We start from the raw sequence: 144179 nt of genomic DNA, 5'->3' as shown, positions 1-144179 counted from the left end.
AGTTTAGCGAAAAATTTTCTCCGTTTGAAAATTTTTGCAGACGCCTCTTTAGTGCATTACATTCTGCACAGAAATTAGATCCATCTTAGGTTTAAAAATCTAGTCAGTTGCCATGCTTCATTTCCGACTGTATCACTATTCAGCATAGGAATAATACGAATATAAACATGACATGATATATATATTCTTCCGCGTTTGCTGTTGTCTCTCTCTAGTTTTGTAGTTTATTAGGAAGACAGGATTTAAATGAGATAGCAGGAAACACGTAGGAATACATGGCAAAATGTTTACATTCGAATTATTCTTATGGTGAAGAGAATACTGCATGTGATTCACAATTCATAAAAGTTGCTATTAACAACCATCTCTTGTCACAGGTGGGACAAAAATTCAGAACGTAGACTTGGCCATATTGACAAACATCCCAAACACTCTTCCAGTTGGATTATCGTAGTACATTGAAAGGCTGCAACATTCGGAGATGAAGAATACGGAATTTGTATTTACTTCATTGGATAAAGTATGAAAATGCAGTGGTCGAAACTTGGGGCAGAGAAAAAAGCTCGTCTTCCACCCCCCCACCCCCGTTTTTTTTTAATTTGTTTACTGACGCAGAGGTTTTGGCGCCAGTATTTATCTTTGTGCCTGCAAAGTATGCCTGTGTAGTGCTACAAATATTCGATGGCAGAAGTTAGTTGTGGCGGCACCTACCAACATTTTTCAGAACTTCCGCTTACTTTGCACTTGATTCTAAGCCACAGGCGGTGTTTTGGATTACAAAAACCAGAAAAAAGTGCAGCTTAGATTCGAGTAAACACGGTATTACACAATTATGTCTTTTGTGAATCTTGGGAAGCATACTTGCCAACCACTTAGTGGTTTTACAAAGCTTTTGGGAATATATATTACCATCTGTAGATGTACCTGGTATCTTGTGATAGTACACTGTACCAGGTGCATAAAAATTGCTACAACAAATAGTTTTTGTTTGTTGTCTGATCACTACTATCGTCACCTGTGTAGTTGGAAAAAAAATTGCCTCATTTTCACAGTGGGAAATAGCAGCTCACAAAAGGGCTTTAGGAGAAATACACTACCACTACAGTTTTTGTCCTAAACCACAAAATAAAATTACAAAAATAAATAAATAAACAAACTGATCACATGTCCAATATAACATCAAAAAATTTGACTTTGCAAAGGGATTAAAGCGTTAACGCTTAAAGACTGCCCAAGCATTGTTACTTTACAGTAAGAATGTTTGTCAGCATGGAAAGTTACCACACAATTGGCAAACGCTACAGCGACATCAAATGAACATTCCACAGCCTTTGCAGTAACAAAATGTTAAAAATCAGCACTACAGAGATTGCTCAGAGCCAACAACAACTGATGACTGCTAACTTCAAATTATAGCTGACAGGTAGTACCTCAGGAAATTAATGTAACTGCACTGTGACTTTTTTTGCAGCTAATGGGGAGAGCTGTGTTGACTCACATGGTACACAACCATCTCAACCCATTCAGTGGGGTCTCTAGGTGTCCATTATGTACTACAGTACAAACCCCCGGGCAATGTAGTGCACAAAGAATCGTGGTGTACATGGAAACTGATGGATGGAAAGCGACATTCTTTTTAAGGACCACTAGTGAGAAAATTTAGAGAAATGGCTGTTGACGCTGACTGCAGAACAATCTACTGCGACTAATGTACATTCCATGTAAGGGCCATGAAGACAAGTTTAGTGAGATTAGGGCTCATTCAGAGGCATATAGACAAGTCATTTTGCCCTCACTCTGTTTGTGGTACAACAGGAAAGGAAATTACTAGTGGTGATACAGGGTGTCCTCCAGCGGAACTTGGATCAGTGGTATTGTATTCCTTTCACAATAAGTGAAGCATTTCTTTGATACCTGATGATCCTTGTAGAAGGGTGCGGAAATGACCAGGTACCAATGCATGTCTGAAGTGTGAAGACCCACAGATTCAGCACATAGTTGAGTCAGCCTGGTTTTGTCTGGTGTCACCTATGGATATCAAATGCCTCTAATAACTAGTAAGTATAATTTGAGAGCTGTGCAGTATCAGAACTGAATCCTCCAGCCTACTGTCTAGCCAACATAATGTCAAAATTTCAGCAATGGGTCTCTCGACAAATAGTGCACTATGGCATAGGTCCTGTTCTTAGCATGCATTTATTGTAATTTCCTGCTTAATACAAAGTCCTAAGCAATTGGAAAAAGCACGGTAATTCCTGTATATAAGAAGAGTAAAAAAATGGACCCACAACATTACAAACCAATATCCTTAACATTGGTTTGCTGCAGAATTCTTGAATGTATTTTCACTTTGATTTCCATGAGACAGAAAAGCTTCTGTTCACAAATCAGCACAGATTTAGAAATCATCGTTCGTGTGAAACTTGACTTGCCCCTTTCTCACAAGATATCCTGCAAATCACGGATGAAGGGAACAGGCAGATTCCACATTGTTATTTCCAGAAAGTGTTTGCCACAGTGCGCCACTGCAGACTGTTGATGAAGGTCTGAAATTACAGATTAGGTTTCAAGATATGTGAATGGCTCGAGATGGCTTCTTGTGTAGTAGAAGCCAGAATGTCGTCCTTGATGGTGAGTGTCCATCAGAGGCAGGGGTATTGGGGTTATTCTCAGGAGTGCCCCGGGGAAGTATGATAGGACCACTCTCATTCCCTATACAGGGTGTTACAAAAAGGTACGGCCAAACTTTCAGGAAACATTCCTCACACACAAATAAAGAAAATACGTTATGTGGACATGTGTCCAGAAATGCTTAATTTCCATGTTAGAGCTCATTTTAGTTTCGTCAGTATGTACTATACTTCCTCGATTCACCGCCAGTTGGCCCAATTGAAGGAAGGTAATGTTTACTTCGGTGCTTGTGTTGACATGCGACTCATTGCTCTACAGTAATAGCATCAAGCACATCAATACGCAGCATCAACAGGTTAGTGTTTGTCAGGAACATGGTTTTGCAGTCGGTGCAATGTTTACAAATGCAGAGTTGGCAGATGCCCATTTGATGTATGGATTAGCACGGGGCAATAGCCATGGCGTGGTACGTTTGTATCGTGACAAATTTCCAGAACGAAGGTGTCCCGACAGCAAGACGTTCGAAGAAATTGATCGGCATCTTAGGGAGCACGGAACATTCCAGCCTACGACTAAGCGACTGGGGAAGACCTAGAACGACGAGGACACCTGCAATGGACGAGGCAATTCTTCGTGCAGTTGACGATAACCCTGATGTCAGCATCAGAGAAGTTGCTGCTGTACAAGGTAACGTAGACCACGTCACTGTATGGAGAGTGCTACGGGAGAACCAGTTGTTTCCGTACCATGTACAGCGTGTGCAGGCACTATCAGCAGCTGATTGGCCTCCACGGGTACACTTCTGCGAATGGTTCTCCAACATTGTGTCAATCCTCATTACAGTGCAAATGTTCTCTTTACAGATGAGGCTTCATTCCAACGTGATCAAATTGTAAATTTTCACAGTCAACATGAATGAGCTGACGAGAATCCGCACGCAATTGTGCAATCACGTTATCGACACATATTTTCTGTGAACGTTTGGGCAGGCATTGTTGGTGATGTGTTGATTGGTCCCCATGTTCTTCCACCTACGCTCTATGGAGCTTGTTATCATGATTTCATACCTGTGCAGCTAGAACATGTGCCTTTACAAGTACAACACAACATGTGGTTCATGCACGATGGAGCTCCTGCACATTTCAGTCGAAGTGTTCGTATGCTTCTCAACAACAGATTTGGTGACCGATGGATTGGTAGAGGCATACCAATTCCATGGCCTCCACACTCTCCCGACCTCAACCCTCTTGACTTTCATTTATGGGGGCATTTGAATGCTCTTGTCTACGCAACCCCGGTACCAAATGTAGAGACTCTTCGTGCTCATATTGTGGACGGCTGTGATACAATACGCCATTCTCCAGGGCTGCATCAGCGCATCAGGGATTCCATGCGATGGAGGGTGGATGCATGTATCCTCGCTAACGGAGGACATTTTGAACATTTCCTGTAACAAAGTGTTTGAAGTCATGCTGGTACATTCTGTTGCTGTGTGTTTCCGTTCCATGATTAATGTGATTTGAAGAAAAGTAATAAAATACGCTCTAACATGGAAAGTAAGCGTTTTCGGACACATCCACATAACATATTTTCTTTCTTTGCGTGTGAGGAATGTTTCCTGAAAGTTTGGCCGTACCTTTTTGTAACATCCTGTATAGACTGGTGGTCCAAGACATTATGACCTGCTTAATAGCTTGTTTGTCCATCTTTGGGACAAAATACATCACTGATTTTGCGTATGAGGGATCAGACGGCTTGTTGTTAGGTTTGAGGAGGTATGAAACATTAGATGTCTGCACACAGGTCTTGTAATTCACGTAAATAACATTTCACTGATTTGCATACGTGGTAATGATGCTCAATAGCGATCCAGATGGGTTCTTTAGGTTTACATCAGGCAAATTTGGCCACCAAGACATCAATGTGACGTCACTATAATGCTTTTCAAACCTCTGTAGCATGATTCTGGCTCTGAGACACACACATTTACACTGCTGAAAGATGACATCGCTGTCGGGGAAGACATCAAGCATGAAGGGACATAGGTGATTCACAGCTGTCGGCATGTCTTCGATTACTACATGCAAGTGCAGGAGAATGTCTCCCAAGCATAATGCTGCTCCCACCAGCCGGCATCCGTGGTGTGCTGCACATTTGGAGCCGCCATTCTCCTCAATGATGGTTTTTGTGGAGACACCTATCAACCTGGTGTAGCAAAGAGCCAACAATTCCATTGATTGATGGTTTAATCCGAATGGTCCTGTGCCCACTGCAATCACAACTGATGATGTTGTTGGGTAGACATGTGAACATGTAGGAGTGGTCTGCTGTGGAGCTCCGTGTTCCAGAATTTACAATGAACAGTGTGCTATGGAACACTTGTGCGTGCACCAGCATTGTGCTCTTTCAGCAGAGTTGCTACAAATCACCGTCTATCCTACATTGCAGACAGACATGCCCTCAAACCCCAAGTACTGTGAAGCGTCATGGATGTCTAACCATTTAGCACCTAGTGATAGATAGCACATGAACATTTGACCAGCATTGCTGCTTTTGAGATGTGTGTCACAGGCTCAGCATAATAATAATCTGCCATTTATCATAATCACTTATCTCAACTGATTTCCCCATTTGCAGCCCATATCTTCCCTAAAGTGAGCCCCCATCTGTGTCTGCCCTATTTACATATTTTTGTTACCGCATCACATGCCCGCAATGCCACCAGGCAGCATCCAACTCGCAGTGGGCAGTGGTCATAATGTTTTGGCTAATAAGTGTACATTAAGGATCTGACAGCCAACGTGGCCAGCACTATGAGGCTGTTTGCTGATGACGCTATTGTGTATGAGCAAATGTCGCCATTGAGTGACTATAGGAGGATATAAGATGAATATAATGGAAGGAAACATTCCACGTGGGAAAAATTATATATAAAAACAAAGATGAGGTGACTTACCGAACAAAAGCGCTGGCAGGTCGATAGACACACAAACAAACACAAACACACACACAAAATTCAAGCTTTCGCAACAAACTGTTGCCTCATCAGGAAAGAGGGAAGGAGAGGGGAAGACGAAAGGAAGTGGGTTTTAAGGGAGAGGGTAAGGAGTCATTCCAATCCTGGGAGCGGAAAGACTTACCTTAGGGGGAAAAAAGGACAGGCATACACTCGCACACACGCACATATCCATCCACACATACAGACATGGATATGTGCGTGTGTGCGAGTGTATGCCTGTCCTTTTTTCCCCCTAAGGTAAGTCTTTCCGCTCCCAGGATTGGAATGACTCCTTACCCTCTCCCTTAAAACCCACTTCCTTTCGTCTTCCCCTCTCCTTCCCTCTTTCCTGATGAGGCAACAGTTTGTTGCGAAAGCTTGAATTTTGTGTGTGTGTTTGTGTTTGTTTGTTTGTCTATCGACCTGCCAGCGCTTTTGTTCGGTAAGTCACCTCATCTTTGTTTTTATATATAAGGATATAAGATGACTTAGACAAAATTTGTGATTGGTGAGATGAATGGAAGCTTATTGTAATTATAAAAAAAAATGTAGCTTAATGCAGATGAGAAGGAAAAAAAATCCCATGATGTTTGAATACAGCATCAGTAGTATGCTGCTTGACAGTCATGTCAATTAAATACCTAGGCATAATGTTGCAAAGCAGTAAGACATGAAACAAGCAAATTTGGTTGTAGGGAAGGCAAATGGCCAAACTGGTTTATTGCAAGAATTTTAGGAAAGTGTAGCTTATCTGTAAAGGACACAACACTAGTGTGACCCATTCTTTAGCATTGCTTGAGTGTTTGGGATCTGCATGACATTGGATTAAAGGAAGACATTGAACCAATTCAGAGATTTATCACCAGTAAGTTTGACCAGCACATAAGTATTATAGAGATGCTTCATGAACTCAAATAGTAACCCCTGGAGGGAAGATGATATTCTTTTCACAAAACACTATTAAACTATTTAGGTACCTCGTACTTGAAGCTGACTGCAGGACGATCCTACAGCCACCAATTTACAATTCATTTAAAGGCCACAAAGACAAGAGAAATTAGGGCTTGTACAGAGGCATATAGACTGTCGTTTTTCCTAGCACTATTTGTCAGTGGAACAGGACAAGAAATTACTAAGGTGGCTTGTGGGGTATGTACGTAATTTTAATCAGCACGATAGATACATTTTTGTACATGTTTACTTTCAAGGAACTTTGTTGTGCTGTTCTTTTTTAATAAAAACAAATACAAAGCTCGTGTGGGGTATGTACATAATTTTAATCAGCATGATAGATACATTTTTGTACATGTTTACTTTCAAGGAACTTTGTTGTGCTGTTCTTTTTTAATAAAAACAAATACGAAGCTCGTGCTTATTCACTCCATTCCTGGCTGATGAAAGTATCTATTGTAATTATCATCTTTCTCATGTTCCCAGTACCTCGGAAGCTCTCTGTCAATTGTATTTCTTTTTATTTGGCATTTATGGTGTAGACATCTTGGAATTCACGAGCATCTATTCTGTTATCAGAAACATTACATTCTCTTCAGACCATTATGCTGCTCAAAGATCTTGAGTTGAAGACAAAAGTTCACTGATGAAACACCAGAATTTAGCTCTTTCTCTCCTGCTCTCACCAATGCAGAGATAATGGAGACTTCATTTGACAGTTCATCGAAAGACTGATAATGGGCAGAACACGAGTGAACACCTGTGAATGCTAACCAAATGCAACAGAATGGTGTCTGCTTGTGCTCAGCTACTGTTCAGAGCCACAGAGAATTCTTGTTCATTTGTGTCCGCTCCAGTGAAAAATGAGTTTCAGACCTGCAGTCCAGTCTTTTAAGTTTAGCAGGCAGATGGATCGGTCATATTTTGGGCCAGTATGGTATACAGATGTCTGACACATCTCATTTCGAATGAGGCTATTTGAGGGCTGTGCAATGTGATGATAGGATCCTCGAACCTACTGTCCTGTCATATAGTCGACGTTTGGATGATCATTGGTTGTGTTACAAGATGACAATGCACAAGTACACCATGGGATACGAATGATGGAGGAAATCAAAGTCAAAATGAGGGCAGCTCAGTCTGTATTATTGTAAAATATTAGGAGAGAGAGAGAGTCACGGACATGATATGCAAGTTGAGATGGTAATCACAATAAGAAATACTTTTTTGCTGTGGCAAGATGTTTTCACAAAATTCCAGTCTCCAACCTCATCCTCCAAATGCAAAAACATTTTCATTTTCATAGCACTTACCTTCATAGGGAAATATGATTGTTATAATAAAACACAACAAATCAGAGATCACACAGAGCAATTAAAGTGTTCCTTTTCCCCACACATTGTTCAAGAGTGGAACGGTGGAGAAAAAGTATGAAAGTGGTTTGATAAATCCTCTGTCAGGCACTGAGCTGTGAAATGCAGAGTAGTCATATAGATGCAGACATTTCATATCCCATAAGCACGGTGGTTGTGGTGGTCTAGTGGGTAGCGCACTAGACTCCAATCAGGGGGTCCTGGGCTCAATTCCCAATAAAACATAAAAGGTGGGGATTTTTCCTTGTTCCAGTGACTGCAGGGTGGCCCCAGGTGACGCCAACCTGTTATCAGATGACTCCTGGGGATATTTCCCAGGGGTAAAAGGAAGCTGGGGTGATAGGCCATAACCCTCTCCCTCCTAGTGCCACGGTGAACAAAGGCTGCACCCTACCTGCTGTCAGGACAACAGCCCAGTCACTGCCTGCCATCATAGACCTTACTTTAACTTCTATGTTGTATGCATCTGAACAATTACTTTAACACAGAACAAATACGGAATGAACAAGACCAGAATAATTAACATATTCTGTTGGATTTTCTGTTGCGGCTATATCATAAATTAAACAACAACAGAAAGACATCTTCAATCAATTTTCTAAAATTCATGACATAAAAGTATTGTATAAATCATTAAAATTCTACTGTACTCTATCGAAATTGTAATACTCCTGGGTAGATGCCAACGTTAGCATGCAGCTAGAGCCAGTGTTGACATGATTTTTAGGCTGTTGTCCACATCCGACTAGATGAATAGCAGACTGGTATGCACACCCCACATCAGTTACATGATCCTCAAACATTTTGAAAACATTCTCACACTTTCACACACGATAATATTAGATACATACAGATACAGGGTACATAACTTTCATCCTGGTGTGGGTTGGAAGGGGGGGGGGGGGTGGAGGTGGCACGGAAAGGGCATCTGGCCACAATTTGCCACTAATACTACCAAATCCACATTAACATGCTGAGACTGTGATAGCAGGGGATAAAGACTAAGAAAAAGAAAAAGTAAAATGTATCAAAGTTGTGAGGTAAAAGTCTGTGCCCACTGCCAGAAGAAAATTCACTCCAGATTTAATGTTGTAACAGTGCATATGGAGTACATGAAATGATCACATTTACAGATCAATACTGCAAATGCTTCTCAGCTAGCATGTATCGACCCGTGCTAAAACACACACATTAGTATGTGGTGTAGCCCTCACTGGTGACAATGCAGGCACTGACTGTGGCATGCAGTCGATAGTACAGATGGCAAATACTGTCCTGAGATAAATTATGTCACACATGCTCAATCTGTTCACATAGTTATGTAAGAGTTGTTGGTTGACAAGTTGCACGAGTCACTTCTCATCCCATGTTCCCACATGTGCTCGGTTGGAGACAAACTCGTAGAACATGCTGGCCCAGGAAGTCACTGCTCATCTTTCGGAGAACACTGAGATTCGTGATCAGCGTGTGGGTCAGCACTGTACTGTTGGAACAGTACATTACCTTCCAGTTGCAAGAATGCAAAAATAACGGGTGTAACATCATTCTGCATGTACCAAGTGCAGAAACACAACAGACGAATGAGAGTTGTAGTTTATCGCACCCCAGACCATAAGGCCTGGGGTGGGGCCACTGTATCTTGGACGAATGCACTCTACAAGAGAGTGCTCACCAGATTTATGTCATTTGCTGATACGACCATCACTTGTGTGGGAGCAGAATCTGCTTTCATCACTTACGACCATGGCGCGCCATGGCATCCTCAAAGAGATCCTCTGATGGCACCACTCGAGCCATGCATGTCAGTGCTGAGGCACGATTGGAAGACGGGATAGATGTGTGCACGTCCGTAACGCAACTGGCAATAACTGCTTCGCAACAGTTTGTGTTGACACATCTGGGGCTCACAAGACCTTTTATCTGTGCTGTGGTAGCCGTACGATCTGCAACTGCTGCCCTTTCAGTACAACAATCCTAGTGAGCATCTGTGCTGTGTGGATGTCCAGAACCTCGACTACGTGTGTGAGAATGTTCACGTGACTACTGATACTAGCAATGTTGCATAACTGACGCAGCACATCCAACTTGTGTGGCAATTCCCCCGAAAGGACCATCCTGCCACTCGGAAGCCCACAATTTGACCCCTTTTTAAACTCACTCGTTGGCTATAAGAATCACAAGTGTGCCTTCCTGGCATGGTTGCCTGCTTGCTTCACATGTCTGCATCACACTGGCTGTGAGCATTTCCTATTAAAGGGTAGACACATATAGCACTCTGATAGCTATGCCATTACACTATCTGTTGGCGGATGACACTGAAACCATTGCCAGTACATCTACTATTCCCAGGTGACATGTGTTGTCATCAGAACAAAATTGACATTGTATTGCCAGGTGTACAATATAAGCTGTATCAGCAGAAACATGTGACTAAAAAGATGCTAGCCTTACATTATTCTTGCACATTATCATTATCTTTGATGTTAATATGACAAGAAACATGAAAAATGCAATATCGAAAGTGAAGTTCATGGGAGAGATCTATGAACCGTTCAAAGTAAAGACAGGAGTGAGGCATGAGGAGAAAATAATCAGGACATGGGACAAAAGAGACAGATGGGTGAAGACTGAACCGTCGCCCTCCAAGTGCCGTGCCAAACAAAGACTGCACTCTACGTGTAGTCAGATCATGTCACACACCACACCATGGCTTGCGGAATATATATGCACATGTAGATAAAATGTCTGGCCTTTGCTGATGATATAGCCATCATAACAAATAACAGAAAAGAAGACAAAAAAGCTCTACAAACTATTTATCAAATCTCAGTCAAAACGGGACTACAAATCTTACATGAAAAAAACTTGTACATTGACACAATGTGAAGAGACAGACACCCACTAGTAACAAAGTATGGAACGATATCACATGAAGAAAGTTTCCAGTGCCTGGAAGAGATTACACAGAAAATGGGACTGAACTCAACATCCAATGAAAAAAGAATCACAAAACTACATAAGGTATTCAGACTTATATGGAACAATTATAACAAAAGAAGTTTTTCCATCAATGCCAAATTAAGACACTGTAGTACAGTAGTTACCACAGGCCTTGTACACCTCAGAACAACAGCCATGAAGGGAAGAACAAAAATCAAAGAGATGGAAAAACAGAAGGAAAGATCTACAGGCCAGTTCAGAGAGAGGGGATCTGGATAGACATATTGACAAAAGAACTGTACAAATACAAACAGAGGATTAAAAACAACACCAGGTAAAGAAGGACAAAGTTCTAGAGACACATACAAATTATGCACAAAAACAGACTTACCAAGAATATTTTTAATATAGTTATGACTAATAAAGTGAAAACCAACTGGGTATAGGAAACCGTGGAGGACCTCAAGAAACTAAACATCTCCGCAGAAGACATCACAGACAGGAAAAAATACAGAGTAAATAACTGGAAAACAGAAATTTCAGCAGATATTGAAAGAAGGAAACGGGGAAGAACGGTACAGAAGAGAGGAAGAAGAATCACAATGAATATATGAGAAGTTTTTGAAAGACAAATGAAAGAGACAGAAAAAAACCTTGAAAATTGATGGTGCTTTACTGCTCTCCTAAAGGGGGTATTAATTAACAATAATTCAATATAATAATAATAATATTTGTTGTACTTTAGAAAACATCAAACAACAAGTACAAAAAATACTGGAACAAAATAATGTGCAATCAGAAGAAGAAGAAAATACAGTAATGGACTCAAACATCCCAGAGCAAACAAACAAAGAACAACACGCATCAATTAAACAATCAGAGGAAAACGAAATCTTAAGACAGCCAACAGAACAAGCACAAATAGAACATGAAGTGACACACATGTTAGATATAGAAGAAAAATTTCAGCTGACATATATAGAATACAAAGACACAAATACAGACATTAGACCATTCTTGCAAAGACCGCCAAATAACCTACAAGTCGAAACAACGTTAAAAACTATCAACACAATCATACACAACAAAATAAATGAAAACACAACTATGGAAGAGTTACAACTACTGGTTTATACAGGAGCACTCACTACACTAAATATACACACTAGGCAGAGATCAGAACCAACCAACACACACAAGAAACCCACAAAACCAGCATGGCAACACAGGCTACAGATCAAAATAGAAAAACTGAGAAAAGACATCGGACAGCTAACACAATTTATAAGAAATGAAATCTCGGAAGGAAAACGAAAAAGGTTGGGTAAAATCTCACAACAAGAAGCGACAGAGCAATTAGACGAAAAGAAGCAGAAATTACAAGCATTAGCCAAATGACTCAGAAGATACAAAAAAAGTGAAAATAGAAGGAAACAAAACCAAACATTCAACACAAACCAAAAGAAATTTTACCAGACAATAGATAACAAACACATTAAAATAGACAATCCACCAAACATAACAGACATGGAACACTTCTGGAGCAACATATGGTCAAACCCGGTACAACATAACAGGCATGCACGGTGGATACAAGCAGAAACAGACACATACAAGATGATACCACAAATGCCTGAAGTGATAATTTTGCAACATGAAGTCACCCAAGCAATTAATTCTACTCACAATTGGAAAGCCCCTGGAAAAGATAAAATAGCAAATTTCTGGCTAAAGAAGTTCACCTCAACACATTCACATCTAACTAAATTATTTAACAGTGACATTGCAGACCCATACACATTCCCTGATACACTTACACGTGGAATAACTTGTCTGAAACCTAAAGATCAAGCAAACACAGCAAAATATCGCCCCATAACATGCCTACCAACAATATACAAAATATTAACTTCAGTCATTACACAGAAATTAATGACACATACAACACAGAACAAAATTATAAATGAAGAACAAAAAGGCTGTTGCAAAGGAGCACGAGGATGTAAAGAGCAACTGATAATAGATGCAGAGGTGACATATCAAGCTAAAACTAAACAAAGGTCGCTACACTACGCATACATTGATTACCAAAAAGCTTTTGATAGTGTACCCCACTCATGGTTACTACAAATATTGGAAATATACAAAGTAGATCCTAAATTGATACAGTTCCTGAACATAGTAATGGAAAATTGGAAAACCACACTTAATATCCAAACAAATTCAAATAATATCACATCACAGCCAATATAGATTAAGCGTGGAATATACCAAGGAGACTCATTAAGTCCTTTCTGGTTCTGCCTTGCCCTGAACCCACTATCCAACATCCTAAATAATACAAATTGTGGATACAATATTACTGGAACATACCCACACAAAATCACACATTTGCTATACATGGATGATCTAAAACTACTGGCAGCAACAAATCAAGAACTCAACCAATTACTAAAGATTACAGAAGTATTCAGCAATGATATAAATATGGCTTTTGGAACAGACAAATGTAAGAAAAATAGCATAGTCAAGGGAAAACACACTAAACAAGAAGATTACATACTGCATAACCACAGCGACTGCATAGAAGCGATGGAAAAAACAGATGCCTATAAATATCTAGGATACAGACAAAAAATAGGAATAGATAATACAAATATTAAAGAAGAACTAAAATAAAAATATAGACAAAGACTAACAAAAATACTGAAAACAGAATTGACAGCAAGAAACAAGACAAAAGATATAAATACTTATGCTATACCAATATTGACCTAGTCATTTGGAGTAGTGAAATGGAGTAACACAGACCTAGAAGCGCTCAATACACTTACACGATCACAATGCCACAAATATAGAATACATCACATACATTCAGCAACAGAAAGATTCACATTAAGCAGAAAGGAAGGAGGAAGGGGATTTATCGACATAAAAAACCTGCATTATGGACAGGTAGACAATTTAAGAAAATTCTTTATAGAACGAGCAGAAACTAGCAAAATACACAAAGTAATCACTCATATAAATACATCGGCTACACCATTGCAATTTCATAACCACTTCTACAACCCCTTAGATCACATAACATCAACAGACACGAAGAAAATAAATTGGAAAAAGAAAACACTACATGGCAAGCACCCGTATCATTTAACACAGCCACACATCGATCAAGACGCATCCAACACATGGCTAAGAAAAGGCAATATATACAGTGAGATGGAAGGATTCGAGATTGCAATACAGGATCAAACAAAAAACACCAGATATTACAGCAAGCATATTATTAAAGATCCCAATACCACAACAGATAAATGCAGACTTTGCAAACAACAAATAGAAACAGTAGATCACATCTCAAGCAGATGTACAATACTAGCAAATACAGAATACCCCAGAAGACATGACATTGTAGCAAAAATAATACATCAACAGCTTGCCTTACAACATAAAGTTATAAAACAACACAGTCCCACATACAAGTATGCACCACAAAATGTACTGGAGAATGATGAATACAAATTATACTGGAACAGAACCATTATAACAGATAAAACAACACCACATAACAAACCTGACATCATACTCACCAATAAAAAGAAGAAATTAACACAACTAATCGAAATATCCATATCCAATACAACAAATATACAGAAGAAAACAGGAGAAAAATTGAAAAATACATCCAACTGGCTGAGGAAGTCAAGGATATGTGGCATCAGGATAAAGTTGACATTATACCAATTATACTATCAACTACAGGAGTCATACCACACAATATCCACCAGTACATCAATGCAATACAGCTACATCCAAACATATATATACAACTACAGAAATCAGTAATTATTGATACATGTTCAATTACCCGAAAGTTCCTAAATGCAATATAACACATACCATACAGTTGAAAGGAAGTGACGCTTTATCAAGGTCCACGTCACTTTCCATTTTTAACCAGACTTAACGTCTGAGGAAGTAAAGAATAACAATAATAATAATGACACTGTCTCTGTCTCAAGAAATTGATCTTCGAAGATCAGCTGAAGTTATCTCCCATGTCTTACTCTGCCTCTGTCCATGTGAATAACAGTAAAATTTAGGCTTATTTGGGAAAACAGCATCAAAGAAATTGTTTATTACAAATGGAACAACAGTATTATAGATTGCACATGACAAAGATTTATTGTCACAAATTGATGTTATCACCACTCTTGATAAATCCTGTTAATACAGTCCAATAAAAAATAACAACACCCGATAAATCTCTGTACACACGCCACATTACCACAAGTGAAAACTACATGGAGTGGAAACAGAGGGAGATACTACGACGCAAAATTGTTTCCATCTTATGACCTTCTTGTTGTTGCTGTGGTAGTCTGAAGATTGGTTTGCTGTAGTTCTCAATACTAATCTATCCTGTGCAAGCCTCATCACCTCCACCTCTACATATCTATTACAACACCCACCCATTTAAACCTGCTAGTTGTCGTGAAGTCTTGATCTATTTCTACAGTTTTTATACCCCTTCCCTTCCAACACACACACACACACACACACACACACACACACAAGCCACCAAGGAAGAGCCTACAGCTTTGATTCAACCTCCCCCCAGTCATACCCTCATACCTCCCTAACTATGCTTTGTTCATTACTCCATCTTCCACAATCACTATGAATTCCTCCATCCTCCACGAGATATATACATCCTAAGCACCAATCCTGTAAAACTGTTGTCAACCTTTCTGCCACAACTCTTAGCCCTGCAGAAGTCTTGGTACTTTCTAAAGGCCTCACCTTTAGCCCAAAACCTAAATTCAAGTGTGCTGGACTTGTAAAGGACCTTCTTTCCTTACCTAATCTCTGCAGCTGAAATTTCTTCAATGTGCATTAGAGAGGTATGAGGGTATGACTGGAAGAGGGGGGGGGGGGGGGGGTGAATCAAAGCTGTAGGCTCTTCCTTGGTGGCTAGTGTGTGTGTGTTGGAAGGGAAGGGGTATAAAAACTGTTGAAATAGATCAAGACTATGCTCCAGACTGAACGCGGAAAGGCATAATCAGTCTTAAATGATGATGATGATGCATCCCACTAATAACAGCCAACAAAAACCTCACATAGAACCTTGCTTAAAACAGTTCCAGCCTCCCTCCCACCCTGAACCTCCCATTCCAGCCAGTCATCTCTTGGTTATCTTTCAGGAATTCGTCACTTCTAACCCGGCCTTACTTTCCTTTCCTAAATTCTCCCTAGTGAGACCAACATCACTCCTATGTAACACACACCTACCCATATCCTGAAAATCAATCCGTGCCTTATCATCTTCCCTACAGATAAAAGCTTCATCACAGTGTTCATGAATCATAGTGACTATGTGGCTGAGAGTCTTCACCAACTTTCTAACACCTCTGCATACAAACCTTACAACCATGATCACATTCTTGAATTCCAACAAGACTCCAGCAGCTCTCCAAGACCTTATGTCCATCCCATAACCTGACTCCTGGATCTATCTCCCTCCTCACACCACTCCTTCCTTTTTACCTATTCGCCAAACTACACAAACCCAACTACACAGGTCTCTCCACTTGTCCAACTGTGGCTGGGTACAATCCTCCCACTGAACATCACATGCAAACCATTGTCTGTAACCTCCCATCCTACAGTGAAGACAATGCTCACTTCCTTCACCGCCTTTCTGCATTTCCTGTTTTGCTACCACATGACTCCTTGCTGGTTACTATGGATGCAACATCATTTTACAACATCCCCCATGCCCGTAGCCTCACTTTCCAAACATCCTCCTGATACCAAACCCACCACCTCTTTCCTAATCCCCCTACCCAATCTCATCCTGACCCACAATTATTTCACTTTTGAAGACCAAGTCACAGGGTGAAATGCCTAAAGCTCGCACCACAAGTATGAAGTGCTATTGATTTGCAGCTTTGACAGAATGGATTGGTTGTCAGGGACTCATTATTGTTACCCAATCAACAGATTGTAAAAATTCTTTCTTGTGCAGATGTACACTTTTTAAATGAAACTGTGCTTACTGACATTAACAAACTAAAAATATGGTAAATCAGAATGTCAGTGGGGTTTGTTGCAGGATTCTAGTACAAGTTGTCAATGAGATACAATATTTTTAAAAGTTTCCACACCAATACTAGTTTGTGCCACTCAATCTGGGTAGTTGCTAGGTATGATGTTATCAACCTCTTCAACCAGTTATGTGGAAGTCATAGCCTAACTCTTAGCAACATAACAGATGAAACAAGTAGTTGATCCACATGTTACCTCTTGCACAATCGCATGTGGAAATGGCATTAATCGGGCAAGTGTCCTATGCATTCTCCATTGATATAGGTTTATCCCTTTCTATAAAGAGCTGCATGGAATTGATCAAAAGAATTGTGTTAACTTCCATACATGGCCATTAAGACAGGATACTCCAGATGTATCATGTATCTTGTTTAGTGGTGAAGGAAATTTTAACAATCGTGGCCTGGTAAAGTGCTGAAATAAGCACAATTGGTCTGTTAAAAATTCTCTTTGGCTGTGGCAGGTGGAATGTCAGCATCCTTGGAGTGTAAACGTGTGGTGTGGGGCAGTGAACCATCAGCTCATAGGCCCGTTTTTCTTAGAAAGAACAGTGGATGCGCACAAGTATCACAGCCTCCTAACAAATCATCTTCCACGGATGCTAGAAGAGATTCCTCTGCAGACTAGGAGCAACTTGTGGTACCAATACGATGGCTGTACAACCCACAGTGCATGAAGTACAACATGGCTTCACAAACTGTTTACAAATCATTAGATTGGATGTAGAGTACCTGTATCTCGATTGATCCATTCGCCAAATTTCATGCCTGCAGACTTTTTTTCTATGGGGAAAGCTGAAAGACTGTCTACAAGGGCATACCAACTACATCTGATGATATGCAATGATGTATTACTGCAGCCTGTCGGATTGTCCCTGCTGAAATACTGGTTTGTGTGCAGCAGTCTTTCCATACCAGAATGGGAGCATATACTGGTGCTGCCAGTGGTCGTTTTGAACACAGCCTGTGATGGTCAATTGTCTCATTACTGGTCACAATCCACATAACTAGTGTATGGACTTGGACTGTTCTTTGGTGTGTGCTACCGCAGTACATTGTTGTACCACACATTATGGTTTTTTCCCATTCAATGCTCATGTGGAGTGTGGGAAGAATGATTCTTTAAATGGTTCTGTGCATGCTGTAATTAATCTTGCCTTCATGGTCCCTATAGGAGTGATACATATGCGGTTATTGTATAATCCCTAAATACCTCACTTAATACAGGTTCCTGAAATTTCATAAGTTAGGTTTTGTCATATATTTGGCGTCTATCTTCACTTGTCTGGCATTTCCAATTTTTAGTAGCTTCTTGATGCTCTCCCATGCATCAAATAAATCTATGATCAATCATGCTACACTATTTTGTATACATTCAATGTCTGCCATTAGCCTTATTTGTTATGGGTCATACTTAAGCAATATTCTAGAATGGGCCACACAAGTATTTTGTAAGCAATGTCCTCTATAGACTGATTGCATTTTCCAGTATCTTACCAATGAATTGAAGTCTGCATTCTGCTTTGCCTACAAGTGAGTCTATGTCACCATTTCATTTCATCCTGATATTTGAATGAGTTGACCAATTAAAACTGTGATTATTTGATAATGTAGTCATACAATACTGTCTTTTATTTGTTTTGTGATGTGCTCCAATTTACATATCTTTGGATGTTATGATCTGACTCAAATTTGTGCAGATATTTTTTGGGTAATAATTCATTATAGACAACTCTATCATCCAGGAAAAGTATGAGGTTCCTTATAATATCGTCTTCCAGAACATTAAGGTACAACATTAATGTAATGGTATAAATTACTATAACTGTATAAATAAGTTTATAAGTGTGTAAAATACATTGAACTATTTGTTACAACAAAATATTGTACCGGTATACTCAGCAAGATGTTAAATCAGCAGATAGCTACATTTTATGTTCAACATTTTGTGTACAACATATATGCTGGAAAGGATTTATACCCAAATTAAATAAATCTGAAGAAATGGTAGTGTGTGTCTGGAAAAAAAATCCGTAAAAACTCATACAGTCCAATTTGCTATTATGTCACTGTTACTGAAATATAATACAAAGTAACCGAATTTGATGAACATTCTCAGAGTGCAATATGCCTCAGAGTGAAATGCACAGTAATGTCAACATTATTTTTTAGGCTATGTTTGTGAAAATGGATGAAAGCAAACCACACATTTTGTTCTCAATCTGCGGAAGCATTATGCACTGTGAAACACTGTACTGCTGTTATACATAAAAGCTGTCTCATTGCCAAAATCTTTCCCCTGCTGGCTGTTCTACACTTCTCATCACTGATTCAACACATTGTAAGATATTTTATGCTGTATGACACCACAGTCCAATCTGGTTAGGATAGCATAAAAATAATATATGAATTTCAGTATTGAAACTGGAACAGCAGAACAGCTCTCATCACACTGGATATCAAATCGAGGTTGGATTACAGCCATGGGTACATCATTTCATGCTACTCAACTGTATGTCATATGTCAGAGTTCATCAACTGTAGTGGCTGGCGACTGGTGGCATACCCATCTCTTGGCATCCTGTGAACAGACGTTCTCCACAGGTGACAGATTTGAAGAAAATGCTGGATACGGCAACAGTGGAACACTCTCTGTATCGAGGTAGCTCAGGTGATGTGTAGTCTTGCATTATCTTGTTAAAAGATAACATCACGGAGCCCTTGAAAATAGGGCACAGCGATAGGCCTTAACAAAACACAAATGCAATGGCTGCTGTCCAAATTACTGGCTATGTGAACCAGAGGTTGTGACATGAATCCAGTTGCACCCCATACCATCACATCACGTGCTGGACTCACATGAGAATGACAGATACAATCTGGCCAGGTCTGTTGGCATCAGAGCCTACACACACATGTACATCAATTGTGACGATGTTGCAGAACCGAGACTCATCCGATACGATGACACAGTGCCATTCCTGTGCCTGGCATTGTTGTCAGTTGCACCGCTGTCAGTTCACCTCTCTCTAGAGCTCCATTAAGGGCTTGACAGTCTGTGCTGCTCCAGATGCCATCACATTGTCTGTGTGGATACTTGTCTCACTGTATACAAGCCCACTTCCTGACTAAATGTACACAACTTCACTGCAGGATCACGTACGCATGAGCGAACACTTGTCTGCCCTCTCAGGTGCTAGTTGGGTGGCACTACTGAGGCCCTGCAAGGCATTTAGCATGGCCCTCCTGAACCTACCAATTCTATGTTCGCACAAAATGAGATTCTGAGCAATGCAAGCAGCAATATAGTGAAACAATAAACCAGATTCTCAGCAGACCATGAGCCTGCCACTGCCAAATCTGGAATGCTGATAAACATTTCTCCTTCTTCCATTATGCTTAACACGGTCTTCGTGTAAACAACCAACACTGAAATAGAACTTCTGAATGAGAAACCTGCTCCATATGCTTTTCTTGCATACAGAATATGCATGGGAGTGCTGAAAAGTAATGCCTCTGAATTTTTTATTCTGTTCTCAATATCGGTCGAGGTATGACACGTCACACATATTACTTGGTCAGCTTTTCCACTTCACTGACTCGTGGCACACCCCCCTCCCGCAAACAGATGGTGTCGCAATAGGCAGCCCACTCTGACCAGAGATTGTGAATATGTTTACGGTGCACTTCGAGGAAGAGGCCCTGATGTCATCCAAATGGAAATCCATCTTCTTCTTCTTCTTCTTCTTCTTCTTCTTCTGTTATGTGGATAACACACTTGTCATCTGGCCTCATGGAAGAGACAAACTTCTTGACTTCTTTGTACATCTGAACTCCACACGCCACAAAATCAAATTCACTATGGAGACCAAAGAAGAAGGAAGACTACCATTCCTGGACATCATAGTCAGGAGAATAACGGACAGCACCCTGTGCCACAGCGTGTATCTGACTCTATAAAACACATAAACTCAGTTCTCCCTATGGCACTGTGAATAATTTCAATAACAAAAAGTGAGATGAATGTTGCAGCGGATATTTAATTTCCTCTGTGGCTTTGCATTCAAGATCAGTCTTACCTGAGAGTGCAACATTACATCTTTGGTTAATTTAATTATATGTTCATTAGATTTTGGTTATAAGGCACGTTTTGGTGCCTAATGTTTCATCTCCAAATGCTGGAAACAATCCATGGAGGAAGAGGAGTATGTAAGACATTGGTGGACCAGGTTGGAAGAATCTGTGAATTTCAATACTGTGTAGAAGAGCTCAATCATTTGAAAATAACTTTCAGACCTTGTGGCTATTCTAACAGATATACATAAGGCACTACATTCTAAAATATTTGCATCTGTCATTGAAAAACAAGCAACTAGAGGAAAAGTTCTCTTGCCATTTGTAAAAACTGTCGCAGATCATGACCTCCGAGTGCTATGAAGAGAAGGTATTGACGCAGTGCTTAAACCAAACTGAAGACCACAACAGCAGCCATACTCAAGTAAATTGCTATGCAGTAGTTTCAGTGAATTTGACAATGATGTGGCTGCTTTCATGGTGGCCCAGTCATATTGTGGGGTAGGGAATGCCAGTGACAGGGCTGGAATTGTAGGTGACAGATGGATTTTTGGCAAAGCCTTGTATCAATACCTCCTTAATTATTGAGCTGAAAAACTGTAAAAAACATTCATACAGTAAAATCACACAAAAAAATTTCCTATTTCTGCAGGTATTGTGCCTTCTGGTTCTTTTTCATTACAAAAACATATTGATTCATGTTTATAAAGTCACAACTATGTCACTGTGATTTGTGTAACACACATTCTAGAACATGTTCCAGGAATGTCATGAAACAGACAGCTTTAAATAATTACTCTAGCTCATCTTTCAAGACTTGCATGCCAACAACAACACCATCTATCCAATCTGTTTTTATTTTACTTTCATGTAAAGATTTCTCCACAAAGGATATCATCTGCCATGTAGGCAGTGCAAGAGGAAATTCCACACTAACATTTGGGTAATCAAGTGGATTCTGTGTCTTGTCAGAACCAAGTACAATCAACCCAATTTCATCTTTACCACTGGTAAATATCTGGAAACATATTAAATGGTAAAAATAAGTTTTGTTTATAACAAGTTGTATACCAATAAAAACATCATACACAGATACTCTTTATAAAATTATTTAATTGGATAGATAAAAAATCTACTCACCAAGCAGTGGCAGAATACACACATAAAAGACTGTTGTGATAGGCATGCGTTTGGAGCCAGTGACTCCTTCTTCTGGCTGAAGGGTTGCAGGGGAAGCAAGAAGGGTGAAGGAAAAGGACTGGAGAGGTCTAAGAAAAGGGGTAGATTTTGAGAAAGTTACCCAGAACCGTGGGTCATGGGTGACTTACCGTACAGGATGAGAAGGAAAGACTAATTGTTAGGGACTGCATCGGGCAAGATTCGGAAACCTGAGAGCTTAAAGGTGGAAGACAGGGTAATATGCAAGACAGAGATTACTACTAAAACTGTACATGAGTTCATAAGAGTGAGAAGCTAAGTGTATTGTATGCAATAGCTGTGGGAGGGGGCAGTGAAAATAGACGATAAAGACAATGACATATGTAAAAAGCTAAAACGGAGTGAAGCAAAGAGTAATTACAGTGAAGAAAAGCTGAGACAGGAGAAATTAACGTAAATTAAGGCGAGGTGGGTGGTGAGAACCAAGGACACGTTGTAGTGCTAGTTCCCAGATGCGGAGTTCTGAGAAACTGGTGTCTGGCGGAAGAATCCAGGTGGCATGTGTGGTGAAACAAGTGCCGAGGTCACGTATGCCATGTTGTAGAGCATGCTCTGCAACAGGATATTGCGAGTTTCCAGTATATACACTATGCCTATGCCCATTTATCCTAACTGATAATTTGGTGGTAGTCATGCAGATGTAGAAAGCTGAACAGTGTTTACATAATAGCTGGTATATGACATGTGTCATTTCTATTTTTCGCCTGATCCGCAGTTCTGGGTGACTTTTCCAAAATCTACACCTTATCCTGGAACTCTCCAGGCCTTTTCCTTTACCCTTCTTCCTTCCCCTTCAACGCTTCTGTCTGGAGGAGCCATTGGCTCCGAAAGCTTGCCAATCACAACAGTCTTTCATGTGTATGTTCTGCTGCCGCTTGGTGAGTAGATTTTTTATCTATTCAATTAAATAATTTTATCAATAATTTATTGTTTTTGTAAAAAATAAAGATGAGGTGACTTACCGAACAAAAGCGCTGGCAGGTCGATAGACACACAAACAAACACAAACATACACACAAAATTCAAGCTTTCGCAACAAACTGTTGCCTCGTCAGGAAAGAGGGAAGGAGAGGGGAAGACGAAAGGAAGTGGGTTTTAAGGGAGAGGGTAAGGAGTCATTCGAATCCCGGGAGCGTAAAGACTTACCTTAGGGGGAAAAAAGGACAGGTATACACTCGCACACACGCACATATCCATCCACACATACAGACACAAGCAGACATATTTAAAGATGTATGCTTGTGTCTGTATGTGTGGATGGATATGTGCGTGTGTGCGAGTGTATACCTGTCCTTTTTTCCCCCTAAGGTAAGTCTTTCCGCTCCCGGGATTGGAATGACTCCTTACCCTCTCCCTTAAAACCCACTTCCTTTCGTCTTCCCCTCTCCTTCCCTCTTTCCTGACGAGGCAACAGTTTGTCACGAAAGCTTGAATTTTGTGTGTATGTTTGTGTTTGTTTGTGTGTCTATCGACCTGCCAGCGCTTTTGTTCGGTAAGTCACCTCATCTTTGTTTTTTACATATAATTTTTCCCACGTGGAATGTTTCCTTCCATTATATTTATTGTTTTTGTTGTTATAGTTACTCATTATAACCTACTTAAAGTACATCACGTACCCTCCTCTCCACAATTCTTCGAACACATAGTTTTGCCTTTTGCAAAAAATCACTGCGTTTCTATATAACATACTTGGAGTCAAAGTGTCCAACATCTATTACAATTATAAACAGAAGAAAGAAAGTCATTGTATTTATTGGCAGTATTACGCAATCAAATATTTTGAAAGAGTTCCAGTGGTATAAATTTACAAAATCTTACAAATAAATATATACGTTTATTCTTTAAATCAATTCTTAGCAATAACATAATAGTATAAATTGCAGAATCAATATAGCCAATTTTAATGTAATGAATGCAATACATATACAATATAACAGTGGTAAGTTATAACAAATGAGAGAGAGAGAGAGAGAGAGAGAGAGAGAGAGAGGGGCATTTAGACAATGTTTCATTACAGTGTGAAACTTATTAGAATTAAAATGAAGCCATAGTGAATTATTACATTCCAAAAATAATAATTATTGTGTTCTTTCACCCCAAAATAATACATTCATTAGGTAATATATACTTTTAATTTCAGAAATTTTTACAGCTCTGAACTTCACAGTTTCGATGAATTTATTACATGTGTCAATGAATGAGGGTTGATAACACTGCTTTAGTCATTCAATTGTTCGTCATGTGATATTCGCAATGTTCTTAATAACTTCTTATGTAAAGTTCTATCATCAAAAAGATAATCTACATAAGTTTTAAAAGTTGCGAATCTTTAAACAACAACTTGAAAATGGGTGTATCAGTATTTTGTATACATTCTAGCATTGCTAGATTTACTTTTAAATTTTAAAGTATATGAGCAGATTGAGCGACTTTCCATCCAGAAAATTTACTGTTGGCAAGACCTCACTACAAAGAAAAATGGCCTTTCCGGAGTCAAATGCTAAAAAATTCATAAATACCAGCATTGTAAGTGATACAAACAGGTATTAAGCAATGGGCATAAATATCGTTCTGCTTGATGAGAAAAAAAGTAGGTAGATGAAAGAGTAAATTGGGTGCAAGGATTGAACATAAACTGCAAAGGTTAAAAAAAAAAAAAAAAAAAAAAGAGGGTCACTGCTCAAGAATTGAGAACTGCCCCCCCCCCCCCTCCCCCACCCCTTCCTTTTACAGGCTTACTTTCACTTTTCAGATGAGACCATGTCCCCCATATGTGAAGAAAATAGCCAATATGTAAAGAGAATTACAGATAAAGAGTTTTCTAGAATGAGATTTTCCCTCTGCAGCATAGTGTGCACTGATATGAAACTTCCTGGCAGATTAAAACTGTGTGCTGGACCAAGACTCAAACTTGGTGATCGTAACCCCAGACCTGTGTTGCCGTTTTGGGAGGTAGATCTTGTATCTGGAAAGAGGAGATGACAGTTAGGATACTATGGGCGAGCAGCTGCCATCAGTTTTTGATGGTGCAGAACCCACAATAGTGGAACTGCTGCCTAGTCCAAAGGCACCTATTACCAGTCTTACCCCACAATAGTGTATCGAATCCAGAAGTAATGTCGAAGCTGATAAAAAGTCATATGAGAGATTCCTGTAATCTAGGTGTGACTGCACCAATGCTGCATACAGCCATATCAAAGTAGAGTGGACCACACCGCTGAGGCATAGAAGAGCATTCAGGTGCGACCTACATGTCTGCTTTAGTTGACAAAGACGGGGAAGCCATGTCAACTAGGCATCAAAGACCAGTCCCAAAAAACACAATGACAGAAATGCATAACGTAGGTCATGGCAGCCAAAAAATGGATGCTATGAGTGAAAGCCCAGGATTGTGCTTGGTGTATTGCTCCCTGCATTCTGCCTCCAGCAATAGCCGTCACGGATGAACAAAAACGATGGGGACACCATATGTCATGCAGCTGCCGCCAGATCATTGATAGCCACAAAAAGGAGAGTGACACTCAAAACAGAACCTTGTGCAAGCCCCTTCTCCTGCAGGGGGAGATGCTACAGGAGGCACCAACCTGTACCCAAAAAGTGTGACATGGAAGAAAGTTCTGGATAAAATTCAGGAGTGGGCCATGGAGGCCCCACTCCTTTAAGGTGGCAAGGACGTTATGGCACCATGTGGTATCATAAGATATACACGCAGATCAATGAAAACTGCAACAAGGAACTGATGCTGAGCAAAAGCTGTTCAGATAGCACACTTCAAGTGGACTAAATTATCTTCAGTAGAGCGCCCTTGGCGAAAAGCAACCTGGATCGAAGCCAAAAGATCCGGGGATTCAAGGACACAATACAGCCTTCGACTAACCATATGTTCAAGTAACTTGCAGGACACTGAGTAAACAAGCTGGACGACAGCTGTCCGTTTGAAGAGGCAATTTATCTGATTTCAAAATTGGAATAACAGCATTTTCTCGCTACTGGGAAGAGAATTCTGCATTGCACCAGGGATGGTTAAAGAAAGGCCAGGTACACTGATGGAAAAATTTGCAACACCAAAAAGTAATTAATGTAGAGTAATGAAATACCAGGAATATATTTGTTGAGACAACGTATGTAAAGTGATTAATGTTGCAGGATCAATGTGAGTGTGAGATAAGCCACTGCAAGACATTGCTGAAGATGCCACTAAGTGAGACAAGTTCATAGAGAATTGCAATAGAAGGCAAAATCGTCAAAAAAAAGGGAGCCGGAGATGCCCAGTGGGAGACAGGCCATTATAGGGTTTATGGTGATAGCAAAGAGAATGACACTCAGAATGGAACCCTGAGACACACCATTTTCCTGGATAAAGGTGTCCGACAAGGCAGACCCTTCATGCACCTGGAAAACTCGGTCTTTTAAAAATGTCTGAAGGAAACAGGGTAGGTGGCCACGGAAGCTCCACATGTGAAGAGTATGGAGGGTACTAGCTCTCTAGCAGGTGTCATAGGCCTTTTCCAAATCGAAAAACACAGCGACAATCTGGGATTTCTGCAGAAAACCATTCATGACATGGGTGGGCAAAATAATGAGACGGTCCACTGCAGAATGCCCTGTTGAAGGCCACACTGTGCATTCATCAAAAATTGTGAGACTCGAGCCACCATATCATCCGGGCATGAATCATATGTCCCATCACCTTGCGAACACACTGGTAAGAGAGATGGAGTGGTAGCTAGTAGGAAGAGTGTGTGTGTGTGTGTGTTTGTGTGTGTGTGTGTGTGTGTGTGTGTGTGTGTGTGTCAGAGAGAGAGAGAGAGCTAATTTCAGCAAGAGCTGGATTTCCATCAATAAACTGAGTTGAAGTCTGCTGTTGTGGTCTTCATCCAACTACTGCTTTGGTGCATCTCACCAGCCTATTCCAGCCTTTGTAAGCCTCTTCATCTCTGCATAGTATTTCAACCTAAATCCACTTAGAATGGTGAACCACCATTCAGAGAATAACTTTTTAACAACACAGTTTGACTTCTGTAAAGGCTTCTATACTGAGAATCCAACATAATGTCTCACAAATTCAATTCCAGTAGAATTAAATAGTGGAAATTATCCCCTCTGTCATCTTGCCAAAGCCTTTGACTGTTTAGAAATCAAAAATTCTGTGAGGGGGAGCAAAAAAAGTATGGCATTAAAAGTCTTCCCCTTGCATGGATTGAGTTGTACTTTAACTACAGAAAATGGAAGGTCACATTAACAAATGATAAGACAGGAATAAGATTAAACTCAAAAAAGGAGAACATAAAATATGGTGTGGCACACAGTGTTTGCTGCCAAGTCCACAAAAATGATTTACTTGGGGCACTGGAGGGCTTTGGAAAAACTCTAATGTTTTGCAGTGTCACAAACTTATTGATGCAAGATCTAAACTCATCCATACCAGAAACATCCAGGAGAATAACAGAACAGGCTTGTACTGATCAACAGATACCAGCTTAATGCCTAAAAACTTGTATTGTGCAGTTCTAAAGAAATAAAAGTGACTTACAGATACGAATATCAAAAGTAGGGATAAATGGGTAACTAGGCTCCCGTGTTCTAAGTTCCTGGAAATGCAGATACCACTCACATGTGAGACCAGCATGTGAGTCAGTTAACCGAGAAGCTCAGTTCTGCCCATTTTGTGCTTAGAAATCTCTTACTGTATCAAACTGGACAAAGGATTGCTAACACACTTTCACTCAGTTTACTCATATGGCATAATCTTCTGAGGTACTTCAGCTAAGCGGAAAAAATTATTTATTCTACATCTTGAAAAAGCTTCTTCAGGGACCCATGGATTCTCACACTTACATGCCTATAGAAGTTATATTCCCTAATGGTATATGTGATTAATAACAAGATTTAGTTTAAGATGAACTCAGCAATTCAGAACTGCAATACTAGAAGCAAAAATAATTTCCATATATAAAAACCTAAAATCAGGTTTGCCACAAGTTTCTCCAATTGAAATTCCCTGATATTTCTCTGATTCCACAGACACGTTTTAGAATTTTTCCCCGACAAATTTTGAGGTCTCAAGGGGAGGTAAAGACATAAGTCGACAAAAGAATGTATTTGTGATTAATAACAAGAGTTATTTTTAGATGAACTCAGCAATTCAGAACTGCAATACTAGAAAGAAAAATAATTTCCATATATAAAAACCTAAAATCAGGGTTGCCACAAGTTTCTCCAAGTGAAATTCCCTGATATTTCTCTGATTCCACAGACACGTTTTAGAATTTTTCCCCGACAAATTTTGAGGTCTCAAAGGGAGGTAAAGACATAAGTCGACAAAAGAATGTAAGGGCTTTGTATTTCTCCCCCATTTTGTTTTAGGGTGCAAAAACAACTAGGGTCATATGTGTCCATGCCAAAACTGTGAAACACAAAGATGAAATGAGGAGTTAAAAATGATTACATGTCAATGTTTAATGACAGAAGATAGGACAGCTACAAACAGGGACGTGGAGAAAGCTCTATGAAGTACGCAATAGGGAAATGGAGGCCCAGAACTAAAAATTAAATGGCCTTTACTATATTGCTACAACTGATAAAAAGTAAAACACGGTCGACAGCCCGCGGATTGTTCACTAAAATGGCCAATAACTCAGATGGCAAACCCAAACGGGAATGTAAACGGTAAAAAAAAAAGGGCATCCCTTCAGGAAACGGCAGACAGTTAAAAGTTGGGTGCAATGTGCACAAAGTAGTAGGGGAGCACCACTTAACAAATGGTGATGGCTAAAAAAGCAGTGCCCAATATGCAACCTAGTTAAAATGACCTCCTTGCCGCAGGAGGACTGAGAGGAGGTTGTCCAAGCCACTGGGAGAGGCATAATAACCCAGAGCTTATTCCTATGAATGGAGGACCAGTGGCGATGCCAAAGTGACACCACCTCCTGACAGAAAGCAACAAGAGATCATCAGAGGGAATGCAAGAATTATTGGGCTGAAGTACAAGGAATGCAGCTTTGGCAGCAGTGTCAGCAACCTCTTGGACCGATATGACCTGGAACCCACATAAACATCACAGTGGCTCCATAAAAAGTGAGCAAGTGGAAGCTTTCCTGGAACGGGTGCACTAAGGGATGGCCATGTCATAGGCTTTCTCCAAATTGAAAAACACAGCCAGTCTGGGATTTCCACAGAAAACCATTCATGACATGGGTAAACAAAGTGGGTGATAGCCAGAAGGAAGTTGTTTGTCCTTACCGGGCTTAGGTGTGGGTATGACAGTGGCTTCACGACAGTGGCTGGGAAACATGTCCTCTGCCCAGATCCGGTTGTACGTATTAAGCAAAAAGTGTTTGCCCACAAGAGAAAGGTGCTGCAACTTTTGAAAGTTAACAGTGTCTGGTCCAGGGCGGAGGATTGAGATGAAGTGAGAGCATGATCTAGCTTCCTCATAGTAAAGGCAGCACAGTAACACTCACGATTCTGAGAAGAGAAAGGCATTGTTCGAGTCTTCTCTGCTCATTTCCAATAGAGGTAGGCAGGACAATAGTGGGAGGATCTCAAAATTTCTGCAAAATGGCGACCCAAGGTGTTGGAGATAGCAATAGGGTACACGATGATAGTGTCTGCTACTGTCAGGTCGAAAATTGGGGAATGTATCTTGCACCCAGAGAACCGTCGGAGGTTGGTGCACACGATGGAAGAGGGGGGTGAAACTGTTAAAAGAACTAGTGAATGAAGTTCAGCTGCCTTTTTGGTTATCCCGAAGAATGCGAATTGCATTGCAGCTGGCTTCAGTCCACCAAAGGACTGGGACACAGCATGGTAAAGAGGAAGTGTGAGGAATGGAATGTTCTGTGATGGTAAGAATAATGTTTGTAAGAAATTCCACCTGGTCATGACAACTGCGGAAATCGTGTTCGTTGAAGGTCACCAGGGAGGAGTAAAGTCTCCAGTCAGCCTTAGTGAGCTGCCATTTCGATGTGCACGGAGGTGGGGTAGGAGTTAGCAAATGGATAGCACACAGTAAATGGTCGCTCGAGTAGGTGTCAGAAAGAACGGACCGTTCAAGATGATGTGCAGGATGGGCAGTGAAGAAGGAAAGGTCCAAATGGGAATAGGTGTGTGACGAGTCTGAAAGCAACATGGGTGTTTCTGTGCTAAAGAAGAAAAAGTTAAGTTGATTAAGAATGGCAGCGAAGAGGGCACCTCTCGGATAGGTTCTGGAAGAGCCCCAAATGTGATGGTGTGCATTAAAGTCCCCAAGCAGCAGAAATCGGCAAGGAAGCTGTCCAATAAGCTGGAGGAAGTCGAACCTGGTGACATCGAATGACGGAGGGATGTAAATGGTAGAAGGGGAAAAGCTCAAGTGAGGAAGGAAAAGACAAACTTCAACAGCTTGATGACAGGTAGTCAGGGAGATGGATGGGTTGACTATGAATGTCATCCCATAAGAGCAGCATGACTCCCCCATGAGACAGAATGCCAACCTCGAGCGGAAGGTCAAAACAGACTAGGAAGAAATGTGAAAGCTCAAAGCAGTCATGAGGATGAATTTTGTTTCCTGAAGACAGAGTACAAATAGAAGCTGCGATTCTAAAAGCAGTCATAAATCCTCTTTGTTGGATCAAAGGCTGCAAAAGTTCCATTGGAGGACAGTCACGATGAGGACAATAGGAAGGGGTGTCACCTCGGCAGCTGCCGAGTGCCAGTCTGCGAAAACTCGCTGCTACAGGGCACAGAGGCAAGAGGATCCTGCTCCATGTGGTCCTACAGAAGTGTCGGCTTTCTTCTGCTGTCGACATGAGGAATCCAGGGCATGTTGTCTGTAGTTCAACAATGCCTAGATGATCAATACTGCAGTTCGATTACATCTGCATTATTACACTGTGCCAAGAAGGGCTCTCAACAAGGGTAGTGTCCAGGCATCGTGGAGTGAACCATGGCAATGTTGTTCAGACATGGAGGAGAAACAGAGAGTCAGGAACTGTCAGTGACATACCTTGGTCAGGCCACCCGAGGGCTACTACTGCAGTGGGTGACGCTACCAACGGATTATGGCTCTGAGGAATCCTGACGGCAATGCCGCTGTGTCGAATAATGCTTTTCGTGCAGCCACCTTACATCACATTACGACTCAAACTGTGTGCAATGGGCTGCATTATGTGCAGTTTCACTCCACACATCCATGGCTAGGTCCATCTTTGCAACTGCAACACCGTGCAGCACGGTACAGATGAACCCAATAACAAGCTGAATTGGACTGCTCAGGATTGGCATCACGTTCTCTGCACCAATGAGTGTCACATATGCCTTCCGACGATTGTCAGAGATGTGTTTGGAGGCAACCCGGTCACGTTGAACTCTTAGACACACTGTCAAATGAGTGAAGCAAGGTGGAGGTTCCCTGCTGTTTTGGGTGGGATTATGGGGGGCTGATGCACACTGTTGGTGGTCATGGTAGGCACCATGACAGCTGTGCTATAAGTGAATACCATCCTTATATTAGAACAAATAAGCCCTCGGTCACAAATATTAAGTCAAAATTGACCAGGTTTCGATGCTACTATGAGCGTCGTCTTCAGAATTACACTAACTGTTCTAGAACATATTATGTATATAATACATTAATAAAATTAAAGTTTGTACTGACTGGAAAAGATGAAGTACAAACTTTAATTTTATGAATGTATTATATACCTAATATGTTTTAGAACAGTCAGGCTAATTCTGAAGACGACGCTCATAGTAGCATCGAAACCTGGTCAATTTTGACTTAATATTTGTGACCGAGGGCTTATTTGTTCTAATATAATTCTGACACGGGCACTGAACCTTAGCAGCTATGTTCAAAGTTTTATGAATGCCATCCTCCGACCAATAGTGCAGTCATATTGGCAACATATTGGCGAGGCATTCGTCTTTGTGGATGACATTTCGCATCCCCATTGTGCACATCTTGTGAATGACTTCCTTCAAGATAATTACATCACTCGACTAGAGTGGCCAGCATGTTCTCCAGACATGAACCCTATCGACCATGCCTGGGATAGATTGAAAAGGGCTGTTTATGGACATGTGACTTGCCAACCACTCTGAGGGATCTACGCCGAATCGCCGTTGAGGAGTGGGACAATCAGGACTGACAGTGCCTTGATGAACTTGTGGATAGTATGGCACGACGAACACAGGCATGCATCAATCCAAGAGGACGTGCTACTGGGTATCAGAGGTACCCGTGTGTACAGCAGTCTGGACCAACACCTCTGAGAGTCTCGCTGTATGGTGGTACAACATGCACTGTGTGGTTTTCATGATCAATAGAAAGGGCGGAAATGATGTTGATCTCTATTGCAAATTTCTGCACAGGTTCAGGAACCGAGGGGATGCAAAACGTTTTTTGATGTGTGTATGTATGTATGTATGTATGTATGTATGGGATGGGCATCAGTTGTTTGGTAAGTGGTGCTTAGGTGTGTGTGTGTGTGTGTGTGTGTGTGTGTGAGAGAGAGAGAGAGAGAGAGAGAGAGAGAGAGAGAGAGAGAGAGTGGAGGGGGGGAAACTGTGGTTGGTAAGACCTTTTTCCTTTTTGTAATGTAGTGGATTTGTTTACGGTTCATTGAGGTAATTTATGTTTGATTAATTTGGTATTATTTTTTGGGGGTATTTATTTGCTTATATCGGTGGGTTTTATGGAGTGTGGTCTGGTGTTGTTGATTTGTGGCAGTTGGTAGTATTGTGCACCTTGGTTGAGCTATATAGGTCAAGTGAAATTTGCAGTACCAGGTTTTTGTGTCTGGTTTCATGGTATCTCTGGCTATGTTTGAGCCGTATAGACCAAGTGAAAGTTTCAGTGTATGTGTGGGTTTCTAGTATCACTGTCTTCATTGGAGCTGTTTAGTTCAGGCAAAATGTATGATACCAATAGCTGTTATTCGCAGTTTTGGGGTGGGATGATTGTTGAGGGTTTGTTGAGGATTTTGTGTGCATAATTTTTGGTTTGATATTTATTTTGGAATGGTGTCATCATCCTTATTGTTGTGTGTGGTGATTGACACTGCCCAAAACCCCTACTTTGAGCGGTTCCCCCATTAGTTTCACTTTATTTCTGGTGTTAAATATTCCACTTGTTAGGGCCTGTTTATGTTTGTTCATGGGTGTAGTGATAGATGTCGTGGTCTCCATATTGAAAACGCTTGAAATAGGACTGTCACCATCTTGAAGATGCCACGGGTTAAAGCAAATAAGAGAACAAGAACTTTTGGTAATCCCCTGCTGCCTATGTCTGTAAAATATGCTAACAACAAATTATGGCTAGTGCTACTCTGCTCGAATTGATAATTATGAAATTACTTGTAGATTTGTTATGTCAGGGGTAAAACAGCGATTTTGAAAATATCCACTGCTCGTCCTATACTATTTAGCTGCTATTTTTATATAATACTTCAAACAAAACATTCATGTAATGGGACGCAGACTACTGTCAGCTCTCTATATATGGGTAAAGTCAGGATCTATATAATAGAATTAGTATGCAGAATTTACGTTCTGGAGCCCAGGTATTCTTATAAATTATGGACACCTTGTCTCATGGGGTATTTTTTTACTTCATTTTTAAGGATTTGGGGATTTTTGTTTGCCTGTCCGTCTCTTGTCATACTGTTACACTTTTCTAGCAGAATATAAAGCTGTAATCTGAACCGTACGGAGAGGTGCACAGTCTACATGGAAATATGCCATTGGTACTTGAGGGAACATAGATATATTAATGCTTAAATTCACATCATTGATTTTCCACAATAGTATTTGTTTTATAGTCAGTTATAAACCAGCTTTTGGCATTCTGTGTCATCCTCAGACAATTTCTGATGATGTCCAAAAAAGCCAAAATCTGATTCATAACGAACTGTAAAATAAATGACTTTGATCATGCTGAGCACCACAGCTGAGACCAATATTAATGATTATATGTGTTATTACATATTTATCATGTTGCAGTTGGTTTCACTGATTGAACATCTTCAAATTGCCCATTTGTGTCATGACTTTACACATGTAGGCCACCTGAATATGTTTAGTGAACAAATCTGGTCATAACACAATAAATGTGTAATAATACAGCTTAGATGGTTATTAATATGAAATAAATATTATTATGGCACATCAATCATGTGTATTTCCAGGGTTGCCACATGTTCTGGAAATCAGGGAATTTCAAATGTATCAGGGAATTTTGAAAAGAGCAATGGAAAAATCTTGTTTTTGTCTCAGTAGATGAAATGGTTTGTTTACTGAGATGTCATGTGTCATCACTGGCTGGGTGCAGCTGAGTACGTGCGTAACTTCCGTACTCCCTTATTCTTACTGCTTCTCCCCTTTATACCACTCCCCTCGAATTGCAATCAGTACCACCACCACTTCTTGCCACTAGCCTAGCAGCTATCGACAAGAGACAGGGAGGCAGGAGGAGTGGTTATTTGAATCTGATTCTCAGAGATTGTTGACGCAGCAGCCAGAGGTGGTGATCACGTATACATGAGTTGTGTCTGGGTGACTGTCTGAATATCTGTGTGCTCTTGTTTTCTGACAAAGGGTATGGCGGAAGTTTAGTTGTGAGAATGTTATTGTCTTTTTTACATGCCTGGATGTGGCTCAGCAATCATCTTTACCGTGAGTTGCTACTATCCTCATTAGCGTTGATTCTCAGAGTATTTGTGCAACTCACCAGCTACACAACCGGCAGGCCGGAAAGGACAGAAGGAAGAGTCCCTTGAAGACTTGCTACATCCCTCCAGCCAATCAACACATGAGTCTCCCTCTGCCAACTGGAAAGGCTCGAAAAAGTCCACCAAAGGCAAATGGTCTTCTGTTTCGCTGACCCAAAGATCCTCTTTGACGGTGTCGCCATGTGATACCTTCTCCTGGCCGGCCACCATTTCGCCAGTGTGCCCCACCAACCTTTCTTGTGCCCTGGATTCCTCATGTCGACAGCAGAAGAAAGCCGACACTTCTGTAGGACCACATGGAGCAGGATCCTCTTGCCTCTGTGCCCTGTAGCAGTGAGTTTTCGCAGACTGGCACTCGGCAGCTGCCGAGGTGACACCCCTTCCTATTGTCCTCATCGTGACTGTCCTCCAATGGAACTTTTGCAGCCTTTGATCCAACAAAGAGGATTTATGACTGCTTTTAGAATTGCAGCTTCTACTTGTACTCTGCCTTCAGGAAACAAAATTCATCCTCACGACTGCTTTGAGCTTTCACATTTCTTCCTGGTCTGTTTTGACCTTCCGCTCGAGGTTGGCATTCTGTCTCATGGGGGAGTCATGCTGCTCTTATGGGATGACATTCATAGTCAACCCATCCATCTCCCTGACTACCTGTCATCAAGCTGTTGCAGTTTGTCTATTCCTTCCTCACTTGAGCTTTTCCCTTTCTACCATTTACATCCCTCCGTCATTCGATGTCACCAGGTTCGACTTCCTCCAGCTTATTGGACAGCTTCCTTGCTGATTTCTGCTGCTTGGGGACTTTAATGCACACCATCCCATTTGGGGCTCTTCCAGAACCTATCTGAGAGGTGCCCTCTTCGCTGCCATTCTTAATCAACTTAACCTTTTCTTCTTTAGCACAGAAGCACCCATGTTGCTTTCAGACTCGTCACACACCTATTCCCATTTGGACCTTTCCTTCTTCACTGCCTGTCCTGCACATCATCTTGAACGGTCCGTTCTTTCTGACACCTACTCGAGCGACCATTTCCTGTGTGCTATCCATTTGCTAACTCCTACCCCACCTCCGTGCACATCGAAATGGCAGCTGACTAAGGCTGACTGGAGACTTTACTCCTCCCTGGCGACCTTCAACGAACACGATTTCCGCAGTTGTCATGACCAGGTGGAATTTCTTACAAACATTATCCTTACCGTCAGAACATTCCATTCCTCACACTTCCTCTTTACCATGCTGTGTCCCAGTCCTTTGGTGGACTGAAGCCTGCTGTGATGTAATTCGCATTCTTTGGGATAACCAAACAGGCAGCTGAACTTCATTCACTAGTTCTTTTAACAGTTTCACCCCCCTCTTCCATCGTGTGCACCAACCTCCGACGGTTCTCTGGGAGCAAGATCCATTCCCCAATTTTCACACTGACAGTAGCAGACAATATCATCGTGTACCCTATTGCTATCTCCAACACCTTGGGTCACCATTTTGCAGAAATTTTGAGCTCCTCCCACTATCATCCTGCCTACCTCTATAGGAGATGAGCAGAGAAGACTCGGGCAATAACATCTCTTCTCAGAATCCTGAGTGTTACTGTGCTGCCTTTACTATGAGGATGCTAGACCACGCTCTCACTTCATCTCAATCCTCCGCCCTGGACCAGACACTGTTAACTTTCAAGTGTTGCAGCACCTTTCTCTTGTGGGCAAGCACTTTTTGCTTAATACATACAACCGGACCTGGGCAGAGGGCATGTTTTCCAGCCACTGTTGTGAAGGCACTGTCATACCCACACCTAAGCCCGGTAAGGACAAACAACTTCCTTCTGGCTATCACCCACTTTGTTTACCCATGTCATGAATGGTTTTCTGTGGAAATCCCAGACTGGCTTTGTTTTTCAATTTGGAGAAAGCCTACGACATTTGTTGGAGGACTGGTATCGTTTGTACTCTCTACACATGTGGCCAACTGCGCCATCTCCTTGAGGAATTTTTAAAAGACGGGTTTTCTATGTACGTATGGGGTCTGCCTCCTCGGACACCTTTATCCAGGAAAATGGTGTACCTCAGGGTTCTGTCCTGAGTGTCGTCGTCTTTGCTGTCGCCATTAACCCTACAATGGCCTGTCTCCTGCCGGGCATCTCCGGCTCTCTTTTTGTTGATAATTTTGCCATCTACTGCTGCTCTTCATGAACCTGTCTCATTGAGTGGTGTCTTCAGCAATGTCTTGATCGTCTTTACTTATGGAGCATGGACAGTGGCTTAAGTTTTTCTACTGACAAAAACATTTGTATGAATTTCTGGTAGCACAGCTGGTTTCTCCCACCATTTTTACATCTTGGGCCTGTTGCTCTTCCATTCATTGAAACTACAAAATTCCTGAGGCTCCTGCTTTATACAAAACTATCTTGGTCCTCCCACTTCATGCTCCCTGCAGCTTTTTCGATGGGTGTGAACCCTTCACCATCTTGGCTTCGTGCGGCAGCCCATCTTCACCTTGACCTTCATTCACTTTCTAAAGACACTGCACCAGGCTCGGTCTATTGCCTTCAGTTTCACGACCTATGCATGGAATTTTGCAGTAGTATCTTTGTGTACACTGATGGCTCTTGGACTGACCATGGTGTCAGGTGTGCCTTCAACGTCAACCAACATTTTTTGGTACTGACGTCCGGCACATTGCTCAGTATTTACAGCAGAGCTCTTCACCCTGTATCAGATCATCGAGTACATCTGCTGACATACTCTTTTCACTGTGTCACTGCTCAGACTCTCTTGGCACCCTTCAAAGCCTCTGTGCAGTGTAGACTGTCCATCCCTTAGTGCACCGGTTCCAGGAAAGCTTCCACTTGCTCACTTTTTATGGAGCCACTGTGATGTTTATGTGTGTTCCAGGTCATATCGGTCCAAGAGGTTGCTGACACTGCTGCCAAAGCTGCATTCCTTGTACTTCAGCCCAATAATTCTTGCATTCCCTCTGATGATCTCTTGTTACTTTCTGTCAGGAGGTGGTGTCACTTTGGCATTGCCACTGGTCCTCCATTCATAGGAATGAGCTCTGGGTTATTATGCCTCTCCCAGTGGCTTGGACAACCTCCTCTCAGTCCTCCTGTGGCGAGGAGGTCATTTTAACTAGGTTGCATATTGGGCACTGCCTTTTTAGCCATCACCATTTGTTAAGTGGTGCTCCCCTACTACTTTGTGCACATTGCACCCAACTTTTAACTGTCTGCCGTTTCCTGAGGGGATGCCCTTTTTTTTTTTTAGAGTTTACATTCCCTTTTGGGTTTGCCATCTGAGTTATTGGCCATTTTAGTGAACAATGCGTGGGCTGTCGACTCTGTTTTACTTTTTATCAGTTGTAGCAATATAGTGAAGGCCATTTAATTTTTAGTTCTGGGCCTCCATTTCACTATTGCGTACTTCATAGACCTTTCTCCACGTCCCTGTTTCTAGCTGTCCTATCTTCCGTCATTAAACGTTGACATGTAATCATTTTTAACTCCTCTCTTCGTCTTTGTGTTTCACAGTTTTGGCATGGACACATATGACCCTAGTTGTTTTTGCACCCTAAAACAAAATGGGGGAGAAATACAAAGCCCTTACATTCTTTTGTCGACTTATGTCTTTACCTCCCCTTGAGACCTCAAAATTTGTTGGGGAAAAATTCTAAAACGTGTCTGTGGAATCAGAGAAATATCAGGGAATTTCACTTGGAGAAACTTGTGGCAACCCTGATTTTAGGTTTTTATATATGGAAATTATTTTTCTTTCTAGTATTGCAGTTCTGAATTGCTGAGTTCATCTAAAAATAACTCTTGTTATTAATCACAAATACATTCTTTTGTCGACTTATGTCTTTACCTCCCCTTGAGACCTCAAAATTTGTCGGGGAAAAATTCTAAAACGTGTCTGTGGAATCAGAGAAATATCAGGGAATTTCAATTGGAGAAACTTGTGGCAAACCTGATTTTAGGTTTTTATATATGGAAATTATTTTTGCTTCTAGTATTGCAGTTCTGAATTGCTGAGTTCATCTTAAACTAAATCTTGTTATTAATCACATATACCATTAGGGAATATAACTTCTATAGGCATGTAAGTGTGAGAATCCATGGGTCCCTGAAGAAGCTTTTTCAAGATGTAGAATAAATAATTTTTTCCGCTTAGCTGAAGTACCTCAGAAGATTAAGCCATATGAGTAAACTGAGTGAAAGTGTGTTAGCAATCCTTTGTCCAGTTTGATACAGTAAGAGATTTCTAAGCACAAAATGGGCGGAACTGAGCTTCTCGGTTAACTGACTCACATGCTGGTCTCACATGTGAGTGGTATCTGCATTTCCAGGAACTTAGAACACGGGAGCCTAGTTACCCATTTATCCCTACTTTTGATATTCGTATCTGTAAGTCACTTTTATTTCTTTAGAACTGCACAATACAAGTTTTTAGGCATTAAGCTGGTACCTGTGGATCTATACAAGCCTGTTCTGTTATTATCCTGGATGTTTCTGGTATGGATGAGTTTAGATCTTGCATCAATAAGTTTGTGACACTGCAAACATTAGAGTTTTTCCAAAGCCCTCCAGTGCCCCAAGTAAATCATTTTTGTGGACTTGGCAGCAAACACTGTGTGCCACACCATATTTTATGTTCTCCCTTTTTGAGTTTAATCTTATTCCTGTCTTATCATTTGTTAATGTGACCTTCCATTTTCTGTAGTTAAAGTACAACTCAATCCATGCAAGGGGAAGACTTTTAATGCCATACTATTTTATCTTCCCCTCTCAGAATTTTTTAATCTAAACAGTCAAAGGCTTTGGCAAGATGACAGAGGGGATAATTTCCACTATTTAATTCTACTGGAATTGAATTTGTGAGATATTATGTTGGATTCTCAGTATAGAAGCCTTTACAGAAGTCAAACTGTGTTGTTAAAAAGTTATTCTCTGAATGGTGGTTCACCATTCTAAGTGGATTTAGGTTGAAATACTATGCAGAGATGAAGAGGCTTACAAAGGCAGGAATAGGCTGGTGAGTTGCACCAAAGCAGTAGTTGGATGATGACCACAACAGCAGCTTCAACTCAGTTTATTGATGAAAATCTAGCTCTTGCCGAAATTAGCTCTCTCTCTCTCTCTCTCTCTCTCTCTGACACACACACACACACACACACACACACACACACACACACACACACACTCTTCCTTCTAGCTACCACTCCATCTCTCTTACCAGTGTGTTCTCAAGGTGATGGGACATATGATTCATGCCCGGATGATATGGTGGCTCGAGTCTCACAACTTTTTATGAATGCACAGTGTGGCTTTCAACACGGCATTCTGCAGTGGACCATCTCATTATTTTGCCCACCCATGTCATGAATGGTTTTCTGCAGAAATCCCAGATTGTCGCTGTGTTTTTTGATTTGGAAAAGGCCTATGACACCTGCTAGAGAGCTAGTAACGTCCATACTCTTCACATGTGGGGCTTCCGTGGCCACCTACCCTGTTTCCTTCAGACATTTTTAAAAGACCGAGTTTTCGAGGTGCATGAAGGGTCTGCCTTGTCGGACACCTTTATCCAGGAAAATGGTGTGTCTCAGGGTTCCATTCTGAGTGTCATTCTCTTTGCTATCACCATAAACCCTATAATGGCCTGTCTCCCACTGGGCATCTCCGGCTCTCTTTTTTTTTGACGATTTTGCCTTCTATTGCAATTCTCTATGAACCTGTCTCACTTAGTGGCATCTTCAGCAATGTCTTGATTGTCTTTACTCTTGGAGCATCAACAATGGCTTTCGCTTTTCCACTGACAAAACTGTCTGTATGAATCCCACGAACGCTGACTGCAAATTTGTATGTCCATCTGGTTATTTGACCTGTTGTGCTGCCATTCACAAACAGCATTCCAGGAGGTGTTTTCCTACAGGATAACACTTGCTCACATACTGCTGTTGTAAGCCAACATGCTATAGTGTGTCAACATATTGCCTTGGCTTGCTCGATAACCAGCTCTACCTCCCATCGAGCACGTATTGGACATCATCTGATGACAGCTTCAACCCATCCACAAACATCATTAACTGTCCTTATATTGGCCAACCAAGTGCAACAGGCATGGAACTCCATCCCACAAACTGACACATGACACGTGTACAATAGCGTACCAGCATTTGCATTTACATTTGCAGTGGCTTGTCTCACACTCCCATTGATCCTGCAACGTTAATCACTTTACATACGTTGTCTCAACAAATATATTCCTGGTATTTCATTACTCTACATTAATTATTTTTTGGTGTTGCAAATTTTTCCGTCAGTGTACCTGGCCTTTCTTTAACCATCCCTGGGGCAATGCAGAATTCTCTTCCCAGTAGCGAGAAAATGCCGTTATTCCAATTTTGAAATCACATAAATTGCCTCTTCAAACGGACAGCTGTCGTCCAGATTGTTTACTCAGTGTCCTGCAAGTTACTTGAACATATGGTTAGTTGAAGGCTGTATTGTGTCCTTGAATCCCCGGATCTTTTGGCTTCGATCCAGGGTGCTTTTCGCCAAGGGCGCTCTACTGAAGATAATTTAGTCCACTTGAAGTGTGCTATCTGAACAGCTTTTGCTCAGCATCAGTTCCTTGTTGCAGTTTTCATTGATCTGCGTGTATATCTTATGATACCACATGGTGCCATAACGTCCTTGCCACCTTAAAGGAGTGGGGCCTCCATGGCCCACTCCTGATTTTTATCCAGAACTTTCTTCCATGTCACACTTTTTGGGTACAGGTTGGTGCCTCCTGTAGCATCCCCCCCCTGCAGGAGAAGGGGCTTGCACAAGGTTCTGTTTTGAGTGTCACTCTCCTTTTTGTGGCTATCAATGATCTGGCGGCAGCTGCATGACATATTTTGTCCCCATCATTTTTGTTCGTCCGCGACGGCTATTGCTGGAGGCAGAATGCAGGGAGCAATACACCAAGCACAATCCTGGGCTTTCACTCATAGTATCCATTTTTTGGCTGCCATGACCTACGTTATGCATTTCTGTCATCGTGTTTTTTAGGTCCGGTCTTTGATGCCTACTTGACATGGCTTCCCCGTCTTTGCCAACTAAAGCAGACATGTAGGTCGCACCTGAATGCTCTTCTATGCCTCAGCGGTGTGGTCCACTCTACTTTGATATGGCTGTATGCAGCATTGGTGCAGTCACACCTAGATTACAGGAATCTCTCATATGACTTTTTATCAGCTTCGACATTACGTCTGGATTCGATACACTATTGTGGGGTAAGACTGGTAACAGGTGCCTTTGGACTAGGCAGCAGTTCCACTATTGTGGGTTCTGCACCATCAAAAATTGATGGCAGCTGCTCACCCATAGTACCCTAACTGTCATCTCCTCTTTCCAGATATGAGATCTACCTCCCAAAACGGCAACACAGGTCTGGGGCTACGATCACCAAGTTTGAGTCTTGGTCAAGCACACAGTTTTAATCTGCCAGGAAGTTTCATATCAGTGCACACTATGCTGCAGAGTGAAAATCTCATTCTAGAAAACTCTTTATCTGTAATTCTCTTTACATATTGGCTATTTTCTTCACATATGGGGGACATGGTCTCATCTGAAAAGTGAAAGTAAGCCTGTAAAAGGAAGGGGTGGGGGAGGGGGGGGGGGGGCAGTTCTCAATTCTTGACCAGTGACCCTCATGTTTTTTTTTTTTTGTGCAATTTGGGTTAGTTTATGTTCAATCCTTGCACCCAATTTGCTCTTTCATCTACCTACTTTTTTTCTCGTCAAGCAGAATGATATTTATGCCCGGTGCTTAATACCTGTTTGTATCACTTACAATGCTGGTATTTATGAATTTTTTAGCATTTGACTCCGGAAAGACCATTTTTCTTTGTAGTGAGGTCTTGCCAACAGCAAATTTTCTGGATGGAAAGTCGCTCAATCTGCTCATATACTTTAAAATTTAAAAGTAAATCTAGCAATGCTAGAATGTATACAAAATACTGATATACCCATTTTCAAGTTGTTGTTTAAAGATTCGCGACTTTTAAAACTTACGTAGATTATCTTTTTGATGATAGAACTTTACATAAGAAGTTATTAAGAACATTGCGAATATCACATGACGAACAATTGAATGACTAAAGCAGTGTTATCAACCCTCATTCATTGACACATGTAATAAATTCATCGAAGCAGTGAAGTTCAGAGCTGTAAAAATTTCTGAAATTAAAAGTATACATTGCCTAATGAATGTATTATTTTGGGGTGAAAGAACACAATAATTGTTAGTTTTGGAATGTAATAATTCACTATGGCTTCATTTTAATTCTAATAAGTTTCACACTGTAATGAATCATTGTCTAAATGCCTCTCTCTCTCTCTCTCTCTCTCTCTCTCTCTCTCTCTCTCTCTCTCTCATTTGTTATAACTTACCGCTGTTATATTGTATTTGTATTGCAGTCATTACATTAAAATTGGCTATATTGATTCTGCAATTTATACTATTATGTTATTGCTAGGAATTGATTTAAAGAATAAACGTATATATTTATTTGTAAGATTTTGTAAATTTATACCACTGGAACTCTTTCAAAATATTTGATTGCGTAATACTGCCAATAAATACAATGACTTTCTTTCTTCTGTTTATAATTGTAATAGATGTTGGACACTTTGACTCCAAGTATGTTATACAGAAACGCAGTGATTTTTTGCAAAAGGCAAAACTATGTGTTCGAAGAATTGTGGAGAGGAGGGTACGTGATGTATTTTAAGTAGGTTATAAAGAGTAACTATAACAACAAAAACAATAAATTATTTGTGATTGGCAAGCTTTCGGAGCCAATGGCTCCTCCAGACAGAAGCGTTGAAGGGGAACGAAGAAGGGTAAAGGAAAAGGCCTGTAGAGTTCCAGGAAAAGGTGTAGATTTTGGAAAAGTCACCCAGAATTTCGGATTAGGCGAAAAATAGAAACGACACATGTCATATACCAGCTATTATGTAAACACTGTTCAGCTTTCTACATCTGCATGACTACCACCAAATTATCAGTTAGGATAAGTGGGCATAGGCATAGTGTATATACTGGAAACTCACAATATCCTGTTGCAGAGCATGCTCTACAACATGGCATACGTGACCTCGGCACTTGTTTCACCACACATGCCACCTGGATTCTTCCGCCAGACACCAGTTTCTCAGAACTCCGCAGGTGGGAACTAGCACTACAACGTGTCCTTGGTTCTCACCACCCACCTCGCCTTAATTTACGTTAATTTCTCCTGTCTCAGCTTTTCTTCACTGTAATTACTCTTTGCTTCACTCCGTTTTAGCTTTCTACATCTTTCATTGTCTTTCCCGTCTATTTTCACTGCCCCCTCCCACAACTGTTGCATACAATACACTTACCTTCTCACTCTTATTAACCATATACAGTTTTAGTAGTAATCTCTGTCTTGCATATTACCCTGTCTTCCACCTTTAAGCTCTCAGGTTTCCGAATCTTGCCCGATGCAGTCCCCAACAATTGGTCTTTCCTTCTCATCCTGTACCGTAAGTCACCCATGACCCATGGTTCCGGGTGACTTTCCCAAAATCTACCCCTTTTCTTAGACCTCTCCAGTCCTTTTCCTTCATCCTTCTTGCTTCCCCTGCAACCCTTCAGCCTGAAGAAGGAGTCACTGGCTCCAAACGCTTGCCTATCACAACAGTCTTTTATGTGTGTGTTCTGCCACTGCTTGGTGAGTAGATTTTTTATCTATCCAATTAAATAATATTATAAAGAGTATCTGTGTGTGATGTTTTTATTGGTATACAACTTGTTATAAACAAAACTTATTTTTACCATTTAATATGTTTCCAGATATTTACCAGTGGTAAAGATGAAATTGGGTTGATTGTACTTGGTTCTGACAAGACACAGAATCCACTTGATTACCCAAATGTTGGTGTGGAATTTCCTCTTGCACTACCTACATGGCAGATGATATCCTTTGTGGAGAAATCTTTTCATGAAAGTGAAATAAAAAGAGATTGGATAGATGGTGTTGTTGTTGGCATGCAAGTCTTGAAAGATGAGCTAGAGTAATTATTTAAAGCTGTCTGTTTCATGACATTCCTGGAACATGTTCCAGAATGTGTGTTACACAAATCACAGTGACATAGTTGTGACTTTATAAACTTGAATCAATATGTTTTTGTAATGAAAAAGAACCAGAAGGCACAATACCTGCAGAAATAGGAAATTTTTTTGTGTGATTTTACTGCATGAATGTTTTTTACAGTTTTTCAGCTCAATAATTAAGGAGGTATTGATACAAGGCTTTGCCAAAAACCCATCTGTCACCTACAATTCCAGCCCTGTCACTGGCATTCCGTACCCCACAATATGACTGGGCCACTATGAAAGCAGCCACATCATTGTCAAATTCACTGAAACTACTGCATAGCAATTTGCTTGAGTATGGCTGCAGTTGTGGTCTTCTGTTTGGTTTAAGCACTGCGTCAATACCTTCTCTTTATAGCACTCAGAGGTCGCGATCTGCGACTGTTTTTACAAGTGGCAAGAGAACTTTTCCTCTAGTTGCTTGTTTTTCACTGAAAGATGCAAATATTTTAGAATGTAGTGCCCTATGTATATCTGTTAGAATAGCCACAAGGTCTGAAAGTTATTTTCAAATGATTGAGCTCTTCTACAGAGTATTGAAATTCACAGATTCTTCCAACCTGGTCCAACAATGTCTTACATACTCCTCTTCCTCCATGGATTGTTTCCAGTGTTTGGAGACAAAACATTAGGCAGCAAAACGTGCCTTATAACCAAAATCTAATGAACATATAATTAAATTAACTAAAGATGTAATGTTGCACTCTCAGGTAAGACTGATCTTGAATACAAAGCCAAAGTGGAAATTAATTGTAAGCTGCAACATTCATCTCACTTTTTGTTATTGAAATTATTCACAGTGCCATAGGGAGAACTGAGTTTGTGTTTTATAGAGTCAGATACACGCTGTGGCACAGGGTGCTGTCCATTATTCTCCTGACTATGATGTCCAGCTATGGTAGTCTTCCTTCTTCTTTGGTCTCCATAGTGAATTTGATTTTGTGGCGTGTGGAGTTCAGATGTACAAAGAAGTCAAGAAGTTTGTCTCTTCCATGAGGCCAGATGACAAGTGTGTTATCCACACAACAGAAGAAGAAGAAGAAGAAGAAGAAAAGAAGAAGATGGATTTCCATTTGGTTGACATCAGGGCCTCTTCCTCGAAGTGCACCGTAAACATATTCACAATCTCTGGTCAGAGTGGGCTGCCTATGCCGACTCCATCTGTTTGCGGGAGGTGGGTGTGCCATGAGTCAGTGAAGTGGGAAAGTTGACCAAGTAATATGTGTGACGTGTCATACCTCGACCGATATTGAGAACAGAATAAAAAATTCAGAGGCATTACTTTTCAGCACTCCCATGCATATTCTGCATGCAAGAAAAGCTTATGGAGCGGGTTTCTCATTCAGAAATTCTATTTCAGTGTTGGTTGTTTACACGAAGACCGTGTTAAGCATAATGGAAGAAGGAGAAATGTTTATCAGCATTCCAGATTTGGCAGTGGCAGGCTCATGGTCTGCTGAGACTCTGGTTTATTGTTTCACTATATTGCTGCTTGCATTGCTCAGAATCTCATTTTGTGCCAACATAGAATTGGTAGGTTCAGGAGGGCCATGCTAAATGCCTTGCAGGGCCTCAGTAGTGCCACCCAACTAGCACCTGAGAGGGCAGACAAGTGTTCGCTCATGCGTACGTGATCCTGCAGTGAAGTTGTGTACATTTAGTCAGGAAGTGGGCTTGTATACAGTGAGACAGATATCCACACAGACAATGTGATGGCATCTGGAGCAGCACAGACTGTCAAGCCCTTAATGCAGCTCTAGAGAGAGGTGAACTGACAGCGGTGCAACTGACAACAATGCCAGACACAGGAATGGCACTGTGTCATCATGTCAGACGAGTCTCGGTTCTGCAACATCGTCACAATTGATGTACTTGTGTTTGGAGGCTCTGATGCCAACAGACCTGGCCAGATTGTACCTGTCATTCTCATGCGGGTCCAGCATGTGATGTGATGGTATGGGGTGCAACTGGATACATGTCACAACTTCTGGTTCACATATCCAGTAATTTGGACATCAGTCATTGCATTTGTGTTTTGTTAAGGCCTATCGCTGTGCCCTATTTTCAATGGCTCCGTGATTGTAGATTGTATTTTATTGGTCCTGTTGTCTACATAGCAGCTTATGCATAAGACATTGGACAAGTCAAGTTATAAATATACAGGCTGAAAGTAATTTCAAAGCATACATATTTAAGCTTACAATAATACACTTTACACACAAGTATTTATATAACACATTTCATAAATTTAAATATTCTTCAATGGAATAAAAGCAGTGATGCTGTAAATATGACTTTAGAGATTTTCCAAATGTATTGACCTCAGTGATAGCTTTTATGTTTTCAGGAAGTTTGTTATAAAGCTTAACTCCCATGTGAAAAGTACCTTTTTGGCACAGTGCTATGCTGATTTGAGTCATATGTAAGTTCCTGTTTTGTCTGGTAAAGTGCTCATGTATATCACAGTTTTTTTTAGCCTCTGGTCCTTGCCTATTACATTTAATTTAAAGAACAAAAGGGTTTCCATAATGTATACACACGGTAATGGGAGAATACCAGATTTCTTAAACAGGGGTTTACAAGAGTCTCTAGGCTTGCACCCAAACAAGATTCTAATGGCCCTTTTTTTGTAGTTTAAAAGTGCTATTAGCTATTTTAGAGTTTCCCCAGAAGGTGACCCCATATCTAAGACGAGAATGAAAGTACGCATGATATGCCTTCAATACTGTTTTCTCACTACAGCATGATTTTAATGAACAAAGAAGATAACGTGTTTTGGTCAGTTCTGCATTGAGACATTCAATATGCTTGTTCCATCTGATGTCACTCTGCAGCCAAAGTCCTAAGAATTTGGTTTCAGTACTGTTACCAACTGGTTCGTCATTGATAGAGACTGATGGGATAAACATGTCCTTGTTAGGAACATTGTGGAATTTAAGAGCAACGGTTTTCTTACTGTTTATTACAAGCCGATTACTCTGTGCCCAGCTGCTAAGTTGTTTCGTGACTGTGTTTACTGTCTGCTGTAACTGTTCATCGTCATCTCCTTTTAGTAGAATCGTGGTGTCATCTGCAAATATGATTGATTTGTGTGCATCAATATTTAAGCTTATATCATTTATGTACAGAAGAAACAGAAGGGGTCCCAATACGGATCCTTGGGGTACACCACATTTTATTTGTTTATAGTCAGATAAGTGATTAGATACAGTTTTTAGTTCAATATTTGTGTGCTTGACGCACACTGCCTGCATACGATTTGTCAGGAAGGAACTGATCCACTTGTTGGACAGACCTCGAATACCATATCTTTCTAGCTTTGGTAGCAGAATTTTATGGTCCACCATGTCAAAAGCTTTTGACAAGTCAATAAAGACTCCTATTGTTTCCTGTTTTTTGTCCATCAGGTTTAGGATGAAATTGATGCACTCATAGACAGCAGTTGTCGTTGACCTCTTATTTCTGAATCCATGTTGTTCATTACATAGGATGCTGTTTTTATTTATAAATTTCATAAGTTTCTCATACATAACTTTTTCCAGTACTTTAGAGATGCAGGAGGAAATTGTGATGGGTCTGTAGTTATTTACATTGTCTTTATCCCCTTTTTTATATACAGGAATAACTTTTGATGTTTTTAACACATCAGGGAAAGTGCCTGCCTGAAGTGAGCAGTCGCATAAATGTGTGAGTACTTCAGTTAGGTTTGATGCGCTCTTCTTTAACACTGTTGCAGGTATACCATCAATACCTGCCGATTTGGAATTTTTTAGTCCTTTTATTGCTTTAGCTACTTCATCTTGTGAAACAGAACCGATGTACATTGATCCTCTACATGTACTTATTTTATATTCATTTGCCTGGATGCTCTTAAAGTTTGATTGTAACATATTTTCAGCAACACCTGTGAAAAAGTTGTTAAATGTGTTAGCTACTTCTAAGGGGTTTGTTACTTTTTTATTTTTATGTGATAGTGTTATATTTTTCCAAGGTTGTCTGTATTCTCCACATTCTTTTTTTATAACACTCCACATAGCCTTTGATTTATTAGCTGAATTATAAATGATTTCATCATTATGCATTATTTTTGCTGCTTTTATTACTTTTCTTAATATTTTGGAGTATTTTTTATAGTATGCGCGTACTACAGGTGAGGAATTTTTCGAGTTACATATTTCATGAAGTAGTCTTCTCTTCTGGCATGAAACCCTTATTCCCTTTGTGATCCAGCTGTTTGTTCTAGAGTTTCCCCGTATGGTTAATGTTTTCAGTGGGAATGCAAGTTCAAAGAAATGGGTTAATGTATCAATGAAAGTGTCGAATTTTTCATTAATATCATTCATTTTGTACACTCCTAGCCATTTTTCTTTGTGTAATAAGTTGTTGAAGTAGTTCACATTATGCTGATTATAGCTTCGATATGCTGTTCTAAAAGACATGTTGTTAATAATACTGCCTTGTACTTTTATGCTTAATATTTGAGCAAGATGATCACTAAAACCTGCATTGAAAATTTTTAGTGAGGTGTTGTGTAAACTCTTATTTACTAGAAACTGATCAAGAGCTGTTTGACAAGTTTCTGATACTCGGGTAGCTGCTTTTACTTCAGCCTTTAAATTGAAGGACGTTGCAAGGTTCAAAATGGTCTCCCTATTTCCACTATTCATGAGGAAGTCAATATTGAAGTCACCACAGATTATAAATTCACAATCCATTTTATTTACTTTATTTAGCAATGACTCCATTTTGTTTAAGAAAAGTTCAAAATTCCCAGACGGTGATCGGTAAACTGTAGCAATAACCAGGTTGAACTGAGTAATTTTTATAGCTGCAATTTCATAATCCTTTTCGACATTTGCCCTAGTTAAGTCAGGTAGTGTAATAAAATCTACATTATCCTTTGTGTAAATTGCTACCCCACACTGTTTGCTGTTTTTCCTGCAGTAGTAAGCAGCCAAGACAAATTTGTTTATTTTAGTATTCTGGATTAATTCTGGGTTAAGCCAGTGCACAGAAATGCATAACACTGAGATATCATTAAGTTCATGTGTTAATAGAACGTTAATTTCATCGATCTTATTACGCAGGGATTGCACATTATGGTGATAAATTTTTAAATCGGGCGTATTCACAATTTGGTAATTGGGAATCATATTTACAGCATCACATACCTCTAGTTTAAATTAGGAATGTCAGCAGCGTTGTATTTTTGTTCTTCTTTCTTGTTTATTTTGTTTTCCTCGCTGTTGGAAGGATGTTCAGGAAGCTGATAAATTGTTCTATCCCTTACAAGTCTTTCTTTGATGTTATCTTTTAACAAGATAATGCAAGACTACACATCACCTGAGCTGTACTGAGCTACCTCGATACAGAGAGTGTTCCACTGTTGCCGTATCCAGCATTTTCTTCAAATCTGTCACCTGTGGAGAACGTCTGTTCACAGGATGCCAAGAGATGGGTATGCCACCAGCCGCCAGCCACCAGTCGCCAGCCACTACAGTTGAAGAACTCTGACATATGACATTCAGTTGAGTAGCATGAAATGATGTACCCATGGCTGTAATCCAACCTCGATTTGATATCCAGTGTGATGAGAGCTGTTCTGCTTTTCCAGTTTCAATACTGAAATTCATATATTATTTTTATGCTATCCTAACCAGATTGGACTGTGGTGTCATACAGCATAAAATATCTTACAACGTGTTGAATTAGTTATGAGAAGTGTAGAACAGCCAGCAGGGGAAAGATGTTGGCAATGAGACAGCTTTTATGTATAACAGCAGTACAGTGTTTCACAGTGCATAATGCTTCCGCAGATTGAGAACAAAATGTGTGGTTTGCTTTCATCCATTTTCACAAACATAGCCTAAAAAATAATGTTGACATTACTGTGCATTTCACTCTGAGGCATATTGCACTCTGAGAATGTTCATCGAATTCAGTTACTTTGTATTATATTTCAGTAACAGTGACATAATAGCAAATTGGACTGTATGAGTTTTTACGGATTTTTTTTCCAGACACACACTACCATTTCTTCAGATTTATTTAATTTGGGTATAATTCCTTTCCAGCATATATGCTGTACACAAAATGTTGAACATAAAATGTAGCTATCTGCTGATTTAACATCTTGCTGAGTATACCGGTACAATATTTTGTTGTAACAAATAGTTCAATGTATTTTACACACTTATAAACTTATTTATACAGTTATAGTAATTTATACCATTACATTAATGTTGTACCTTAATGTTCTGGAAGACGATATTATAAGGAACCTCATACTTTTCCTGGATGATAGAGTTTTCTATAATGAATTATTGCCTGAAAAAAATCTGCACAAATTTGAGTCAGATCATAACATTTCAATTTGGTCCAAAGATAGGCAACTGAGTTTAAGTTTTCAGAAATGTAAATTGGAGCACATCACAAAACAAAAAAAGACAGTATTGTATGACTACATTATCAAATAATCACAGTTTTAATTGGTCAACTCATACAAATATCTGGATGAAATGAAATGGTGACATAGACTCACTTGTAGGCAAAGCAGAATGCAGACTTCAATTCATTGGTAAGATACTGGAAAATGCAATCAGTCTATAGAGGACATTGCTTACAAAATACTTGTGTGGCCCATTCTAGAATATTGCTTAAGTATGACCCATAACAAATAAGGCTAATGGCAGACATTGAATGTATACAAAATAGTGTAGCATGATTGATCATAGATTTATTTGATGCATGGGAGAGCATCAAGAAGCTACTAAAAATTGGAAATGCCAGACAAGTGAAGATAGACGCCAAATATATGACAAAACCTAACTTATGAAATTTCAGGAACCTGTATTAAGTGAGGTATTTAGGGATTATACAATAACCGCATATGTATCACTCCTATAGGGACCATGAAGGCAAGATTAATTACAGCATGCACAGAACCATTTAAAGAATCATTCTTCCCACACTCCACATGAGCATTGAATGGGGAAAAACCATAATGTGTGGTACAACAATGTACTTTGTCGGACAAACCCACAGTGGTTTATACAGTGTGCATGGAGACATGGAATCAGTTGACAGTAGCTGGGTAATGGTTCATATTGATTCCCATTTCCCTGTTGCAGTAGGTGATCTTATGCCTCTAATTATGTTTTCATTGCTATCTTAACTTGCATTCTTCAATTCAGTTTATTAACCCTTCTTATCTCTTTGTATTAGGGCAAATGTACAGTTAACTTTTGAGGAATTTGTATTTTCAATTTATCAACTGGAGTTTTGTTTCATATGCAGCAGCAATGTTACAAATTATTTGTTTCAGTTTCTTTAGAATAATTTGCTGTTTCATGGGTGCTTTGAAGGAAATAAAAGATCTCGAAAGTGTCTTAATGACAACCGATGGCCTCATGTTGACAAGACAGCTGGTTGCCTTGCAGAGGGCAGGGCTTGACGGTCTGAACATCAGCTTAGACACCCTGCAGTCCCAACGCTACAACCAGATCATGAGGAGGAAAGGCTGGGAGCGTGTCATGGTTGGCATAGATCTAGCCTTGCAACTTGAATACGACCCTGTGAAGGTATTACTAGTGCAGCTGTCATCGCATGCAGACTTTCATAAACAAAAGATATAAATCTGTTGTTAAGAATATCAATACAAGAATCACCATTTTAAAGCAGTATGCCCACACCCTCGCCCCCATCCCCGCTCCCACCCTCACCGCTGTCTCCACACTGCAGCTGTAAGTGAAGGAAGGTATATTAAGACAGAAGAAGTAAATTTTAGCTGACGATGCTAACAGTTTCGTAGTTTATACAACATAAAAAGGATGCCTTGCAAGTTTACCAATTAAAAATCTTATATTTTCCTCCCAAGAGAGTCTTATGAGACTCAAGATCTTTACAGTTTCTCTTTTTTTCTTTTGTGTCTTTAGTTTAAAATAAGTTTCCACTATTGTGGTGTTGTTTTGGTAAAAATACTCGATTGTTTGGAAAAATTATTCTTAATTCTGTAGTCACATTTTTGTTGTGTCTAAGTACTACTGGTTTCAGTAGCAAGTGCCAGCATCAGTTCATCTTATTATCAAACATTTCTGTGCAAAATAAAAGCTGACCACTGTGGCCGAGCGGTTCTAGGCACTTCAGTCCAGAACCGTGCTGCTGCTATGATCGCGGGTTCGAATCCTGCCTCAGGCAGGGATGTCCTTAGGTTAGTTAGGTTTAAGTAGTTCTAAGTCTGGGGGACTGATGACCTCAGATGTTAAGTCCCATAGTGCTTAGAGCCATTTGAACCATTTTGCAAAATAAAAAGCTTCTGTACAACTGCAAACTAGACATACCATTTTCAGGGTGCAGTTCACATCTATTGAAAGCACAACAGTGACCTTTACTTTTAGTGGATAAGACACCTACTGAGGTAAGTGACTTGATGACTGCACACAAGAAGTTGTCATTTATTCCATATGTAGCTACCATGCAGACTCATATTTTGTATTAGTTTGTCCTTACTCTTCCAAAAGGTTAAACCTTGTCTCTGCAGCCACAGCTTCCTCTCTTCAGCAGTTGTCTTCATCTCCATGTGTGAAGAAAATCCCATTCATTGATCATATTGTTTAAGTAGGATGTTCTCAGTCATCCCCTTGTTTTCTTACCTACGATCTTGCCTTCAGAAATGTTTTTTAAAAGATTATCGTCTCCAGTTAAGTGTCCAGTGTATTTTGCTTTGCCCTGGCCTATAACTTTCAGTGGTTCTTTCTTCTCTCCTATTTCCTTTAATTTTTCTGTCAATGCAGATAGTTCTTGTACTTCTCCTCCAGAACCACATTTCAGCAGGTCTGAGGCGAGCTTCCTTTGGCTTTTCTAATGTACAGATTTTGCATCTGTGTGTCAGAACACTCCACACAAAGGTCTTTACAAATATTTTCTTAATGTGGAAGCTGATATGTTTATTCAGTTGCAGCTTCTTCTTATTTTGGAAGGAACTCTTCACCTGTGCTATTCTTTTCTTGAATGCCTTGAAATATTGATTGTTTTCTTGCAAAATGCTACTGAGATATTGAATTTCAGTTCCTTTCTTGAGTTGCTCATTGCCTGTTCTTGTGTCAGTCCTACTTCCTCCTCCTTTCTTGTCTGTAGCCATAACTTTTGTCTTCTTTGTATTCATTTTTAGCTTTAGTTTTACCACTTCTTGATTTAAGGCCTGAAACATTTTATTTAGTTCCTACTCTGATTTACTATTGTGATGTCATCAATCTGCAGTGTATATGCATGCAATTAAGTTTCCATATCGACATCATGCTCCAAAAACCACCTAACTGTGTGTGGCAGGGGGTACGTCTCATGCCACCAACTGATCCCCTCTGCCTTGTTCCACTTGTGAACAGTGCTTGGGAAGAATGACTGTCAGTACACTTCTGTATTATCTCTAACTTCTCAAATTTTCTTCTCGTGATCATTTCGTGAATTGTATATGAGAGAAACTATTATGTTGTCAGACTCTTCTCGGAAACTACTCTCTCGAAATTTGGGTAGTAAATCTTTCCGTGATGCACAACTGCTCTCTTATGGCATCTACCACTGGAGTTGCTGAGCATCTCTGTAATGATCTCACAGTGACTAAATGATCCTGTGACAAAACACTCCGCACTTCATTGGATCTTCTTTCTCTCTTCTGTCAGTCTTACTGGGTAAGGACACAGGGGTAATTTACATTCACTTAAGATTCTTCCTGTGAATCTTAGTCTGGCATCTGCTTTTCTATTGCTGTTTTATGTGGGCATTCCACTTTAAGGTTGCTCTGGATAGTTACTTCTAGATATTTTATGGTAGATTCTGTTTCCAGCAATTTGTCATTAATAGTGTAGTTGTACAGTATTGGATTTCTTTTCCTGTGTGTGTGTGTGTGTGTGTGTGTGTGTGTGTGTGTGTGTGTGTGATATGTTACTTTTATTTATGTGCAGGGTCAACTGCCAGAGCCTACACCATTCACCAATCCTCTGCAGGTCATTGTGCAAATTGATACTGTCTTCTGTTATTGCTACTTTCTGATGGACAAGTGTAGTACCTGTGAACAATATTAAGGAGCCTCTGACACTTTCTACTGGATCATTTATATACATTGTAAATGTAATGGTCCTATCACATTTCCATGGCGTATTCCAGAAATTACCTTTTGATTCTGGTCATCTTTTCTTTGTTGTTGTTATTACTTCCTTGATGAACATATTAAGGAAGTAAGGTGATAGAAGGCACCCGTCTCTCACTGCCCTTCTGGTTTTCCTTCTTTCATATCCGGTTCAGTACTCTGACTTTAGTATATACTCAAAATTAATCATCTGTCCTTCCACTTTGGACATTACTTTAAGGAATGATGATATAATGGTAATCTGTTTATTAAACAATATTTTAACGATACACTATGCTTTCTGATCATATAGTGGCTTGATGATGGAATTTGATACTGAAATTAGTAATCATTAGACAAAATAAAAGTGAAGCTATAATAAAAGAAAGTAATATTTTGGATCATGTCAGTTGTTGTTCCAAACAACAGCACGTCAGGAATAGGTTCAAATGGCTCTGAGCACTATGCGACTTAACTTCTGAGGTCATCAGTCGCCTAGAACTTAGAACTAATTAAACCTAACTAACCTAAGGACATCACACACATCCATGCCCGAGGCAGGATTAGAACCTGCGAACGTAGCGGTCATTCGGTTCCAGACTGTAGCGCCTAGAACCACACGGCCACTCTGGCTGTCCAGGAATAGGTACTAAATTATTTGTCCGCTGATGACCTCACAGCCTAGAACACTAAAACACAAATGTTAATTGTTTGTTATGTGCCCTGGTAGAGTTTACAGCTGTTTACAGTTCACGATTGGTTGTTGGAGATTGGACATTACTCACATAGTGTATTTAGTGCACAGTGCAGAAAAAGGCAGTGTCCAGAAAAGTAAACAAGTGTAAAGGCAAAAGTTTCATGACAGGATGTTGTGTCACCATACTTGGAAGACAATTATAGCCAAAGACAGAAATTTAAAAGAAACTGGCTCATTTGAGCTGCGGAGACCTAGTCGAGGATTCTCAGTAGATAATTGTTAGCACAGTAGAATTTATAAAGAGACAATGTCAGTTCGTGTCAGGGAAGGTTGATTGGTAAGTATCTATCAGCTTTCTCGTAAAACTCACAATTTGAAGAATACACATCAAGGAAAAGGTAGAAGTCCAACAGTGTCAAATCTAGACAATAATATCGATCATCCAACAGTTTTGCAAAATCCCCAGTTGTACTTTACTTACTTACTTACTTACTAACTTACTCAGATTTGCTGTGTACCATACAAGGAACTGGTTTCCACTAGTTGACTTGATCAGCTGCCAAGTTCTCACCTTCCTCCAAGTTTGTGTCCATGGATTGAAGATTCATTGCAAAAGTTCCAGGTGTTAAAAGGTCTTCCTGTACATCTGTATCTGTCCATTGATTTCAACAACAGTGTTGATTTTGGGATTCTTCCACCTTACATGCGTAGAACATAACCTGCAATCCTCAGTCTTCTTTCAACAATAATTTTGTGCAGGCTGTGTAGACCTCTTATTCTCAGCACTTCATCATTTGTAACTTGGTTGGGTTAACATCTTCAGAATTCATCTCTAGCATTGTTGGTGAAAAACATGGAGACTGTGTGCTGATTTTACTGACATTTTCCAAGTCTCACACATATAAACGATAAAGGAGTGTAGTCAAAGCTTTGTTGGCATATTACAGACCTAATTGCCATATGGACTGATTTTCCAGTTCTGCTGGTGATTTCTGCATCTGTGACCTCATTATTACATATAAAGCTACCGAGATATGGCAATCTGTCAACATCTTGTATTATCTTCTATTGCACTGTAATCGGGGAAGAGACGAGTAATTTCCACTTACTTTGCACATTCTGTTTACCTTATCCCTATTAATTTTCAGCCCTACACAATAGGGCATTTAATGAGAAAGCATATAAAAATTAACTTAATGCCTTCCAAGGAGACGGTCTCTACTTAGTCTCTACTCCTTCAAGCCTGACTTTGTAAGTGTAGACCAGACATGGCTTAAATTCAGAGAAATAGTATCGACAACAATTAAGAGATATATACCAAATAAATTGAAAGGATACCAAATAAATTAAAAGGGTGGTGCACAAAATATGTCAAAACTCAGCTGCAGAAGCAATGAAAAAAAGCATGTCAAAATTTAAAAGAATGCAAAATCTCCAAGATTAGCAATGTTTTACTGAAGCTCGAAACTGAGGGTGGGTTTCAGTGCAAGATGTGTTTAATAGTTCCCATAGTGAAACTTCGTTTTGAAATCTGGAAGAAAATCCAAAGAGGTTCTGGTTGCATGTGTAGTACACCAATGGCAAGACACAACCAATACCTTCACTGCGCAATAGCTGTGGTAATATTACTGATGACAGTGCTACTAAAGCAGGGTTACTAAACACGGATTTCTGAAATTTCTTCACCAAAGACAACAAAGTTATTATTGCAGTATTCAAATCAAGAACAACTGCAACTGTGAGTAACTTAGTAGTAGCTCTCCTCAGTGTCATAAAGCAGTTATGTTTCTTTCAGAGAATGCTGATACAATAGCTCCATTAGAAATCATATATAGCCCTGGAGATTCTAAAAGGTATCAGATAGATTATATAATGGTAAGACAGAGATTTAGGAACCAGGTTTTAAATTGTAAGACATTTCCAGGGGCAGATGTGGACTCTGACCACAATCTATTGGTTATGACCTGTAGATTAAAACTGAAGAAACTACAAAAAGGTAGGAATTTAAGGAGATGGGACCTGGATAAACTGAAAGAATCAGAGGTTGTACAGAGCTTCAGGGAGAGCATAAGGGAACAATTGACAGGAATGGGGGAAAGAAATGCAGTAGAAGAATAATGGGTAGCTTTGATGGATGAAGTAGTGAAGGCAGCAGAGGATCAAGTAGGTAAAAAGACGAGGGCTAGTAGAAATCCTTGGGTAACAGAAGAAATATTGAATTTAATTGATGAAAGGAGAAAATATAAAAATGCAGTAAATGAAGCAGGCAAAAAGGAATACAAATGTCTCAAAAATGAGATCGACAGGAAGTGCAAAATGGCTAAGCAGGGAGGGCTAGAGTACAAATGTAGGGATGTAGAGGCTTATCTCACTAGGGGTAAGATAGGTACTGCCTACAGGAAAATTAGAGAGACCTTTGGAGATAAGAGAACCACTTGCATGAACATCAAGAGCTCAGATGGAAACCCAGTTCTAAGCAAAGAAGGGAAAGCAGAAAGGTGGGAGGAGTATATAGAGGGTCTATACAAGGGCGATACACTTGAGGACAATATTATGGAAATGGAAGAGGATGTAGATGAAGATGAAATGGGAGATACAATACTGCGTGAAGAGTTTGACAGAGCACTGAAAGACCTTAGTCGAAACAAGGCCCCTGGAGTAGACAACATTCCATTGGAACTACTGACGGCCTTGGGAGAGCCAGTCCAGACAAAACTCTACCATCTGGTGAGCAAGATGTATGAAACAGGCGAAATACCATCAGACTTCAAGAAGAATATAATAATTCCAATCCCAAAGAAAGCAGGTGTTGACAGATGTGAAAATTACCGAACAATCAGTTTAATAAGCCACAGCTGCAAAATACTAACACTAATTCTTTACAGACGAATGGAAAAACTAGTAGAAGCCGACCTCAGGGAAGATCAGTTTGGATTCCGTAGAAATACTGGAACATGTGAGGCATTACTGACCTTACGACTTATCTTGGAAGAAAGATTAAGGAAAGGCAAACCTACGTTTCTAGCATTTGTAGACTTAGGGAAATCTTTTAACAATGTTGACTGGAATACTCTCTTTCAAATTCTAAGGGTGGCAGGTGTAAAATACAGGGAGCGAAAGGCTATTTACAATTTGTACAGAAACCAGATGGCAGTTATAAGAGTCGAGGGACATGAAAGGGAAGCAGTGGTTGGGAAGGGAGTAAGACAGGGTTATAGCCTCTCCCCGATGATATTCAATCTGTATATTGAGCAAGCAGTAAAAGAAATAAAAGAAAAATTCGGAGTAGGTATTAAAATCCATGGAGAAGAAATAAAAACGTTGAGGTTCGCCGATGACATTGTAATTCTGTCAGAGACAGCAAAGGACTTGGAAGAGCAGTTGAACGGAATGGATGGTGTCTTGAAGGGAGGATATAAGATGAACATCAACAAAAGCAAAACGAGTGTAATGGAATGTAGTCGAATGAAGTAAGGTGATGCTGAGGGAATTAGGTTAGGAAATGAGACACTTAAAGTAGTAAAGGAGTTTTGCTATTTGGGGAGCAAAATAACTGATGTTGGTTGAAGTAGAGAGGATATAAAATGTAGACTGACAATGGCAAGGAAAGCGTTTCTGAAGAAGAGAAATTTGTTAACATCGAGCATAGATGTAAGTGTCAGGAAGTCATTTCTGAAAGTATTTGTATGGAGTGTAGCCATGTATGGAAGTGAAACATGGATGGTAAATAGTTTGGACAAGAAGAGAATAGAAGCTTTCGAAATGTGGTGCTACAGAAGAATGCTAAAGATTAGATGGGTAGATCACATAACTAATGAGGAAGTATTGAATAGGATTGGGGAGAAAAGAAGTTTGTGGCACAACTTGACCAGAAGAAGGGATCGGTTGGTAGGACATGTTCTGAGGCATCAAGGGATCACCAATTTAGTATTGGAGGGCAGCGTGGAGGGTAAAAATAGTAGGGGGAGACCAAGAGATGAATACACTAAGCAGATTCAGAAGGATGTAGGTTGCAGTAGGTACTGGGAGATGAAGAAGCTTGCACTGGATAGAGTAGCATGGAGAGCTGCATCAAACCAGTCTCAGGACTGAAGACCACAACAACAACATATAGCCACTCATTTGATAAAGATCCATACCTAGAGACTGAAAAGTTGCTCAGGTCACACCAATGCTCAAGAAAGAAAAGAGGAGTAATCTGCTAAATAACAGACTCATATCACTAATGTTGATTAGCATTAGGATTTTGGAACATATATTGTGTTTGAATATTATGAATTATCTCAAAGATAATGATTCATTGATAAATAGCCAAGATAGATTCAGAAATATTGACCTTTTAAAACACAGCTAGCTCTTTAGTCACGCAAAGTAATAAGTGCTGCCGACTGGGGCTCTCAAATTGATTCCATATTTGTAGATTTCCAGAAGACTTTTTGAAACAGTTCCTCACAAGTATTTTCTAATCATATTGTGTGCCTATGGTGTATTGTCTCTGTTGTGCAACTGGATGTGTGGTTTCCTGTCAGAAAGGTCACAGTTTATAGTAATTGATGGAAAATCGTCAAGTAAAACAAAAGTGATATCTGACATTCCTCAAGGATGTGTTATAGACCACCTGCTGTTGCCGATCTACATTAACAATTTAAGAAAGAATCTGAGCAGTCCTCTTAGATGATGCTATCATTTACAGTCTTGCATATCATTTACTGTCTTGTAAAGTGATCAGATGATCAAAACGAACTGCAAAATGATTTAGGCTACCTATCCATATGATGCAAAAAGTGGTAACTGACCTTAAATAATAAAAATTGTTATGTCATCCGCATGAGTAGTAGAAGGCATCTACTAAATTTTGGTTACATGATAATTCACGCAGGTCTAAAGGCTGTGAAGTCTATTGAATACTTAGGAATTACATTTACAAATAACTTAAATTGGAATGCTCACATAGATAACGCGGTGGGAAAGCAAACAAAGGACTGTGATTTAATAGTAAAACATTTAGAAGATTAGGATTACTAAAGAGACTATCTACAACTATACTTGTCTGTCCTCTTTTGGAGTATTCTGCATGGTGTGAGATCCTTACCAGATAGGACTGACAAAGGACATCATTTAAAAGTTCAAAGAAGGGCAGCTCATTTTGTATTATTGGGAAACAGGAAAGTGCATGCCACAGATATCGCATGTGAATTGGGGTGGCAGTCATTAAAGCAAAAGCATTTTGCTGGAGCAGGTTCTTAAAATTTCAATCATCAATTTTCTCCTCCGAATGTGAAAATATTTTGTTAGAGCCCTCTTACATAGGGAGAAATGATCATTGTAATAAAATAAGAGAAATCAGAGCTTGTACGGAAATATTGAAGTGTTTGGTTTTCCTCAAATGCTGTAGGGGAGTGGAATGGTAGATAAATAGGTTGAGGGTGGTTCTCTGAACCCTCTGCCAGCAATTAATTGTGAATTACAGACTAGTCATGCAGATATAGATAATGTAGATAGGCTTTCAATATTGTGCACTGATTCTCTAATTTTATACATTGCTCAAATACTTTCGTGGCGCTTTGGAGTGACCCCTTCAAAATAACACTTTACCAGTGTTCTTAATATGTATTTTGGTAACCAGGTTGATAAGAAGTTACAACAATACTCTCTTATTACTCCCCAGTTTTGGGTTTTATTAATGAACAAAATCGCCGCAGTGTTCCATAACAATTACGGGCTGAAGTTTCCTGCTGATGGAACCAATATGATTTTCTGTGTTTCTGAGCATACAGGTTGTGTATGCTGTTTGGAGCCTGTTGTATGCTGAATCAAACGTTTTTATTGTTGTGATCTTCCATCTGAAGATTGGTTTCATGGAGTTGCCCATGCTAGCTTATCCTCTGTGACCCTCTTCACCTCTGGGTAACTACTTCAGCGTACAATAACTTGAACTTGCTTACTGCAGTCAGTTTTTGGTCTCCTACAGTTGTTACCCCCATTATATTCACAGATGACCACATATTGTGGAAATTGCATATTGTAATGTAGGATGCAACAATAAGGTACAGAAAGTTTCTGTTGAAAATTACGAATTATTTAGGAATAAAGGAGATGGCTCACCAAAAGGCAGAAGCACTGTCTCATCGATAGGCACACGAACAAAAGGTATGTAGAATGAGATTTTCACCGTGCAGTGGAGTGTGCACTGATATGAAACTTCCTGGCAGATTAAAACTGTGTGCCGGACCAAGAGTCAAACTTGGGACCTTTGCCTTTCGTGGCCAAGTGCTGAGCTATCCTTGCACGACTCACGACCCGTCCTCACAGCTTTACTTCCACCAGTACCTCGTCTTCTACCTTCCAAACTAAAAGGTATGTTACTTGGCGAGCTTCCAGAATGCACTTTCTTTTTCTAGCTGTAGGGAAAACATGTGCGCGCGCCCACACACACACACACACACACACACACACACACACACACACTCTCTCACATGCGCATGCATGTCTCCTTATGCTGTGGTCGCTCAACTGCCAGCTCTTTACTGGCCCATGGTGAGTGTTCTGGAGTGAGGTGGGGCTTTAGAGTGGGGTAGGATGGGGTGGGTTGAGGCAATGTGAGAGATGGAGAGAGATGGGAGGGGTTTGGAGGGAAGCATTTAGTGGCTCGTGGGAGAGTGGGGAGCCATCTGTGGGCTAGCTAGGGGTGCAGGTAGGGGGGTCAGGTGCCAGACAGCTGGGCACTCATAGACTAGGGTGTGACGTGAGATAACACCACACAACTAGCTGATTTGCGAGGGGGGGAGAGAGGGGTGTGTGTGTGTGTGGGGGGGGGGGGGCTGGGAGTTAACTTGGATTTAGGCCAGGAAGTAAAGGATGTGCTGTAAGTATGGCTACGAAAGTTGACTATTCTTAAATAAGATCAGCTGGTGCCAATGTATTGGAAAGTAACTGGCACACAAAGTGCAATTGTGGCTCCTTTTTCTTCAAAAGTTTTAAATAGTCTGCAGAGCAAATTGAATTAGGAGGATCAGGCATTTGTGTGGGTCTAGGAAAGTAAATTGTAGAGCCAGATAAAAGGCGCACAAGACAGGAGGGGTACTACTACTCATCACTGCTGTATCGTGCTACTAGTACATGTCAGTGTGAGTGCACCGAGAGTGGTGTTGCCGTACATGCGTCTTTAAATTGGTCACCGACTGATCATTGCAGGCTGGCTGCTGGAGGCCGTCTCTGGGAGCCAAGCGTGCCGTGCGGTCCCTGCCGTGCCATCTGCTGGTGACTCGCACATATATTAGTGTGGAACAGTGCTGACTGACTCTCGATGTGATTCTAGTTTGTAATGTGCACATCAGTGTTCTGTGTCTTGTTGAGTCCTTAGAGGCATATTGTTCGGAGGTTATTATTAAAGCCATATTTGTGCGACTTGGATCACACTTCAGTATTTATTTATTTATTTATTTCTTGTTCCATAGATCCAGTTAGTGAGTCAATCACAAGGATATGGAACGTGTCAAATTGTACAGGTTTCAATTTAAACTATACAAGGGCAATTCAATGGCAAATTGTACATGGTTTAAGTAAGACATACTATAAATACGGTAACAGATACAATATCAGCTAGATAACATAACAACCATTTGACAGAAAAAGGAGTTTCAAATAAAGGTTAAAGGCAAGAGCACAAAGTTAAATCAGATATTAGGCCTACAAGAGTAAATACATGTACAGCCAATCTGTTGTTACAAAAAGTGAGCTAATTCCCAAATGCACAATTAAATCAATTGAACTACTTCTAGACACAATAAGTTTAGTGATGGTATACATTTTCTTTCAGGTATTCATCCACAGTATAATAAGATTTCTCTGTCAGGTAATCTTTGAGAACTCGTTTAAATTTTGGCAGTTCTGTATGAACACATTTGATATGTAGTGGTAGAGCATTGAACAGCTTAATGCTGGAGTAGTAAACTCCTTTTTGTACCAGAGTGAGACGTTTCATTTCTAAATGTAGATTGTTTTTGTTTCTGGTGTTATAACCATGGAATTTACTGTTGTCTTGGTAGATGGAATAATTTTTGCACACAAAGGTCAGCAAGGAAAAAATATACTGTGAGGCAGTTGTTAGGATACCTGCAAGAGTGTCTTTGATTAACCCCACACGTTATTCTGATTGCTTTTTTTTTGGATGGTGAAAACTTGTTTTGCAAGTGGTTGGTTCCCCCAGAATATGATAGCATATGACATCAATGAGTGGAAGTAGCGAAAGTAGGCAACCTTAATAGTGTCAACTTCAGCCACTGAAGAAATTACCCGTAGTGAAAATGTTGCCGAGCTAAGTTTTTTACATAGATGAAGAATGTGAACTGACCAATTACATTTACTGTCTATGTAAGCACCCAGGAATTTTGTTTCTTCAACTTTCTGTATTGGTTGATCTCTACATTTTATGTCAATTTCATTGGGATTACTTTGTGATGTATGGAACCTCATATAATGAGTTTTATCTGCATTGAGTGAGAGACCATTTGAGGAGAAACAATTTAAGATGTCATTAAAAACAGTAGTTGTAGTTTTTTCAAGATCATGATCAGTCAAATCGTCAATTAGAATTGTGGTATCATCGGCAAACAGGGTAAATTTGCTGTTTGTCTCAGAACAAAGAGGAAGATCATTAATAAAGATGAGGAAAATCAGTGGGCCCAAAACGGAGCCTTGAGGCACACCACACGTTATCATGCCCCATTCAGACGAGGCAATTTCTCCAGAAGAGCCATTTAGCATTACAGTCTGCTTCTGATCCTGTAGATATGATTGTAGCCACAAGCCAACAGTACCACCTAAACCATAGTATTCTGCCTTTTTCCAAAGAATTTGGTGGTTTACACAGTCAAAGGCTTTCGTAAGATCGCAAAAAATACCCACTGGAGACATTTTTTTGTTAATGGCTTCCAAAACTTGGTTGCTGAAAGAGAATATTGCCTGTTCAGTACAAAGACCGGCACGAAAACCAAACTGATTTTTGCTTAAGATACTATGGAATTTGAGATGGTCTACAATCCTCCTGTGCATGAGTTTTTCTAGAATTTTCGAGAAGGTAGTTAATAGGGATATTGGGCGATAGTTTGTAACAATGCTTTTATCCCCTTTTTTAAAGAGAGGAATCACTACAGCCAACTTAAGTCTGTCAGGGACAATCCCATCTTGTAGGGATGCATTGTATATGTTGCATAAGGCGGGACTAACAAATTTATAACAGTGTTTCAGTATTTTACTAGAAATCTTGTCCACACCAGCAGAATTTTTGTTTTTTAATGATCTAATTACTCTTATGACTTCGCTTACAGTAAATGGAGATAAGGATAACTGTGGGATTCTGTTGCTAATAGCTTTCTGTAGGAGGGACAATGATTCTTCCATAGAACCATTACAGCTTGTCTTCTCTGCTGCTCTCAAAAAGTGGTTATTAAATATTTCTGCAACCAACTCAGGTTTCTTTATGATACTGTCCCCTGTTTTAATCTCTACCTGAGACATGTTCCCTGTTGTCCTGCCAGTTTCCCTCTTTATTACATTCCTTATAGTTTTAATTTTATTTTCTGAGCTTTCAATTTCTGATTTTATGCACATACTTTTAGATTTATTTATAACCTTCTTGAGAATGCTACAGTAAAGTTTGTAGTGTTGTCATTTCTTTGGATCATTACAAGTCCTGAGAGAACTGTATAACATCCTTTTTGTTCTACAAGATGTTGTTATCCCTGTAGTGATCCAAGACTTCTTGGCATTGCCTATATGACTATTTCTAACTACTTTTTTTGGGAAAGATGGACTCAAATACAGACATGAATTCATTTAAAAATGAATTGTACTTTTTGTTTACATCTGTTTCCCTATCAACTCGGCTCCAGTCTATCTCTTTTAGGCTATCACTGAATTTTTTAAGGCCCTGTTCATTTATTATCCTAAAAGATTTCCAAGAATGCTCGGAACTGTTGCACACACTGATGTAATTGAGCCTAAGCAAGTGACCACCATGATCAGAAAGGCCAAGGATTGGATGTACAGTGATCTCATTCCATGTAGACTTATCTATAAATATATTATCTATCAGACTTTTACTGTTAACAGCAACCCTAGTTGGGAAATCTACTATTGTCATCAGATTATAAGACTCCATTAAATGTACTAAATCAGCTTTACTATTGCTCTCATTTAGGAAATCAACATTAAAGTCACCAGTAATTATCAAGTTCTTGGACTTTGAGTACAGTATGGATAATAAAGAATCTAAGTGCTTAAGAAATACATTCAAATTCCCTGAGGGAGATCTATACAGTGCTAACACTACAGCCGTGAAGTCATTTACAGTAATCTCAACACCACATACTTCAATTTGTTGCTCTATACAATGGCTCTTTAAATCTAATGCATTGTAAAATATGTTGTTTTTTACATAAATTACCACTCCACCTTTTTCCATGATGGTTCTTGAGTAATGCGCTGCCTGACACACAGTATTACTTGGTTAGTACATCACCACAAACATATGGACCGGGACTGTACATGCTTTGACAGTTTGCTACGTCTCTCTCTTCTAGGACTGACATGGTAGCTGCCTTGCATTTCTTAATGACTCTGACCTTGTCAACCACAAACCGAATCTTAGTACAGTCATGATTTCCCTGAAGAGATTACATGACAGCAGAGACTTGTAAAATTGTGTTACCCATTTCTCTAGCCAGTGAAGATTCATTCTATACCTTCAGATACAGTGTCATTTAGGAGTAGAACAGCAAGAAATACGTAGCTCCTCTAACAGTAATGACAGTTTATCACCTCCCAACACTACATGTGCCAATGTTTCAGTGCATTTTTGAATATGTTTGTTAACAGATTCATCAACACAACAAAAATTTACGATCTCAGTAGCATCTTATTTTTTAACTCATACTTTACTATTCATCAGAATCTTCATCGCTGCTCTTTGATTCGTCAGAGCTCCCTGCTGTACTTTGTTTTATTTCATAGTCAGAATTAGTTGAAATACCACCTACCGTATTTACCCAAATCTAAGCCGCACTCAAACCTGAAAAATGAGACTCGAAATAAAGGAAAGAAAAAAAAAAAAAATTCCCGAATCTAAGCCACACCTGAAATTTGAGACTCGAAGTTCAAGGGGAGAGAAAAGTTTTAGGCCGCACCTCCAAATCGAAACAAAGTCGGTCCATTGTAATATGAGACACAATTTAGGTCGAATGAATGACGATACAGCTACAGTAGTTTGGTTCGAGTCGTAAGCTTAGCAGTTAAGCTTTACCAGGTAGCCTTTGCTATGCGTCAGGCGCTCCATCCGTATTTATACTGGTACCCTTCCTTTTTCATGTGCTTCATCTGGTTTGAATCAATCGCTTATTTTGCTTTGATCTGATAAGTGCCGTTTTCCTTGTTATAGGCGTTTATGTCACTTTAAGCTGAAAATGCATTACTGTACTGTGTCATGCATTGTTTGTCGCATTCTGATAGTGCGTGTTTGCGGCCTGTCCTCACTCGTGGCATGGCTTGCTTTTGTGCACGCTACCGCTGCCTAAAAAAAAAAAAAAAAAAAGAAGAGAGAGAAATCATCTCATTAGCAAAACAATGGCAAGAGACTACTATTTGTTGTTCCTTACACTGCTGCTTTCTTTGATAACCATCAACAAGAACCAAATAATAGACTGCGTATGATAGAACATGTTCTGAACGAGAGTTAGGTGAAAATTTTTCTCCATTTGAAAATCTTTGCGGCCGCTTCTTTAGTACATCAAATTCTGCACAGAAATTAGAGTCATCTTGGATATAAAAATCTAGTCAGTTGCCGTGCTTCATTTCTGACTGTATCACTATTAGGCATAAGAATAATATGAATATAAACATGACACGATACGTATATTCTTCCGCGTTTGCTGTTGTCTCACTCTAGTTTCGTAGTTTATTAGGCAGACAGGATTTAAATAAGATAGCAGCAAACACGAAAGAATACGTGGCAAAATGTTTATATTCGTATTACTCTTATGATGAAGAGAATACTGCATGTGATTCACATTTCATCAGGTTCCTATTAGCAACCGTCTCTTCTCACAGGTAGGAAAAAATTCAGAACATTGAGTTGGCCATATTGACAAACATCCCAAACAGTCTTGCCGGTCGGATTTTCGTAATACATTGAAGTTCTGCTACATTCGAAGATGAACAATACGGAATTTGTATTTACTTCGTTGGATAATGTATGAAAATTGTCTTCCACCTTTTTTTTTTTAATTTATTTACTGACGCAGAGGTTTTGGCGCCAGTATTTATCTTTGTGCCTACGAAGCATGCCTGTGTAGCGCTACATATATTCCACGGCAGAAATTAGTTGTTTCAGCACCTACTGACATTTTTCAGAACTTCCACTTGCTTTGCACTCGATTCCAAGCCGCATGCGGTTTTTTGGATTACAAAAACCAGAAAAAAAGTGCGGCTTAGATTTGAGTAAATACGGTACATCCTCTCCTTTGGATTCAACTTCTTAAGTATTATATTTCAAGTCAACACCTGCTAATCTGTGAGACCGAAATGATGAGCCATACTACTCTATTTCACTGTGCCTGTTTGTTTCATTTGTATAACATTTTATTCCATCATAGATGCTGCACTTACAGTTTCATATATGCATTGCAGCAGCAGAAAAGGAACACCACCTATTATTAAACACGTAAGCTTTTGGTGCAAACCCCCCCCCCCCCTTTCCCTCACACACACACACACACACACACACACACACACGCACACGCACACACATGCGCGCAAATGCAGATCACACATACATGACCACTGTCTCCGGCTGCTAGGGCCAGACTGGGAGCAACTGTGCATCATGGGAGAAACAACGGTCGGGTGTGTGTGTGTGTGTGTGTGTGTGTGTGTGTGTGTGTGTGTGTGTGTGTTTTTTGTCCACTTTGGAAGAAGACTTTCTGATGGAAAGCTTACGTGTTTAGTAGTCTTTTTGTTGTGCTTGTCTGTGACCTAACATCTCCTGTATACAGTGAATAGCAATGTATCTTTTTTATAATATGGTCATTACTCTAGCCTAGATTTCTATTGTTTGTTTCCTTTTAAGACCTTATAAAGACAGTTACTGACAATTTCTTTTTTCTTATTGGAGAAAAGTAAAACCATATGGGGGCCAGACGTAGATTGTAAATGAATATGGAATAGAGTATTTTTATTCTCCCTGTATGCAGTGTCAATAACGTCACCTCACACACTTCATTTCTGGCAGCACCTCCTTCTCAACACATGACTGTCCCCCGCCACCTCACCATAGTCTTCAAGTTATATCCTATAGCACTTCTGGGTGGACAAATAGATGAAGGATGTAGTTTAAAACAGTATAACTAAACTTAAAAGTCAAACTGCCCTTTTATAGAGACTGCCATCATTATTTAAACATACTAAACAACATCAAAACAGTCAAAAGAAATTTTTTTTCAAAAGAGCGGAAAATTGTAGTGAAATTCATGAGAGGATTGTTTTAAATTGTTATATCTTAAATCAATAAGTATGTCAGCATTTCCCAGGATTTTCTGGCTTAATTAAGACTAGGTCATGCCACCACAGTGGTCAGACAGTGGACTTGACTTCCAGAGGACAACGGACCCGAATCCCATCGGGCCATCAAAATTTGGGTTTTCCTTGATTTCCCTAAATGATTTAAGACAAATGCTGGGATGGTTCCTTTGAAAAAGATGACATTCGGCTGAGGAAGCTAATTTCTGTGGCATGTCTGATGACACAGTGCTGGTGGAAGCACGAGTATTTCAGAGCACACCATTCATTGCACATTGTTAAACATAGGGCTCTGCTGCAGACAACCCCTGTATGTTCCCATGTTGACAACACAGTTGAATTACAATTTCTGTGGCTCAGGAGCATTGAGATTGGGCAGTGAATCAATAGAAATGTGTCATCTGGTTGAATCATTCGAGTTTCGCATTACACCTACTTGACGGTTTTGTGCACATACACTGTCAACAGAGTGAATTGGTGCTTGCAAGGTGCACTTTGCTACAGACTTAGGCCAGTGGGAGCAATATTATGCTATGGAGGACATTCACCTGGTCTTCTATGGGTCCTGTGGTAGTAACTGAAGGCTCCATAACAGCTTTGTTCTGTGTGAACGTTATTGTGCACTGTCCGCACCCTGTCCCTAATGAAGGTGACATGTTTCAACAATATGACTTTCAGTGTCACGAGGCCAGAATCAAATTCACCCCTTCTGAATCTGATGGAATACATCTGCGATGCTATCAGATACCAGTTCTGCACCCAGAAACCACTGATCTCCAATTTATGGGAATTACATGACCTGTGCTTAGACATGCGGTGCTGCATAATGCTGGGAACATACCTCACATAATGCTGGGAACATACCTGAAATTTGTTGAACTTGTCCCACACAAAATCACTGCTGTATTGTGTTCCAACAGTGGACAAACACATTATCAAACAGGAGGTCATAGTGTTTTGTCTCATCAGTTTATATATTCAATGCTTGAATGAAAGGTGTGCTCTTTTCCTTTTTTCTGCCATTGCGTGTATGTGTAAAGCAGGATGTTCTACCATTTGGGCTTGTTTATATGATGGCTGTCAGTATTACCACCTGCAGAGATACTAAATGCTCCTTTTGTGAAGACCTTTTATCTTGAGAACACTTTCAACTTTGTTTCACAAATGGCAGCACAGTTTCATGTAATTGTTAAAATAATACTTTCAGCAAAAGATGTGTGCGTTGGAGTGGGGAAAAAGATTGGAGATGTATGTAGTTTAATTTTCATAAATTGTTAAGAAGGTTAACAGCTTGGCATGCTAAGATAAATTCAGACATTCTCTAAAAAGAGAGAAAAAGATTAATTTAACAGAATCAGTGAGGTATACAAATATAACAACAGACTTGTAGAACCATTATTTTGTAGGTTAGATTAGATTAGATTCAGCTTTTGTTCCAAGACCCAAAACATGAGACGATTCTCATGGGTGAGTAACATGCCAGAAAGTATAACATAAAAAATATAAAACATTTGAATACCCTGATCATTTGTCAGGAGATTGTCAAACTAGGTGAATACAATACAAACTGGAACAGCTAATATTTTCAGAATTGATACGCTGTCAGACTGAAACATTGTTATGCACTATTAATAAATTTATCAAACAAAAAGTACATAATCTTGACTGTTATGACAAAGTGCTCTCAGAACTGAAATCTAACAGACATTCTTATTTAAGCTGGCCTAACAGCCACTGTTAAGATATTCATCTATTGAGTAGGATGAGTTACCTATCAAAAAGTCTTTCAAACTCTGTTTAAACCATGCTTTATCTGATACCAAGTTTTTAATGGTGTCTTTCTTCAACAGATAAATTGTGTTGTAATGCGAGGTTTTAATGAAGATGAAGTGTGCAGTTTTGTGGAGTTAACAAAAGAGAAAAATGTTGATGTAAGATTTATCGAGTACATGCCTTTCAGCGGCAACAAATGGAATGATGGGAAGATGGTCTCATTTAGTGAAATGGTCCAAATAATTAGAAAGCAGTGGCCTAATTTTGATCCTCTGCCCAATGGGCCCAATGATACCTCAAAGGTACGTGCAGTATTACATATGAACATACATTGAAAATAATTTAATGTTTATGACTTACTACCAATCACAATAATACTTCACATCTGCTGGTGGTATGAGAGATGGACTGGTTTAGTTACATATTTCTCATCCCATTCAGTAAGTCTGTCCTGGCCTGGGTTTCTCTGCAGCTTTTCTACAACTCTCCCCATTTCCTAAACCTTGACAATCCTTTTCTTTCTTCCCTTTTCCATCCCCTTATTGTTTCTGCCAGAAGAAGAAGCCACTGGCTCCGAAAGCTTGCACATTTCCATAACTTTAAGGGGAGTTAGAAGTGGAAAACATTCTTTTTCACTTTTTCGGGTTTTTACCTGATTATAAAATTTGCAATTTTCCAAATAAAATGATATGTATATTACTTATAAACTTGCGTGGGAAGTATTTTATTTTATTTTCTAAAATATAATCTACACTAGTTGAAAATGTTAAAAATTTTTACACGCATTACTTCAAGACCTAATAAAATCTGTAATTTTTTATATACAGGGTAGTCCATTGATCGTGACCGGGCCATATATCTCACGAAATAAGTGTCAAACGAAAAAACTACAAAGAACGAAATTTGTCTAGCTCGAAGGGGGAAACCAGCTGGCGCAATGGTTGGCCTGCTATAAGGCGCTGCCATAGCTCAAACTGATATCAACTGTGTTTTTTTAAATAGGAACCCCATTTTTTATTGCATATTCATGTAATACGTAAAGAAATGTGAATGTTTTAGTTGGACCACTTTTTTCGCTTTGTGATAGATGGCGCTGTAATAGTCACAAACATATGTCTCATAATTTTAGACGAACAGTTGGTAACAGGAAGGTTTTTTAAATTAAAATACAGAACGTAGGTACATTTGAACATTTTATTTTGGTTGTTCCATATGTGATACATGTACCTTTGTGAACTTATCATTTCTGAGAACGCATGCTGTTACGGCGTGATTACCTGTGAATACCACATTAATGCAATAAATGCTCAAAATGATGTCTGTCAACCTCAATGCCTTTGGCAATACGTGTAACGACATTCCTCTCAACAGTGAGTAGTTCGCCTTCTGTAATGTTCGCACATGCATTGACAATGCACTGACGCATGTTGTCAGGCATTGTCGGTGGATCACGATAGCAAATATCCTTCAACTTTCCCCACAGAAAGAAATCCGGGGACGTCGGATCCGGTGAACGTGCGGGCCATGGTATGGTGCTTTGACAACCAATCCACCTGTCATGAAATATGCTATTCAATACTGCTTCAACCGCACGCAAACTATTTGCCGGACATCCATCATGTTGGAAGTACATCGCCATTCTGTCATGCAGTGAAACATCTAGTAGTAACATTGGTAGAACATTATGCAGGAAATCAGCATACATTGCACCATTTAGATTGCCATCGATAAAATGGGGGCCAATTATCCTTCCTCCCTTAATGCCACACCATACATTAACCTGCCTAGGTCACTGCTGTTCCACTTGTTGCTGCCATCATAGATTTTCCGTTGCCCAATAGTGCATATTATGGCGGTTTAGGTTACCGCTGTTGGTGAATGATGCCTCATCGCTAAATAGAATGCATGCAAAAAATCTTTCATCGTCCTGTAATTTCTCTTGTGCCCAGTGGCAGAACTGTACATGACGTTTAAAGTCATCGCCATGCAATTCCTGGTGCATAGAAATATGGTACGGGTGCAATCGATGTTGATGTAGCATTCTAAACACCGACGTTTTTGAGATTCCCAATTCTCACACTTTTTGTCTGCTACTGATGTGTGGATTAGCTGCCCCAGCAGCTAAAACACCTACTAGGGCATCATCATTTGTTGCAGGTCGTGGTTGATGTTTCACATGTGGCTGGACACTTCCTGTTTCCTTAAATAATGTAACTATCCGGCGAATGGTCTGGACACTTCAATGATATCGTCCAGGATACCAAGCAGCATACATAGCACACGCCCCTTGGGCATTTTGATCACAATAGCCATACATCAACACGATATCGACCTTTTCCGCAATTGGTAAATGGTCCATTTTAACACAGGTAATGTATCACGAAGCAAATACCATCCGCACTGGCGGAATGTTATGTGATACCACATACTTATATGTTTGTGACTATTACAGCAGCTGGCTGGAGTGGCCGAGCAGTGCTAGGCGCTACAGTCTGGAAACGCGCGACCGCTACGGTCGCAGGTTCGATCCTGCCTCGGGCATGGATGTGTGTGATGTCCTTAGGTTAGTTAGATTTAAGTAGTTCTAAGTTCTAGGGGACTGATGACCTCAGAAGTTAAGTCCCATAGTGCTCAGAGCCATTTGAACCATTTTTGACTATTACAGCCCCATCTATCACAAAGCGAAAAAAGTGGTCCAGCTAAAACATTCATATTTCTTTATGTACTACATGAATATGTAATAAAAAATGGGGGTTCCTATTTTAAAAAAATGCAGTTGATATGAGTTTGACCCATGGCAGTGCCATCTACCAGGCCAACCATAGCGCCATCTGGTTTCTCCCTTCAAGCTAGACGAATTTCGTTCTTTGTAGTTTTTTCATTTGATGCTTATTATGTGAGATATTTGGCCCGGTCACTATCAATGGACCACCCTGTAGAAAGCTGTGGATTGCTGTGTTATAAAGGTTAAATTATGTGTTTGTATTGGTAGCACTGTCAAAAATAGTATCGTATCTTTTCATAGTATAAACATGCTTTGTACATCGAAGTGCTAACATTTTTCTGAGGAATAGTGACGAATAGACTGGTAAATCTCTCAAAAAGTATGACTCCAAAATGAAGTGTTTTTAAGAAATGTGGGTTTCATGGTAATAAATTTTTGAATAAAGAGAAACATTGTGTTCAGCATGTGGTGTGTGAAGTTACAGACAATGAAATACTCGCAAACTCATGAGTATCTAGAGAAACACCCATTAGTGCTTCGAAGATTAAAATAAAACATAGTGATAACACAGTTATCTCAAAACAAAACTCATGTAAATGGTAGGTTAGGTTATATTCTGATACATCTACACATCGTAACAGGGGTGTTATGTGAATGTGTGTGCTGTATGTATGTGGAGGGCCAGTTAGTTTACATGAAGACATTGAGGTATCAAATGGACTAGCCAGGAAACTTATCATTAATTCTGCCAGTTGTAAATATACTCATTCATTTTGGAGTTCTGATAAGTGTAAAGATAATTATTTTGAAATAAATGTTAGGTGGTTTTATGGATTGAGAGCTATTGGCAAAGGACACACTGCAGCAGAAACAATGTGTGTCGTGATGTATATGCCACGCCCACTTTGTAAAATGAACAAGTATGCAGGATTTATTGGAGCTGCTGTGAAATCCACTGCATGTGAGTCAATTAAGGGTGCTGCAAATGAAGCTGCTGAAATAAACGATGGTATGATTGACATATCAGTAGCTTTTGGGGCACTTGGTAGAAGCGCAGCTGAAGTTCTAAGAATTCTGTTGCTACAGTGACCAGTGGTGGATACTGGAAAGCTAATAGATTTCCAGATTTTAACCAAACATTCTTATAAGTATAAATCAGGGAATGAAGAAGGGCATATCTGTGACAGAAATTATGAAGGACAACTAGTCGTACGGAGGCCTGTGCAGCTGTTGAAATTTATAATCGATCTGTAAACTAAAGGGGAGTGTGTTACACTAAGTTCTTAGGTTGTGCAGACTCAAATGCATATAACAGTGTAGTAGCCACTCAGCCTTATGGTGAGAAGCTTATCACAGAACTGGAATGTGTTGGTCATGCCCTCCTGGATCTGGTTCATGGTGCAATTACCGCAATGCCCAGTACTCAAACAGGTCATACAGCCATAAACATTATATCCCAGCAGCAGTTGTGGATATCATAAAACCTGTTTACAGAGACCTGGCAATCCTGAATTATTGAAGAAGTGTCTGCATTGTCAGACTCAAAATCCCAATGAGTCGTTCAATAATCTTATAGCGTCAGTGTCGTCGTAACTGCCATCTGCGTCACGTCTGCTGTGCAGCGAGCTATGCTGATTTAAGTATTAACTCTATTTTTCTTACTTGTAACTTCTTCTTCCGTGTGTTTTTGCTTTTAGGAAGCTTTAATTGTCGAGTGCTAGTAATAGTGTTCCATAGATTTTGTGTTTGTTTTGAATACAGTCAGAGAAAGTCCGTTTAGTCAGCCATAGTACCAGTAGTGCTAGTGATTGTTTTCAATACAGTCCAGAGACAGGTAGTGCTATTTTCATTGTTTTCTACAGGAAGTGTCTAGTAACCACAGTTTAGTCAACTATCAGCCGCCTTTAGTGAATTAGCAGTCTAGTTATAAGTTGATTAACTCTCTACAGTAAATTGATTTCTTAAGATGGATAGGATGTGACACTGCTGTGTACGGACACAGGAGGAGCTGGCCACTGTTCGCAAACAGCTGAACGTGTTGATGGCCGCGGTTAGCCGTCTTCAGGCAGTGGTGAGTCTGGTGCGTTGCATGGTACACCCCAGGTGTTACATGCTTCACCCACTGACCCTGCTGTCGACACATCTTTGCGGATACCGGGCGCGGTTGTGCCACCCTCTTCCCAAGGGGAGTGGCGGGTTCAGCGGCATTCGCGGCGCACAAGGTGGAGGGTCAGTGTGGAGGCTGGCCGTGTGGCATCGCCCGTTCTGCCTGTGAGTGGACATGTGGCCACTCCTTCAGCAAGGTCCGAGCAGGCACATGGGGGGAGGGGTTTATTAGTTATTGGGAGCTCCAACGTTAGGCGGGTGATGGAGCCGCTTAGGGAAATAGCGGAAAGGTCGGGGAAGAAGGTCAGTGTTCACTCTGTCTGCTTGCCGGGGGTCTCATCCGAGATGTGGAGGAGACCGCGCCGGCAGTGATAGAGAGCACTGGGTGCACCCGACTGCAAATTGTTGCTCATGTCGGCACCAATGACTCCTGCCGTCTGGGTTCAGAGGTCATCCTCAGTTCGTTCAGGCGGTTAGCGGAGTTGGTGAAGGCGGAAAGCCTCGCGGGGTGGAATCTGAGCTAGCTATTTGTAGTATCGTTCCCAGAACCGATAGTGATCCTCTGGTTTGGAGCCGAGTGGAAGGCTTAAACCAGGGACTCAGACGATTCTACGGAGATCTGGGGTGCAAATTTCTCGACCTCCGCTATCGGGTGGAGAAATGTAGGGTCCCCCTGAATAGGTCACGCATGCACTACATGCAGGAAGTGGCTACAAGGGTAGCGGAGTATATGTGGAGTGCACATGTGGGTTTTTTTGGTTAGAGAATTCCCTCCCTAGGCCCGACAAGACACCTCCTGAGATGCGGCAAGGTAAGAGTAGACAAAATGCAACAGGGAATAACAATATTAATGTGCTAATAGTAAACTGCAGGAGCGTCTATAGAAAGGTCCCAGAACTGCTCTCATTAATAAGCGGTCACAATGCCCACATAGTACTAGGGACAGAAAGTTGGCTGAAACCAGATGTAAACAGTAATGAAATTCTAAACTCAGATTGGAGTGTATACCGCAGAGACAGGCTGGACAGTGAAGGGGGAGGCATGTTTAAAGCAATAAGAAGTGCAATAGTATCGAAGGAAATTGACGGAGATCCGAAATGTGAAATAATTTGGGTGAAGGTCACGGTTAAAGCAGGCTCAGACATGGTAATGGGATGTCTCTATAGGCCCCCTGGCTCAGCAGCTGTTGTGGCTGAGCACCTGAAGGATAATTTGGAAAATATTTCGAGTAGATTTGCCCAACATGTTATAGTTCTGGGTGGAGATTTTAATTTGCCGGATATAGACTGGGAGACTCAAACTTTCATAACGGGTGGCAGGGACAAAGAATCCAGTGAAATTTTTTAAGAGCTTTATCTGAAAACTACCTTGAGCAGTTAAACAGAGAACCGACTCGTGGCGATAACATATTAGACCTTCTAGTGACAAACAGACCTGAACTATTTGAAACAGTTAACGCAGAACAGGGAATCAGTGATCATAAAGCGGTTACTGCATCGATGATTTCAGCCGTAAATAGAAATATTAAAAAAGGTACGAAGATTTTTCTGGTTAGCAAAAGTGACAAAAATCAGATTTCAGAGTACCTGACGGCTCAACACAAAAGTTTTGTTTTAAGTACAGATAGTGTTGAGGATCAGTGGACAAAGTTCAAAACCATCGTACAATATGCGTTAGATGAGTATGTGCCAAGCAAGATCGTAAGAGATGGAAAAGAGCCAGCGTGGTACAACAACCAAGTTAGAAAACTGCTGCGGAAGCAAAGGGAACTTCACAGCAAACATAAACTTAGCCAACACCTTGCAGACAAACAAAAATTACGCGAAGCGAAATGTAATGTGAGGAGGGCCATGCGAGAGGCGTTAAATGAATTCGAAAGTAAAGTTCTATGTACTGACTTGGCAGAAAATCCTAAGAAATTTTGCTCCTATGTCAAAGCGGTAGGTGAATCAGAACAAAATGTCCAGACACTCTGTGACCAAAAAGGTACTGAAACAGAGGATGATGGACTAAAGGCCGAAATACTAAATGTCTTTTTCCAAAGCTGTTTCACAGAGGAAGACTGCACTGTAGTTCCTTCTCTAGATTGTCGCACAGATGACAAAATGGTAGATATTGAAATAGATGACAGAGGGATAGAGAAACAATTAAAATCACTCAAAAGAGGAAAGGCCGCTGGACCTGATGGGATACCAGTTCAATATTACACAGAGTATGCGAAGGAACTTGCCCCCATTATTGCAGCAGTGTACCGTAGGTCTCTACAAGATCGTAGTGTTCCAAAGAATTGGAAAAGGGCACAGGTCATCCCCGTTTTCAAGAAGGGATGTCGAACATATGTGCAGAACTATAGACCTATATCTCTAACGTCGATCAGTTGTTGAATTTTAGAACATGTATTATGTTCGAGTATTATGACTTTTCTGTAAACTAGAAATCTACTCTGTAGGAATCAGCATGGGTTTCGAAAAAGACGATCGTGTGAAACCCAGCTCGCGCTATTCGTCCACGAGACTCAGAGGGCCTTAGACACGGGTTCCCAGGTAGATGCTGTGTTTCTTGACTTCCGCAAGGCGTTCGATACAGTTCCCCACAATCGTTTAATGAACAATTTAAGAGCATATGGACTGTCAGACCAATTATGTGATTGGATTGAAGAGTTGCTAGATAACAGAATGCAGCATGTCATTCTCAACGGAGAGAAGTCTTCCGAAGTAAGAGTAATTTCAGGTGTACTGCAGGGGAGTGTCGTAGGACTGTTGCTATTCACAATATACATAAATGACATTGTGAATGAAATCGGAAGTTCACTGAGGCTTTTTGCGGATGATGCTGTGGTATATCAAGAGGTTGCAACAATGGTAAATTGTACTGAAATGCAGGATGATCTGCAGCGAATTGATGCATGGTGCAGGGAATGGCAATTGAATCTCAATGTAGACAAGTGTAATGTGCTGCGAATACATAGAAAGAAAGATCCCATATCATTTAGCTACAATATAACAGGTCAGCAATTGGAAGCAGTTAATTCCATAAATTATCTGGGAGTATGCATTAGGAGTGATTTAAAATGGAATGATCATATAAAGTTGATCGTCGGTAAATCAGATGCCAGACTGAGGTTCATTGGAAGAATCCTAAGGAAATGCAATCCGAAAACAAAGGAATTAGGTTACAGTACACTTGTTCGCTCACTGTTTGAATACTGCTCAGCAGTGTGGGATCCGTACCAGATAGGGTTGATAGAAGAGATAGAGAAGATCCAACAGAGAGCAGCATGCTTCGTTATAGGATCATTTAGTAATCATGAAAGCATTACGGAGATGTTAGATAAACTCCAGTGGAAGACTCTGCGGGAGAGACGCTCAGTAGCTCTGTACGGGCTTTTGTTGAAGTTTCGAGAACATACCTTCACCGAGGAGTCAAGCAGTATATTGCTCCCTCCTACGTATATCTCGCGAAGAGACGATGAGAATAAAATGAGAGAGATTAGAGCCCGCACATAGGCATACCAACAATCCTTCTTTCCACGAACAATACGAGACTGGAATAGAAGGGAGAACTAATAGAGGTACTCAAGGTAGCCTACACCGTCAGGTGGCTTGAGGAGTATGGATGTAGATGTAGATGTAGACCAAAAAATGTTTTTCTTGTAATGAAGACACTAAAGTGGGGGTCAGTCATGCTGTTATTGCTTTTAATGATGGCAACATTGGTAGCGTGAAAGTGCTACAACATATGGGAATTAATTCTGGAGCAAACTGCATCAGAGAATTTGAATGGATGGACAAGGTTTGCAATGGTAAAGCACTGTATGCAGCACAGTTGGCCACTACGGAGTCCAGAAAGAAGAAAACAAGAAAAAAGTTAAAAAAGGTCAAGAGGATGATATACAGTATGGTGCAGGGTGCTTCTGAGTGACTAAAAATAAAATGTTAAGCATATATTGAGTTACAGTCTATTAAAACTTTAAAAACTCTTCTTGAAAATTTAGATTTTCTCTTGCATTTTCCCTAAATCTCAGAAACTACTTCGAGTAGCGAATTAAAATTTTCAGGGAGTAATAACATACGTATTCTGAGTCTTCTGAACTAAAAGAAGAACATAATATTATGCATAAATAAAATTATTTAGAATAACATACAAAAAAGTACACAAAATTTTAACTGTGTAATTAAAAAATTGCATTTCCAAAAGCAGTGGCTGAAATGCAATTATTGTAAGACTCAGAACATATAGTTTAATGTCCTGTAAAAGTTTCTTGTCAATGGCTACAGTTGTTCCTGAAATACGGGGAAGTTAAGTCACCAAATTTAACATTCTCAGGATAGGGCGTTCAAACTCCCCTTAATGCACATTTTCTCCTTCCTCCACTTGGTGAGCAACACATTTATAGTATTTACACAACAGCAGTAGCTATTTTCTTCCAATTTCTTTTTGCAGGCATACCATGTCCCGGGCTTCAAGGGACGTGTGGGATTTATAACCTCAATGAGTGAACACTTCTGTGGCACGTGCAACCGTTTACAGATAACAGCTGATGGCAATTTGGAGGTGTGTCTCTTTGGGTATTCAGAGATATCTCTCAGGTGAGTGATGAAACATAGAATAATCATGTCCAAGTGAAAATTCATGCGAGGAAACCATAAAATTACTAGAAGACTGACAGAGTGATCAGTATTTTACCTTCAGGAGGTGAAATTCCAAAACTTCTTATAGACACTTTCGTTCCTCTTGTCCTCACATTAGTCATGGAGTCCGAGTGACCTTTGAGACCTTCAGAAACTTATCCCCCTTTCCTCTCTCATGAAGGAACTGATATTTCCAAATGCTGAGTATAGAATAATACTTTCAAACTGTTTGCCATGCACATTAGGTATGTGGTTGGTATATGGAAGAGATAAACTGCAGTTAAATCCAGCAGGTATGAAATGAGTAATCTTTTCTTGAAGTTTTCAGCTTGCACCCTCCTCCCTCCCAGACATACAAACCAGATACCTCTAGCTAAATAATTTGTGAGTATATATAATTTGCCTCTGTCAGCATCATGTTACACTAACCTATTTGTGAGATTAAATTAAAGGAAAGTAATCAGAACTGGAAATTATGTAAAGACATTTTTGGCTATGTCCCTGTGTTGTATTAAAGTTAACACAGTATTTCTGTCCGTGTGATGGTAACTATGATTCGCCAGCCACCGTTGCCGAGCGGTTCTAGGTGCTTCAGTCCAGAACTGCGCGACTGCTACGGTCGCAGGTTTGAATCCTGCCTTGGCTCAGATGTTAAGTCCCATAGTGCCCAGAGCCATTTCAACTGTGATTCATGATTATCAGAGTCTATATGTTCCAAATAAAAATTGGAACTTCATGTGTATAAATGTACAAATTATTAGACAATGGGACCAACAACTGACACTTTTAAATTGATGACTAGACTAAGACTTGGCGATAAGTTTGTTTCAGGACATGGTAAGGGGGGTGAGGGGTGGGAAGAATCAGCTCTCTCTTTGTGAGCATACCAGAAATCCTTTATCAACCGAAGGTAAAATAAGATATAAAAATACAGGGTCAAACAATTAATTTAAGTATCTTAAAAACCAAATGACTAATAAAATTGGAAGCTAAGAAAAGTAAGTTCATAGTAAGTAGGGTGAAACACAGGGGGCTGCAACATATTGCCATTGTTGTTTGACTTGTCTATCAAAGAAAAAAGAAATGGATCAAAACAAAATAAAAGTGAGAATGGAAATGTATCAGAAGCAAATAGGAATAAGCAAGGAACATATTCTTTAATTAAAAAAAAAAAAAAAAAAGACATGTGAGGCAGATGTTCCTACAATTTTATGTTCAAAGCACAGCAGCCTGTGAAAGCAAAATATTTATGACATTGAAAAAAGAAAATCAGTGAGTGAAAAGTGTGTGTAGGTGAATTGTGGTGAAAGACTGGATATTGGAACTTCTGTTATGCTGCCCAGTATTAGTTGACTTGGTAGTAAAGGAGCAAGTTTGCAAGGGCGGATAACTGTTTGGCTACATAAAATAGAGTGGGAGTATGGAAAAGCTAGTCCAAGATAGGATGAAAAAGATAACAGCAACTTAAAAAATGAACCCCATGAACCCCATTCCCATCTAGTGAATGCAGTGGTTGACAATATCTTGTGACATTCACCTATAAGGCTCAAACAATAATTGCTAAATAAAAATACAAAATGTTGACAAGACTGTATCTAAGCTGTCACTCTCTTTTGAAACAAGGGTGTTTAAACCAACAAACACGCAGGAAAGCAGGGACAACTCACACACTAGAGAAGGATGGGCAGTATCATTGAAGGAGTGAGCATGAACCGTGTGGAATATGTGTGGTACAAGTAAAAAAAAAAAAAAAAAAAAGTAATGATAGTAAAATTCCAATTCCGGGAGCGGAAAGACTTACCTTAGGGGGAAAAAGGACAGGTATACACTCGCACACACGCACATATCCATCCACACATACAGACACAAGCAGATATATATATGTCTGCTTGTGTCTTTATGTGTGGATGGGTATGTGCGTGTGTGCGAGTGTATACCTGTCCTTTTTTCCCCTTAAGGTAAGTCTTTCCACTCCCGGGATTGGAATGACTCCTTACCCTCTCCCTTAAAACCCACTTCCTTTCGTCTTCCCCTCTCCTTCCCTCTTTCCTGATGAGGCAACAGTTTGTTGCGAAAGCTTGAATTTTGTGTGTATGTTTGTGTTTGTTTGTGTGTCTATCGACCTGCCAGCGCTTTCGTTCGGTAAGTCACCTCATCTTTATTTTTATATATAGAAGTTTATTATTTTATTTACCGGTCTTGCAGTTTCCTTGATTTCTTGCAAAGTACAGTACAATGAAAACCTACCATATTGCATAACAAGTAGATGAGTATAAACTTCAGAATAGCATCATCGCCATTAAATGACCTATGTTTTCTTTACTAACAAGAGAAGGGACAGAAGCAATAAACACAAAATCAGAACTGCTTTTGCTTGATTACAGCAGGGACAATAATTTTTAACATCTACATTTACAACAGATCATATTTACAAAATGTTTTCGAAATTTGCTCTGTTTACTCAAATGAAAGTATTGCACTGCTCAATCATTCATTTACACTCAACCCCGACTGCTGCACATGCTGTGGGGTGTGTCATCTGGTTATGTCATATGTTCAGTGTTTCTCACCAATTTTTGGGGTATTTTGAAATGTACAAAAAGGAAAATGCAGAAAGTTATCACATTTTGCTGCACATTACCTGCGTCACAGAAAAATAATGTATACAAATCTTCTCAGATTTGCCACTGAATAACTTTGTCCAAGCCTCACAATATTTCACCAACACAACTGTTCATCATCTTCAGGTAGTGGTGGGTCCTGTCATCACTGCTGCAAGATGTGGCTGGTGATATTCGCACAGCAGAATTGAAATTTGTCAGGCTAGAAGCAGGAGTACGAATGTGTGGACAGGCACTCCCAGTTGGATGGAAATGCCATTCATAGTAGCCTTCTGCTTATGTGTTGTGGGCAATGACTGCACTTCTGGACACTCGTGTGGTTAAGAGCTGAATTAACTCTCTGCAAGGTACTGCATCAGGTCATACATCGGAGGATCTGGTTTCTACTGTTTTAATTTCATGGCAGTCAGTGCTGGATTCTGGGCAGTGCTTAGTCAAAATTCCATATTCCTGTTGGTAAGATTGCCCACCGTATGGATACATGCCTCATTCTTAAAAACACAGTCCTAGAGTGATGATGCTGAGGATACAATTTCAGTCCTCTTGGGAAACGTGTGGTGCCCTGTATTCAGGCAGTGCTCTGCTACCATTAATTTACTGGGTGGCATTTTTGTCAGCGCTGTTGAACACAGTGTTCTTGCACAATGTGAGGTGTCTGCCCTATATAAGGTTTCCCATAATGGCATCAGATCTTATATATGATCTGTGTTTTCTAAGGTCAAGATTGTCTTTAACTGAACACAAACAATTCCTTAGTTTTGCTGGTAGACGAAAAACACACTTGATTCTGTTTCTCTTAGCGATTCTTTTAATTTTGAAAACATGCCACTGAAATATGGCAAGAAAGCCATTTGCAGTGCTTGTCTAAGTATCTTCATTTACATCCCTACACTGAACTTGCTTTGCTCAGAACACATTGCAAATCTGTTTACAAGAATAAACATTCTGCTGGAACACTGTTCTTAGGTGTTACAGTTCACCAGGCAGACTGTCGGTATCTGAAATCACGTGTGCTCTATGTGCCAGGAAGTGTAAGACACTACCACATTGTGCAGGGTGACGGCAACTTTTGGACCTCAAATATAACTCTGCGTGTATCAGTTTGCAGTAGAGACTAAGCCCCAGTGCTATGTCAGCTTTTCTTCTAACCGTGACATCCAGGAATGGTAAGCTGCTATCTTTTTGTACTTCCACAGTGAACTGAATATTCAGCTGGAGCGAGTGCAAATGCTGCAGGGACATAGGTAGTGTCTGTATTATGTGGGCCACACCACAAATGTCTCTTCAGCATTCTGCCAGAAGGAGGAATGTTGGATATTTACTAAGGGAAATACAGGATCTCCCATGGGAACACTGTCCACTTGATTAAAGTAGTTGGTGTTACATAAGAAATAGGATGAGGTATGCACATGTTTAAACAGCATCACAATTTCTTTCTCAAACTTGCTGCTAATAACCTCTAATGAGGGCTGCAGGGGCACTTTTGTAAGTAATGATATAACATTTGAGCTAACTAAAAGATCTGAAAGTTCTAGTTTAAGCATCTTCAGGTATTCTATGAAATCCTCTGAATTCTAAATATGATGGTCATAGTCATCCACATGATAAATTTCAAAGCTGTCACGTGGAAATTGCCAGTTGCATCTTGCAGCAGTGATGGTGGAAATCACCACCACCTGAAGATGCCAAAACGTTGTGTCACTGAAATATTGAGGGAGGGACTTGCATAATGTTATCTGGTGGGGAACCCAAAGTGTTTTTGCAACAGATCTATTAGGCAAGCCTGAAAAGTCACATATACTCCAAGCAGTAAGTACCTGTTATAAAATGGTCACATTAGTGAGCTTGGCAATTAATTAAGAGTTTATCAATAAATTTGGCTTCATTTTGCAAGAAATTGTGCTGTGTTCCAGTACTCCCTCTTCAACAAAACTAATGTCAGTTTCTGCTCCACCTCTTCAGCCCGAGATCCTATGTATACTCTTGAGCATTTGTGTAAGATACCTGTTTATTTATAAAAATAAAAGTAACTTCTATCATGACTTTCCCATTCTTGTCCAGTGGGTTTGTTATCCTGCTGTTGCCTACTGCAGACTACAAGATTACTGTTGAAGATTTCTGCAAAGTTTTTCTTCCTTTTTAGTGTACCAACATTTCACTGTGTGGTAATTGCCTGGTACTGTTTAACGGGTGTTTTAACTGTTGTTTCAGAGATGCAATACGAACCAAATGCAGTGAGGATGACTTGCTTTCCATGATTGGGGCAGCAGTGAGAAGAAAGAAGAAACAACATGGAGGTAAGATACATTACAGCAAATGTAACTCTGTAGATAGAAAGAAAATTTCTGCTTAACAAGTCATAGCAAACATAAGAGCAAAATAGAATGAAAAGCAACAGTGATAGAACCTGTGTTTTTTGTGTAAACTTGAATTTAATTTTTTATTTAGTATTCATTCTGATTAATGCCCATTGGTCAACAGTATATTTCAGCCCTAGAATTTGGTTCTGCAAGGTCCACCAGATAACCATATATGGCTGTTGTAACTCCTTTATTGGACTTCAGAAGTTTTCCAGCAACAAATCTTCTTTTTTTTTCTTTCTTTCTTTCTTTTTTTTTCTTTTTTAAAAAAAAGCTAAAATGCAGAAAACATCATAAAGCAAACACTCACAGAAAAGCATCAGTGTCCTTGAAACAATGGAAACTCCAGTAGGAATATCAACAATGTTGGAAAAGACAGATTACTACTTACTGATGAAGGCTGTGGCTGAAAGCTTTATGTAAGTGTCTTTTAATTCTTCCCATCTGCAGCCTAAGGTATCTTCTTTATGGTAAGTAACAGTCTGTCTTTTCCTTCATTATTCATTAGTGTTCTTTTTTTTTATTGCTGTTTAGCAAGCATCGTGTGGTATATAAGGGATGTGAATAGCGTCAGATGTTGAATCATCACTCTGGAGGATATGAAGGTGCTGCATATTGGTGTGAGACAGCATTATCTGATGAGAGTTTGAAAGAAACCTCATTGTGGATGTCCATTTGGTCCCCTGGTTAAACCTTGCAACATCTGTATTTTTGGAGTATTTGGATCTGACAGTGGCCTGATGTTGGAAAGTAAGGGCTTACTCATCATCAATGTTCCAGTTGACTACATCAGACCACTACAAGGGAGCATCACTGTGTAGTGTACTGAGTACATTGTAACCTGTTCACGTCTGTGACTGCCATCTGAGAACAAGTACAGTAAACTCTTGTGCAGCTACACTTTTGGCTAGCTAGATTGACACTTGACAAGTTTCAATTTGCGTGCACCTGGAGCCAAGCATTTGCTGGTGTTTTTTGGCAATCTACTGCTAATCAGTGCACTGGTGCGTGTCAAAAGTCCAAGTATCGTCAATTCGTGCGTGTGTTGGTTGAAGCTCTAGTGCGTTTCTTATTCGTATTGCATGGTTTCATGCCACTGCCATCTATTGGAACTCCTTGGAAGTACAGTACATACAGTATTGTTCTATGGAGCGCAACGTAGGCCTGTCGAAACTGACAATTAGAGTGCGCCGCCTAACTCTTTCCACTTGTTGTCGGTACATCAAAGCTGAGTGTTTAACAGTGAACGTACAACACCCTGTTGTGTTGCCATGTGGGATTGGGTAGAACAGAGGAAATGGCATAGATGTATCGAATGCTTTCATTTGATGGCTGCCACAGCCTGGTTTCAAAAATCAAAAGTTTGTCTAGTGCATCTCGAGTGTTGTCAAGTTGTGCATTTGTGTGTGTCTGATTTGAGGTTTTGTGCTCCCACTATGTGCCTTAAAGTGTCCAGAGATAAAAGGGGCCAAAAACCATAAAGGACTCAGTCGAGTGTCTGTAAAAAGAACACTGAACGTGACTAAGGGCACATAACATAAAATGAATGTGATCTTGTTGGAAAAAGAGCATCACACTTTGCAGAGAATTGATGCTGGTGAGCCACCCACAAAAGTTGCTGCAGAGTAGGAGTACAATTACTGATCGGAAGACAAATCGATCAGGAATTGAAAAATTTTTGTTCCATCCAAGCATTGGGCAGCGCAGTGAAATCTTGAAAAACAATGAGAAAAGGTGCACATCCTCAGTTAGAAGAGGCATTATTTTTGTGGCACGAATAAATAAGAGCCAAAGGTGTGTCAGTTTCAGGTCCTCTAATTTGTCAAAATGAGCTAATGAGCTGATAGAAGGAAAGAAGCAAGAATTCCTCGGAAGTAATGGCTGGCAGGTTCATTTCAAGAAGCAGCATGGCATCCATGAAATTGCCATCAGTGCCAAATCATTATCTGGGGATGAAGCTGCTATGCTGATTTTAAGAAGAAACTGCACACAATCATTGACAAAGGAGGTTATACTGACAATCAACTTTACAAATGTGATGAAACTGGGTTGAATTACAAAATGCTGCCAACGAAAACCCTTGCCTCTAAAGAAGAAGAAATGGCTTCCAGATACAAAAAAATCAAAGAAAGATTTACTGTCCTCGCTTGCAGTAATGCCACTGGCAATCATAAACTGTGTCTTACTTTAATTGGCAAATCCAAAACACCAAGAGCATTTAGACACCAACCAACCAGCTTTCCCACTGAGGTACACGAATCAGTCTTAAGGCATGTATGAACAGTGCCGTGCCATCTTCAGAGAGTGGTTCCAGGCAGAGTTTGTTTCAGCTGTAGTAAATTACATGGAAGGAAAAGGACTTCCTTGAAAAGCGCTACTTCTTGTGGACAATGCTCCTTCTCACCCAGGTGATCTGCAAGATGGGGATATCAAAGTTGTATTTCTTCCACAAAATGTCACATCTCTATGTCAACCGATGGACCAAGGTATTCTTGAGGCGATGGAAAAACATTACAGACACAAGATGCTGGAATACTTAATAGGTGTGATTGATGCTGCAGATGATTTTGTGGAAGCTCTTAAAAAAATTGATGTTTTAAGTGTCATTCATTGATTGCTGAAGCTTGGAATCTAATTCCTCCAGTTCCTCTTGTTAGGTCTTGGAAAAACTCTTAGATCGTAAGGCAACCTAAGTGGTGGGAAGGAGGAGACAACACCGAAACTCAAGCTGACATAATTTTGGTGAATTTACTGGAGAAGCTGGTTGTAAAGACACACACTTCGAAGACATTGAAGAGTGGATGGAAAATGGCATTTTTTCATGTGACTGAGGATGAAATCGTCCAAATTGTGACCGATCATAAAGCGTTAGAAGACTATGTTTCTGATGATGAATCAGAGAAAAATATTCCTCACACATTCTGTTACGAAGTGATCCAAACTGCCCTGGAGTACATCAGCCAACAGGAGGAGACGATTTATCCTGAAATAGTTTGATTTCAACGTTGGAGATGTATTGTTGCAGCAATAGTTTCTCAAGCAAAAAAAAAAAGAAAAAAAGGCATTCGTGACTTTGTTACCAAAAAATAAACTCTAATGAAGCATCCTAGAACTTCTATGTCCATAACTTAAAAAGTTTTTTTTTTTTTTTTTTTTTTTTTTTACTTTTCTTGAAAGTTCCTCTGGACAGACTTTTCGTTCCTTTGAGTAATCTCTAGATTTCTTTCATAATTTTGTTCAGTAGTTTATTTTTTATTCAAAAGAGTAGGTAATAAAATTAAAACTCCTGTTTTTTCCTGCTGCCAAATAAGGGAGATTTTTTCTGTAAGAATGCAAAATAAACGAGCTTTGTTATACAGCATTTAAAAACTTTGAGTTTTCAATCATAGTTTGGTGCCTTTTTAACATGTCAACACAATTTTTTCAGTAAAAAAGTGTAGGGTTATTTGCAACCATATCAGTAATGTTTTACATACCCTACGCACGTTTTACGATCGTATTTCGCAATATTGACGCAATTTGGAGTGTTCACATGTGAAAACAGGGGGACTTTGATTTATCTGGAATTTTCGTTATCGGAACTGACCACCGTCCTGATCATTTCGGATAAACAGGAGTTCACTGTAATAGTCTCCTTGCAACATGCTGTGTCATACAGCTAGGAGCAGCCAGACTATGGAATTGCCGTCCTGCGCATAGGCTGCCATTAACACCCAAGCAAATGACTGCATGTGAAGTGGTGCCATGATCAAGAAGTACGGACTGCTAACGAATGGCGTCACATTATGTTCACTGATGAGTCCCAGTCCTGCACTGCTCCAAATGACTATCGTGGAGAAGTTTGACAGTTACCCGGGGAGATGGGGAGAGGTCCCATTCTTCCACATTTTGGGGGGGGGGTGGGTCACAAAGGAATCCCATGGTGTGGGGAGCCATTGGGTATGACTTCAGGTCACGGCTTGTAATGGCCGTGGGAACTCTGATGGTACAGCAGTGTGTAATAGTATTGTGGTGCTATTTTTCAACAGGCCGGTGCTTGTCCACATGTAGTATGTGTCTCTTTAAATTGTCTGTGTGATGTTGATATACTCGTGTGGCCAGCAAAATCCCCATATCTGTCCCTGATATAACATTATGGGACCAACATGGACGTCAACTCCATCCCACTGCCTGTATCCATGATTGCAATGTCCAGTTACAACAGTTGTGGATCACCTTTCTCAGGAGGGTATGCAGCAGCTTTACGACATCCTCCCGCACTGTCCAGGCCAGACAGGGTGCATTGCTGTATTGATAAGTGGGCTCAAACTGATAAGTTCTGTGTAAATTTGACTCTGTTTTGTTATCACTGAAATAACATCACATACCCTCTAAATTAGCTATGTTTCAATTTGTTTTCTCCCCACCTTCTGAGTGTCTCACTTTTTTTCAAGCAGTGTAATTTAAGACAGACATAAGAATATGAAAATGGGATGGCATATCACATTGCTATTCAACTATGCCCCTAAGAAAATTGTAAGATAATGGAGAAGAGCAGGTGCACTATTACACTGACTAGAACGTAAACTTAAAGATAGAATTATATTGTGTAACCTATACCGATGACATAATACTAATTGACAAAGACATCACTGATATGCTAAAGCAATTTGAAATATTAAGGGAGCAAGCTAGGAAAATTGGACTACTAATTTCACCTGGAGAAAAAATTCTTGGCTGATACCAAAATGGCACTGGGTGAACTTATATAGGCAATGACATAGTATTCGGTGTTAAATAGTTTAAATAATTTGGTGAAAAAGACCACTGAACATCATAATGAAAAGAAGGCCATAGAATCCAGACTTCAGAAAGTACAAACTGTCTCTCAGTTAACTAAAAGTATTTTTCCTGGAACTCTAAAATCTAACATTGTACAACAGTGATCAAATTAGAATTTCTTTATGCATGAGAGAGACTCTTTGTCCAGCACAAGACATGAAAACAGCAAACTGAATTAGAAGAATGTAAAATTGTAGTAAAAATCTTAGGTCCAAGAATAAAGGATGGGATACATCACACAGAACCCAGTGTGAAATCTCCAGGCAAATTCCTAAAAGCTCTTGTTACAATGTGTCTCCAAGGAATCCAACTTGTGGGACATACAGAAAGAATGTATCCAAACAGGCAGCTCATTGGATTCCCACATACTTGAAAAATAAGATCCTACTGATGAAAACAAACAGGAAGAGACCTTAAGAAATTGGAATCACCACATTTACAGTATTCTGATGTAGTGATGAGTCACACAGAGTGCAGTTTCGCAGTAGCTTCATCGATGCTTGTACTTGTGTATGTAGTATATGCAAGTGTGTACAGCGTCTCTTCTGGTGTACTCACGATATGCTAATTTAGTGGCCGAGCAGTAAACCGGATCCCTACTCGGTTCCAGTGTGCTGTGCTAATTATTCTTCTTCACTTGACATTTATGCTTGGAGCTGCAAGAGAGGCCATTTTCCAGATAATGCCACAAAAACAACAAATTCTCAGATATCAGTTTAACTTACACGCTTCAACATCATAGACAACATTTCACATTAATATGTTGCAGAACACTAGATTAGTGTTAAAATTGCCAGAGTAAACATTGTTCTCCATGTGACAGATTGTCAAAAGATGTCCAAAATCGATAAATTTTATATCTCTGCACAGAGAAGCAGCTGGTTGCTCATTGTCATCTGTGGTGCTAATCAATGGGTCGAGCTCGTTGCTGGCACAGCGCCACCTCAGAGTAAGTGGCCCCTCATCCCAGCAGGTGTCGATGTTTAAACACCCGTATAGCTCCCAAGACTTACTGCGTCTGTGGATAACTCCATCTCTGCACAGAACTTCCCACATTTCCCACACAGTGGGCCCTCGTGTCTCTTACACACAATAAATCTTCAAACTTATTTCATTGGCTAAGTTAAATTTCGAGTGTGATGTGCTATTTCGTAAAAAATAGCAAACGGTAGACATGGATGTTATTGTGACTCTTTCCTAAGGCAACATTTGTGTATTACACTTGTAGAAGTGCACTGCAACATAAAACAGTAGACCGTAAGTTCAAACAATGGAAACTCCAGGTTGGAATATCAGCAGTGTAGGAAAAGATAGAGTGCTAATTACCATAAAGATGGCACGTTAAAATGCAGACAGGCACAGTTAAGACACTTACACATAAGCTTTTGGCCACAACCTTCATCAGAAAAAGAAATAGAAATACACACCATTCATTCACACAAGCAAGCACACTGTAGGGAAGCAGCCTACTCACGCTGTAGTAAATTCACATCAGTTTCCATTGAGTGTCAGCCAGTCTGCTGTAACTAGCTCTGACGTCATAAATGTTGCGCAATACCTTAAAAATCAAGCAAATGAACTAAAACTTTTCTAGCATGTCAGAAATAATATTAAATTAATGTGTGTTAAATATCAGTTCGATAACTTCAGCCATTTCCGAGATTTGGACGTTTTTCTGGAAAAATCATTGGCGCAACAGAACAGAGCTAGAGACTTCAAAATTTATATTTAGATTCATCTTTCATAATGATTTAATAAAAACAGTACTTTGGATTTCACATATTAAGATTTTAGTGGAAATTCATGATTTTCTGGTTTTCGTCTCAAAACTGAAGGAAGCGAGATAGATTAAGTAGGTTAATAAATAAGGCTAGGTTGTTTAGATTTAAATAGGTTGGAGGTCCGCTATGATTATGAAGATGTGTAAAGTTTCTTTTTAATACCTATAAAATTATAGCGATAGCGGATCTCAACAGGGCCAGTTCAGAGCTCATCTAGTGCGTGCAGGGCAATTAAATTAATTCTCTCGCCTAAAGTATTTAACTTAGCCACGTCAAAATTTTATTATCAATACTTACCTGCGTGCTGAATGCACGTTTAAATTAAGAGCTTCTTCGGCCATCAGCCAAAGAAGCTATAAATTATTATGTAACTTGAAGTGGTGCGTTACTAGCCCAGCGGCTAGTCGGGATAGCGGATTTGATCAGGCGTTCCCTCAGCCGTCCGCACCGCGGCTTTATATATAAGAACACTGCGCGAGGAAGCAAGGCCCCAGTTCTCTCCAGACGCTGAATGACACGCCATCTGTGTCGGTAGTCGCGTCGCATCAGTGTATCTGCTACAAACAGCCTCGGGTGCCGTATTAAGTTACTAGAGATACGCGGAACCATGAGAACATTTCATGTGAAGTGTTAATTCTGGAATGATTTTCATTAACTAGCTTCAGTTTGCGTATTGTCGTATTTTCACGTGCCGTCGCGGGACAGACATTCTACCAAATATTTAGCGTGGCGTTTGATGAAATATTTTCATCAAATTATGGCGAGCATTCTTTTAACATTTAATTCGGACATTTATAGTTGCATCAGCGCATTAGACTCTGAACTGCTCTGTTAGTTAGGTTGTAGGGATACTTGTGGTTTTTATTAGAGAATTTCAGAATATACTCAAATATTTTGGAAAACCGTTTTTGATTAGAAATCCCGGACAATCTCCTAATTCCTCAGAGCTATAAGCTGCAGCTATAAGAACATTCTCAGGCAAAGTGGGCACTAGGATATCTATTTACTGGCTCCAAGTTTTATTAAATCACTTTCTGGGGGTCACGGAGTAAATAGAGAGCCAGTGTTGAGAACGGCAAAAGACAGCAATAACAACATTCTAAAAGCTAGAAACTGATTCAACACGCAAGCATATATCCAGCAATCAGATTTTTTATTATTGTTACAAACTTATACATCCGCCGCCCCACATATGGTGCATCGGCCGGGAAACAACTAAGTGAAAGTGATTTTTAACTATTCGGATTCGCGAGTGAAATGCGACACGCAACTGAGTATAGAACAGTGAATGTGTTACGTGTGCATGTGGACGACGCAATTGGATTAACAACGCATCTGGATTGACGGAGCTGGCACTGAGTCTAGCGGTGCTGCCGGCATCGCGAGAAGCCAGTCTCGCCGCACCGCAGTCGTCCGCTGGAGCAGCCGACGCAGAGCCTGCAATTGCGGGCCACGCTAACACACAACAGCCGTCGGAGAGCCGTCTGCAGTTTAACGTGCCACGTCGCATCAGGAATCCTGGTACGCCGCGCCGGCAACGCCATACGTCGTGCAGAAGGAACTAAGTTAAGTGAAAAACTGTTAAAAATTTTACTAACCTGCACTAAAAGACTGTCGGCGATGGAACCGTCAAAAGAAACTGAGGTTAAACTTAAATCAGAACCTATGTCTGTTGAGGGAACTGTAAATCCAGACAACGGTTCGAGTGTAAATATGCATGAAAGTAGTAATGTTAAGGTGAAATATGAAGTATTGTCTCCTGGCAGTAGTGTGGGAAGGGCCAATGATTCAATAATAGAGACTCCTGTAGTAAAGCGGAAAGTAGAAATGATAAATTTAGTGGATGATAGTTTCTCTGATGAATTAAAAATGAAACAGTCATCAGAGATGGTAGAGTTTAAGAAGGAGAAGTTAGATATGACTAATCAATCAGAAGTTTCAGTTAGTTTTGATAATTCTGGTGTTGGAGCTAGTTTTTCGTCACCTGAGTGTGATAAAAAGCCAGCTCGTGAGCAACCCAAAGATGCTGGGGCTGTTGATTTAAATGTTATATTACAAGCAATAGCTGCCAGCAATGCTGAATTAAAGTCTGAAATGGTGGCCAGTCAAACAAATTTTAATAAACGGTTTGAGGCAATGGACAATAAATTAGAATCCAATAATGCTGAATTAAAGTATGAAATTGTGGCCAGCCAAACTAGTTTTAATAAACGATTGGAGGTAATGGACGATACCTTCAAGGCTGGTTGCAATAAGTTGAAAGAGGATCTTGACAGTTTGAATTGTAAAATTGATTGCAATCATGAGGATATTAAGAAAAAGGTTGCTCAACAGTTTTCTGAAATGTATAAAACAGTTAAATCCGAAGTTGCTGAGGTTCGCAAAGACTTCCAAATGGAAGATGCGAAGCTGGAGCACAAGTTAACAGAAAAGATCGAGGCAGAATCTGAACTGTGCTCAGATAGATTTAAAGATGTTAATATAAAAGTAAACATATGTCAAGCAGAAGTAGAAGCAATCAAAACTGACACTACTCATATTGTACAAAGAGTAGATAATGTTGAAATGAAAGTAGAAAATATCAGTACTAACATTGCTAACATTGAAAGTAAAGTAGCTTCAGTAACTTCTGGTAATGGTAGTGTACAACAAGTTGTAGCTGCAAACGCCGCTTTTATCGGGTGTCGGCAGTTCTTGCGGTTCGATCCAGATAAAAATATCCACCCGCTAGATTTCTGGAACGATTTTGAAGATGTGATTCCACCAACTTGGTCTGAGCGAGAGAAAATCTCATTTATTAGAAGCCATTTAGCAGGTGACGCCATGCGTTGGTCAGCTGATGTTATGTTGAAATGTAAAACTTTAGCGGAATTTAAAACAGCTTTTATTAATGAATATTGGTCTAGCAATAAGCAAAATGAAGTGTTGAGAGAATTTTGGAGTGGAAAACGCTTCAATGCAGGCAAGGAATCTATTAAAGAGTTTGTTAGGTCATGGATTTCACGTTTGTCACATTTGGCGGAAAAGCTAAAACCAGAAATGATTATACTAGGTCTGGAAGCCAAACTGCCATGGTACTGGCAAACTAGAATTATATCAGCCCCTAGAGACAATCTGGATCGTTTCATTGAATATTTGGAACGTGTAGAACGTGTTGCTGCCAATGAGGAGCAAGCACGTAATAACCGTAATGCCAATAATAATAATAGTAATTTTAGGAACGAGCAAAATGGCAATGTAAACATCAGAACAGTAGGTGTTCGTCATCCTAAGAGAGATAGGAATTGGGGAAATAATTATCAGAACCAACAATGGCGTCCAAGGGATAATAATTTTGTTCCAAACAGAAATATGCATGTAAACAACAGTACGGAAAGTAAGGCTATGCCAGCTAACTATAATGAAAATAAAGGAAACAGTAGTAGACCTAGGCAGGAAAACTAGTTCCCGTCTATGAGGACACTGGCGCTCACCAGGCGGTTACTTTTCCTAAGCCAGTAGTTAAGGGAATGGGTAAGACAGATCAGAATACTCAAACTGAACAGATGGATGAAATGTCGGTAGCACCTAAGGATACAACAGAAATATTAGATCACTCACAGTATTTGATAGATACCGTGTTAGAAACGCTTTCTAAGTGGGAAGAGAAAGAGAAGGCGCAGCAGTGTAACAGTAGGGATGAGCTACAAAATACTGAATTGACAGGTGAAGAAGCAGAAGAAATTCATGCTTATATTTACGATGAGGATGATGTGCTCTTATCTAAAGTGCCTGTGCAGGATGTTGATAATGTACTAATAGATTTAGGACAGGAGATAAGTAGGAATGTAGAGGGTAGGCTGTTTGGGGTCAATGAACCCAGTAGCTGTGACCAGTTGTCACTTGAGAAGGAAACCGACGATAATGGTGAAAGTGGTTTAGCTGTAACTAATGTTATGCCCGGTCTGGAGGCGCAGAATCGCTCAGACTATAGTAATTTGGGTCATGTTCAGCAAACTAAATGTAATGAAGTCGTGCGGTGTTTCGATTTAAAATTAATAGACAGACTGGAAAAGGCAGCTGAAAATGTAATTCAGGAAACCCCTACACACTGTGACCTAAATGTAATGAAGACAGATGTTGATCACTTTAGTTGGAGACAAATCCAAAAGGAACTACTAGATGAATGTGAGGAACCACCTGTACAACCTAGAATAAGCCACCCTATAATAATAGTGAATATGTTGGGTATCAATGTACGTTGTCTCTTAGACAGTGGAAGTGAGGTGAGTGCAATATCTCAGTCCTTCTTTGATGCATTACCTGGTAAAGACAAACTTACTGTAATGAGGGTATCAGGACTAAGAATAATTGGTGCTACTGGCAAGGTGTCAAAAACAGTAAAGCAAGAAGCTTTGCTACCCTTTAACATAAATGGTAATGTAATTGATCATCCATGTTTAATTGTAAACAATCTCAGTATTGAGGTTTTAATTGGCATAGATTTCTTGTCGAAATATCAGAGTGTTGTTGACTTTGAAAGAAGCCAGTTAAAAATGGTCTTGCCAATAACCGGAGTAATTATAGTACCTTTTAGTGATAAACATGTAGTAACTGATCATGAAACTTGGGAGCTGCCTATACGAGTTCTGAAAAACAGGAGGTATTGGGACGAGGATGTTAATCTTAATAACAATAAGTTGAACACAGAAGAAGAAGAAGAAGCAATTATTTTAGACAAAATAGAAGCTAAATTGCAGGAAATCGATAGGATTTCAGGCAATCAAAAGGAAGAACTGAGACAGGTTCTAAAAAGGCATCATAAAGTATTTTCAGATCGACCTGGCAGATTCATAGGTAGCCAATGAATGCTGTAGGGAGGAGGTTGTTCTGTAACCTCTACACAGTGTGGCAGCTGTGCAGTCCCAGCTGTGTGAGATCTTCTTTCCCTTTCAGGTCTCACTCATTCTTCCTCTTTCCTATCCACTAAAATTTTCGACCTTTTCTTTCCAGACATGAAAATTTTCTGTCATGGCTATCAAGCCATGAGTTATGCAACCATTCTATCTACCGATTAGTGAAGAAAAATACCTAATGTGACAAACCTAATAGTGACAAACAATAGGGAAGTATGACGTAATTAAGATACAAATGTATTTGAGTAACAATTATGTATAGTACCCTGGTAATATAGTAACTACAAAGTGTTGTTTTATTGGAAATGGTCCACCAACAGTAATTTAAAAAGATGTATGAATTCATGTACAAGCAGGATCTGAAGTGTCAATGAGACCTAGTGTATGCTTTAGAGCTGACTAATAAATAGTAAAAGAGATTGCTTAGTGGTATGAAATATATGCAGATAAGTTGTAAGGATAAACTCACCTTGTGTAGCAAGGAAAGGCAGTATAATAGAATTGAACAGTGTTTGTGGTTGAGACGTGAAGGACACGTCCCTGAAGTATTTATAAGGTTGGAGCTGGCCATTATTTTAGTGTAGTGTGTGACAGGATACACCTACATGTATTGAGGTTATGAGTTGGAGGCGTGAATGCGACCATAGGTACCCTTATGTTAAATGAGACAGAGCAGCTCATGGTGTCCTATAGGTTTAAGGAATATAGCATTACGCTCGTCCATAATTATTTGATGCAGTTTAGTGGTAGGTCTGAAAGAGACTACCTGTGGTTTCAGCGTCCGATTGAGTGGAAATGGATTGCCACGTGAGCAAACTAATCAGCTGCAATACACTATGAATATGAAATAAATGTGCTATCCTATGCTTTAAATATTAATAGAGTGAGTGTTAAATAAGTACATACACTAGCAAAATAAATAAATAACATACTGACAGACGTGAAACATTATTTTAGCTCAGCATAAATACACTTCAAAGTAAGTAAGTACCTAATTGCAGATGTGGAACTGACAACAGCAGAGGACCAATAAGTGGATTTTGTAGTCAACTAAACGTAGTGTGTTTTGAACACTCAAAACTGTACTATTACCAAAAGTTACTCACATGTACAAAGAAGCTGAGAAAACAACCACTAATCATACTCATACTATCTCTAAGAATAAAGTAATCAAAGATGAGTCAGTTAAGTGCTTAAAATGCAAATGTATCAAGGATGTACCGAGCATTGGTTCAGTGTTCCGGCCCAGAAATAATAAATTCAGATTAAATATGATTCATCACTGTATGCCTTGAGCATAGATTTTCTCTAGTACATGACTAAAGGCGTTTTGAGCCATTTGTTTAACGATTTTATGACAGTTAAGTAACCACGAGAGTAAAATTGAAAAGGTTCTGTTAACTTTGTTCCAGAAAAATGTTGAAGGATAAAATGTATATATCCCCATTTCATTGTGACCCACCCACAGATATTAAGTGAACAGAGTCTGAGGGACTCTTTTTGTTTGTTCTACAGGACAAACCAGATAATGGCAGCCTGGTAGCTGCGTGAAAGCGTGGAGTGACTTGGACACAACTCACAGTGACCCCTCCCCTTTCCCCATGTAATTTAGAGAGAACGTGAAGGACGCACACCATAGCAACTTCCCCTCCTCTACCCTTGTGAATGGAAGTGTAGGACGCCAGCCAAAGCGGCTACAACCACGTGTGTAAAAATTATTTGTGAACTTTTTCTTTCAGGTTTAAAAAAGACTGCTAAGAGATAATCATCTGTTTATGTGTCATGTTATTTTCTTTGAATTTGTGTATGTAAAGATGTATTTAATGTATTTAATGGATCTAAGATTTTCATAATTTTTCAATTTGTATGTGTTTGTTTGTCTAAGGCAATATGTATGCCAAAATATTTCATGACTTTGCTTTAAAAATTTGAGTAATGACATTGTTTAAAAGGCAGTGAACATGCCTACAATTTAAATAATTAATTTAGGTAATCAGTTTTCTTTAATGTTTCTACAGGTTTATATTTCAATTTTGAATTTTCATGGGGAGTTAAACTGTACTCTTGCTTCCCTTTTTGTAATTAAATTTTTTTTCATTCATTAACATTCATAAGCAAAAAATTTAAGTAGAGGGTGATGTAGGGAAGCAGCCTACTCACGCTGTAGTAAATTCACATCAGTTTCCATTGAGTGTCAGCCAGTCTGCTGTAACTAGCTCTGACGTCATAAATGTTGCGCAATACCTTAAAAATCAAGCAAATGAACTAAAACTTTTCTAGCATGTCAGAAATAATATTAAATTAATGTGTGTTAAATATCAGTTCGATAACTTCAGCCATTTCCGAGATTTGGACGTTTTTCTGGAAAAATCATTAGCGCAACAGAACAGAGCTAGAGACTTCAAAATTTATATTTAGATTCATCTTTCATAATGATTTAATAAAAACAGTACTTTGGATTTCACATATTAAGATTTTAGTGGAAATTCATGATTTTCTGGTTTTCGTCTCAAAACTGAAGGAAGCGAGATAGATTAAGTAGGTTAATAAATAAGGCTAGGTTGTTTAGATTTAAATAGGTTGGAGGTCCGCTATGATTATGAAGATGTGTAAAGTTTCTTTTTAATACCTATAAAATTATAGCGATAGCGGATCTCAACAGGGCCAGTTCAGAGCTCATCTAGTGCGTGCAGGGCAATTAAATTAATTCTCTCGCCTAAAGTATTTAACTTAGCCACGTCAAAATTTTATTATCAATACTTACCTGCGTGCTGAATGCACCTTTAAATTAAGAGCTTCTTCGGCCATCAGCCAAAGAAGCTATAAATTATTATGTAACTTGAAGTGGTGCGTTACTAGCCCAGCGGCTAGTCGGGATAGCGGATTTGATCAGGCGTTCCCTCAGCCGTCCGCACCGCGGATTTATATATAAGAACACTGCGCGAGGAAGCAAGGCCCCAGTTCTCTCCAGACGCTGAATGACACGCCATCTGTGTCGGTAGTCGCAAGCATATATCCAGCAATCAGATTTTTTATTATTGTTACAAACTTATACATCCGCCGCCCCACAACACCTCACACACACATGACCGCCAACTCCGACAGCTCAGACCAGAATGCTAGTCTGTAAGTTTGCTACACAATAAAATAATTATTCTGAGCTACAAGAAAAATGGATTCAAAGAACTAAACAGCTTGAAGAAAAAAAAGGGAAGCTCCCTGAAGCAACGTAGTTTCACGAGTGTGCATACCAGTGGTAAATTATGAGAGTCGCAACTCTCTGAAATGGATACAAAGGCCACCAGATTGCATTAGCTTTGTTTGTGTCTCGGATTGTTACCATGAATGGTAGGAGCTATAAGAGATGTGAAGAGTGTAAGATGTTGAGTGATCCCTGTGAAGGACACAGATGCCCTGTACTTCTGTGAGTCAGCATTATCAGCACGCAACAAAATTTGAAGGGGCCTAATTGGGTGTCTCCATTTGCCAGGCTGATTGAATTATGCAATATGCAGATTTGTGAGTCATTCAGATGTGGTAGTGGCCCCATGTTGGACTGCTTGGGAACGTAAGGGTGGTGTGCTTGTCAGCAAGCTTCCGGTTTACCGTGTCTGACGAGCCCATGGGAGAATTGCTGTAATGTACGCCGAGCACATAGTAACCCTTTCACACCTGCACCTGTCATGTGACCAGCAGTGAGACATTCTGCAAGACCCGCGATGACAGTTGTCAGTGAGTATGACAACGACATAGGGAGAGGGCGTGTGGGGCAGCATCGGATATGACTTCAGGTCACTCTGACAGCACAGCAGTATGTCATGGACATCCTACATCCTCATTTGCTACCTCCATGTCCAACGGAGTTACAAGAGACAGACCAGTGAAAACATATCCAGTTGTTGACTCACAAAACGGTTTTGAGCTGTGACGCATGTAGTCTTAAGTGAATCATTCATACAAAAAGAAAAGAAGAAGAAGCTAAAGTCAGAATGTGAAAAAATTGGAGAATGGAATAGATATTTGAAGACTTCACACTTGAAACTCCCAGTTTTCCTATTGTGAAAGTGCCTTTGTGACCATATGCATTTCACTGACAATAAACTTTTTTTTTCCCCCTGGGTCTTGGCTCCATATTTTTTCATCCAGTTGAGTCAGAATACTTGCATTGTATTTGTGAGGTATTGTTTCAGTCTTGCAAGCTAATCTAAAATAGAAATCCCTTTTGCATCCTAGAAAACAATGACCACTCTTTCTCTCCGATTAAGTCACCTTGGCTATTTTTGTGCAACTGCTGTTTCATTTCATCCACGGGAACAGATTGGTGCATAGAATCAGTTGTGTGTCAGATTGTCCCAAATTGTTTTTCACATTAGGTTGTAGTCAGGCTTCAACAGACATGCCACTCACTTTCTGGTATGGCCACGGCATCAAATGTTTTGCACATCTTTTTAATTACTGATCTTGCAATATCACACTGTGTTCTTTCTCAGCATTTTCATATTTGATTGTAATTCTAGGAAGTTGTTCATGAGTCATCTTACAGAGACATATGCTACATATGAATTCAGCCACCCATTCCTTAACTGTTGACTATGAAGGAACTCCCCCCATGAACCATGGACCTTGCCATTGGTGAGGAGGCTTGCGTGCCTCAGCGAGACAGATGGCCGTACCGTAGGTGCAACCACAACGGAGGGGTATCTGTTGAGAGGCCAGACAAACATGTGGTTCCTGAAGAGGGGCAGCAGCCTTTTCAGTAGTTGCAGGGGCAACAGTCTGGATGATTGACTGATCTGGCCTTGTAACATTAACCAAAACGGCCTTGCTGTGCTGGTACTGTGAACGGCTGAAAGCAAGGGGAAACTACAGCCGTAATTTTTCCCGAGTACATGCAGCTCTACAACTTGACTAGAAGAAGAGATCGGTTGGTAGGACATGTTTTGAGGCATCAAGGGATCACAAATTTAGCATTGGAGGGCAGCGTGGAGGGTAAAAATTGTAGAGGGAGTCCAAGAGATGAATACACTAAGCAGATTCAGAAGGATGTAGGTTGCAGTAGGTACTGGGAGATGAAGAAGCTTGCACAGGATAGAGTAGCATGGAGAGCTGCATCAAACCAGTCTCAGGACTGAAGACCACAACAACAACAACATGAAGGAACTGACTCCTAATAAGTAAGATGATGCCTGTAGAAAAGTACAACAAAACAGTAATCTCAAAAAAGGACAGGATAGACAGTACATTCTGTAGGACATATTAAAAGTGATTGGTAAAAGAGACTTGGTGTGTTAAATGCAGCTTTTGGTTACATGATAATTGAATTGGATAGATAAACAATCTACTTGCTAAGTGGCGGCAGAACACACGCATAAAAGAAGATTATAATTAGGCAAGCTTTCAGAGCCAGTAGCTCATTCTTCAGGCAGAAGGGTTGAAGTGGAAGGAAGAGGGGTGAAGGATAGGTCTAGGAAAAATTGTAGATTTTGAGAAAGTTACCCAGAACTGCAGATCAGGGGAGACTTTCCAGATGGGATGAGAAGGAAAGACTGATTCCACATCTACGTACATACTCCACTAGCCACCATATGGTGCATGGCAGAAGGTACCCTGTCTCACTACAATAGTCTGAATAAAATTACTTGATAGTTGACATCAATCACTTGCCGCAACAATGTTGCCACATTGGCTACCAGCTACCGTTTGGTTACAGTTGACAACAAACAAGCGGCTCACTTCACAAATTATGTTAAACGTTTAACACAGAGCAATTTTTCTAGTGGCTGGTGCAAGGTATGTCAGAAATGTTGGATACTCTGTCGACTATTGATTTAAAGTGACCAGTGACTGAACTGGGGAAGACGACCCGTTTTGTATCCCTGACTGTAAACTTGTGTCCTAACCCAGCCGAGAAAATTGTGGTCAACAGTCTGCAGCAGTACTAATATCATGATCGCTTTGTTCATGGCGATTAAAGCTAACGCTTAAGGGTAAACTCAAGACAACAAAAACTCAATTTCAGGGCTGAAAGCAAATTAAAATTTCTCCGTTTCATTTGTTACCTGTAACTATCCTTACTCTAGCTGCACATGCTGCCATGTTAGAAACCAGTGAACAGTCCATGTGGGCACTTGTTCGTGGATTATAGATGACTGAGGCAGATTCCAAATGAAGAAATAGTGACAGGAAGAAAAATAAGACCAAATAGAACAGTCAAAACAATGATGAAAAATGATGCAGCAAAGTATTAAAAATAAAAAAATACATTTAAACCAATTAATTGAATGAAAATAATAATCACACTCTTTTGGTTAGATTTAGAAATAAAAATTTTGCTACATTGATGAGATTCAAACCTACGACATGCTACACATTAGATTAATCTGCCAACCATTGTGCTATGCCACAGCACTGCATGAAGTATTTATATATGTGAATGTAGTGACCCAGTTGCAACTATGAACTGCAACCTTAAAAATTTCAGTTTCACACAATGTAGTGAAAAGCTTATCTAATGTAAGATGATCTCTGTGAATATGATAACTATATGTATGATACTGAATTACACCTTGTGCTGAGTTATTCGGTAGTGTTTGGTTAGTGCTATGAATGAAATGTGTGTCTTTCATTAGCATTGTTAATGTGTGTTGTTTTTGGTGTAGCTATCGCGTGTCATGAAATACATAATAAAAGTGTCGGGCTCGTAATTCGGGATACAAATACATCAAGAAAGAATGCTGAACCAGGAATTGGAAGTGACTGGCCAATTTTGGTGGAGTTTGGCAACAGCAGACAGTTCAAGTGTGACGCTGACTACTCTTATTGGCGTTTGAAGTGCCAACTATCAAGTAATTTTATTTCAACTGTAGTCAGTTCCTTTTCCGTTCCATCTGCCAATCGATTGAGGAAAAAGTGAATGTCTATATGCCTCTCTATGAGTCCTAATTTGTCGTCTCTTATCTTCGTGGTCCTTACGCATAATGTATGTTGGTGCAATCAGAATTGTTCTGCAGTCAGCACAGTGTTCCTCAAAATCCCTCCAGGGATTCCCATTTGAGTTCCAGAAACATCTCCATAATACTTGTATGTTGTTGTTTCGACCTACTGTTAACAAATCTAGTATCCTGCCTCTGAATTACCCCAATGTCTGCTTTAATTCGACCCCTTGTGGATCCCAGACACTAGCATCCTATATGTGATGTCCATCACAGCTGAGCCACACTGTAGTAAAATCCACCCAACAAACGAAAGATGATTATTCGCCCTCCCTACCATGACCCTCACAAGTTTGTTCCATTTCATATCACATTGCAACGTTATGTCCAGATATTGAAACAATGTGACTTCATTCATGACACTACTAATGCTGGATTCTGGCATTATGGATTAGTTTTTCCAACTCATCTGCAGTAACTTATATTTTTCTACATTTAGGGTTAGCTGTCATTTATCACACCAACTGGGAACTTTGCCCAAGTCATCTTTTATCCTCCTAAATCACTCAACGATGACACCTTCCATACACCACAACATCATCAGCAAACAACCACAGATTACTGTCCACTTTGTCCATCAGATCAGTTATGCACATAGAAAATATGAGTAATAGCGCTCCTATCACACATCCCTGGAATGATCCTAATGATACCCTAGTCACTGATGGACACTCACCGTCGGGATAATGTAGTGGGTTCTATTACTTCAGAAGTCTTTGAGCCACTCACATGTCTGGGAACCTATTCCATGTGCTTGTACCTTTGTTAAAAGTCTGCAGTGAGGCACTATGTCAAATGCTTCTCGGAAATCAAGAAATATGGAATCTGGGTTTGTGAATTTTGTGATGGCAAAGTTAGAGGAGCAATGCATCTGCATTAAATTTTGCGTGAAACTCAAGAAAACCTTTACACAGACACACCAAATGATGCTGGGAGCCTATAGCAATGAGTGCTTAAGCCATACTTGGTGTTATGTATTATTCACACGTTTTAAAATGGCTTTACAAAAGTCAAAAATAATCCTTGTTCAGGACGCTCTTAGATGTCCCCTGATGACGCTTGTGTCAGGAACGTCAAAGAAATTGTGTGTGGCAGTCGAAGATACACTGTCTGAGAGACTGTAGAAGAATGTAACATTTCAATTGGATCATGTTATGAAATGACACAGCATCTTGGAATGCATTGTGTTGCCGCCAAGTTCATTCCACGGCTCATGAGTCAAGACCAAAAAAACTTTTGGATCTCACAAATGAGAATGAGATGTTCCTTGCGAGAATAGTATGACCCCTGCAGACTTCTTTTTATTTCCAAAGTTGAAAAGGATGAAGTTCTGCAATGGTAGATGAGATAAAAGAAAATTCGCAGACGGCACTTTATGCGACCCAGCAAGAGGTGTGTCAAGACTGCTCCTGGAAGTGGAAATGATATTGGGAGCAGTGTATCAATTGTGGAGGAGAGTATTTCGAAGGAGACAATCCATAGTAATTAAAAGATAAGCATAGAAAATTTTGTGGACAAAGTTTTGGAATTTTTTGAACAGACGTCGTATGACAAAAGGGCATGCTGAGTTGCCCATGAGTGATGCTTTGTACTGATTTGTGGACATAAACTTATTGGTCTCTATGAAACTGATTAGATTCAAACCCAGAATATGTTCAAGAATTCTGCAGCAAACTGATGTTACGGGTATTGGTCTGTAATTTCACGGGTCTGTTCTTTCGCCCTTCGTATATACAGGAGACGCCTCTGTATTTTTTTCCCCAGTTGCTAGGTCTTTCTGCTGGGTGAGAGATTCACAATAAATACAAGCTAAGTAAGGGTCCAGTGCCATATAGCACTCTTTGTAAAACCAAATTGAGATTCCATCTGCAACTGGCGACTTATTTGTTTTTAATTATTTCAGGCGTCGGGGATGCTTACGAGGGTGGTTTGAAAAGTTCTTGAAACAGAATAGAAAAAATGTACTTATGTCACTGAAACTTTTTTGTTTTTCAATGTACCCTGCTTGTAGATTAATTCACTTGGTCCAACAGTGTTCCAATACCTCGATCCCATCTCGACAATGATTTTCCTCCAGGCCTATAAAATAGTTGTCAACTCAGGCTATCAATTCTTCATTTAAGTGAATCTTCATCCACAAAGAAAAATTTTAAGTTTAGGGAAGAGGCACGTGTGGCAACAATTCATACCTTAATTTGTGTAATTTTACCATGGCGATGGTACATGCATGCGAGCGTGCATTTGCTTGATGCTAGACGACTTTCTTCCTTATTAAACCTGGCCTTTTTCGCATATCATTTGTTGCAATTTGTCCAGAAGGTTAGCATAGTATTCTCCAGTAATTGTTTGCCCAGTGGGGAGATAATGTACAAACAGAATCCCCTTCTCATCCCAGAACACTGATGCCATGCCCTTCCCCGCTGAAGGAATTTGGTGGCGCATCCCAGAACACTGACGCCATGTCCTTCCCCGCTGAAGGAGTTTGGCGGCGGAGATTCAGCATTATTTCTACTGCCTTGATTATTTCTTTGTCTCTGGGGTATAGTAGTAAACCAAAGTTTCCTCGTGGTCACAAACCAGCACAAAAGATCTTGTTTGTTTCTCCTAAAACAGGCCAAACATTGTTGTGATATGTCCATTCTCATGCGTTTTTGACACAGCGTCAAGAGTCGCGGCACCCATCTTGTGAATACCTTTCAGATGACATCTGGCAAGCGTGAGCAATTTCATGCACTCTAAATTGGTGATCCTCCTTGATCATTATGCGGACTTTTGCAATGATTTCTAGAGTAGTGACACGTTTTGGCTGACCTATTCATGGATGATCATCATCTAAGCTCTCCTGACCAAATTGAAATTCATTTATCCACTTGGCAACAGTTGAAGACAAAGGAGCAGAGTCCCCTGGTGTTTTCTGGAAATCGGCATGAATGTCCTTCACTTTCATACCTTTCTTTATGAAGTATTTAATCACTGCTTGAATCTCGACCCGACCCCCCGTCCCGTACCGTCGCGTCTTTGCAGATCACTGCACAGGAACAACAACAGAGCCGTGTCACTGCCACAGCTCTCTTCCAAGAGCACTGACATGGGACGGGTTTACAGGCAACAGTCCAACGAATATCATGTGAACAACTTGTGCTAGTGCTGGCCTCTTGTGGTGATTGTTGTTAGGTGTCTTTGTGCTATTGTCAAATGACGGTATGTTTATATGATTCTCTTGCATGAATTATTTCTTAAATGCAAAATTTAAAACATTTATCTCCTACTGCCACACCAGACTGGTCAAGTGACTTGATGGAATTCTTTGACTCACTTAGTGATTTTACATAGGACAATAAATTCCCCTGCTTCTCAGCCAGATCTTTTGCTGAGGTATGACAGTGGTAGTAACCTTTCCTTGTTGCCATTTGGCATTCTCTTTTGAACCAAGAGTGCAGTAGCTTTTCCTTCCTCAGTATTTTCCAAATTTCATTGTTAAACCGCAGTGGCTCTTTTGTTCCTTAATTCGTTTACTAGGTACAGACTTGTTGAGAGTGCAATTCACGATCTGTTTAAGCTTTGACCATAATCTCTCTACGTCCATCTTAATGGAACTAAGTGATGTCAGTTCTGTCTAAGTAAGCTGCTAACATCTGCTTATCTGCTCTTTCTGGCATGAACATTTTCCTAGCCTTCTTGACTGATTTATTAATTTTTGTAACCTTAGTTGTTATGATGTTATCATGATTATTAATCCCCATCTCTATGCTGAAGTCATTGATGATATCTGGCCTGTTTGTAACTACAAGGTCTAAGATATTTCCATTGCATGTGGCATGGCAAACTAGGTGCTCAAGACAATTTTCGAAAACCACATTCAAAAGTGCTTCACAAGATTGACTGCACCCCCTGCAATGAAGCCATAGGCTACCATCTATACTCAGTAGACTAAATTCACCTCCAACTAGTATTGCATGATCTAGGTATTTACGTGCTACTGTCTGTAGACTTTCTGTGAATGGCTCCAAAACTGTCATAGCAGAACTGGGTGGCTGATTATCCATTAATTAACGTGATTTCACCTAGACTTGTTATACGCAACCAGATAACTTCACTGTCACAATCAGCTTTGACCTCAATAGAGACAATGGACACTCCCTCTCCTACAGTGTCTAACCTGCCTTTCTGATATATATTCCATTAATCACTAAATATGTCAGAGCTTTCTGCTCTCGGTTTCAGCCATCTCTCAGTCTCTGAGAATAATTTGAGTGCAATACTTTCCTGGATGGCAGTAAATTCGGAAACTGTGTTACAAGTACATTGACAACTGATAAAATTTTGACAATCTACACTGGAGTGAATTCAAAAGATAAACCTCAACCAACATTGAATGTATCTTGGTGATAAAGAGCCCAAATAAATAAATTGATGATTTTATTCCATTTCATCTGATTGAATGAAACACACACAGCATAACTACTCAGAAAACAACTATAGTGCTGATTACATTTACTATCATACATGTAGCACTCTGAGAACATTTCACCTTGTCATAGTAGTCCTGTGTTTTGGAACTAGGCAGTGCTTCATTTCACAAAGCGAAAGGAATAGCTTGTGTAAAAAACAAAAGAAGGGGAAATAGTGGTTGCTGGTGTTTTTAACATTATCATTCAATTTAGTTCCTATTGTGAACTTTGCAGCTAGGATATGTAAATGCTCTGAGACTGCTATTGATAATATCTTTATGAACAAATCTAGGGGAAAGACGTCATATCACAAAACCAATAGTAAATGGACTATCTGATCACGACGTGCAGCATCTTGTGTTAAATGTTGAAACTTGTCAGGATAAAAAAATATTAAATCTGAGTACAGGAGGATAATAAATAAGCCAGAAATTGAGGAATTCAGGAAATTGCTCAAAGACATGAACTGGAGAGATGTTTACCTGACTCAAATGGAAAATGCAAAGCATTTATTAATAAAGTTACCTCCTCTTTTGAAAATTGTTTCCCCCTAAAGGTAACTCAGATCACACAGAAGTCAAAAGATAAACCATGGATTATACAAGGAATAAAGATATCATGTGGGGCAAAAAGGAGACTGTATCTACTATCTAGGAACGTTTCTGATATTAGAATTGTAATGCATTACAAAGAATACTGCAAAACATTGAATCAAGTAATCCAGAAATCGAAGTAGCTTTATTAAGAGAAAATGATAATTGTATCGGGCAACAAAATAAGAACTGTTTCAGATATAGTGAAGACAGAGAGAAGTGGGGCCAAAAAGGAAGTGGAACAGATAGCTCTAAAAGTAAATGAGACTTTGGTAACAAGTGCATGTAGTGTTGTAAATCTCTTAAGCAAGACTTAATTTTTGTTACTGACGGCTCGGGGTTATCAGGTTCGGTGAATGGTGCAATGGAGTATCTGGGACCAGTCTTTGAAGAACATTGTGTAGAACCTATTCGAGGAACTTTGAATTCCAACCATTGCTTCTCAGTATACTTACTCCTTAATGAAATTTGTTGCAAGTTATATATCTATATTTCCAACAAGTAGCTCAATACATATTATCAATACTAGGAATAAGAAAAATCTACGTAAAGACCTAAAATCACTTATGTTGGTCCAAAAGGGGGTCCAATATTCAGGAACACACATTTTCAATAAATTACCAGCAACCATTAAAAACTTGGTTTCAGATAAAGCACAGTTTAAACAGAGTTTGAATGACTTTTTGATAGGCAATGCCTTCTACTCTATAGATGAATATCCTAACAGAGACTGTTAGGCCAGCTTAAGTAAAAATATGTTAGATATAAGTTTTGACAGCACTTGGTTGCAACAGTCAATATTAAGTATTTTGTGTATGATAAATTTATTAATAGTGCATAACAATGTTTCATTCTGACAGCGTATTAATTCTGTAAATATTAGCTTTTCCAGTTTATTGTATTGTATTCACCTATTTTGACAATCTCATGACAAATGATCAGGGTAGTATTCATTATATTAAAATGTTTTGTGTTATACATTCTGACATGTTCCACACCCTCGAGAATCATCTCATTTTTTCGGTGTATGTAATGAAAACTGAATCAAATCAAATCCAATCACCATCTCTCATCATGTAATAACTTCACTTCTTCTTCTTCCCTTGTCGTCTCCTGTTTTTCCAATACTCGTCCATCTCCTCCTCATGTTTTTCCCCCTTTATTCTATTCGTGTTGTTCTCAATCCCCTATTTCTTCTGCATTGAAAGCCTTTTATTTTTATTTACTTATTTTTTTTATTGAGGTGAGTCTCTACGGACTGCGTGGTAACAACCGACTTCACTCTAGTGTCCAGGTCTTGTTCTTGCTCCAGCTTTGACTTCCTGCCAGTATCTTCTGAGCCCCTGCAAGAAGTGCCTTTTTATGCTCTTCAGATAATGGTCCTCACTGTCTTTCGGATGTTGATGCCATGTTAAAACCTTGGTAGTTGGTCACCAATCTTCTAAATTTGTTCCTTTCAGGAATTTCTCTCTGAGATACCAATCTGCTTAAGATCTTTTTCACATTCTTTGAACCATCTCGGCCTCGTTTTCTTAGATGGGATGAAACTCCATATTCTTTTTGTTAGTCGATCACCGTCCATTTTCATGAGATACCATAAAATAACAATCATTTCTTCGTAATGGATGCTGTGATAGGTTCTGTCTTGCTGCACGAGTCCTCATTTGCTCTCATTCGCCATTGTCCATCGACCCATCTATTACCTTAGGATTTTCCTTAATATCCTACACTCACGCTTTTCCAGCCGCTCAGCTTACCTTGTCTATTCGTGGTCAAAGATTTGGATGCTTATAAGCCCTCAGGTTTTACAACTGTATTATAATGGTGGAACTTGGCCCATATACTCATAGACTTTTTGTTATAAGTATTCTTTGTCAGTTGGTATGCTTGGTCTAACGTCCTCATCCCGACAATTGCTTCTTCTTTTAATCCATTCTCCAGGTGGATGACTTCACCGAGATACCTGAAATTCTTAACTCATCCAATTTTTTCCCGGGTTGGTTATCATCCATTCAGGTCCATCACAGATGTTCGTCATATGTTTTGTCTTTTGAATAGAGATCTGGAGTCTAACTTTTTTCAGCAATTTCTGACAGCCTATTTATCTTGTTGACTGCTGACTCTATGTTGTTAGCAAAAATGGCTAGGTCAGCCGCAAAATCTAAGCAGCCAATGCACACCCCTTTGTTCTTAGGACCAAGTCTGAACCACTCTTCATTTGTTTCTCCTTGGGCTAATAACTTTCTCCACTCTTGAATGACCTTTTCCAAGACACAATTGAAAAGGTTCAGATACCTCACCCATAAATTTAATTTTTGACACTGTGTTAGTAAGAGTTTGTTTGATCAGCTTTCTTGATGTATTATCCACCCCAAACTTTTCCAAAATATTCATTACTGCCTGTCAGTCGATGGAGTCATATACTTTCTGAAAATCAACAAATATGACCACATAGTTATTTTTCCAATTTTTTTTGTACCTGATCATGTTCTTCAAGTTAAAGATCTGTTCTGCGCAAGAATCGCCCTTTCGGAAACCAGCTTGATAGTCCCCAATCAGTTGGTTACAATGATCTTCTATTCTATTCTGTATCACTTTGGAGAGAATCTTATATGGAACAGATACTAATGAGGTACCCTTATAGTTATTGACATTCTATTTATCACCTTTTTTGTGTATACGATGGATTAAAGCTGACTGCCATTCAGTTGGTATCATCCCAGCTCTCCAGATCTCCTCAAAAAGTTGGACTAGTATATCTAGAGTTTCATTATTTGCCAGCTTCAGTAGTTCCACCACTATTGAATCCTCTCCAGCTGCCTTATTATTCTTAAAGTTGTTGATGATCTCTTTGGTCTCCTCTTTACTAGATGGAGATGAGGGGTAGTTTGTGGATTGGGGCACATACAGGGAATCTTTCTTTCGGTTCATCACAATTAAGTAGGTTTTCAAAGTAACGAGACATTATCTTGCAGTTCTCTTTGTTGGTCAGGCCGAGTGTGGTGTGCGTACTGTAAGACCTTCAGTACACACACCATCAGATTATTTGACTTGTTGCTCTAACGAAGTAAGCGAGTGTCAGCAATATGTCTCGTGGTCTTATCATGGCATGTTTATCTTCTGCCATTAGGTCAGACGATAGAAATGCCACTTGCACACTTAGAGTAGCAGATTGATGGTGACCAACTTTAAATAGAACTTGATTAATTTTCACACACATTTATTAAAATAATAACAAATATAAAAATTATTTAACTTGGTTCTGGATGCTATTTACAATTGACAATCTGAAGTTCCTTTGGTATTGGTACGTTAATCTTATTCTTACATATATCTCGGATACTTGACAAAAGTGTCTATACATTTATCTTCATGGCTATGTACAGGAATATGGTAATCTTATTAGGCGCAGACTGGATCTTGACTATGGACTGGCACAGACAATTGTAGAACTCGTACAGACTGGTACAGACTAATGCAGACTGGTACAGACTAATGCAGACTGGTGCAGACAAATGCAGACTGACTGATCGAAGGTCTTTACACCCGTTATAATACCTCGCACGTTCATGTATCACTGCGTGAGTGTGATGCGCGAGGAGAAAGTGTTCTATGTTAGCAGCAATCTCATTCGCTGCGTTACATATTAATACGCGGATCGGCGGAAGCAGAATTTGGTCCGTCTCTATGGCAGCGCCATCTCGTAGTGGGGAGATGGACGAGTGCTGCGCCTGCGCTGTTGTGCTTAGCGGGGCGCACTCTAGTGGGAAATTTGTGTACGCGCTGAATACGCGGAACTATGTACACAACACTGAGCTTTCCATTTTCGTCTCTAAAACAAAAACTAGGGGCTTGGTATCCTTTCAAATTCGATTTGAACGTCTGATAGAAGTCTCTGACATTGTTTATCTGGAAACGCTGATCGATCTGTTCTAACTGCTGTTTCTCATGCAGTAGAGTTCTGGCTGCATATTTTTGAACTTCATGGAATACATCAAAATCATCAGGTCTCCTGGTAGAGTTCCACTATTTCCATGCACTTGCTGTTTGGGCCACCACCTCACCACAAACCTCATTCCACCATGTATGATTCCTCTTTTTAGCTGTCAGGATTGTAGTATTAGCTGCTTGTTGGATCATGGAGGCAATGTCTGCCCATTTATGGGATTCAACTGTCAGTTACTGGTGGCATTGTTCCATTACGTTTTGATTGATTTTGAACTTCGCAGTATCATATTTATGAAATTTATTTCCGGTTTTCACAGTCTTATTGAGAGGGATGAAATTAATTTTGATCTTGGAGAGGTGATGATCCTTTTACATTCAGTATGTTATCTGTAAAAAGGTTTCTTTCTATTATTTCTGATTGTTTGATGTTGTTTCTTTCTTATTTCTGTAATCCATGCTATCATTGATTCCTTCTTCCAGAACTACTCATTCAGTAGAGGTCTCTAAAAAAAGATTAATCTTCTTTTAGCCATTACTTCTGATATTTTCTCAAAATTTTTGTATATCTCCTCATTACTTCTCATTTTCCAGCCATCTGTAGCTTGTATTGCAACCATTATTTTCTAATAATGCTCCTTTGTGGAACCTCTGTTCTGTCCAGCTTATAGTTCATCATTAGGCATCCTCATCCATGTAAACATCCTGGTCATACCACTGTGGGATAGTGTTTAAATTTGTTTTTTTTAGTTGTACATTTCTTGTTGTAAATATCCTTTGTCAAACGATTTGCTCTCTCCAGTTTGCTGACTCTTGCATCTACTGTTAATTCTTCTAGTCCATTTTGTTGTACAGTTTGTCCAATATATTTAAATTTACTTACTAATGCTATTTTACATTTTTGTTTTTCTAAGAATGTTGATGCATTGTTTGAAATTGTCATCAATGTTGTTTTTTTGGCTGAAATTTTGGGACCAGCTCTCTTTGCTATTTCTTCCAAAAGATTTGTTTTAATAACTGTCTGTCAGATTTTTTGAAAGTATATCAGAATCATCTGCAGAAGCCAGGCAGTTTACCTTAATTCCATTTGTTTTTCGTCCTAAAACTATTGGTTCAATTTTGTGATTTTTTTCTCCAAATTCCAATAACTTTCTATTTTTTCTAGAATGTAGTGTTACAGTAAAGGTGATAAACTGTCCCCTTGTCTAACACCAGTTTTTATTTCAAATGGTTGAGATACTTCTCCCATAAATTTAGCTTCAGTCACCCTATTTGCTAGTGTTTTGAGGATTATGTTTGCTTTAACACAAAATTCTTTGATGATTTTACCCATAATTTCTCTGCCTACCAAATCAAATGTTTTCTTGAAACCAATACATGATACTATTATTGGTTTGGTGATTAACAGTCTGTGGAGAATTATCAATTTTCTAATAAACATCTGTTCTGTGCAGGGTCTTCCCTTTCTAGAGCTCCTTGAGATTCTCCCAGTTATTTGTCTAAAGTTTCTACAACTCTGTCCAGAGAATTTTTGATAATATTTTGTATACCACTGGCAGAAGTCAGGCATCTCTGCAATTGTTGACATTTTGTGTGTCCCCTTTTTTTCATAGCTGTGGATTAATGCTTTCAATAATCTCTTCAGCTTTCCAAATGTTCTCAAACAGCAGTTGTAGATCATTTGTGTGTTCTGACTATTTCAATAATTTTGCTGTAGTGGAGTCTTCATTTGTTGCTTTGAAGTTTTGGAATGATTTGATGGCTTCATGAATTTATTGTTCTGTTAGTGGAAAATCGTCCTCCAGATGTTGTGGGACTGCTATTATATATTGCTACAATGTGCTGTTATTGTTATTGTTGTTGTTGTTGTTGTTGTTTGGTTGCCTGTTCTTCAGCACTATCTTTCTGTTTCGTTTATCTATTTGCCGCCATTTTAGCCCATTTACCGGTATTTTCAGCTTGTTCTTCACTTATTTGACCTTTTGGTGGCTCCTCTTGAAGAGATCTTATTTCTCAGCATTTAAAATTACATCATCTGCTGCTCTTTCGCATCTGAATTTCATCATGTCCAGTCTAGTTTTTTCATTCATTTAACCATCCATCTTCCATGACTCAAGATCCTAAATTATCATCCTTATTTCTTGAACAGTCTCATTTCTCTTTTTACATTTTCCAGATGAAGAAACTTTTGGTCCTCAAAGCTAAGATTAGTATCAGTTTTTTTATTTGTTTCTGCCTATGGCTGCTATATCTCTTTAGTTAGAATATTTTCTCTCTCTGTATTTGATTATAGTCTAAGTCTGAATATTTTTATAAGTACATTTATTGCTGTAGCAATGAGTAAAATAAATTGTATTGCACTGCCTGTAGCATGTAGCACCATTTTGACTGTTAGTCCTCTTGCTGTACAAAAAGTAGCTTTGATGATTACTTAATGCAAGTATTTTGTAAGAGCTGTGGAATGGTTAGTATCTGTTTATATTTTTCTGATTAATTCAAGCTCGTCAATGCACATCCTGTGTTAAGGAAATATTTGCACTGAATTTACTGTGTGTTAAATATAAGCAGTGGATCCATTGGGGTAGTCTGTTTGGTAGAAATATGTCAAGGTGAACAAAACAGGAGATGGTGAAGGAAGAGAGGGAAAAGATCAACATTTGCTTCTCATCAGCAATATAACTGGGTTGAAACATTCAGTGAAAATTATCTGTGACAGGAAGTTGTCAGAAATACATTTTTGAAGAAACTTTATGTTTGTATAAGCATTTATTAAATTTAAAAATTGGATTTCATGTGTTAATACAAAAGGTAATGTTTTGCATTGCAGGCATGCTGAACCTGTCAAAGATGAAGAATCGGCCAATGATTCTTATTGGAGGATAACAGTATGTATAACTTAAACTTGAGATTCTTGAAAATAAAGCTAGTCAGTATTTCTTAACAGTACTGATTTAAATACATCTAAAAGATCGCTGTTACCTAAATGAAAGTTGACGAGCAAAGTCTTAGTGGACATTTGTATAAATTTGTCATAGGTGTTATTTACAAGAAGAGTAAATAGTTTCAATAGGAATGTGGTGAGACATTTAACAAATGTGATGACCACACATTAATAGGACCTTGTAACATTACCATTATGATATTAGTAAGCTTTTATGTAAATAACAGAAACCCTGTCTCTATGTTTCCACGTATAACCCTCTTACTAAAATTTAGTTTAGTTTCCAAATAAAATACACTGTGGACGGATAGTCCTGTTTATAGGAAAAGATAATCAATAGAGTTATCCTTCTTACAGGATTTACCGTGTGTTGCGTCTAATGGATAAGTAAATTGGACTATTCACTTCTTTTCCTAAGATCTTACCCAGTGGCTAGATAGAAACACAGTATGAATAATAATATACTGAAGCTAGGACAACTCATTTCCAAGTTCATTTAGTGGTTTAAAACATGTACTTAATGGTCACCAACCTATCCTGGCAATGAAATAGTGAAGTATTGGAGAAGCAGAAATGTGAATTTTGCCTACTTTCTTGCTACTGTTTAGTTTGGCTCTTCGAATAAATTACCCCACTTAAACAATTTTGGGCTACATCTTTATACATTATGATTTAAAAAAAGAAAAAGCCCAGTAGATAACTTCAAGGAAGGTAAAAAAAATTAGCCGGGGATGGGGGGAACAACCTTTAGAAAAGCACTTTCCATAATCAAGAAACTTAAATACTTAGACACTGAAGCACACACTTTTTAACTGAACATTTCACTTAAAGAAAACCTCTTTCTTGGTGGAATTTACTTTCAAAAGCTATTATTCTTTGAACTAATTCTGTATAGCCATCTAACAGGTTCTAGTAACTTGGCTTCACTCTGACTGAATTTTATGTAAGCAAACTATAACACTTTGCAATAGTTAAGAAAACATTTTTATTATTTACACTAAAGCAATTTAAATGGTGCCTCTTTATATTAACTTGGCACTTCACTCTGATTGAATTTTATGTAAGCAAACTATAACACTTTGCAATAGTTAAGAAAACATTTTTATTATTTACACTAAAGCAATTTAAATGGTTCCTCTTTATATTAACTTGGCACTTCATAAGTCTGTAAAACAGGACACTCGGATCAATCAAACACCAGGAAGGAACCCTATACAGATGTATGATTAGGATGAAATGACAGGGTGAGCCAGTTTCCGTAAATTTCAAGAATGATTATTAAATCACAGTTTAAATTAATGGTTCATGCTGTACAAAGGTAAAAATAGAAAAAAATCTTATCTGGTGGCTATATGCTTGGGTTTGGCGAACAGTTATGACGGCTACACTACCCACACTATGGCCTGCAAGTTTCTTGCTGTATGGGCTCAATTTCTCTTCTTGGCTTCATTCAGTTTTACATACAGTAGCTCAACAACTCGCAGCTATGCTGTAAGCTGTTTGCAGTCTTCAACCAAGGCATTTTTATGGAAATTTGCAGGCAAAGCTTCGGCTCCACAAAGGAGTTACCTCAATCACTGCCGCCTACAGACTGTGTGACTTACTTCCCACACTTGCTCAAGGTAGCATGCCAATTCGCCTTTCGCACCTTTTCCACTCCCCACAGCTATTTTCGTTTCAAACAAAAGCACACTGGCTTTTACATAACACCTATTTCTTACATTGTTCCTAAGCATGACCATTTCTTAAATTGTCAAATTTACATCAACATGAACAATTTATACACACAAATATTTTTAAATACAAAATGTTATCAAAACATTATTTAGACCCTTGGTATCCTTTGTAGAGGACTTGGGCAGGTTTGTCCCATCCTAGTACACATTATTTTGTTACCTCCCTTCAGATATTCCATTTAGCTACATCTACAATAATTCCCAATGTTCTTCCTTTTGAGGTGTCCAGTGCGGGTTGTTTTTATTTTTTATTTGATATGCGTATTCCATAGATCCGTACATGCGAGTGATTCGCCTGAATGTAGAACATGTCAATACAATTGTACAAATACAATTAATGCTACAGAATAGTAATATAATTCAATGATATAGATATTACAAGCTGTCATTAAACTAGTATAGCAATTCTCAACATAACATTATAACTATAACATTAACACTATAACATTAACATAATATTGTATCATCCATCTAATAACTAAATACATCTATTATTAAGGGAGGGCATTACTTCTGGAAAAGAATTCATCTAACGAGTACAGTGGATGGTCGAGCAGGTATTTTTTTAACATACCTTTGAACAGCGTTTCATTTTCTATTGTACATTTAATATAATTAGGCAATGCATTAAAAGTCTTTATAGCCGCATACTTTACTCCCTTCTGTACAAGTGTTAAATTTTTTAGTTCAACATGTAGATCATCTTTACCTCTAGTATTGTAGTTATAGTATGAACAATTTGTTTCATACTGAGCATAGTCTTTATTAACTACATTCATCAGAGAGTATATGTACTGACATGTTGTGGTCAGAATACCTAACTGTATAAAAAGTTTTCTACATGAGGTTCGTGGAGGAACCCCACACATGATTCTGACTTCTCTCTTCTGAGCATTTAAGATTTTTTTTGAGGCTGGTGAATTACCCCAGAATATTATTCCGTAACTCATTAATGAGTGAAAGTACCCAAAGTAAGACGATTTTAAAATGTTGATGTCCCCAAAATGAGTAATTATTCTTAGAGCAAAAGTTGCTGATGAAAGCCTTTTTAGAGTAAGGGACACATGCTGTTCCAAATTGAGCCTACTGTCAATGTGAACCCCCAGGAATTTAGTGGATTGCACCTGTTCTAGTTCCTGGTTGTCATGAGCAATTACTATACTTTCTAGAGTTTTATTTTTGTGTGGAACTGTATAAAAATAGTTTTTTTAATATTAACTGAAAGAGAATTAATTGAAAACCAAGCTGTAACTTCTCTGAGTATATCATTAACATCAGTCTCCATATCAGCAGTAGACTGACCATCAACGACAATGCTTGTATCATCAGCAAACATTGTGAATTCACAATTTTTACTAATGGACAGGGGTAAATCATTAACATATATTAAAAACAGCAAGGGTCCAAGGACAGATCCCTGGGGAACTCCATGCTGAATTTTGCCCCATTCAGAATCCACTAGATTAGGAGATCCTTTGTTGCAGCCATGTAGAACCACCTTTTGTTTCCTGTCTTGAAGATATGATTTTAGCCAGTTACCTATAGGCCCTTTGATTCCGTAATGATAGACCTTCTCCAAGAGTATCTTGTGGTTTACACAATCAAAGGCCTTGGAAATATCACAGAAGACACTAACTGGTGACTTCTTACTATTAATAGACTCCAAGACATCATTTGTGAGTGAATATATGGCACACTCTGTGGAAACCCCTTTTTGAAAACCAAACTGTCTGTGGTTGATAATATTAAGTTTATCAAGATGTGCCACAATCCTGTTATACACTGCCTTTTCAAGAACCTTTGAGAATGTTGTTAAGAGAGAGACAGGACGATAATTTTTTACATCTGTAGCATCGCCAGACTTGAAAAGAGGTCTCACAGTGGCATATTTCATTCTCTCTGGAACAACTCCCTCATAAAGAGACATGTTGCAAATGTGAGCAAGTACTACACTTACATCATTACTGCAGGCTTTCAACAGTTTATTAGAGATGTTATCTATACCTGAAGATCCTTTACTTTTCAATGAGTGAATTATTTTTTTTATTTCATTAACAGTTATGGGTGTTACATTTATATCATTAAAACATTGTGGGAGGTTAAGTTTCAGAATATCTAAAGCTTCTCTTAGGTCACCACTGAACCTATTTGAGAGGTGACACTTAGAAAGTGGTTGTTAAATGTGTCTGCTATCTGTTTACTATCAGTTATTTCCAAATCGTTAATTTTTAGGACAGCAGATTTTTCATTGTCAGATGGTGAAGTACCTGTTTCCCTCTTTATTACATTCCAAATTGTTCTGATTTTATTGTTTGAACAGTTAATTTTAGATTGCATGCACATACTTTTAGATTTTTTAATGACTTTAGTTAAGATTTTGCAGTATGTCCTATAATATTTCATCTGCAGGGGATTATTGGATTGTCTAGATATTATATACAGTTCCCTTTTTCTCTGGCATGATATTTTTATGCCCTTGGTGAGCCATGGTTTTTTGCTTGATTGCCTGTTCTGTAGTCTACAGACCTTTTTTGGAAAGACATTTTCAAATATATCTGATAATTCATCAGTAAATAAATTATATTTTGTATTAACATCATTTGCAAGATAAACATACCTCCAGTCAGTCTCCCGAATGCATAATTTGAATTTTTGGATATTTTCCTCATTCATGTTTCTAATGGTTTTCCACTGTGCACTAGCTTTGTTCTGATTTGTATTAAAGTTGTCAATTGTGAGTATTTGCCCATCATGATCAGAGAGTCCATTTATGACTTTTTCAACTTTGATGTGATTAGTTTTACTCATATCTACAAAGATATTGTCTATTAGAGTGCTGGAAGTGGCAGTAGTTCTTGTGGGAAAACTGACAGTGGAGACAAGGTTGTAGGTATGCATTAAGTTTGCAAACTCTGTCTTAGAAGATGAGCTTCCTAGGAAATCTATATTAAAATCTCCAGTCACTATAATGTCCCTATTTTTTCTTGTGAGATACAATAGCACAGAATCTAATTGTTTCATGAATACTTTAAAATTACCAGATGGAGCCCTGTATACTGCTACGATTACCAGTTTCTTGTTACCTTCTACTATTTCTGTGACACATGCCTCAAAGTCTTTCTCTACACAATATTTCTCTACATCTATTGTATCAAAGGACAGGCTGTTTTTCACATAAATAACTGCCCCACCTTTGCACATATGCTTTCTACAAAATGAGGTAGCTAAACCATAATTTGGTATATTGAGCATTTCAATGCCAAAAGTGATATGGTGTTCTGTCAGACAGAGAATATGAGCACAATTTGCGCCTGTTGGTTCATCAATATTTACAATAAATTGGTCTAACTTACAGAGCAGGCTTTGAATATTTTGGTGAAAAATTTTGAGCTCATTTTTAATTACATGATTAGTTGTGGTGTTACCATTGCTAGGACTGAGTTTTATTACTTTTGATATACCAGTATTACAGGAACAGTTTTCTGCAGGGAAGAGGGAGCTGTTGTGCTGGTAACACCCACATTTGTTGTTATTAACTACATTACTTACATTCTGATTGGAACCTTCCCCCTTCTGCCCCAGTACCATAAAAAATCCCCATTTGCAGCTGAGGACTTTCTTGATCTCAGGCACATCCTATGTGGAGCAGCTGCAGTCACTACTGTGCTCCTTTTTGCCATAGAGGGTGGATCTCCTGTTGGTGAGGTTTCTACACTGTCGGCTTGTACACTTGATCCTGTGGGGGTTGGTGTTGCTGTTTCTGCTATTGATGACTGTTCTTCCTCCTTAAATGCTGCTGCTTCACAAGTTGGCGGTGGACTAACGTTTCCCACTTGAGTTGTAACTGCTGGTGCTGTCTTGCTTTTGTATAAAAGACCTGTTTGTGTTGATTCACATACAGGTGCTGCTGCATATGAAGTCTTCCCTTCAGCTGTTCCATTAGGTTTGATGGAGTATTTTGACGACACTGTATGTATTTCTTCCAATGGTACAGTTTCAATGGGCACAGGTGCTTTTAGAATGATTGGAGGAGTGGTGTTTTCAAATAGTTTGAATGTTTCTGCTAATAATGCTTTAGCGAGTACACGTTTTCCTAGCCAGTTCCTGTGCATTCCGTGCCGAGTAAAATGGTTTCTCTCTTCGGAATTACTGTCCAAAAACTTCACGTCCTTGAATGCTTTGCATACCTTTTGAAACATTCTGTTTGTGAATTTGATTTCATTATTTACACATGAACTGTTTATTAGGTCATGTCTATATGGGATGCTAACGATGATTGTTTTTCTTGGCGAGATTCTTTCCAGTGCATTTCGCAATGCTGTGATTGCATTTTTCGACTCATTTTTATAAACATCGTTAGCTCCAGCAATAATTACACAAACATCGTTTGGTTGAGGGCTTAAATCTTTAATTATTTGCTGGAAAGGAGCCCCGGGTTTTACTGTGGCAGTAACGGAAAATTTAGATTGCATATTCGTAAGAATAGTGGCTAAATCTCGTCCATGGCTGTCTGCAAAGATATAAACTTTTGGTTTTGTCTCGTCTTCTCTCAATAATTTCATTTGTCGGTGTTTCTCTTGTGCAATGGGCGCAAACGAGTTTTTCGTAACTATAGCAGATATTGGAGCACTTTGAATTTCAGTAACGGTTTCTTTGAGAGTGTTGTAGTTTTCACTTTGTACATTTTTCACAAAAGGATTAAAATCGACATTCAAAGAATTAATTAACGATTCGATGTCATTCATATATTTTTTAGCTATTGCGAGTTCTTCTTTCAGCACATCAGAGATGAGTTCTTCAGTACCAGCATTATACATCTTGACTGCACTTTTTCGACCACTGCACTTAACAAAGCCACATACACAATTCGGATTTATCACTTTTCTGTTGTTCATACACGATAGATGGATCCATATATGTGAAAAAGAGCACAAACAAATACCGCTATGAATACTGTTTTGGCAGACTATGCACTTTAAACTAAATGTAATACGATTTTCTACGGCACGATTTACTACTGCTTGCATACTCGACGCCACTTCCTGGGTGTATTGTATCGAGTTAGCTTTTTCAAATTTCCATGTGGGTTTATCAATGTATTTTGTAACTGATATTTCAGCACCAATGATAACTTTTGTGAGCCAATGTACACTCCTTGAAAAATGTTTCAGTACTACTATTGAGTGATTCAGTGGTAATTTGTTCTCATCAGTGGAAAAGATGGATGGGTAAGGTTTTGTATCAGTTTCCATCTGCCTGCCCAAAACGTTTTAAATTCCTTGGCATCAAACTTAGATAATTTCTTGTGTGTTGATCCATTCGAACAATGGTTCTCTATTTTTGTCTCTATTTATGTATCTCCGGGTTGTGTTTTGGAATTAAAATCTTAAACATATACGTGCTGTCTAGTTGCTGTGTGTAAGACTAGTGTCAGACACTTTCCGTTAGGTGATTTGTGGACTGATGTAATAACCAGGCCTTTGAGTTTTATTCTAATTACTTCTACATCACTAATTTTCTGACAGCTTAAGCCAGCATAATCCAAGAGCTGTTTCTTTTTTCATTTATTGTGGTAGCACCTAACAATTGAGAGGAGTATTGATATTGCTTTATATTGCGTAATCTTGCATGTAGCTTCTGAATTATCACCTAAATGCATTTCCTATAGAGCTATAATACTGACGGCATGCTCATCATCTAATTTGCTTTGGTAACTGCATTTGTCACTTGTTAATCCTACGTTAATTTGCATAATATGGACACCTTGCCTGATAATTTTTGACTGTAAGCTCTGAGAAGTGCTGGACCATCTTTTGTGTAGAGTTTTTGCTGTATGCTCCTGCAGTCACACTGCCTTGGTGGACCATCTCGGGGGTTGTCTACATGCCACACAACAGTCTTTTTGGTGTCCCGTGTGAATGATTCACTGGTAAATATCCTGTCCCATACACTTTTGTTTGTAGACAATACTTCTGTGTTAGCTGAAAATAGAGCCAGGAAGCAGTAGTCTCAGTACCTCAGAGAATTAGTTTCAGGTAAAGTATATGGATCTAACATATCTAAAATGCACATGGTTTAGTTTGGAAACCACACAAACACCCAAATGTACACACCCGCAGTAGCTGCACGGGGTGGGGTGGGGGGGTTGGGGGGGGTGGGGGGGAGGGGGGGGGGCAGAGTGATTGGAGAAGACAGTACATTGTCTGAATGGGAAAAGATTGGTGGGTACAGAAGAGAGAAGGGAAAAGGTGAAGTGATACAGTGGGAAACAAATTAGCAGAGGTTTAGGTCAGGTGGATGGCACTAGATGTGCTGGAGAGACAATTTCCACCTGCGTAGGTCAGAGAAACTTGCACTGGAAGGGAATATCCAAATGGTATGTCTAGTGAAGCAGTTGTTGAAGTGGTGTACAGCCTCTTGGCAACTGCAATGTCAAGTCTGTGGTTTGCCACAGTTTGGTGCTGGACATTACTGCGAGTGAACAGTTGGTTACTTGTCATCCCTACATGGAAAATTGTATGGTAATTGCAGCATAGCTGATTTTTAACAGGTTGCTTTTGCACATGATCGTGCCTTTTATATGGTGGGAGATTCCTGCGACTGGACTGCTGTAGGAGGTGGTGGGTGGATCTGTGGGACAGGTCTTGCACCTGGGTCACTCACAGGATTAGGGGCGGACAAGGATGTTCTCTAGATTGTGTGGGCAGTGGAACATTACTTTGCAGGAATAGGGTAGTATCTTGAGTACAGTATACCCCATCTGAGATAGCCAAAGCCCCAGTGAAGGATGTGGTTGAGCTTTTCAAGGCCTGGGTGATTAGATGAGTGCTGACCATTGTCTGGTTAGCAGGGTTACAGGTGTGAAATGAGGAGATGGCACGGGAGATCTATTTATGAATGAGACGGATAGGATACTGTGGCTCTGGTAGTGCTATTGCCATATTTAGACAACTCCTGCTTTCCACTGGGGATAGGGAGTCCACGTGTGACAAGGCTGCATGGAAGAGCCTTTTTGACATGGAATGGGTGACGGCTGTCAAAGTGGAGGGAGGTACTGTTGGTGGTTGGTCCACTTGACATGTATTTATGGATATCGATGTCTAGTGATATGGCGCATTGAGTTGAGAATAATCAGGTTAAGATGATTTGGGAGTAGGTTTTTAGGTTATGGAAGAAGCAGTCTATACCATGAGTCCAGATCATGAAAATGTCTCAATTACTCTGAATCAGACAATGGGTTTTAGGTGTTGACAGGATAGGAAGGACTTCTCCTGATGGCCAATATAAAAGCTGGTATAGGATGGCACCATGCGAGTACCCATGGCAGTACTACAGATTTGTTTATACAGGGATAATCACTTAAAACCTGCACCACAAACATTGCAGAAATGGAAAGTGCTATTGACGTGTGGTTTTCACAGAATTGATTGGTAGTTGGGGGCTTATGCTAGTAACCAACCAACAGGTTGTAGTGATATTAGAAAGTGCATTTTTTGTGCAAACATAAACTTTTTTAAATGAAACTATGCCTTTCGGTATTAACTAAAAGTAGGGTAAATTAGTCTATCAGCGGTGTTTGTTGCAGGAGTCTAGTGTGAGCCATTCATGAGATATCATATTTTGAAAAGGTCCCACGCCAACACTTGTACATTAGCTGTAAAGTTCCCACACCAACACTTGTACATTAGCTGCGGTAGCACAAACCAAAGAACAGTCCAAGTCCATACACTAGTTATGTGGATTGTGACCAGTAATGAGACAATTGACCATCACAGGCTGTGTTCAAAATGACCACTGGCAGCACCAGTATATGCTCCCATTCTGGTATGGAAAGACTGCTGCACACATACCAGTATTTCAGCAGGGACAATCTGACAGGCTGCAGTAATACATCATTGCATATCATCAGATGTAGTTGGTATGCCCTTGTAGACAGTCTTTCAGCTTTCCCCATAGAAAAAAAGGCTCCAGGCATGAAATTTGGCGAATGGATCAACCGAGATACAGGTCCTCTGCATCCAATCTAATGATTTGTAAACAGTTTGTGAAGCCATGTTGTACATCGTGCACTGTGGGTTGTACAGCCATCGTATTGGTACCACAAGTTGCTCCTAGTCTGCAGAGGAATCTCTTCTAGCATCCGTGGAAGATGATTTGTTAGGAGGCTGTGATACTTGTGCGCATTCAGTGTTCTTTCTAAGAAAAACGGGCCTATGAGCTGATGGTTCACTGCCTCACACCACACATTTACACTCCAAGGATGCTGAGATTCCACCTGCCACAGCCAAAGACAATTGTTAACAGACCAATTGTGCTTATTTCAGCACTTTACGAGGCCACGATTGTTAAAATTTCCTTCACCGCTAAACAAGATACATGATACATCTGGAGTATCCTGTCTTAATGCCCATGTATGGAAGTTAACACAATTCTCTTGATCAATTCCATGCAGCTCATTATAGAAAGGGATACACCTACATCAATGGAGAATGCATAGGACACTTGCCCGATTAATGCCATTTCCACATGCGATTGTGCAAGAGGTAACATGTGGATCAACTACTTGTTTCATCTGTTATGTTGCTAAGAGTTAGGCTATGACTTCCACATAACTGGTTGAAGAGGTTGCCTAGCAACTACCCACACACACAAACACACTGTAAGCAAACAACATCATACCTAGCAACTACCCACACACACACACAAACACACTGTAAGCAAACAGCATCATACCTAGCAACTACCCAGATTGAGTGGCACAAACTAGTATTGGTGTGGAAACTTTTAAAAATACTGTATCTCATTGACAACCTGTACTAGAATCCTGCAACAAACCCCACTGACATTCTGATTTACCATATTTTTAGTTTGTTAATGTCAGTAAGCACAGTTTCATTTAAAAAGTGTACATCTGCACAAGAAAGGATTTTTACAATCTGTTGATTGGGTAACAGTAATGAGTCCCTGTCTACCAATCCATTCAGTCAAAGCCGCAAATCAATAGCACTTCATACTTGTGGTGCGAGCTTTAGGCATTTCACCCTGTGACTTGGTCTTCGAAAGTGAAATAATTGTGAGTCAGGATGTGTTTGGGGAAGGGGATTTGGAAAGAGGTGGTGGGTTTGGTATCAGGAGGATGTTTGGAAAGTGAGGCCATGGGCATGGGGGATGTTGTAAAATGATGTTGCATCCATAGTAACCAGCAAGGAGTCATGTGGTAGCAAAACAGGAACTGCAGAAAGGCGGTGAAGGAAGTAAGCATTGTCTTCACTGTAGGATGGGAGGTTACAGACAATGGTTTGCATGTGATCTTCAGTGGGAGGATTGTACCCAGCCACAGTTGGGCAAGTGGAGAGACCTGTGTAGTTGGGTTGGCGAATAGGTAAAAAGGAAGGAGTGGTGTGAGGGAGGAGATAGATCCAGGAGTCAGGTTATGGGATGGACTTAAGGTCTTGGAGAGCTGCTGGAGTCTTGTTGGAATTCACGGATGTGATCATGGTTGTAAGGTTTGTATGCAGAGGTGTTAGAAAGTTGGTGAAGACTCTCAGCTACATAGTCACTATGATTCATGAACACTGTGATGAAGCTTTTATCTGTAGGAAAGATGATAAGGCACGGATTGATTTTAAGGATATGGGTAGCTGTGTGTTAGATAGGAGTGATGTTGGTCTCACTAGGGAGGATTTAGGAAAGGAAAGTAAGGCCGGGTTAGAAGTGATGAATTCCTGAAAGATAACCAAGAGATGACTGGCTGGAATGGGAGGTTCAGGGTGGGAGGGAGGCTGGAACTGTTTTAAGCAAGGTTCTATGTGAGGTTTTTGTTGGCTGTTATTAGTGGGATGCATCATCATCATCATTTAAGACTGATTATGCCTTTCCGCATTCAGTCTGGAGCATAGTCTTGATCTATTTCAACAGTTTTTATACCCCTTCCCTTCCAACACACACACACTAGCCACCAAGGAAGAGCCTACAGCTTTGATTCAACCCCCCCCCCCCCCCCCCCCCCCGCCTCTTCCAGTCATACCCTCATACCTCCATAACGCACATTGAAGAAATTTCAGCTGCAGAGATTAGGTAAGGAAAGAAGGTCCTTTACAAGTCCAGCACACTTGAATTTAGGTTTTGGGCTAAAGGTGAGGCCTTTAGAAAGTACCAAGACGTCTGCAGGGCTAAGAGTTGTGGCAGAAAGGTTGACAACAGTTTTACAGGATTGGTGCTTAGGATGTATATATCTCATGGAGGATGGAGGAATTCGTTGCGATTGTGGAAGATGGAGTATCGAACAAAGCATAGTTAGGGAGGTATGAGGGTACGACTGGGGGGGGGGTGGGGGGGGGGGGGGGGGAGGGGGTTGAATCAAAGCTGTAGGCTCTTCCTTGGTGGCTAGTGTGTGTGTGTGTGTGTGTGTGTGTGTGTGTGTGTGTGTGTGTGTGTGTTGGAAGGGAAGGGGTATAAAAACTGTAGAAATAGATCAAGACTTCACGACAACTAGCAGGTTTAAACGGATGGGTGTTGTAATAGATATGTAGAGGTGGAGGTGATGAGGCTTGCACAGGATAGATTAGTATTGAGAGCTGCAGCAATCCAATCTTCAGACTACCACAGCAACAACAAAAAGGTCATAAGATGGAAACAATTTTGCATCGTAGTATCTCCCTGTTTCCACTCCATGTAGTTTTCACTTGTGGTAATGTGGCGTGTGTACAGAGATTTATCGGGTGTTGTTATTTTTATTGTACTGTATTAACAGGATTTATCAAGAGTGGTGATAACATCAATTTGTGACAATAAATCTTTGTCATGTGCAATCTATAATACTGTTGTTCCATTTGTAATAAACAACTTCTTTGATGCTGTTTTCCCAAATAAGCCTAAATTTTACTGTTATTCACATGGACAGAGGCAGAGTAAGACATGGGAGATAACTTCAGCTGATCTTCGAAGATCAATTTCTTGAGACAGAGACAGTGTCATTATTATTATTGTTATTCTTTACTTCCTCAGACGTTAAGTCTGGTTAAAAATGGAAAGTGACGTGGACCTTGATAAAGCGTCACTTCCTTTCAACTGTATGGTATGTGTTATATTGCATTTAGGAACTTTCGGGTAATTGAACATGTGTCAATAATTACTGATTTCTGTAGTTGTATGTATATGTTTGGATGTAGCTGTATTGCATTGATGTACTGGTGGATATTGTGTGGTATGACTCCTGTAGTTGATAGTATAATTGGTATAATGTCAACTTTATCCTGATGCCACATGTCTTTGACTTCCTCAGCCAGTTGGATGTATTTTTCAATTTTTTCTCCTATTTTCTTTTGTATATTTGTTGTATTGGGTATGGATATTTCGATTAGTTGTGTTAATTTCTTCTTTTTATTGGTGAGTATGATGTCAGGTTTGTTATGTGGCGTTGTTTTATCTGTTATAATGGTTCTGTTCCAGTATAATTTGTATTCATCATTCTACAGTACATTTTGTGGTGTATACTTGTATGTAGGAACATGTTGTTTTAAAAGTTTATGTTGTAAGGCAAGCTGTTGATGTATTATTTTTGCGACATTGTCATGTCTTCTGGGGTATTCTGTATTTGCTAGTATTGTACATCTGCTTGTGATGTGATCTACTGTTTCTATTTGTTGTTTACAAAGTCTGCATTTATCCGTTGTGGTATTGGGATCTTTAATAATATGCTTGCTGTAATACCTGGTGTTTATTGTTTGATCCTGTATTGCAATCATGAATCCTTCTGTCTCACTGTATATATTGCCTTTTCTTAGCCATGTGTTGGATGCGTCTTGATCGATGTGTGGCTGTGTTAGATGATACGGGTGCTTGCCATGAAGTGTTTTCTTTTTCCAATTTACTTTCTTCGTATCTGTTGATGTTATGTGATCTAAAGGGTTGTAGAAGTGGTTATGAAGTTGCAGTGGTGTAGCCGATGTATTTATATGAGTGATTGCTTTGTGTATTTTGCTAGTTTCTGCTCATTCTAGAAAGAATTTTCTTAAATTGTCTACCTGTCCATAATGTAGTTTTTTTCTGTCGATAAATCCCCTTCCTGCTTTCTTTCTGCTTAATGTGAATCTTTCTGTTGCTGAATGTATGTGATGTATTCTATATTTGTGGCATTGTGATCGTGTAAGTGTATTGAGTGCTTCTAGGTCTGTGTTACTCCATTTCACTACTCCAAATGAGTAGGTCAATATTGGTATGGCATAAGTATTTATAGCTTTTGTCTTGTTTCTTGCTGTCAATTCTGTTTTCAGTATTTCTGTTAGTCTTTGTCTATATTTTTCTTTTAGTTCTTCTTATTATTGTTATTGTTATTATTATTATTATTATTATTATTATTATATTGAATTATTGTTAATTAATACCCCCTTAAGGAGAGCACCATCAATTTTCAAGGCTTTTTTTCTGTCTATTTCATTTGTCTTTCAAAAACTTCTCATATATTCATTGTGATTCCTCTTCCTCTCTTCTGTACCGTTCTTCCCCATTTTCTTCTCTTTCAATATCTGCTGAAATTTCTGTTTTCCAGTTTTTTACTCTGTATTTTTTCCTGTCTGTGATGTCTTCTGTGGAGATGTTTTGTTTCTTGAGGTCCTCCATGGTTTCCTATACCCAGTTGGTTTTCACTTTATTAGTCATAACTATATAAAAAATATTCTTGGTAAGTCTGTTTTTGTGCATAATTTGTATGTGTCTCTAGAACCTTGTCCTTCTTTACCTGGTGCTGTTTTTAATCCTCTGTTTGTATTTGTACAGTTCTTTTGTCAATATGTTTATCCAGATCCCCTCTCTCTGAACTGGCCTGTAGATCTTTCCTTCTGTTTTTCCATCTCTTTCATTTTTGTTTTTCCCTTCATGGCTGTTGTTCTGAGGTGTACAAGGCCTGTGGTAACTACTGTACTACAGTGTCTTAATTTGGCATTGATGGAAAAACTTCTTTTGTTATAATTGTTCCATATAAGTCTGAATACCTTATGTAGTTTTGTGATTCTTTTTTCATTGGATGTTGAGTTCAGTCTTATTTTCTGTGTAATCTCTTCCAGGCACTGGAAACTTTCTTCATGTGATATCTTCCCATACTTTGTTACCAGTGGGTGTCTGTCTCTTTACATTGTGTCAATGTACAAGTTTTTTTCATTTGAGATTTGTAGTCCCGTTTTGATTGAGATTTGATAAAGAGTTTGTAGAGCTTTTTTGTCTTCTTTTCTGTTATTTGTTATGATGGCTATATCATCAGCAAAGGCCAGACATTTTATCTACATGTGCATATATATTTCGAAAGTCATGGTGTGGTGTGTGACATGATCTGACTACACGTAGAGTGCAGTCTTTGTTTGGCACGGCACTTGGAGGGCGACAGTTCAGTCTTCACCCATCTGTCTCTTTTGTCCCATGTCCTGATTATTTTCTCCAAAACTGAGTTAAATAGAGTGGGTGATGGCCATCCTCATGCCTCACTCCTGTCTTTACTTTGAACGGTTCATAGATCTCTCCCATGAACTTCACTTTCAATATTGCATTTTTCATGTTTCTTGTCATATTAACATCAAAGATAATGATAATGTGCAAGAATAATGTAAGGCTAGCATCTTTTTAGTCACATGTTTCTGCTGATACAGCTTATATTGTACACCTGGAAACACAATGTCAATTTTGTTTTGATGACAACACATGTCACCTGGGAATAGTAGATGTACTGGCAATGGTTTCAGTGTCATCCGCCAACAGATAGTGTAATGGCATAGCTATCAGAGTGCTATATGTGTCTACCCTTTAATAGGAAATGCTCACAGCCAGTGTGATGCAGACATGTGAAGCAAGCAGGCAACCATGCCAGGAAGGCACACTCGTGATTCTTATAGCCAACGAGTGAGTTTAAAAAGGGGTCAAATTGTGGGCTTCCGAGTGGCAGGATGGTCCTTTCGGGGGAATTGCCACACAAGTTGGATGTGCTGCGTCAGTTATGCAACATTGCTAGTATCAGTAGTCACGTGAACATTCTCACACACGTAGTCGAGGTTCTGGACATCCACACAGCACAGATGCTCACTAGGATTGTTGTACTGAAAGGGCAGCAGTTGCAGATCGTACGGCTACCACAGCACAGATAAAAGGTCTTGTGAGGCCCAGATGTGTCAACACAAACTGTTGCGAAGCAGTTATTGCCAGTTGCGTTACGGACGTGCACACATCTATCCCGTCTTCCAATCGTGCCTCAGCACTGACATGCATGGTTCGAGTGGTGCCATCAGAGGATCTCTTTGAGGATGGCATGGCACGCCACGGTTGTAAGTGATGAAAGCAGATTCCGCTCGCAGACAAGTGATGGTCGTATCAGCAAATGACATAAATCTGGTGAGCACTCTCTTGTAGAGTGCATTAGTCCAAGATACAGTGGCCCTACCCCAGGCGATAAACTACAACTCTCATTCGTCTGTGGTGTTTCTGCACTTGGTACATACAGAATGATGTTACACCCGTTATTTTTGCATTCTTGCAACTGGAAGGTAATGTACTGTTCCAACAGTACAGTGTTGACCCACACACTGCCCACAAAACTCAGTGTTCTCAGAAAGATGAACAGTGACTTCCCGGGCCACCATGTTCTACGAGTTTGTCTCCAACCGAGCACATGTGGGAACATGGGATGAGAAGTGACTCGTGCAACTTGTCAACCAACAACTCTTACATAACTATTTGAACAGATTGAGCATGTGTGACATAATTTATCTCAGGACAGTTTTTGCCATCTGTACTATCGACTGAATGCTATAGTCAGTGCCTGCATTGTCAACAGTGAGGGCTACACCACATACTAATGTGTGTGTTTTGGCATGGGTCGATACATGCTAGCTGAGAAGCATTTGCAGTATTGATCTGTAAATGTGATCATTTCATGTACTCCATATGCACTGTTGCAACATTAAATCTGGAGTGAATTTTCTTCTGGCAGTGGGCACAAACTTTTACCTCACAACTTTGATACATTTTACTTTTTCTTTTTCTTAGTCTTTATCCCCTGCTATCACAGTCTCAGCATGTTAATGTGGATTTGGCAGTATTAGTGGTAAATTGTGGCCAGATGCCCTTTCCATGCCACCTCCCCCCTCCCCCCCAACCTTCCAACCCACACCAGGGTGAAAGGTATGTACCCTGTATCTGTATGTATCTAATATTATCGTGTGTGAAAGTGTGAGAATGTTTTCAAAATGTTTGAGGATCATGTAACTGATGTGGGGTGTGCATACCAGTCTGCTATTCATCTAGTTGGATGTGGACAACAGCCTAAAAATCATGTCAACACTGGCTCTAGCTGCATGCTAACGTTGGCATCTACCCAGGAGTATTACAATTTCGATAGAGTACAGTAGAGTTTTAATGATTTATACAATACTTTTATGTCATGAATTTTAGAAAATTGATTGAAGATGTCTTTCTGTTGTTGTTTAATTTATGATATAGCCGCAACAGAAAATCCAACAGAATATGTTAATTATTCTGGTCTTGTTCATTTCTGTATTTGTTCTGTGTTAAAGTAATTGTTCAGACGCATACAACATAAAAGTTAAAGTAAGGTCTATGATGGCAGGCAGTGACTGGGCTGTTGTCCTGACAGCAGGTAGGGTGCAGCCTTTGTTCACCGTGGCACTAGGAGGGAGAGGGTTATGGCCTATCACCCCAGCTTCCTTTTACCCCTGGGAAACATCCCCAGGAGTCATCTGATAGCAGGTTGGTGTCACCTGGGGCGATCCTGCAGTCACTGGAACAAGGAAAAATCCCCACGTTTATGTTTTATGGGGAATCGAGCCCAGGACCTCCTGATTGGAGTCTAGTGCGCTACCCACTAGACCTCCACAACCACCGTGCTTATGGGATATGAAATGTCTGCATCTATATGACTACTCTGCATTTCACAAATCAGTGCCTGACAGAGGATTTATCAAACCACTTTCATACTGTTTCTCTACCGTTCCACTCTTGAACAATGTGTGGGGAAAAGTAACACTTAAATTGCTCTGTGTGATCTCTGATTTGTTGTGTTTTATTATAACGATCATTTTTCCCTATGAAGGTGAGTGCTATGAAAATTAAAATGTTTTTGCATTTGGAGGATGAAGTTGGAGACTGGAATTTTTTGAAAAGATCTTGCCACAGCAAAAAAGTATTTCTCTTTGTGATTACTATCTCAACTCGCATATCATGTCCGTGACTCTCTCTCTCCTAATATTTTACAATAATACAGACTGAGCTGCCCTCATTTTGACTTTGATTTCCTCCATCATTCATATCCCATGGTGTACTTGTGCATTGTCATCTTGAAACACAACCAATGATCATCCAAATGTCGACTATATGACAGGTCAGTAGTTTCGAGGATCCTGTCATCAAATTGCACAGCCCTCAAATAGCCTCATTAGAAATGATATGTGTCAGACATCTGTATACCATACTGGCCCAAAACATGACTGATCCATCTGCCTGCTAAACTTAAAAGACTGGACTGCAGGTCTGAAACTCATTTTTCACTGGAGCGGACACAAATGAACAAGAATTCTCTGTGGCTCTGAACAGTAGCTGAGCACAAGCAGACACCATTCTGTTGCATTTGGTTAGCATTCACAGGTGTTCACTCATGTTCTGCCCATTATCAGTCCTTCGATGAACTGTCAAACGAAGTCTCCATCATCTCTGCATTGGTGAGAGCAGGAGAGAAAGAGCTAAATTTTGGTGTTTCATCAGTGAACTTTTGTCTTCAACTCAAGATCTTTGAGCAGCAGAATGGTCTGAAGAGAATGTAATGTTTCTGATAACAGAATAGATGCTCGTGAATTCCAAGATGTCCACACCATAAATGCCAAATAAAAAGAAATGGAATTGACAGAGAGTTTCCGAGGTACTGGGAACATGAGAAAGATGATAATTACAATAGATACTTTCATCAGCCAGGAATGGAGTGAATAAGCACGAGCTTCGTATTTGTTTTTATTAAAAAAGAACAGCACAACAAAGTTCCTTGAAAGTAAACATGTACAAAAATGTATCCATCATGCTGATTAAAATTACGTACATACCCCACACGAGCTTTGTATTTGTTTTTATTAAAAAAGAACAGCACAACAAAGTTCCTTGAAAGTAAACATGTACAAAAATGTATCTATCATGCTGATTAAAATTACGTACATACCCCACAAGCCACCTTAGTAATTTCTTGCCCTGTTCCACTGACAAATAGTGCTAGGAAAAATGATAGTCTATATACCTCTGTACAAGCCCTAATTTCTCTTGTCTTTGTGGCCTTTACATGAATTGTAAATTGGTCACTGTAGGATCGACCTAAAGTCAGCTTCAAGTACGAGGTACCTAAATAGTTTAATAGTGTTTTGTGAAAAGAATATCATCTTCCCTCCAGGGGTTGCTATTTGAGTTCATGAAGCATCTCTATAATACTTATGTGCTGGTCAAACTTACTGGTGACAAATCTCTGAATTGGTTCAATGTCTTCCTTTAATCCAATGTCGTGCAGATTCCAAACACTCAAGCAATGCTAAAGAATGGGTCACACTAGTGTTGTGTCCTTTAGAGATAAGCTACACTTTCCTAAAATTCTTGCAATAAACCAATTTGTCCATTTGCCTTCCCTACAACCAATTTTGCTTGTTTCATGTTTTACTGCTTTGGAACATTATGCCTAGGTATTTAATTGACATGACTGTCAAGCAGCATACTACTGATGCTGTATTCAAACATCATGGGATTTTTTTTTCCTTCTCATCTGCATTAACCTACATTTTTTATATTTACAGTAAGCTTCCATTCATCTCACCAATCACAAATTTTGTCCAAGTCATCTTATATCCTCCTATAGTCACTCAATGGCGACATTTGCTCATACACAATAGCGTCATCAGCAAACAGCCTCATAGTGCTGGCCACGTTGGCTGTCAGATCCTTAATGTACACTTATTAGCCAAAACATTATGACCACTGCCCACTGCGAGTTGAATGCTGCCTGGTGGCATTGGGGGCATGTGATGCAGTAACAAAAATATGTAAATAGAGCAGACGCAGATGGGGGCTCACTTTAGGGAAGATATGGGCTGCAAATGGGGAAATCAGTTGAGATAAGTGATTTTGATAAATGGCAGATTATTATTATGCTGAGCCTGTGACACACATCTCAAAAGCGGCAGTGCTGGTCAAATGTTCATGAGCTATCTATCACTAGGTGCTAAATGGTTAGACATCCATGACTCTTCACAGTACTTGGGGTTTGGAGGCATGTCTGACTGCAATGTGGATAGATGGTGATTTGTAGCACAATGCTGGTGCACGCACAAGTGTTCCATAGCACACTGTTCATTGTAAATTCTGGAACACGGAGCTCCGCAGCAGACCACTCCTACATGTTCACATGTCTACCCAACAACATCATCAGTTGTGATTGCAATGGGCACAGGACCATTCGGATTAAACCATCAATCAATGGAAATGTTGGCTCTTTGGGTGAATCCCATTTTTGCTACACTAGGTTGGTAGGTGTCTCCACAAAAACCATCATTGAGGTGAATGGCAGCTCCAAATGTGCAGCACACCATGGATGCTGGCTGGTGGGAGCAGCATTATGCTTGGGAGACATTCTCCTGCACTTGCATGTAGTAATCGAAGACATGCTGACAGCTGTGAATCACCTATGTCCCTTCATGCTTGATGTCTTCCCCGACAGCGATGTAATCTTTCAGCAGTGTAAATGTCTGTGTCTCAGAGCCAGAATCATGCTACAGAGGTTTGAAAAGCATTATAGTGACGTCATGTTGATGTCTTGGTGGCCAAATTTGCCTGATGTAAACCTAAAGAACCCATCTGGATCGCTATCAAGCATCATTACCACGTATGCAAATCAGTGATATGTTATTTACGTGAATTACAAGACCTGTGTGTAGACATCTAATGTTTCATACCTCCTCAAACCTAACAACAAGCTGTCTGATCCCTGATATGCAGAATCAGTTATGTATTTTGTCCCAAAGATGGACAAACAAGCTATTAAGCAGGTCATAATGTTTTGGACCACCAGTCTAAACAGGATATTACAAAAAGGTACAGCCAAACTTTCAGGAAACATTCCTCACACACAAAGAAAGAAAATATGTTATGTGGTCATGTGTCCGAAAACGCTTACTTTCCATGTTAGAGCTTATTTTATTACTTTTCTTCAAATCACATTAATCATGGAATGGAAACACACAGCAACAGAATGTACTAGCATGACTTCAAACACTTTGTTACAGGAAATGTTCAAAATGTCTTCCATTAGTGAGGATACATGCATCCACCCTCCGTCGCATGGAATCCCTGATGCGCTGATGCAGCCCTGGAGAATGGCGTATTGTATCACAGCCGTCCACAATATGAGCATGAAGAGTCTCTACATTTGGTACCAGGGTTGCGTAGACAAGAGTATTCAAATGCCCCCATAAATGAAAGTCAAGAGGGTTGAGGTTGGGAGTGTGTGGAGGCCATGCTATTGGTCGGCCTCTACCAATCCGTCGGTCACTGAATCTGTTGTTTAGAAGCGTACGAACACTTCGACTGAAATGTGCAGGAGCTCCATCGTGCATGAACCACATGTTGTGTTGTACTTGTAAAGGCACATGTTCTAGCAGCACAGGTATGAAATCATGATAACATGCTCCATAGAGTGTAGGTGGAAGAACATGGGGCCCAATCAAGACATCACCAACAATGCCTGCCCAAACGTTCACAGAAAATATGTGTCGATGACGTGATTGCACAATTGCGTGGAGATTCTCGTCAGCCCACTCAAGTTGACTGTGAAAATTTACAATTTGATCACGTTGGAATGAAACCTCATCCATAAAGAGAACATTTGCACTGAAATGAGGATTGACACAATGTTGGAGAACCATTCGCACAAGTGTACCCGTGGAGGCCAATCAGCTGCTGATAGTGCCTGCACACGCTGTACATGGTATGGAAACAACTGGTTCTCCCGTAGCACTCTCCATACAGTGACGTGGTCAATGTTATCTTGTACAGCAGTAACTTCTCTGACACTGACATTAGGGTTATCGTCAACTGCATGAAGAATTGCCTCGTCCATTCAGGTGTCCTTGTCGTTCTAGGTCTTCCCAGTCGCTTAGTCATAGGCTGGAATGTTCCGTGCTCCATAAGATGCCGATCAATTTCTTCGAACGTCTTCCTGTCGGGACACCTTCGTTCTGGAAATTTGTCTCGATACAAACGTACCGCGCCATGGCTATTGCCCAGTGCTAATCCATACATCAAATGGGCATCTGCCAACTCTGCATTTGTAAACATTGCACTGACTGCAAAACCACGTTCCTGACAAACACTAACCTGTTGATGCTACGTATTGATGTGCTTGATGCTGTTACTGTAGAGCAATGAGTCGCATGTCAACACAAGCACCGAAGTCAACATTACCTTCCTTCAATTGGGCCAACTGGCGGTGAATCGAGGAAGTACAGTACATACTGACGAAACTAAAATGAGCTCTAACATGGAAATTAAGCATTTCCAGACACATGTCCACATAACGTATTTTCTTTATTTGTGTGTGAGGAATGTTTCCTGAAAGTTTGGCCGTACCTTTTTGTAACACCCTGTATAGAGAATGAGAGTGATCCTATCATACTTCCCCGGAGCACTCCTGAGAATAACCCCAATACCCCTGCCTCTGATGAACACTCACCATCAAGGACGACATTCTGGCTTCTACTACACAAGAAGTCATCTCGAGCCATTCACATATCTTGAAACCTAATCTGTAATTTCAGACCTTCATCAACAGTCTGCAGTGGCGCACTGTGGCAAACACTTTCTGGAAACAGCAATGTGGAATCTGCCTGTTCCCTTCATCGCTGATTTGCAGGATATCTTGTGAGAAAGGAGCAAGTCGAGTTTCACACGAACGATGATTTCTAAATCTGTGCTGATTTGTGAACAGAAGCTTTTCTGTCTCGTGGAAATCAAAGTGAAAATACATTCAAGAATTCTGCAGCAAACCATTGTTAAGGATATTGGATTGTAATGTTGTGGGTCCATTTTTTTACTCTTCTTATATACAGGAATTACCGTGCTTTTTTCCAATTGCTTAGGACTTTGCATTAAGCAGGAAATTACAATAAATGCATGCTAAGAACAGGACCTATGCCATAGTGCGCTATTAGTCGAGAGACCCATTGCTGAAATTTTGACATTATGTTGGCTAGACAGTAGGTTGGAGGATTCAGTTCTGATACTGCACAGCTCTCAAATTATACTTACTAGTTGTTAGAGGCATTTGATATCCATAGGTGACACCAGACCAAAACCAGACTGACTCAACTATGTGCTGAATCTGTGGGTCTTCACACTTGAGACATGCATTGGTACCTGGCCATTTCCGCACCCTTCTACAAGGATCATCAGGTATCAAAGAAATGCTTCACTTATTGTGAAAGGAATACAATACCACTGATCCAAGTTCCGCTGGAGGACACCCTGTATCACCACTAGTAATTTCCTTTCCTGTTGCACCACAAACAGAGTGAGGGCAAAATGACTTGTCTAAATGCCTATTAGTCGCAGTAGATTGTTCTGCAGTCAGCGTCAACAGCCATTTCTCTAAATTTTCTCACTAGTGCTCCTTAAAAAGATTGTCGCTTGCCATCCACCGGTTTCCATGTACACCACGATTCTTTGTGCACTACATTCCTCGGGGGTTTGTACTGTAGTACATAATGGACACCTAGAGACCCCACTGAATGTGTCGAGATGGTTGTGTACCGTGTGAGTCAACACAGCTCTCCCCATTATCTGCAAAAAAAGTCACAGTGCAGTTACAGTAAGTTCCCGAGGTATTACCTGGCAGCTATAATTTGAAGTTAGCAGTCATCAGTTGTTGTTGGCTCTGAGCAATCTCTGTAGTGCTGATTTTTAACATTTTGTTACTGCAAAGGCTGTGGAATGTTCATTTGATGTCGCTGTAGCGTTTGCCAATTGTGTGGTAACTTTCCATGCTGACAAGCATTCTTACTGTAAAGTAACAATGCCTGGGCAGTCTTTAAGCATTAACGCTTTAATCCCTTTGCAACGTCAAATTTTTTGATGTTATATTGGACATGTGATCAGTTTGTTTATTTATTTATTTTTGTAATTTTATTTTTGTGGTTTAGTACAAAAACTGTAGTGGTAGTGTATTTCTCCTAGAGCCCTTTTGTGAGCTGCTATTTTCCTCTGTGAAAATGAGGCAATTTTTTTTTCCAACTACACAAGTGACGATAGTAGTGATCTGACAATAAACAAAAACTGTTTGTTGTAGCAATTTTTATGCATCTGGTACAGTGTACTATCACAAGATACCAGGTACATCTACAGATGGTAATATATATTCCCAAAAGCTTTGTAAAACCACTAAGTGGTTGGCAAGTATGCTTCCCGAGATTCACAAAAGACATAATTGTGTTTACTCGAATCTAAGCTGCACTTTTTTCCAGTTTTTGTAATCCAAAACACTGCCTGCGGCTTAGAATCAAGTGCAAAGTAAGCGGAAGTTCTGAAAAATGTTGGTAGGTGCTGCCACAACTAACTTCTGCCGTCGAATATATGTAGCACTACACAGGCATGCTTTGCAGGCACAAAGATAAATACTGGCGCCAAAACCTATGCGTCAGTAAACAAACTAAAAAAAAAACAGGGGTGGGGGTGGAAGACGAGCTTTTTTCTCTGCCCCAAGGTTCAACCACTGCATTTCCATACTTTATCCAACGAAGTAAATACAAATTCCGTATTCTTCATCTCTGAATGTTGCAGCCTTTCAATGTACTATGAAAATCCGACTGGAAGACTGTTTGGGATGTTTGTCAATATGGCCAAGTCTACGTTCTGAATTTTTGTCCTACCTGTGACAAGAGATGGTTGTTAATAGCAACTTTTATGAATTGTGAATCACATCCAGTATTCTCTTCACCATAAGAATAATTCGAATGTAAACATTTTGCCATGTATTCCTACATGTTTCCTGCTATCTCATTTAAATCCTGTCTTCCTAATAAACTATGAAACTAGAGTGAGACAACAGCAAACGCGGAAGAATATATATATCATGTCATGTTTATATTCGTATTATTCCTATGCTGAATAGTGATACAGTCAGAAGTGAAGCACGGCAACTGACTAGATTTTTAAACCTAAGATGGCTCTAATTTCTGTGCAGAATGTAATGCACTAAAGAGGCGTCTGCAAAAATTTTCAAACGGAGAAAATTTTTCGCTTAACTTTCGTTTGGAACATCTATCATATGCAGTCTATTATATGGTTCTTGTTGATCATTATCAAAGAAACCAGCAGTGTAAGTAACAACAAATAGCAGTCTCTTGCCATTGTTTCACTGATGACATGATTCCTCTCTCTTTTTTTTTTTTTTTTTTTAATTGTAAGCGGCAGTAGCGTGCGCAAAAGCAAGCCATCCCGCGAGCGGCGACAGGCCGTAAACACGCATAATCAGAATGCGACAAACAATGCATGGCACAGTATGATAATGCGTTTTGAGCTTAGAGTGACGGAAACACCTATAACAAAGAGAACGGCACTTATCAGATCAAAGAAAAATAAGCAATCAATTCAAACCAGACGACGCACATGAAAAAGGCTCTCTAGTATAAATATGGATGGAGAGCCTGACGCATAGCAATGACTACGTGGTAAAGCTTAACTGATAAGTTTACCACACACACCAAACTACTGTAGCTGTATCGTCATTCATTCGACCTACATTGTCTCAGGTTGAAAGGGCTACTCTGAGATGAACAGGTTGCCACAGGAGAGTAATGCATGGACTTTAACTGTTAGTTGCCCTGAATGTGAGTCCAGTGAGCTCACCACTGTGCCACCTCGCTCGATATATTTTGAGAGAAGTTCCTGATTTAACCATTTCACAGGATGTGGGAAGTGTACTTCCCATCAACTGTATTTCTTTACTGTATTCCTGAGAACACATCATACGAGCTCTGTATGCACCTGGCACCTGATGTTAGTTTGCTGCACCAGCTGAACTTTCTGTCTGTTATGAAATGTAGCTTTTAATTGTCATTAAATGTCACTTGTTCCTTTCAGAAGCAGTTGCAAATATACGTGCCACCAAATAATGTTGTTTTGAAGGCCACTGGGAAGTATGCTTACTACCAAAGTAATTTTTCCGTGATACAAGGGGAATATACTTACCACAAAATTAATTTCTTTTTTGGACTGCAGAAAAGATACTTACCACCAACTGACCATACTTACCACTAATTTAGTTGTTTTACTATGCTCTTGGGAAAATGTTGTACCTCCTCTGGATGTGGTTGACCTTTTGTGATAATATGCTAAACAACTGGTGTCTGTTTGTCATGACATCAGTGCTGTTGTCACTTGTTACAACAGAACACATTGTTTCATTCTGCAATATATGCTATTGTGACTTGTCTCAGCTTGTTTCTTTAAGCAGTGTTAAATGAAGTTTCTAGGATTGTAAAATAGATAGTCAAATAAAAACAGAAAATTCCTTTTTTTCACATGTAGTAGTAACTCATAACAGCTTACTAAAGACAGTGGGAAGTATACTTACTACTATAGTTTTTTGCTCCTAAATCACAAAAATAAAATAATCAAAAATTAAATTTAGTTGAAACTTCTAAAATGATACCAAAACAATTAACTTTACAGGGCTGCTACAAAAAATGTGCCTACAAATGGGTTAAAAACAAAGTATGCAAGCTGTGGGGGCAGTGTGAAACTTTTTTAAGCACTGTATTTGAAAAATATTATTCATTTTGTTCCACTTCTAGAATGTTAGGTTTTGTGGATTTTTGCCTGTACATTAATGGGTGTGGATGCATTCAGTGGAGGCAAGTGTGTCGTGTATGATTTTTCTCAGTAAATATGTCCTACTGACGTTGCAGTATATCTCCAATGTTCTGGATGCATCAAATGAAGTTTAAAAGGCAGCTAACTGCTGCTGCTGGTATGCCTCTTCATGTAAATGTCAGAGTTACTATTATTATTCAATACAAAAAGGAAGATTACCAGCTTAGCAATTTGCTGAAAATGAGTTCATTAAAGGGAATATTACAATTAACATCCTGTTAACGACAAATTAATTAGAGATGGGAAGCAGCCACAGATTGGAGAAGGAAATTAATACATTTCATACTGTGCTCGAGCACAGGCAATAAAAAACAGTGAACAAACATGATGCGTGTACTTGTTGCCTCAGGGTCTCCTGCGAAACTGAGGTCCTTGAGTAAGCTACATCACACTGCTTCGTTGTGTACTTGTTGTCAAGCCAGTTTATGAAGTACACATCCCTCTTCATTTTTATATAACTTTGCTTTGAATGCACTGTACAAGAATATTGAATACCTTGAAAATTATCGAGTTCAGCCATTCATTCACATGTAATATTCCAACAGCTCCATCACCGATGAGAGCCTTCAGGGGTGTAAAACGAGTAAGTGAGAAGTGCCACTGAACTACTAACAACCATTTTCATCTACTACTAATCTGCTCACATTAATCATTATTCAAGGGGATCAGTTCTACATCATTTTATTTTTATAAATATACAGAGAAGCAACTACTTGAAAAAAGCCAATGCTCTGCTACTTAAACTGCTCTGCCACTATTTTGATTTAATACTTCATGCTAAATGGGCATTTAATTCTACACAGGACACTGTCATCTAAACTTATTCTGATAAATTCATATACTTCCTTCCTGTGCAATGTCCTTTATGCTGTCAATGCCACGTTGGGACCAGTACAGTAGTTTCTGTTCCGTGGAGAACCAACCGTACCTGCACATAGGCTATTATTATGATGGAATCACCACTTCAAAAGGCATTCCAAAGCTGCTGCCAGCTTCCCTCTGTGGAGTAAACCATCTACCATTCCTGTCTGCTCCTAGAGAATATGTTGCATGGCTAAATATGGTTTTCTGTTAGAAAGTGTTTGTGCGTTGTGTATCTGAGGTGGGACAGGTAGGTAAATTCACATATCCAGGTAAATTATTGGTGGACTGGCTAATAAAACATTTTTTACTTTAAATTTGAATATTTGGGGATTTCCAGATTGCTCCTAATTTCGGCTGGGAGATGTTAAAAGGGTGTTGCACCTGAATATAAAACAGTTTTCTTAGCCCTAAGCTCTTTACGGGTGTCAGTCCTAT

General features: G+C 39.6%; 1 protein-coding gene across 1 annotated transcript; it reads left to right on the top strand.

The window, feature by feature from the left end:
• Nucleotides 1–52235: 52235 nt before the first annotated feature.
• Nucleotides 52236–116135, top strand: LOC124612492 (molybdenum cofactor biosynthesis protein 1-like). Its single transcript, XM_047140728.1, has 7 exons — nt 52236–52259; nt 52360–52397; nt 52491–52746; nt 71409–71633; nt 80606–80751; nt 85626–85711; nt 116080–116135. Exons 1-7 carry the CDS (start codon nt 52236–52238, stop codon nt 116133–116135), a joined length of 831 nt encoding a protein of 276 aa, XP_046996684.1.
• The last annotated feature ends 28044 nt before the right edge of the window (nt 116136–144179 follow it).

Source organism: Schistocerca americana, chromosome 4 (genome assembly GCF_021461395.2).
Source record: "Schistocerca americana isolate TAMUIC-IGC-003095 chromosome 4, iqSchAmer2.1, whole genome shotgun sequence".
Classification (NCBI taxonomy): domain Eukaryota; kingdom Metazoa; phylum Arthropoda; class Insecta; order Orthoptera; family Acrididae; genus Schistocerca; species Schistocerca americana.
Note: the sequence above shows the minus strand (reverse complement) of the source record. Positions and strands in the feature narration are given on the sequence as shown.

Coding starts and splice junctions, on each gene's coding strand:
- LOC124612492 (XM_047140728.1), top strand. CDS start 52,236: ATGGAATCAGTTGACAGTAGCTGG. Junction 80,752..85,625: donor TATTCAGAGATATCTCTCAG/GTGAGTGATGAA, acceptor CTGTTGTTTCAG/AGATGCAATACGAACCAAAT. Junction 85,712..116,079: donor AAAGAAGAAACAACATGGAG/GTAAGATACATT, acceptor TTTGCATTGCAG/GCATGCTGAACCTGTCAAAG.